This window comes from Micromys minutus, assembly GCF_963924665.1.
Source record: "Micromys minutus genome assembly, chromosome: 4".
Taxonomy (NCBI): Eukaryota; Metazoa; Chordata; class Mammalia; order Rodentia; family Muridae; genus Micromys; species Micromys minutus.
The window spans coordinates 31621237-31735330 of NC_137973.1; the positions used below are offsets into that span (position 1 = coordinate 31621237).

Here is a 114094-nt window from a genome sequence, read left to right on the forward strand (position 1 = left end):
ATGTGTGTCCAGATCAGAAGTCAATAGTTGGGTATCTTCCTTGATTGCTTCCTATCTATCTTTACATTTATGTGTATGTGTGCATATCTATGTGTGCCATGGTACCCAAATAAGAGGTCAGGAGGCAATTTGTTAGTTTTCTCTTTTACCATATGGGTTCTGGGGTTGGGTCAGCAGCCTTGGTGGCGAGCTCCCTTATCCACTGAGCCATCCATCACCTTGCTGGCCTTTTGCCTTATTTGCTGAGATAGGGTCTCACTGCACCAGCTCATCGAATTGTTTCAGAGATATGACCATCTCCCAGGGTTAGGGTCCCCGGCACCACACCCAGATTTTATGTGGGTACTGAGCATCTGAACTCAGGTTCTCATGCTTGAGCAGTAACTATCTTACCTAGTAACTCGTCTTGCTGAGCCCTAGCTGACTTCTTGATAAGAACACATACACACACATACACATGCACACTCGCATGCACATACAACACACATACAAAATTTATAATTGTTCTCAGTTATTTAAAGTTCACCATACTGTGAGGATTTGGTGAGAAGAGAATATACTCATTCAGGCGTATCATGAACAGCAGGGAAAGACAGGAACAGGGGTTCAGTATGAGAATCTGCAACATAGCTTGGCATGGTGTTGTACACCTTTAATCCTAATACTCAGGAGGATCCTCTGAGTTCGAGGCCAGCCTGGTCTACAAGTGAGTTCTAGGACAGCCAGGGCTACCCAGAGAAACCCCATCTTGAAAACCCACTGAAAGAAGTTTTTATATATATATATATATATATATATATATCACTGCAAAGAATGCATCCAAGCACCGTCTTCTTCTCTATCTCCTAGATCTTTCAAGAAGGATGCTGGTTTCTGGTTGGGGATGTGGCTCAGTGGTACATCAGTTGACTAGCATGTGAAAGGCCCTGAGTGTGATCCCAGCATTGCTTCTTTTGGGTCACGGTCTCTTCATGGTGCTCTCGATGTATGATTCCAGTAAGAAAATGGTTTCATCCACTTGGATCTCGCTGGCATCCAACCTGAAGAAAGAGTAAAAGCATTTGCCTGGGGTCAGTGCTCATTAGCATATTCAAGGCTGGAGGCTGGGCTGGGTGTGGCCACACACTGGCCTGTTTATTCCCGAGTAGATAGATGGAAGGTGAGTTACTCAGTAGATAATTTCATCACATCCCTCCTGTGCCAGGTGCCATGGGAACTCTTGAGGCTGCAAAGATAGTGTTACCTTTCATTTGCAACCATGAGAAAGAACAGCACTTACGTGCAAAAGCAGAGGGAAAAGGTAGAGTGCTTTACCAGCAGGGGCAGTGGAGCAGTGGGGCAGAGAGCTAGTGCTAACTGGGAAGAGGAAGGGAATGATAAAATTCAGTGAGGAAACAGAACGGCAGCTAACACTGCGTTCATGATAAAAAAACTCAGCTTTCGTCCTTAGATCAGGAGCAAAGCTGAGATGTCCTTCACAGCCTTCTACCAAAGGTGCTAGTCAAGGCAATTAGGCAAGAAAGAAAATCCAGACTGAGAAGTAGAACTATTCACAAGTGACACAGAAAATCTCTAGGAATCCATAAAAATAATCACTGGACCTAATAAATTTACATAATCCTTGTTGACAAGTAAAGGAAATGAAGGCGGAAGCCAACTGTTATGAAACTGTGAAAGGCCCCACAGCACAGCAATGAATTTGGATTTTGTACTGTAAAAAAAATAAACTAATAAATTCTTAGCCAGCTGTGGTGATACACATCTGTGACTCTAGCACTTTGCGGGTGAAAGTGGTTCGAGCTTTAGAATCATAGTGTGGACTATGAGACCTTTAGGTAAAAATGTAACTCCTTCCCAGACTGAAGGGTGAACAAGCAAACATACACACAAGCAAGGAAGCCTAAGTCACTTTAACTGGGACAGTGATGCATGCTACCCATCACTTAAAAGACAACAAATATCTCGGGGGGTTGGGGACCCGGGCCAGTGGGTAAAATGCCAGCCACCCAAGTGTGAGGACCTGAGGTTGGAGTCCCAGAACATCCTCCACATATATGCATACATAGTGCTTACATACATAGGCACCCCTACCATATGCACTGTGATACATGGTTTGTAGGATGAGGTAATTGCAAAGTTCTAGGTAAGAGGTAATGAAAGTGTGTGAAAGGACCAAGATGGAATGCCACACTAGAGACTGAAGTAAAAGTCTCAGTACTGGGTGAACGAGATTATCGACAAGCACGATGGCCTCAGAACTGCTGACCTAGAAAAACAGGCAGGTTCCATACTCTTGAGATATGGTCTTCTTGGCTGTCCTGAAACTCACTATGTAGACCAGGCTGGCCCCGAACTCAGAGATCTATCTAGGTTTCCTGAGTGCTGGGATTAAAGGCATGTACCATCACTCCTGGTAGGTTCAATTCTTTCTTAGACTAGGGAAGACGATGCTGTACTCAGGTTTGCTTGAGTTAAGGTGGAGGAGGTTAGGCTGTGAAGCTGTATTTGTTTGAAAGGTTGGACTTCCGCAGCTTACTTGTTAACATTTCGTTTCAGTGTCTCCAGCTGCTGCCGCTCCGGAGCTGTGATCATCTCCTCTATCTCCTGGAGCTGCACCTCCTCTGCGCCCGTGGCCTGCATTGACGCCATGATGGCTTCCACCCGCTGAGACTTCTCTAGTAGCCGCCTATCAGACAGAACCAGTACTGAGACACAGTGCCCCTAACTTTGGGTTCTCCTGCCCTGTCCATCTTTCATCTAAAGACATTTTCCACAAACTTAATCACAAATAGAACTTTGTTCCTGAAACATTTATTGCCTCTCAGCACTTACACTCTGGGGTCAAGCACAAACCTCATAAACCCGCAAGATAATTTGATGGGAGTGTAGTCAGCAAGGGTAAACGAAGGCATGGCTATGCCAACACAAACCTATGACTCAGTGCAAGTAGACTGGGTACTGGGCTACTGCCTCCGTTTCTATAACAAGTTTTCCCTCAGGCTTTGGACCTTGGAAATGTTAATGTGGGCATTGCGGCCCAAAGGTACTAGGTAAAGGAGAAGTGGACCACGTATTCTTTTAGTTATTGGATCAGTGTTGAAAACCAAAACCAAAAATGAAAATGATTCACGGGAGAGACTGCACTCACTTGTTCTCTTTGGTTTCGAACTGCCGCCTTTCTATCAGGTTGGCTATGCTCTGAGGAGAGAGAAGACAGACTAGAAATGCACACGGTTCTGGTCAAGTGACTTGGGTAGAGTGGGCAAGGGAGGTAGAGGGGCGAGGCGTAACGAGAGGCCCACGAGTTACCTTGTAGCATCTGTGCAACAGCATTCTGGCGGCTGACAGCACATTCACAGTGTACAGATAAAAGGTCCTGGACGGGGCGTGGTCTGGCGTTTTAGGAATTTCCTGTTTGTCCACAGAAATAAAAAGAGAAACTGTACTGGTATTTGCAATGGGCAAAATAAACCCCCATCCACCTGGTACTGTCAGCCCTGATGCTTTTCTTCCTAGCCAGTCAGAGGCTCTGTTTATGACATAATCAGCTGCATGAAGCAGGCTACTCAGTTTTCCATTTGCGTGTCAGCATCTTGGTGAAAGAAAGGAAAGGCAACTAATATTTACTGAGTAAATTCTACACATGCTAGGTGGACTGCATTTGATTTTCAAAAATAGACTTTATTAATAACTGAGACAGTGTGATACTGATTTTCAACCCTCCAGCCAGCCTTACTCTAAGTACCATGGTTGCCAGTCTGATTTTTGTTTTTTTGTTTTTTGTAAGCATGACCCCAGCTAGTTCTGAAGCTGAAGTGGGTTTATTTTTTTCAGTCTGTTTTTTTTTTTTTTTTTGTAGCATCCATGGTTGGTCCAAACCACACTTTTTATATATGAGCAGCCACCACCATTTTACAGATATGATGATGATAGTTGATTTGCTTGGCAAATTTACTCCAAAATCCATTCAACCCACTTCCTCAAAGGGTCCTCAGTATAGATCTACAGGATACAAGCTATGCTGAATAAGTTACTCTATTCAAGATTTAAGGCTGAGAAAGGTCAGGAATAATGGGCTGGGGACTAGAAAGGAAGTTAGGATGTGAGCTGATTTCTTGTGCTGTCTGTCTCTCTGAGAGGCCAGTTAAAGTCTACACGATCCTTCAAGGATTTGCTATGTCTGTCTGGGGCCCAGCCTGACTTCCCCAGGGTCTGTCCGGCTGAGGCATGGTCACCTGCAGGAGCATGAAGTTTTCAGAGAGCATCTTATACAGCATATCCTTTGCCTCCTTCGCAGGGATCATTGCAAAGTCCTCCACCTGCTTCTGCTCCAGGTGTTTCTTCTGCAACACCAGACGGAATATCCTGGCACAGCGAGACCCGAATCTGGGAGGACAGAGAAGCACTCAGAGTGGAGGTTCTAGTCCACACGTGCAATCGGGACAGAGAGGAAAGCAGCATCTGTTCCTCCACAGCTCCTGAGGTTGGTGAGTGCACTGTTCCTGTTACCAGAGGCCTACTCCTTAAAGTGCCAATGCTTGCGTTACAGAGTTCTAGGGTGGCTGGTTAATTGGCCTAACTAGGAATTAACTTTACCGGAAAGATGAGACCAAGTGTGGCAGGGTATGCCATAAAAACCAAATTACTTGTTTAGCAGGGTGTGGATAGGAAGTGTCTGAGCCTCTTACCTCTCCTGGATGACAGACTCCAGAGTTGCAGTGGCCAGGGATGCTAATGCTTTGTGGAGGTCTTTAGGTAGAGGATTAAGGACATTAGGTTTTAGCATGCTCACTATTACCTTAGTTTCATGACTAAATTCATACTATTTTGCTTTTCATAGTTCATATATAATATATGTATATTAACATTTGTAAGGTTTAGTTAAGTAAGCTTTTTTATTTTTTATCTTTTCTTTTCTGAGACAGGGTCTTGCTATGTAGCCCAGACTAACTTTTAACATTCAAATTTTCGGCCTCAGATACTAAACTGCTCAAATTATAATCATTCACCATCACACTGGCCTCTCCCCAGCTCCGACCCTTTCTTATCTCCCCTTCCTGCCCGCTTCCTCTTAGTTACAACGCAGCCAATCCCTGGAACATAAGTGTGGTGCTACTGAGTGACAGTGGGAGCTTTTTTAGTTTTTATTAATGTAGCTCACTAACAATTCACAGAAAACAATAGAAATTTCATTTTTAAAACCTGTTTAGTATATTAAGCATTGACAAAATCCTTTCTGGTGGTGGCACATGTCTCTAACCCAGCACTTGGGAGGTAAAGGCAGGAGGATCAGGGCTTTACTGCCAACTTCTAGGCTACACAGTGAGTTCAAGGCCAGGCTGGGCTATAGAGACTTTATCAACAACAAAAACAAAACAAAACAATCTTTCCTAGGCCTGCTCCTGCTTCCTGACTCAGGGGTCCTGACAGAACAGGTAACTGGGAAGGATACTGATGGCATACATTCCTCCGCCACTGTCGCCAGACTTTCCAATAAATTCTAGCTGTTAAGAGAGGAATGGTGTTAATTGCACAATTAATTCTCTTTCCCATGGAGCAAATCTGGTCAAGAGTTTGAAGCAGGTAGCTTTTCTGGTGGGTGATGGGACTTTGTCTGGGATGGCTATGTAGACAAGAAGGCTATAGGAGATAAACTGTGATCAACTAAGGGGGCATGAGACTTACTGGGTCATCTGCCAGCAGTGTGAGGTACTGATCGAGAACCTGCTTAGAGATGTTATATCCAACAGGCAGGGATCTGAAGATCTGTGGGACAGAAGAGATGCTGGAAATAGGGCTAGAGATGTAGAATTGCTAACTGTGACTAAAACAAGATGTCCTAAGTTTAGATTTCAAAAACATAAAAATATCTAAGAAATATTCATAACATCATTGCTTATAAAGGCTTACAAAGGCCAACAGGGCTGCACACCTTTTCTTCCAGAACTTGAGAGGCAGAGGCAGGTAGAGCTTTGTGTTTGGTGCCTAGTCTACATAGTAAGCTCTAAACAGCCAGTGCTACACAGACAGACCCTGACAGAAACAGAGAAGAATGAAAAATAACACAAATGTCCAGTGATGAGTAATAATTAAAGTGAACTACAACCAAGTATAGCAGCATATGCCTGTAATTCATACTAGCTATCCCAGAGGATGGGAAAGGAAGACTGTGGGTTACTGTGTAGCTATAGCCTCCCAAGGTAAACATTCCATTCTGGAGGGAGGTTCCTAAGACCCTTATAAGTTATAAAACTTATAAGGCTCAAGAAGCTCATGAAATTTACAGGGGCCAAGAACTCAGACAGTTAGGCCTTTGATCATAGCACTAGGGAGACAGCCTGGTCTACAGTGCAAGTTTGAGGCCAGCCTGGTCTACAGTGCAAGTTCTAGGCCAGCAGAGACCCTGTCTTTAAAACAAACAAATCAATCAATTACAAAAAGTTTAGAAACAATATGAAGCATAATAGCAATATTTAAAGTAAGTATAATTATAAAAGCAATAGAAATGTAATGTTTAAGTGCCAAAACTTTCATCAGAATCCAAATATGCATATATTGCAAGGTTGCCTTTATCAAAGCTAAGTTGCTATTGCCCAGCTTCACTTTCAACCACTGAGCTCAGGCAGGCAACCCCAGCTGCCTTCTGAATAGGTAGGATTCTGAGCATGTGCCACCACACCTGGCAATAAGATTCTTAAAACAATTAGAAATAGGCTGTACCGGACAGATAAATATTTGACTATAATAATGGCTTAATAAATTTCTTTTAGGTTTATTTACTTATTTGGTTTTTTGAGATAGGGTTTCTCTGTGTAGCCTTGGCTGTCCTAAAAAATGCTTTGTAGATGAGGCTGGTCTTGAACTCAGAGATCCACCTTCCTTTACCTCTTAAGTGCTGGGATTAAAGGTGTATGGTGCCATGCCTGGCTTTATTTTATTTTATTTGTATGTGTATTTATGTTTTGCCTGCATGGCTGTAAATGTATCATGGATGTGCAGTGCCCAAGGAAGCCAGAATAAGATTCCTTTGGACTGGAGTTAGAGAGTTGTGAGCTGCCTTGTATGTGTACTGAGAACTGATTCTGGGTCCTCTGGAAGAGCAGCCAGTGCTCTTAATTGCTGAGATGTCTCTCTAGTCCCCATAACTTAGTATTCTTAAAAGTTGAATTCTAAAGTGGTCAAACATTTCAGTGCTTAACATTTCCAAGAAATCCTTGCCCCACTTCAAGCAACAAAACCCCTTCCCCCCTCCCCCACAGCATCAACATAACCCCACAAGTTAGCACAAGAACATGAAGCTAAGCCAGGAGTAGTGGTGCATGCCTCTAAGCTCTAAGACAGCCAAGGGCTACACAGAAAGACCAGAACAAAACAACCTCCCCCCCAAAAGAAACTTGAGGCATACATACCTCATTGGAGGACAGTGGCTGAGTAAACGGGGCACTAGAGGGAGTGGTAATCTCACTCATCCGGAGCATCGTCCGTACAATCTCGCTGCTTGTCTGAAAAATACAGACAATTCAGAATACACCCGTGCTACCTCTGGCTCTAGCCCCGAGCCAGGGGCCACATCTGACAACCATCTGAATGACCGACCTAATTCCTTGCTGAACACTGGCTGACCCACTTGGATATTACCTGGTCCATTCGGTTTGCCACTGCGCTCACAATTGCTTGGTCTCGGAAGTGCTGGTGGAACCTGTCGAGGTTGACTTGCCAATAAATCCCATCATCTGGTGTGGGCTGGGGAGAGGAGGATAGAGAGGTGGTGAGATGTCAGCCATCCCCAGTGCATTTGCACAGTGAAGCTCCACTTGTTTGGTCATACTGTAGATGGGTCAGAGAAAAAGCATTCCAGAGTGTGGATTAGTGTGTCCCAACAAAGTCTAACTTCAGGTTCCATAAAGTCACCTTCTCCTTCTGCTAATTCATCTCCTTTACTCTCCAATCTCTCATTGGATACCTCCATTCCTCTAAAAGAGGCCAGAACTCATTCAACTTTGTGCAAGCATCATCGCCATCCCCCACTTTCCTTGTCTCTTTCCCAGGAGAATGTTTGTCCCTTTACCTAAGGAAAAGGGTTATGGAAAGCTTTTGGGGCCACTTGGCAGGAATTTGACTTTGGGCCAGAATAAGGAAGTAGGCCCACTTCAAGTAAGAATATGACTTTGGGCTAGAGCAGACAAGTAGGCTCAGATATCTGGGCCATTTTGATAAGCCCCTAGAAACAGTGATTTCAGGACTTTTTTTATGGCCTCGCTTGTTCCTCGACTATTTGTGTTTATTGTCTTACTTGTTCCTTAACCTAGAACTGACCTCATGTAATTAAGATGGTATAAAAGCAGACTGGGAAAAAAATAAACCTGCCTCAGCCTCAGAACTGGCTGGGGTCATGCTACAATGTTGTCCAATTGTCTTTTCTCTTTTTAATCCTCATTCCTGCGCTGGAGACCCTGGTGACTGACTGAGCTAGCTTAGTCAAAGGGCCATGCTGCTGCTTCAGATCATGTCCTCCCCCTGGGCCTCGGGATCCAGACCGTTTGCTTCCTGTCCTCTGAGCCTGCAACCGCTCCTGTACTGCCCTGCTCATCAGTTTTTACCTTCTCCTTCGACCCCATGCTTCCCTTCTTCCCTTTCCCTCCTTTGCAGCCCCGCCCCGGCGGCTGGCCATCCTGGATATCCTCTCTGGCTTTACTCACCCACCTCTGTCTGAAACGTCTGTTGTTACTGGTATTCCAGTCCCACCACTGTCCTCAAGGGCTTCCTTGTGGCTAAGTCAAAGGACACTTCCCAGTCCTGATCTATTATTGTTATTTTTAAAGACTTATTCATTTTATGTGTGTACACTGTCACCGTCTTCAGACACACTAGAAGAGGGCGTCAGATCTCATTACAGATGGTTGTGAGCTACCATGAGGTCCTCTGGAAGAGCAGTCAGTGCTCCTAACCACTGAGCCATCTCTCCAGCCGTTCCTGCCGACCCCTATCTCAGTTGACTGTTTTAAGTATGTGACATAATAGGCCATTTTCTCAAGTTACCTCCTAAATGCAGGGATTAGAGCTCTGTGACATGATGACCAGCTAAATGTGTACTTTTTTCTTTTTTTTGAGAGGAAGTCTCTCTACATAGCCCTGGCTGTCCTGGAAGATCAGGTAGCCTCAAATTTACAGAGATCACCTGTCTCTGCCTCCTGAGTTCTGGGGTTAAAGGTGCACACCACCACACCCAACCAAATGATTTAGTTTTGCTTTTCTGTGTCTGTGATTGGGTCCATGCATGCATCTGCACCAGGGACATGCTTGGTGCCTGTGGATCCAGAGAGGATAGAAGATCCCCTAGAGCTGGAGTTAGGTTTTAGAACTGAACTTGGGTCCTCTGCAAGAGCAAGTGCTCTTAACTTCGGAGTCATCTCTTCAGCCCTGCAAGATTTTTCTTTAATTCATATCATGTATGTGTGTCTGCCACTTGTGTGCAGAGGCCCTAAGATGGCTACAAGGTGTTGGATCTCTTGCAGCTGGAATTATAACACAGGTGCTAGGAACCAAGCTCTGGTTCTCTGGAAGAGGAGGTGCTCTTAACTGGTAAGCTATCTCTCAAGATCCTAGACATTTACTTGTATTTATTTTTCCAGTACCTCTCCTTGGGCTTGAACTTACCAAGTAGGCCAGGATGGCTGGTGAGCCCCAGGGACCTTCCTGTGAATTTGTGTTGGGCTTTAAGATTAGGCACAGCTGATAGATCATGTTTGTAGATTGTAATACAATCCTACCTTGGCTTTTTTTCTTCTTCTTCTTTTTTCAAAATTGGATCTCATGTAGCTCAGCAGGCACCAAACTTACTACATAATTGAGGGTGACCATGAACTCTGGATTTTCCTGCCTCTACTTTCCAAGTGTTGGGATCATGGGAATTTACCACTACATCTAGCTAAAAGTAGTTTTGGCCACTAAATGGGTAAGAATGTAGGGAGACGACTGAGGAGAGTTTTGGAGAAGTGCTGTCAAGAGACGACAGATAGTCCTGGAGGCTTGAGAGATGGCTCAGTAGTTAAAGACATTTATTTGTTGTGCAACCATAAGGATCCGAGTTTGACTCCTGGCATCCATGTAACAGGCCAGACATGATCTTATACCTGCCTGTAATTTAATACCGTAAGGGAAAAGGATTGTTAAGACTTAATAGTTTAGCTAAAAAATCCCATTTGTTTGTTGGTTTTTGGGGAACAGGGCTTCAGGTAGCCCAGGCTGGCCTTAGACTTACTTTGTAGTCAAGGATAACTTCTGATTCTCTTGTCTCTACTTTCTGAGTCCCATAATTATAGCTTGTAGTGTTATTTCTGGTGTTTTGTTTGAGACAGGGCCTCACTATGTAGCCCTGGTTATCCTGGGACTCATTCTGTAGACCAGACTAGCCTCCAACTTACAGAGATCTGCTAGTTTCTGGCTTCCAAGTGTTGCAGTTAAAGGCCTAAGTCATGCTGGGTACCACTTCTGCTTTTATTTGGTCCTGGGGAATCAAACCCAGGAATTCCTGCAAGCAATTTATTAACTGGGCCACATCCCCGACAAAGCCCCCTTCCCTCCCTCCCTGTCAATCTCTCTCTCTCTCTCTCTCTCTCTCTCTCTCTCTCTCTCTCTCTCTCTCAAGACAAGGTTTCATTATGTAGCCTTAGCTGGCTTAGAATTCACTATGTTAGTGGCTTTCAACCTTCCTAACACTGTGATCTTCTAATACAGTTCTTTGTGTTGTGGGGACCCTCAACCATAAATTAATTTTCATTGCAACTTTATAACTGTAATTTTGCTACTGTTATGAATCATAATGTATTAGTGTTTTCTGATGGTCTTTGGTGATCCCTGTGGGCTATTTGGTTGTGGCCCAAAGGTTGAGAACCACTGTACTATGTAGAACAGACTGGCTTTGAATTCAGAGATCCTTTTGCCTCTGCATCCCAAGTGCTGGAGTTAAAGGGATGCACCACAACACCCAACTCTGCTTTCTCCTTTGAATAAGTTAGTACAACTATTTAGTGAAATAAGTTAAGAAATAAGAAGGGAAGTCACCTGGACTCCCTGGAGTCCTCACTGTCCCTCAGTATAAAGGGGCAGGAGAGGTATGCAGAGACAGCAGGAACACTCTGCCCTCATTGGCCAGCTCCTGACCAATGTACTGGAGTTCATAATCCCACTACTTCTTAGCCAGGAACATTTAGGTCCTGTCGGAGCTTGTTATCTGAGGGCTACTTCTGGACTGCTCTAGGGTGAGGGCTGCTAATCGGGAAGCCCCATTACCTCCTTATTATCTGTGTATTTTGGTTTCTTGGCCTTGGGCTCTCCAGTAGCATCTTCGTCAGATGATCTCCTCCTCTTACCTTTTCCTGCCAAATCAAATAACCAAACAATTAGACTATGTATACCATATGATCGCAAGAAGCAAAGCTGGTGCCTCTTCATCTCAAAGATATCTGTAGCTCCTGTTTTTGGAGCTGTTTAAGAGGCTGAGAAGCTATAAGAAACTCAAGTCAACGGGGGCACCACCTAAGAAAATCCATAGTCTTTGCTCTCAAACTGCTTCTCTTACGCTGCCTCTCAGCGAATGGCAGCACCATGTTCCTACGCATGCAGCGGTAGCACCATGCTCCCATGTGTGCACACAGACGTCATTCTTGATGCCTGTATTCATACTGCTTCTGGGTCTACTTTTTGAATAGTCTGTCTCTATTTGCTTTTGCCCTGGCCTCTCAGTCTATTAGATGATTTACAATATAAATCAGACCATGTGGCTTTCCCACTTAAGATCTGAGTAGTTTTCCTTTGCTTTCAGGTTAGAGAACAGATGTTCTGCAATTCCTTGCTTACCTGGTCCTCCCCTCTCTAGCTTTCTCCCACGCTTCTCGGAATTTTGCTCCCTTTTGCTGTGACTCCGACCTTTCACTTTCTCTAGTGTTTTCTTTCCTTTTTTTTTTTTTTTTTTTAAACTACACACTACACCCATCTTATGTCACTTCACTGGGTAGGTCCTACTTCTGCTTCAAGACCCAGATCAAATTCCACCTTTTCAGAAAAGTACAAGCCTTCAACCCTGCACAAATCCAGTCCCTTGTTACACACTTCTGTAACAGCTAGCTCTTTCATAGTTCTTATCACAGTGTATAACACATCTTTTTTTTTTTCATTTTTATGTACACTGGTGTTTTGCCTGCACATGTGATGCTGTGAGCTGCCATGTGGTTGCTGGGAATTGAACCTGGGACCTCTGGAAGAGCCGCCAGTGCTCTTAACCACTGAACCATCTCTCCAGACCCCATATGACATATCTATGTGGCTGATTAATGTCTTCTAGGCAGGGATCATGGCTTTTAATACTACAGTGACTAGAACACAGCAAGGAACTGGTAAACAATCAAGATGTTCATTCATATAACAGTCAGTGAGGAAGACTCTCCAATCAAGGCAAACCACAGTTCCAGGATGTAAATTCCTTACCTATCAAGCTCAGTTTGGGAACTAGGTACATGTCCTTTTCATTAATGACAAGGGTTGGAGCAGGTGGTGGCGGCCCAGGGTCAGAACTGTCAGTGTCAGGAACCAGGGGACAGCGCTGCACAAAGTGAGTATCTGCCAGTCGCACAAATGCATTTGACACCTCGGCGTAGTCCATGGTCTTGCCATCTGTACAACAGGAGGACAGGGGAGGTGAGAGGGCCTCAGACAATAGAGCAGCTAACTGGCCTACGCCTTTGCTAAGAGCTTAGATCTGGTACTTACCCTCCATGGTCTCTGTGAGTCGGTCTGCTACTTTCTTCACAACAGCTGACATTGTCATTTTGCCATTCAGCAGGAGCTCCTCAACAATCAGCTCTCCGGTGTCACCATACAGCGTTTTGGTAGTATAGATGTACCGGGGATACCTAAGCATCCGCAGTACCCGGCTGCACTGGGCTTCATACTCCACCACACCGCGTTTATGAACATGATAGATGACCAGGTTATGGTGAATGAGGACACAAAGGGCTTTTTTCACCTAGATAGGACCCAAAAGAAAGGCAGGAAAGACCTAATGCTATATAGCTCACCACTGCTGGCAATATAGCATACCTCCCACAGTCTTGTAAGCATCAGATCACAGCAAAGAGTCTAGCGAATCTCTTACTATTTTTAAAGCAGCTGGGACTGAGTTGAAATAGCAAGACTTAACCTTTTGTCTGCCCTGAGAACCCCTATGTTTAGAGTACAATGTCTGCAGCCAAACTTATCCCCAGGTTCCAGGCTAGGGGACCCAGGGCCCATGAGCAGCAGAACTTGTTGTGGCAGCCATCTAGGCCAGTTCCCACCATGACAGGGCAGGGACTGATTCTGACTTGACTGCGTATAGAATCTTACTTTCTTTGTGGCTTAGTGTAGCTAATGGTAGCAGAGGAAATCAAGAGCATTCTTTGCTATGATGTTCATGTTATGCCTGATCCCTATCTTCTAGTTTTCTGTTTTGAATCAGAGTCTCATGGATCCCAGGGCAGCCTTATACTTGGTATGTAGCTGAGGGTGACTTTGAGCTTCTGGGTCCCTCCTCTCAAGTGCTGGGATCATAAATATACATCACCATACCCAGTTCTATGTGGTGTTAGAGATCAAACCAGGACATCCTACGTGCTATGCTGTGTAGCTGGCCTTTGCTACTTTGTGGGTTCTTCTTTTTCCCACTCTTGATTCTCCCTTCCCATCCACATCCCCACCCTGGTTTCACCCTCTAAAAGAGAGAAACGAGGAGGAATTAGGAAAATCCCTGAATTTAATTTCTTTCATTTCTTCTTTGACTGTACTACTAGTAAATCGCAACTTCCCTAAATGACCAGCAACCACTGATCCCACACATCAGGGCTTGTATTTATATATCCTCTAAAAAATTCTTACCCACAATCCCCAAACTGTCACTACAATACAGTCACTTTACCAACTGAGCTACATTGTTGGCCAGGATGGCTATAAGAATCTTTCACATCACAGTTTACCCTTTTCTATCATTTCTATTTTTTTTTCCTCCTAAATTTACTTATTTATAGGAGTACACTGTAGCTGTCTTCAGACACACCAGAAGAGGGCATCAAATCCCATTACAGATGGTTGTGAGCCACCATGTGGTTGCTGGGAATTGAACTCAGGACCTCTGGAAGAGCAGTCAGTGCTCTTAACCACTGAGCCAGCTCTCCATCCCCATTTCTATTGCTTAAAGTCAGTACTCGGTCAGTAGACTTACTGTAAATAAATGAGTGTGGCATGTAAACAGCAAAGATGAGCTAGGAACACCACGAGCAGCAGTACACTGGGTCCTAAATACAATACCACACCTCCACTCCACCCACAGTGGTTCTGACCATAGAGCAGGCTTTTCCTATTCACCCTTTCTAGAGGAAGGGGTACCACTGTTCAAATGTGCTCAAAGGAAACAAATTGAAGTTGAACAGAGCAAACTCTCTTATCTAAACATACCTGGTCCAGAGATGCTTTTGTGTCATGGACAATTACTCTAAGTGGCTGGCTCCCAGTTCTGATTAGGTGGACTCCAATTTTTTCTACAATCTCACCAAAATGCTCTTGTAGCAACAAAGAGCACAGTTTAATTTCGGCTTGAGTCATTGCACTTGGAGCCTCAGAACTAGGAAAGAACAACAATATAAATCCACATAATTTTTTTCCCTTGAGGGCAACTTGACAATATACATCAAAACCTTTATATTAAGGCATACATATATTTGTCTTAATACTTTTAAGTTGGGATTCTTTGTTCCAAGGATGTAGTAAAAAACATGCCATGAGTTTTCTTCATAACACTGGCACTGATATACTAAAACAATCTAGCATCTAGCAATAAATTATATTATAACCTTAAGTGAGTACAGTATACTATTTAAGATGACTTTGTACAATATAGCTACTATAAGATATACCTAATGTGTTGTCATTTAGTAATTGCAATGGTCAGATATGATGGTGTACACTGCCTATAATTCTAGCATGCATGCAGAAGGCCCAAGCCAAAAGTTCCAGGACAACCTGGGGCACAAAGTAAGTTCAGAGCTAGCCTATGTTACATAGCAAGACTCTGGTGGATGACACACCCACCCACCAAAACAAAGGACTGGAAAACTAGGTATCAAATTTATTTTTTAAAGTCAGGTATGGTGGTGCACACCTATAGTTCCAGCACTTAGGAGGTGGAAGTGAGTTCAGTGTTAGGCATTAGGTTCAAAACTGGCCTGCCTACAAAAAAAAAAAAAAAGCCATCCTTCCCTTTATATTATACGTGGTTCCAATAATCTTTAAGGACTGGATTCTTCTGTGTGGTGGCTAATATCTTCTAGCACTAAAGCTAGAAGACTGCTATAAACTCAAGGCCAGCCTGGGCTACATAATAAATACTAAGCAAACCTGGTTCAGAGCAAGACCTCTAAAAGCAAAGGGGTTGTGCAAATGACTTTGCAATGTGTCATAGATACAAAGAACTAAGGTTCATGACTTAATGGGGGTACAAAGTATCGTTCCCAAGCCATAAACCACGATATAGAAAGTAAAAAATGGGACACAAGCAGAAATGGATGTAGCTGATTTATAAATTACCTCCCTATCGCAAGCTGCTACCTGCCATTATTCATCTTTCTCCAACTCTTTAGAACCTACATTTTTGTCCCTCTTGCCACAGTGTCGTAGAGAAGACTATCTCACTCATAAGTCTTTGGAGAAACACCCTTAGACAGTAGCCATCCTTAAAAGCATTTCCAAGGAGCCTGGCTCCTCTCCTTTCATGCAACTTTCTGTTTCGGACTGTTTTTTGGCCTTGAGTCAGGGCCTCCTCATTCCGGCAGCGTTTTCACTAACCTCAGGGTCAGTGCTAATTTAGAAGCTCCAAATGTTATCCTCTCGAGGCCAGCAGCCTAAGCTCAGGAGCGGCTCACCGCCCCTTCTTGGAAGTAGAGCACCATCCAGGCGGACACGGAAGGGTCAGAGCATCGACCGCTCTAGCCGACAGTGTCGGTGGTTTCCGGGGACGCTCTTTCTTTCCTCTCGTTGGAAAGCTGGAGGACCGGCCAGGGGCTGTCTGAGGTGCCGGCGGGCGGGCTCTCCTCTGCCTTTGGTGCCGGGAGGCGGGCCTCGGGTCGCGCGGCCGCTGGCGGGCGGGTCTCTCGGGCCCGGGAGGACTCACGTGACCCTTGCGGGCCTTGGAGCGCCGGGCCGCCCAGAGGGGGCGGCGACGGCGGCGGCGACCGCAGCCCCGGAGGTGGTAGCGGCCTGGGGAGGGACCGCTGGCCGCCCTTTCGGACATTCTCGGTGGAGGCGAAACATGGCGGAGGCCTCGGCGGCGGGGGCGGACGCGGGCTCCGCTGTCGCCGCGCACCGTTTCTTCTGCCACTTTTGTAAGGGCGAGGTCAATCCCAAACTACCGGTAAGAGCCCCGTGTGTCTCGCGCTCGGGTCCCTGGCCCCTAGGGCTGGAAACTGGGTTTTAAGCAGCCCGCACACCCGTGATTCCCTTGACACCGGTGTCCTCGGTACCTGCTGCCCGCTGTCTCCGGGCACTGGCTACAGACCCTAGGCATCAGGGCTAGCGTCCTGCCTAGCCCTGGTTTCCGCGGCGTCTCCAATCTGCCCCTCATTTTGTTTCCGCTCTTTAATACTACCCTCATCTTTTTGTCTTCCTCGGTGAATTCTCAGCCAAATCTGCGCCCAATTTGCTCAGTCCTCTTCCTTGTCTTCTTTTCGCGATGACCCATCCCCCTGTACTCTTTCCGTTTTTGCGTCTCACCTACTCTTATTTTTCCTCCCACTTCTCAACCAGATCCTCCCCCTTATGCATCCACCGTGAGACAAAATAGCAAATTGCCGAGGACTCCTTAGTAGGTTTTGTTGAAGTGCCTTATGGAAAGAGGTTTGGGAGGTGTCAGGGAAGAGGGAGATTTTGCTCTTCAGAGGTTTTTGGGTTCTTGTGAAAGTGAAAATAGCAGCGTACCGATGACTTGCAGACTGCGCTCCCTGTTGCTATTGAAGGAAATGGTTTTGGGAGGAAGGTAGGACGTACTGTTTCAACTTAGTTTATTTTGGATATCACGTTGCCACTGTCTTTCGCTCCACTTTCCTAGCCCACCCCCTCTTTTTTTTTTTTTTTCTTCTCAGGAAAAAAAAAAAGACAGAATATTGGGACCGATTTCTATGATATAAAATTGGTTCTGCTAGGCTGTCAGCCAATAGAGAGGTAGGACTATGCTTTAAGAAGAAAAGGCTTCTGCAGCATGCTAGCCAGTGCCAGCGCCCCCAGTTATAAGTCTTTTTCTTGGTGGGTGGGAGATTTCTTCTTAAAACGAGTGGCTATGTCATAATTTATTTTATATTCATGATATCTTGAACACACGGTATCGTTTTATTTGCTTGCTTTTTGTGCCAGGGTGCCAACATGTATCCTGGCTGTCCTGGAACTTGCTATTCAGACCAGGCTGGCCTAGAACTCACAGAGATCTGCCTGCTTCTGCCTCCCAAGTGTTGGGATTAAAAGTGTGCATCGCTATTCCTGGCTTTGGATGCACCCTTAATCGAAGGAATACCAAGTTTCTGTTTCTATCTTCTTAGAAACACAATGGAGTCCAGTGAATAAGGACTTCACTTGGAAATCGTGCAATGAAGTAACCAATGCATTTCCTTTTTCTCTGTTTCCTCTCCAGCTTGATAATTAGCTACATCTACTGGTTTAACTTGCTGCCTTTGCTTTATGCTGATGTGCTGTCTGCCATATTTCAATTCGGGAAAGAATGTATACCTTATTTTTTCCAGCAGATACTAGAAATCTCACTATAGAGAGGGAGTCTTGAATTCAGCCACTGTGTGTGTAAGATCAGCGACATGTTATTGAATGTGATGGATGCCCTGTTAAAACGTTAGCCTTAGATCTGTAAGTGTGCACTCAAGAATTTGCCTTTCAGAATGAGGAAACATAATGTAAATGTCTTTTTTTTTTTTTTTTTTTTTAAATTACCTGAAGTCTTCACTTCAAAGGGTGATTTGATTAAGGCTTTTTAGGTATTTTTCTAGGATTTAGGAGAATGGATGATCTTTGCTGTTTTTTTTTTTTTTTTTTTTTTTTTTTACTGATTTATTGTTTGTGAGGCCTGACTTGTAAATTGAAGCTTATCAGTGTCTAAAATAACCCAATGCTGCCTACAGTAGACAGGGTTCTCTGCTGGGTGCCCTAGAGGTGAGTGAAAGCATATGTGCTTCTTAAGGACTGAAGTTTTAGTTGTTGTTTGAAAGACAAGGCAAACATGGAAAATTAGCAATCACCATGCATTGTTTAAGGATTCGGACAAGTTCTGAGAGATACAGTTAGGTGATTTTCATGCTTGTGCAACCTTTGCAGAATCTACTTAGATAAACTAAAATGGATAGAATGTCACTGCATTGTGGGTTTGAGGACTGAACCTAGGCCTTTGTACTTGTTAGGTAAGTAAGAGCTCTATCACTGTCTTAGATAGTTCACGTTAGTTTGAACTCAGGAACCTCCTGCCTAAGCCTCCTGTTACTGGAATTACAGGTAACACCCCTGCATTCATTCCTACCCCAGCAACATGATTGTCAGTGGAATTACCCTGTAGAGTCTGTATGCAGTCAGCGATTCACGAAGGTTATACAGCACATGGCAGCAAAATCAATGAGGACAGATAATACATGGTTTCAGTTTCAGAAAGGAAGGCACGATTGCACTGGTGTTATTGGAGGCCTATGACATATGAAGTGGAATTAGATTGAATTTTGAAGGACAGGTTTAATTCAGCTTGAGAATATGTAAGACTAGGAGGAAGTAAAGGAACATATGGTTTGAAGAAAAAAGGGAGACTTACTGAGTAAGGCTTTGTTGTCTTTGGCTGACAAATAAAACTGTAGTTATGGGGTACAACGTTTCATATGAATACATCGTGGAATGACTAAATCAAACTATTTAATTGAGTTTAACATACATTATCTCACACTTTTCATTTTTTATTTAAATTTTTTGTTTAGTGTGTGTGTGTGTCTGTGTGTGTGTCTGTGTGCATGCATGTGTATGAATGTGTCCCATAGTGCCATTGTGAAGGTCAGAGGACAGCTTTTGGATGTTAGTTCTCTCTACCACATGGATCCTGTGGGGGTCAAACTCAGAGGGGTAAGCTTGGCAGCAAGTGCCTTTCCCCTGCTAGTCAGCCCTTCCCACATGCTAAGTCTTTCCACTATGTTACTTCCAGTCACTGCTGCTCAGTTAAGTAGCTAATCAGTGTTGTTCTGTGTTTTTAGGAAAAGGTGTGATGAGCTCAAACTTACTGTTTGTTTTTTTCCCTGAGACAGGGTCTCTCTGTTTAGCCCAGGCTGTCCTGAAACTTGCTCTGTAGACTAGGCTGTCCTCCAACTCACAGAAAAATCTTGTCTCTGCCTCCCCAGTGCTGGGGTGTGTGTGACTGTGTCTAGCTATTGTTTTTTTTTTTTTTTTTTGAGACAGAATCTTACTGCATAATTCTGTTTGGCCTAGAAACTTAATATGCAGGCTAGGCTGGTCTTGAACTCAGAGATCCTCTTGCCTCTGCCTTACTCTAGTGCTGAGAGTAAAGGTGTGTGCCACTGTGCCTGGCCAGATTTGGTTTATTTATGTGGGAACTAGTGACTTTTATTTTGTTTCATGGGCATTTTAAATCTGTAATCTCAGGCAGTTATTTTGGAAATGTTTATCAGAAAAAAACAGGCCAGTTAAGTGTACTACTGTTCAATACAAATTTGTTTCTGTGATCGATAAACCAACTCAAACATTGGTAACATGATTTTCATATGATTATATTTATATAGGACAATGTGGAAGGTTTTTAAAACTATAAATCTTAACGTAAACTGGAGAATCTCTCATTGCAAGGATCTGGCATAAATACGCATGCTTTGTGGGGCGGAACTGTGAATTGAACTCAAGGTTTCAGATATGTTAAACAAGTGTTCTACAATTGAGAGGTTGTGAGGGTCAACAGCCCTTGTTTCTTTTCCCTTCCCAATCTAGGATGTATTTGTTAGCCCACCTCTTTCTGTCCCTCCGTCCTCCCTCCCTTCCCTCCTCCCTCCCTCCTCTCCTCCCTCCCTTACTTTCTATATGTTGGAAAGAGAGTGGGAGGGATGGAGGGAGGGAGAGAGAGAGAGATTCTGACATAGCTCAAGCTAACCTCAAACTCTGTGACCTTGGATTTCTGATCCTCCAGTCCCATCTCACAAGTGCTGGGGTACAGGTGCTAGATAAAGCATATGCTATTATTACACCTTGTTTATGTGGTGCCCAGCACCTTACTCATGCCAGGCAAGCATTCCACCAACTGAGCCTACTTCTGGATATATTTTTAAGTACCCAAAGGCAACTGTGGTAGCTTATCCAAATTTATCCCTGAAACTGCTTTTAGTTTTTTGTTTATTATTTTTCTTTGAAGGCTACATGAGTGTAACTGACTTTAGGATTCATAACTTTGGACTGAGAGAGAAGTATGCCTAATGCTATGTAGTCAGTCATGTGTCAGCTGAGGTCATTTCGTTTGGTGGGAACAGTTCTCATTATTCTTCCTCATCTTCTTAGCCAATTATCTTTAGTTTGTATGATCCCAAGAAGAGGACAGAAGGTTAATTTAGAAATAAGGTACCACAGAATGAGGAAAAAAGTATTGGTGGGAATTTAAAAAGAAAAATATATTCAGTGGCCCTATTACCTCCTTATGCCACAAAGAGGATTCTCCAAATGAATCATGTAGGAATTGTACTCACTAGATGAGTTTTTGTATTTATGATGAAAATAATTCTAGCAAAAAAGTAGCATACTTGGATTGGGGCAATTATTTTTGTTTTGAGACAGGGTCTCTCTATATAGATCTGGCTGCACTGGAGCTTAATGTGTTGATTAGGCTGGCCTTAAGCTCACAGAGATCTTTCTGTCTTAGCCTCCATCCATCTATCCTTCCTTCCTTCCTTCTTTTCTTTCTTTCTTTCTTTTTTTTTTTTGTGAGATAGGGTCTCAATATGTAGCTCTGGATGTCCTGGAACTTACTATGTAGACTAGACTGTCCTCAAATTTACAGAGATCTGCATGCTTCTGCTTCCTGAGTGCTGGGATTAAAGGTTTGTGCCACTCTGCCCAGCTCCAGAATTTTAAAGTAAGAGACTCTAATTACATTGAGGAATTCAGGTTTATTTATGATAGGGTAATAATCAGATGATAGAAGAAATATTTGAAAGAAATTCCCAGAAGCTTTTACTTCATCTCACTATTCTACGGAGAGACATATATGGGGCTAAAACTAACGGATTATACTACACTGGAAGTGGATTGCACATCCCACAAAGGACTGTTTCAAGGCATGTAAAGGTGTGTTTATTCCCACATACTGTCAGTACCCCCATTCTTCTTTAAATAATGTGTTTATCAGGTAGAATCTGATAGTGGTAATTATATAGTAGAGTATTCTTCTTTGCATTTTGACGAGACTAATGTAGTTCTTAAGTGTTTTGTGGAGATCAGGGCTTTTCCCAAATCCATATGACAGGAAAATCTAATTAATTAAAGACTGGTGAGATGCTGTTCACCTCTGGTTTAGCCAGAAGACTGGTGGGCTTCTCACTTTCTAGTTCTCTGTTATATCATCTTTTTAAGCTAATAAATGTCTTTTTTAGTAAGTAATGTTATCTCATTGACTCTTTCCCAGTTACTTACACAGGTATTAATCATTGTGTTGTAATTATAATGGCTCAAATGTAGGAAAACATTCCCATCATCTCTTAATAAGGGTACCTAAATTGAATACTTCTTCAAAAATTTATACTACTGAGCTAGAGGAAAATTATTGATTTGAGATAAATTTCAAAGATGCTAATCATTGGATTACCTTAAACTTTATTATCTGTGACTTAATATCTATAATGTCTACATGGTTAGTATCTATCAGGGAATGGGATAATGTTGGTGTTTTGAGAGCTTTATATATTTTGTTTAAAATGGTTTTACATTTATTTATTTATTTATTTATTTAGATAGCATATGTGTGTGTGCATGCGTGGGCAAGTGGACATGCACTTATGCCATGGTAAATGTGTGGAGGACGGAGGATAACTTGTGGGACTTGGCTCCTTCCTTCTATTATACAGGTCCTGGGGATCAATCTCAGGTTGTCAGACTTGGTGGCAACTGTCTATACTTTGAGCAATCTTGTTATCCCATAATTAATTAATTAATTTTGAGAGAGGGTCACATGTAGATTGGCTGATTTCAAACTTATAGTGCTGAGTGGTCTAGAACTCCCAATCTTCTTAACTCCTGGGATTACCACTACCTCTGCTACCACATTTGTGCTCTTTTGAGGTCTTTAAGAAGCTATAGAGATGGCTCAGCAGTTAAGAGCACTGACTGCTCTTCCAGAGGTCCTGAATTCAATTCCCAACAACCACATGGTGGCTCACAACCATCTGTAATGAGATCTGATGCCCTCCTCGGGTGTGTCTGAAGACAGCTATAGTGTACTCAGGTACATAAAATAATAAAATAAATAAATCTAAATAAAAGGACACTATAAGAGGCTGGGGATATGGCTTAATGGACAAAACTCCTGTCTACTATGTGCAAGGCCTTGGGTTCAATCCCTAGTAACTTTAGTTGGATATGGTGCCTGATGTCCTAGCACTTGGGAGGTAGAGGCAGCATAATCTGGAATTTAAGGTCAATCTGTGCTTTGTAATGAGTTCAAGGTCAGCCTGGGACACATGTGACCTTGTTCTCTCCACCTCCCCAAAAGGCTTTAGTAAAAATAAAATACAGTGCTGAGTTTGAAGATAACGTGCAGCAAGTGCATTCAACGTAAGATCAACAAATAACATTATTTTGTCTCATGTGTGTATGTGTGGGTATGAGAAGAGTGTGTGGGCATGCACGTTATGGCACATGTGTGATGGTCTGATGACAACTTTTGGGAGCTAGTTCATTCTCTTGTGAGTTTCAGAGATTGAATTCTGGTCACCAGGTTTGTGTGGCTTCAAACTTACTGTGTAACTCAGGATAACCTTGACCTTCAGGTCCTGTGCCTCTACTTCCAACACTCCCCTTTGCTGAGTGGTGGGATTACAGATGTGCTCCAATATTCTACTTGTTTATTTATTTAGACAGTGTTTCTCTCTGTAGTCCAGGTTGATCTGGAGCTCATTATCTCAATATGTAGCCTAGGTTGCCTCGAACTCTTATTAGTCTTCTCACCTCTGTGTTTGGACTGCCCATGCCTAGCAAATCTGTATTTTTAAGGGTGGAAGGTTAGTTATAGCCTCAACATTCTGATTAGCACATATGTGTATGCTGGAAAAAATTGGAGAACTTTCTTAGTATGAGGAAATAAAAAAACACCCTTAAGTTTATTGCAGATAACGTTGCTTTGGGAGCATAAATGCTGGCAGGATAGTTATATTTTGTATTTCTTTAAGTTTAGTTGGCTTTTTAATGACCTTTACTTTTGTTCAGGTTCAGGCAGCCAGCTAGTAAGGAGAGCTGGGTTACTTTTTTTGTTTATTGTCAGATTATTAGGGATTTAACAATAAGTTTGTATTTCATGGTTTTATAGCTTAGTTTTAAGAAATGAAGAACTATATCAGAGTGGAGTTTGAGTGGGGCCGTTTTGTTCCTTGGGGAACATTTAGTAATCTGTAGACATTTTTGATTTTACAGCTGGGGGAAGCGGGAGGCCTGCAGCTGACATTTTGTGAGTAGCAGACAGAGCTGCTGCTAAACTTGTTGTGGCCCAAATGTCCAGAATGCTGAGGTTGTGAGAAACCCTGACAGTGAACAAAAGGATGAATCAATCTATGGGTATTGTGTGTGCGCTGGTGGCGCTTAAGGTTTTGTTTCAGGGTAGTTTTTTATTTCTGACTTTGGGATCCTGATGAGAATTTTCACTAAAATAATTGAGACAGTATAATTTTTGCCAAAGCCCTCATGGGAAACCTGGAGGTGGGTGGTGGTGGCTGCCATTACACCAGAGCAGATCTGTTAGGCTTCCTTTTTCTCTGTGCTTAGTGAGACCAGAAATATTAAATTACTCACCTAGGATTGCACACTGTAACCTAAAAGTATCCAATTTTTTTTTGTTGGTTGGAAATTTAGTAACTGTAATTTAGTAAAACAGTTGGGAATTCAGTTTGAAAACAATAGGAAAAATAGAACATAAACTTTTTCTTGTCATTCAAGTTAGTATTGTGCTCTTCTCTCTCTCTCTCTCTCTCTCTCTCTCTCTCTCTCTTACACACACACACACACACACACACACACACACATACACACACACACACACATACACACACACACACACACACACATACACACACACACACACATACACACACACACACACACACACACACACACACACTGGGACCATGGTAGGGGGGTGAGGGGATGGAGGATCCATCAGTATTGTCTTGACATCAACCTACAGGAATGTTTTTCCTGCATATATGTATATGCATTGCCTGTGTGCCTAGTGTCCAGGGGGGACAAAAGAAGGCATTGAATCTCCTGGAACCAGAGTTACAAATAGTTGTTAGCTGCTTTGTTGCTGGAAATTTAACATGGCTCCTCTGGAAGAGCAGCCAGTTCTCTTAACTGCTGAGCCACCTCCCCAGTTCTCATGTATAATGTATTTTGATCTTATCCACAAACTGCTGCTTTTCTTCTACTTCCTTCAGGACCCTTTCACCTGACCTCCCCCAACTTTATGTCTTTTTTTATTATTTTTAGTGGTAGTGCAGTTAGTGCTGACAATATGGTCATCAGCCTGGGCCATTCACTGGGGCATGGGCAACCTACTAGCAACCACATCTTCAAAGAAAAGTGACTTTCTTCTTGATTGCTGTCAACTGCCAGTGGCTCCCCACCTCATAGTGGGACCTCAGGAGATCTTCCCCAGTCTATGCAGGAATTAAAAAAAAAAAGATGTATTTGTTTATATATTTTAACGTGTGTATTTTGTCTACATGCCTGTCATGCGGTCAAAAGAGAGTGTCAGATCCTCTAGAACTGGAATTATAGAGGGTGATAAGCTGGCAGGCAGATGCTGGGAACCAAACCCAGGTCCTCTGTAAGAACAGTATGTTCCAGCTCCCAAGATGGAATTTTGACTGGCTAGATCTTCTGGTTTTGTATATAATCACTGCTGCTATGAAGTAGGCATGTGTGTTATAGTTGATGTATTGTTGATGTTGTATGTAGAAGACAGTATTTCTCAGCTCCCTTTCCATGTTCTCTTTCTTTCTCCTCACACTTCTTCCTTGTTCTCTGAGCCTTGGATGGGAGAAGCTGACATTTGAGAGCAGCACAAATTATGGGTATAAGCAACACCTGTAAGTTCTTCCCAACAGCCATATTTCTAGTCCCGTATATTTTGAAAATTAGCTTACAAACTATTGGGTTTCCATAGCCCTCTTAGTCTTGGCTAACCCGTATGCTACTCCTGCTTTCTCACATCTCCTACTCTCACTTCCACATACATTTTTAACCTGGGGTATTCCCTGTTCTCCATATCACTGGCTCCACTGCCCCCTCGGATTGTACATTTCATTTGGGTTGCAGGAGTGTAGGTTTTCACATAGCTTTTACACACACCCTACATTTAGGTAAGCCTTCCCCCATTCCCCCATGTCCTCAGTCCCTACTCTTCTTCATCTTTGAGCTTTCCCACTCCATATTTTCCCTCTATACTTCCGTTTTACCCATTTCACTGTCTCCTTTCCCTTAATGATAGGATGTATTCTTTTTTTTCTTTTTGGTTTGGTTTTTTTCATTAGTATGTATGAATGTATGTATGCATGTATGCATGCATGTATGTATGTATTTAATGTAGGGGTGCTCTAGCTGCACATACACCTACATGTCAGAAGAGGGCATCAGACCCCATTACAGATGGATGTGAGCCACTATGTTGTTGCTGGGGATTGAACTCAGGACCTCTGGAAGAGCAGTCAGAGTTCTTAAACTCTGAACCATCTGTCCAGCCTGATAGGCTGTATTCTGTTTTTTTAAATTGGAAATTCTCTGTATTTACATTTCAAATGTTAACTCCTTTCCCCCCACTCCCATACTCCCCTCCTCTTGCCTCTATGAAGGTGCTCCCTCTCCCAACCACCCTCTCCTACCTCAGTGCCTTGGACCAAAGACCTCCCCTCCCAGTGATGATAGGCTGTATTAATAGATGATTTCAGTGACTTAATTCCATGTTATTTTTCTTTCCAAACAGTGCTTAGTAAACAGGGTTTGCAATATATTTTGCTGAGTGAATAAATGTTATTTGTTTTGAAAGAAGTTTCTTTTGATCTAAACTGGTTAAAATCTGTCTGAGCTAGTATGACACATATCAGTGCTAAACCCTCTTGTTTTAGCTGAGCGTTGTAGCACACTAGTGACCTCTACTTAGAAAGTAGAGCCACAGAAATATTTAGTCTTTTGTATTAGCTATCATTTTCTCTCTTACTGTTACTTTAACATTATAAGTAACTCTTGTGGGTAGTGAGGTGGTTTTATGGCACTTTCTGTCCCAACCCAACAACCTGAGTTTGTTTCTGGAAAACCCATGTGTGTATTAATGAGGGTTTTCTGGAGTCACAGAATTTATGGAATGTCTCTCTATATTAAGGGAATTTACTGTAATGGCTTAGAGTCTGTAGCCCAACTCACCCAACAATGGGCAGCTGTGAATGGGAAGCCCAAGAATCTAGTAGTTGTTCAGTCCCGTGAGGCTGGGTGTCTCAGCTGATCTTCTGTAGAAGCTGCCATCCTGAGGAGGCTCCAACAGAGGTGCTGGCAGTAGCAAAAAAGTGCAAGCAGACAGACAAAAGTGTGTCTTCCTTCTTCCAGTGTCCTTATGGAAGTTTCCAGTAGAAGGTGTGACCCAGATTAAAGGTGTGTACATGCCCGGATTTGGAACTTGTTTTGTCTCAGGCTGAACTTGAACTCAGAGATTTGCTTGCTTCAGCCTCTTGGGATTAAGTTTCAGCACCACTTGTCGTGCGCCCCACTTCCCGCCGGCAGGAAAAGGTGTGCAACAACAGGATTCTTCTGCGAACAACCTTTATTGTACAATACTCTGAGCAGGGGACCCACGTGGAAGAAAAATGCACTGCTTATATATGCCCAGGAGACTCGTGTCGCTACCTGATTGGTGCGCCCTCCAGTAACTCATTAGCATGCCAACCTTATTTTAAAGCATTGTAGAGAAGACTCTTAACTAATGCCTATGATTTATGGACTGGAAGAAAATACCCATCCTTTCAGATGTCATCTGTTGAGATACCTTATACAGAGAGTTTTTCAAAAGTTATTTTCTTTTTATTCACTTTACATCCTAGTCACAGCTCCCCACCCCCAGTCCTGCCCTTACAAATCCCTTCCCCTACTACTCCATCTTTTCTCTTCAAGGGGAGGCCTTCCCTTGGGTCCCGCTCACTCTGGGTCATCTAATCCTAGCATGGGTAGGCAGATCCTCTCTTGCTGAGGCCCAACCAATCAGTCCAAGTAGGAGAAAGGGATCCAGTGGCAGGCAACAGAGTCAGAGACAGCCCTTGCTCCACTTGTTAGGGGCCCCACATGAAGACTAAGCTGCACACGCTACAGATATGTAGGGCCTAGGTTTAGCCCCTACCTACTCTTTGGTTGGTGGTTTACTCTCTGTAAGCCCACCTAAGCCCAGGGTCTTCTTGTGGTGTCCTTGACCTTCTCTCCAGCTCCCTCAATTTTATCGCCCACTCTTCCACAAGACTCCCTGAGCTCCGTCTGATGTTTGGCTGTGGGTCTCTGCATTTATTTCTGTCTCCTGCTAGATAAAGCTTCTCAGAAGACAGTTATGCTAGGTTCCTATCTACAAGCAGAGTATTACTAACGATGTCAGGGGTTGGCTCTCAACATGGGATGGATCTCATTGGTTGGCTGTTCCCTCAGACTTTGCTCCATCTTTATCCTTGTGTCGCTTGTAGGCAGGACAAATTTTGGTTGAAGGTTTTGTGGGTTGATGTCCCCCTCCCTCCACTGGAAGTCTTGTCTGGTAACAGGAGGTGGTCACTTAAGTTTCCATATCTCCTGCTGTTAGGATCTCAGCTAGGGTCACCCCTAGATACTTCTTATAGCCTCCTCCCATCCCAGGTCTCCAGATTGTCATCAGAGACGTTCACTGCTGATTTCCATGCTCACCCCCAGCCCTTTCCCCACCATCTCCCCACACCTGATTCCCACCCTTGTTTCCCTTCACCCCTCTCTAACCCAGTTCCCTCTCTTCATCCACCTATGATGAGTATTTTGTCTCCCCTTCAGAGGGAGGTTCAGCATCCTCCTCCCTTGGACCCTCCTTATTACCCAGGTTTTTTCTTTCGGTTGGGGGGGGTGGTGGTGGTGTCTGTGGATTATAGCATGGTCATCTATACTGAGGTGTCATTTTTCTTTCCCTTTCTCACTTCCTGGATTGGCTATTCAGGATGGCTCTAATTCATTAGTCCCAAAGTATAGCTACCTAGTTCTATGAAAAATAGTTTACAGTTGGGTTGGAGAGATGGCTCACTGGTTAAGAGCACTGGCTGCTCTTCCAGAAGATCTAGGTTCAGTTTTCTTGGCAACTCACAACTGTCTCTAACTCTAGTTTGAGGGGATCTGACACCCTCACACAGACAGATATACATGCAGGCAAAACACCAATGCACAAAAAAATAAAATAAACAGATCCAAAAAAGAAAAGGACAAGAGCACAGTAAGTAAGGAGGATAGTAAAGTCAAGGTAAAAAGCAGATGATCAGCACTGTGTTCTCTCAAACTTGGCTGTGTGTTCTGTGAAAGGTATCAGTGACAGACACGCTTTAGCCTCTAGCAGTTCGAGAACTTTGTATTATTTTGAACTGTAGCTACAAACAGTGGGATATGAGAGATGGTAAAATGGCAGTTGGCCAAAGAATAGGGACAGCATGACACACAGGGCCCTTAGCTGCAGAATATATAGACCTGTGCTCTGATTGTCATCAGGTGTGCTGCTGAGGATGCTAGAACTCTTCTAACACAGAGCAACTAGACCTGGAAAAATCCACCTTAGAGCATCTAACCCTGGAACGGCCAGCCTTGCAACACTATTCCTGGACTGGTTACTTTATACCCAAGCCTGGAACAATCAGGCCTTGAAATCCCATCTCAGAATTGGAGAGTAAGTTTCTGCAGGCATTGGGCTGAATCTTTTTGAAAGTTGTTTCTAAAATTATATTCACATAAACTTTTTTTTTTTAAGTGGGAGAAAGGAGTAGAATCACTGTCCCTGGGAGGGTGTAGCTTAAAAGAGCAGGAGGGATTCAGGATCTGACTTCAATTTATTTTACCTTTACAGTAGTTCACAGTAAACCTGTTACCAAGGTGTCTCAGTGTGAATAATGGAGGAAAAAAGTTGAGAGCTCCCGATCCACAGGATAAATAACCCAAAAATTTCCAAAATCCAGCTCCCATTAGACCTGTCCCGAGTATCCACTTTCATCCTATTCCTCTCTGTCTTAGTTAGGGCTTCTACTGCTGTGAACAGACACCATAACCAAAGCAACTCTTATAAAGGCAAACATTTAATTGGGATGGCTTACAGTTTCAGAGGTTCAGTCCATTATCATCATGGCAGCCTGCAGGCAGACATGGTGCTAGAGAAGCCTTTAATCCAAAGGCAGCCAAAAGGAGACAGGCAGCCAGGAGGAGTTTGTCTCTCATCCTGAGTGGAACTTGAGCACTAGGAGCCCTCAAAGACCACCTGTACACTGACACACTTCCTCTAACAAGGCTGTACCTCCTCTAGTAATGCCACACCTCCCAGTAATAGCATATTCAAACCAATACATTCTCTAACCTACAAACCTGCTATTTTCTTTCATTTTTTTTTTGGGAGGGGGGCAGGATCTCACTATGTAGCTTTATCTGGAACTTGCTATGTAGACATATAGACTAGGCTGGGTTTAAAATCACAGAGATTCCTGCTGCTACTGCCTTCCTGGGGCTGGGATTAAAGGCATGGGTCATCATGCTTGACTTCCAAGTGCTTTTTTTAAATCAGTACAGTCTTATATACATAATTTTCTTCTTCATGAAATAGATTAATATCTTAGAACTCTGTTTTAGAAATATCTTTCCTGGATCCCCAAGACAAAGTCTAATATTTGTTCCTTTGTCCAGTGTTTGTTAAGGCATGGATTTTACACAATATTGCTGTTTCTTGATTTGATTAATTAATAAATTAATTTTGATGAGAAAAATTGCTTCATTACTTTTAAGAAAACGTTTGGATATTTGAGTTGCTTTTTTTTTTTTTAAAGATACTTACAGCTATATCTATAGCAGATCAACCAAGCTTAGTGTTCAGAAAGTAGATGGAACAAGGAACTAGTTGAAAATGCCTTTCTCAGGTATATTTGAATAGACATAACTTGGAAAAACTATGAGCAGTCTCAAAGGTGTATTCTTTCTTAGCCCCAAACTTTGATATTTTTTCAAAGAAAAGTTTATTACTGAAGGATATAGAAAGTAATTAGTGGTGATGTTTTGGTTATTTAAATTCCTTTAAGAAGCATTGTATTTATTATTATTGTATTGGGGGCACACATGTAGAAGTGGAGCTCCTTTGTGGACTAGGTTCCCCTTCACGTTCATGTGGGTTTCTGGAATGAAATTGAGGATTGCCTAACTTGTGTGCTATGGTGGTTTGAATGAGAATGCCCTCATAAAGTCATGTGTTTGAATACTTGGTCTCCAGTTGGTGCTGTTTGGGAGAATTAGGAGATGTGGCTTTGCTGGAGGAAGTAAGTCACTGCTGTCCAGCTTTGAAGTTTCAAAAGACTTGGCCTTTTTGAGTTAGTTTTTCTGCCTCCTGTTTGAGGATCACTGTGTGGGCGCTCAGCTTTACCTGCTGCCATGCCTCTGCTCTGCCATCCTGGACTCTAACCCTTTGAAACCACCAGCCCAATGAAATGCTTTCTTCCATAAGTTGCCGTGGTAATGGTGTTTGGTCACAGCAGTAGAAAACTAACACATATGGCAAGTGCCTTTACCTGCAGAGCCATCACACCTTCCTTAGTTATTTACATTCTCATTCTTTAAAGAGCTGAGAATATTATGTTTTTCATGGAACCACTGTTACCCAGAAAATATATTAAGAAATCTATTTTGTTGAGACTCATGTCTTTAATCTGAACATTTGAAAGACTGAAGACTGAGGAGCTCTCAGCAGATGTGAGCTCTCAGGACCAAAACTCAAGCAGGGCAGGAACCTAGAGGCAGGAGGCCATGGAGGGATGCTGCTTACTGGATTGTTCCCCATGGCTTGCTCAGCCTGCTTTCTTACAGAACCCAGGACCACCAGTTTAGGGGTGGCACCACCTATAATGGGCTGGGCCTTCCCCTATCAATCACTAATCAAGAAAATGCCCCATAGGCTTGCCCACAGCCCAATTCCATAGAGGCATTTTTTAGTTGATACTTCTCTCTAATGACTCTAGTTTGTGTCAAGTTGACATAAAACTAACCAGGACATCAAGTATCTAGATTTTGCCATCATTCCTCCAAAACAAATAAAAAACATTAAAAAAAGAGAAAGAAATGCAAACCATCCCAATTAAAAACAAAACAAACAACCAAAGAAACAAATCTGTAGCACTCCCTCTTACTCTCTCAATGAGAACCACTTAGGTAGTTATGAAACCATTCTGTAAATATCTTGTAAAATTCTTTATTTCCAGAGTATATTAAAAAAACCCTGGAAATTAGCAAGTATATACATTTTTCTTTTTTCATCTCATTTTGTTTTGTTTTTCAAGATAGTTTCTCTGTGTAGCTCTGGTTTTCATGGACTTTACTCCGGAAACCAGGCTGGCTTTTGCCCCCTGAATGCTAGGATTAAAGGTGTGCACCACCATTGCCTGGCAAGTACATACAGTTCAAAACCAGCTTTAATTCTTTTTCCAGTGGGGCTGGAGAGATGGCTCAATGGTTAATAGCACTTGTTGCTCTTGCAGGGGCCTGGGTTCAGTGTCCAGCACCTATGTGCTTTATAGCTACCAGCAACTCCAGTTCCAGGGGATTCACTGTCTTCTTTGGACCTCCATGGGCATTCAACACACACGTGGTACACAGACACATGTGCAAACAAAACACCCATAAACATAAATAAATGCACCTAAAACTGTTTAAAGTTTTTATTACATTTTTGTTTATTTAGTGTGTGTGTAGGTATGTGCACAGTGAAATGGCACAAGTATAGAGGTCAGAGGACAATTTGCAGGAAGTCTGTTCTCTTCTGCTGTGTGGGTCCTGGGGATCAAACTCAGATCATCAGGCTTGGCAGCAAAGTTCCTCTACCTTCTGAGTTATCTAGCTAGCTGATCTTCAGCTGCTGTGCTTCAAGATATTCTAAAGCCACATGCTTAGGTTCCTGATGAAATGAAAAACTTCTATTTACTTATTCTTTTCTTTTATAGGAATATATATGTCCCAGATGTGAATCAGGCTTTATTGAGGAAGTGACAGATGATTCCAGGTATTGTATAAGCTTATGGATAAACCAAACTTTCTAGTATTGAAACTGTTTTCTCTTAGTGTTGACTGAGTGGAATGGAAGGAATTTGTTTTGTAGCTTACCCTCTTCTGGGAGTAGAGTACACACACACACACACACACACACACACACACGGAGAAGAGGAGATGGAAAGGAAAGAAAATTTAGCATTTGATGCGATGATATTTTATCCACTGCTCCTGATTGCATCAACACCTAGAAAACCTCTGTAGCCATTCAAAGAAAACTTACGAAGTTTTCATTTGCTTCTTTGGATTATTAATTAATTCTTAGTACTACGTGTTGCCAGAAGTTAAACTGCTGATGGACATATTTGGTGGGCTGTGGAATGACTTCTGATAAGGACACGGACAAGGCAAACAGTATATTCTAGCCAGGGAAACTGAGTTGTTGCTCTCTCTAAGCCACAGGTCCTATGTTCAGATGAAGATCAATGTTGTCAGACTGCTATCTTGCTGTTGTAATATTAATATTTGGGTTTGTTTTTTGGGCTTTGGTAAAGGTATAATATTGATAAAAAGAGGAAATATTTTCTCTAAGTGATAACATGCTTCTTTTTTGTGTGAATAAAACTGTAATAACTTAATTTTAGCATTTGACAAAAATATAAACTGCTTAAGATGAATCTTGGGAGTGACTTTGGAGCTTTATGGTAGTTTATAATTCCCTTACATTGCTGTTGGCAGAATCTAAAGTTGAAGGTCTCTTCACCAGCAGGAAAAACTACACATTTTAAAGTATGTACTGTTAGTTTTACTGTACTAATTGTTGGTGATACTATGTGTAAATGAGTTGGAGCTTCTGGGGCAGTGTGTGGCATGGGATCTAGTTTGGTACAAACACTTGAGTGTTGGTGTAACAGTTTTGAATTTAAATAACAATGCCTGTAAGATGAGTGTGGCAGCTAAGTTAGAGTGTAGATGGCATGCTGACTTGGGGTTTTGTTGTGTTATTGTAATTGTCTAAATACTTAAGCACTTATGCTCTGCATGTCTTGAATAAAGATTATACTGGGTATAGGGGAGTGACTAATGAATGTTCTCCTAATTTTTAAATAGGAATTCTGACTTCTTTAGACATAGAGAACTCTTACACAAGTGCAGTTATGCCTGGCTATAATAACTAGCTAGAATCTGGATACTTTTTGGCAGGTTACTATGAACTCTGTGGATTCTGCCTATGTAAGTCAAAGATTGTCCTGTATAGATGCTATTGGTGGCAACTATTAAAAAATAAATATTGTGAATTTTGAATGAAGTCAGTGGGGTTTTTATTGTTGTTTTCATTTTTTGAGGCCTCTCCTACATATGTATGTGTATATATATATATATATAGACCTGAATGTCCTGAAACATACTCACTCTATGGACCAGTCTGGCCTTAAACCCAAAGAGATTTGCTTGCCTCTGCCTCTGGAGCATTGGAACTGAAGTTGTGGGCCACCACTGCCTGGTGAAGTCTGTGTTTTTAAAGAGGGAAGAAATCTTTTTCTTAGACTCAGAATCTTACAAGCAATTAGTTATTATTCCCTTTTATAAAATTTGTAAGTATTTGCTGACTTTAATACTTAGTAATTGTAGTGATTAATAGGGAAAAGTAAAAGGTTATTGAAGCTGATATTGCCAGCCAGACTAGTTACTCAGAAATGGAAGCAGGATGAATATAGGACTATGAGTCTTGCCTGGGCTGTAAAGTTCTCAGGTCAGCCTGAGCACATAGACCTGGTCTCTAAAGAAAAAGTAAAAATAGGAAATGTAGCTCAGTGGTAGGCACATTTGCCTATTCTGTGTGAGGCCCTAGGCTCAACCCCAGTTCCAGAAAAGTAAATCAATATAAAGAAGTCTTTGTCCTGTTTTACATGTACTCTTTGCTCATTGTAGCTAGTAAGACCTTAATGCAGAGTATCAAACCTTAAAAAAAAGAAAAAAAAAAAAAAGCTAAAGAAGTCTTTGCATGTAAATATAAGATAGTGGGCCTCATCTGCTTCCACACATGCTAGAGGACATCTTGTACATTTTCTCAATTTTTGTAAAATTTATTAGAATATTGTTGCTTTTATTATGTCTTCTCTATGCTTAGTTCTTTTACTCTTAAGGTGCAGAAGAACTAGTTTGGGCTATGTAGTAAGTTCAGGGCCAGTTTGAACTACCACCACCACCACTACTACCAACCAACCACACAACCTAGGAAAGAGGATCCTGAGAAACCTGTTAGGTTTGGGCAATAAAATGTCCATACAGCTATGCATTATGCAATCTAGTGTTTATTTATTTAGTATAGGTGTTACAGGTACCTTGTTGCATAGTTAAAATAGTTTTTTAAAAGTATTTTTAACTTCTTATGTAAACACAAGTTTCAAATGGTTTCTCATCAGAGTAAAGCTTGAGACAAGTGCAGAAAGAACAATATTTGCTTTGGTTTTAGACTAACTAGGGTGTGTTTGTTTCCCCAGTAAGCTCAGTGCAGTGATTGGAATACTATTATAATCCTGAAGATGAAAGTAGTTTTTAGTAATTCAAAGGTTTATGATTAGGATGTTTGTTGCTGCAAGAGCTTTCTAGCAGGTTTTTGTGACTCAGTTCTTTCTCTCTTTTAAAGTGTTAGCCAGTTTCTTCTCTGCAAATTTCATATGGGTAGTGGGATTTAATTTCTTCCTGTTCTTTTGGGTTCTTGAAAAGGTATTTTATTAACTAGACATGTGCTCTTACTTCAGCAACTTCTTTGGTGGAGGTACAGGTATAGGATATGTCATCACAAGGTTTGCAAAGGTGAGAAATGCATTTATTATATAACATCTAACAAAAATAAATGTATATATGTGAGGTATTAATTATAAAATATAGTTTTTGGCCTTGTAATTTATATTTATGAAATGAACAAAGGGCTGAAATGGTGGAGGCAAATCTTAGCTATTAATAATAAGTAGAACCTAGAACCAGAGTTGCTGCAGAGGGATGTGGAGGAGTCAAGTCCAGTTGTTGAGTTCAGAAGCAATTCATGGATGAGGTAGCTCTGAAGGCTAGGTAGAATAATCTAAGAATGGGATAACCTATTCAAAGGAGAAATGCTTACTGAATTCTTTCCAATCCAGGCCCTTTATATTATACACTTAGTAATTTCAGAAGATACTGACTTTGATTGTCTTGATCATCTATCTGGTTAAATGGTTTGATGCTGAAATATCTTTGTGTTCTTAGACTCTTTGAGGATACATATTTACTTTTCTTTCTTTGCTGGGCTAACTGAATTGTGTTACTGGCTGTGAGCTCTTTCTGTGCAATGACCCTTCTCCCTACATTTCCATTTGATATAGCTTTAACTCATTTGAAAACCACTTGATTTTGTTGTTTGGTATGCTAATTTTCTTTTTGCCAATCTTGCTGTTTTATTTAAGATACTCTTACAGAGTGGTGTCTTTGGCAGGTGTCCTGCTGGGGTGAGCTGATTTTCCCTATTGAGCTTTGTTCTCATTTGGCTCTATATTTAGCTTCTGGGAAGGGAGGGGAGCTCATTCCTGGGAATAGAGTCACCACCATTACTTTTCTCTTTAGTTTTTTAGGTGGTGGTGGAAGCCGGACAGACAATAGCACAGCGACACATTTTGCAGAGGTAAGTCTTTCTTTGATTTTTAGAGATTGCTTAGGGTGTGGCTGGGGGTAAAGTGACAGATAACCAACCATCTAGTGCAGCATCATTGGGGTGGATGTGTAAGAAGAATGCAGTCAAGGGTACCCTGGAAAGACCTGTCTTCTTCGTAGCTAAGGGTTTGGCATGTTTCTGCTAAGGGAAATGTCATAGTCTGTACACTATCCTGCTGCAAACCTGTTTGTGCTTTCTTTTTCTGCTGCAGCTTTCTGTATGTGAATTAAAGTGTGTGATGTTCGCACAGCATCAGTGCTGTAGCTTCTGCTGCAGTGGCAGCGCTGATGACTTATTACCCAAATTGCAATAAAGCAGTTTTAAAATAATATAATACTAGTTTCTAGAATTTACCTTTGTTAACATGGTAGTTTCCTGTGAAGTAAGTATATAGCCTCTCAGGTCCTAAGATGAGACCCTTAATTAACTTTGTATAATGTGGTATCCATATATTGAATATGGCCCTCCCTCACCCCTTTGTCCCTGAGACAGGTGTCACTGTATGGTCCTGGCAGGCTTCATAGTCACTATATAACATTGGTTGACCTTGAACCTATAATTCCTCCTGCCTCAGCATCCCAGAATTCATAGGCATATGGCACCAGCCCAGTTAGAAAATCAAAACTCTGAATTATTTTTTGGAAATAGAGCACTAGGGCATTAGTCTGTGTCCTTTAATACCATTTATTTTTCTATTCAAATTACTTTGGCTTTTCATTGCCCTCTATTTGGCTTGTGTAACTGTTTGAACCTCTTGTTTCTTTAGTGAAGGGGTTCCATAAAGATTCACTATATTGCCTTGGCTTATCTTAAACTCATGAACTCAGCTGATCTTCCTGCCTCAGGCTCTGGAGAAGTTGGGACTACAAACATGTACTGCCATACCTCCTTCTTAAACTGCTCTAAGTACACAACTTTGTGGCGTTTGTACTCCATGCTTGTCATTTAGAGACTGTCTTTCAGATGGAAAAACCCAGCTCACTAGACAGTAGACACTTCTATTTTCTTCTTTTACTTATGTGTTTCTCTGTTGCCACACAGCTTTTAGGTGCCAAAAACTGATACATGACCAAAACAGTTTTTAATATTAAATCCCATAATCAGAATTTCCTTTTATTTTAGAATCATAGTTAACAAGCCCATAAATCACTGAACTTTTATTTTTTTTTGAAAATGATCTTAAGATCTAAATGTGTCTCCCTTCCTTGTTGATGTTATAGTCAAGAACTGTTTATGGCTATGGTAATTGCTAACATCTATTTCTAAGATTTTTAGTCAGTTCTTAAATGCTTTAGGATGAATTGATGTAAGCATGATTCCAGACAGATCATGTTTTTAACGCTCAGTTGTGTTTTCTCGTTGATAGATTGAGAATCTTTTAAAGTCTGTATACTCTGTGTGAGGCCCGGCAGCCTTCTTGATGTATCATTTTCTAGGATGTGCTATTTCTGGGAGCACAGTCTGTTCTTGATTGTGCATGTGTGGAAGAAACTTCACTTGATGTTCTTTAAGCACTGGTTCTCTTTTAGATATGGAACTAGATGGATTGGTCAGTTTTGTATGTGTGATTCACGAGGAGGAAATGCATTGAGTAAGAAAAAAAACAAGTATTGTGGTCAGCATTCTAACTTTAGAAGGATTATATCTGACACTATGGTGTGGGCCACTCACTCTTCAGGTATTAATTTTGCAGAAGTCATGGTTATGAGTTCATGTTCCTTAGGCTTTGTAGTGACAGGCTTTGTAGTAAGGTGTAACCATGCCCAACTTTCCTTCAATAGAGTTTTCTTGTCACCATGCCTCAATACTTAATATTCTCTCTCTCTCTCTCTCCCTCTCTCCCTCTCTCTCCCTCTCCCTCCCTTTTCCTCTCCTTCTTCTTCTCCCTTCCCCTCTCCTTTCTTCCTCCTTTCTCAAGACAATGTTTCCTTACATAGCTCTGGCTGTCCTGAAACTTACTATGTAGTCCAGGCCGGACTTCATCTCCCAGAGGTCCACCTGCCTCTGTCTACTGAGTGCTAGGGTTAACTTTTTTCTTTTAAAATGATGCTTTGCATTTTTAAATTAAATTTTATTTTTTAATTTTTTATTGGTTATTTTGTTTATCTACATTTAAAATGTAATCTCCCTTCCTGTTTCCCCCTCGAACCGCCCCCCATTCTATCCCCCTACCCCCTGCCTCCATGAGGGTGCTCCCTCACCCACCCACTCTCACCCCACCACCCTAGCATTCCCCTATGCTGGGGCATCATGCCTTCACAGGACCAAGGATCTTCCCTCCCATTGATGCCAGACAAGGCCATCCTCTGCTACATATGCAGCTGGAGCCATGGGTCCCTCCATGTGTACTCTTTGGTTGGTGGTTTAGTCCCTGGGAGCTCTTGGTGGGTCTTGCATCTTATAATTGGAAAAAAATGTCTTTATAATAATATTATTGAAATTCCCAAGGATTTTGAAGAATTAGATGAGAACATTCTATATATATTGCTTCTAATACAAGTAAGGGCAGGAAGCAAATGTCTGGTAGTTGGGGAGAGTAAGTTTAAACACATACAGTGGGTAGGAAGACACAGATACAGGAGTGTACCAAATGTCCTGTGGGGGCACAGTGGAAGGAAGATCATTTAGTTCAGAATGATCATGTATAGTGACAGTACAGATTCTAGAACTAAGGTACTTGAGTCCATACCCTAGGTATACAACCTAACTATAACTCCAACAAAATTTCTTACAATATTCTCATGCTTTTTCCTTGAGAGAATGTGGGGAAAATGGAAACATATACTTCATAGGATGTTAACAATACACGCTTGGTATGTAGACCCCAATCTGACGTCTTAAGGAAGGGCTGATTGATTAGGAGTGCATTTCATGGAGAAGGGATTTAGATTAAAAAAAACAGCTGTCTCAAACTAGTATTCTTAAGCTATATGTTTTATATCCATGTCCCTGGAGACAAAAATGGCTTAGACTTGATCACCAACACTTACTTTCCATGTTCTAATTGGTTATTTTACCACAGGCTTATGTTTGATTTTTCTGTTTTTCTTTTTCTTTTTATTGGCTATTATTTTATTCATTTACATTTCAAATGTTGTCTCCCTTCCTGGTTTTTTTCTTGCGCAAACCCACTATCCCATCCCCCTTCCCCCATGCTGAGGGTGCTCCCCCACCTACCCACCCACTCCTGCCTCACCACCCTAGCATTCCCCTATGCTGGGGCATCAAGCCTACACAGGACCAAGGGCCTCTCCTTCCACTGATGCCAGATAAGGCCATTCTCTGCTACATATGCAGCTAGAGCCGTGGTTCCCTCCATGTGTACTCTTTGGTTGGTGGTTTAACTCATGGGAGCTCTGGGGGGTCTGATTGGTTGGCGTTTTTTTTCCCCCTATGGGGCTCCAAACCCCTTCAGCTCCTTAAGTCCTTCCCTAACTCCTCCATTGGGGTCCCAGGCTCAGTTCAATAGTTGGCTGCAGGCATCCTCATCAGTATTGGTTTGACTCTGGCAGAACCTCTCAGGGGACAGCTATACCAGGATTCTGTCAGCAAGTGCTTCTTAGCATCAGCAATAGTTTCTGGGTTTGGTGTCTGCAGATGAGATGGATCCCCAGGTGGGGCAGTCTCTGGATGGCCTTTCTTTCAGTTTTTGCTCCACTCGTTGTCTCTGCATTTCCTTTAGATAGGAACATTTCTGAATTAATATTTTTGAGATGGGTAGGTGTCCCCATTCCTCAACCAGGGACCATTCCTAACCACTGGATATGGTCTCCAGAAGTTCTCTCTCCTCTCTTTTGGATATTTCTGCTGATGTCATCCCTGTTGGGGCCTGGACACCTCTTTCGTCTGTGTTTTTCTTTAGTGAGTTGCTAAGATTGTAAAGAAACTATTTCTGTAATTAGCTGAATTTTAATTTTTCTTTATTTTTATTTCATGTGCATTAGTGTTTTGCCTGTTAATTTTGTCTGAGTGAGGATGTTGGATACACTGGAATAGGAATTACTGACAGGTGTGAGCAGCCATGTGGGTGCTGGGAGGTGAACCTGGGTGCTCTTGAAAAACAGTCTGTGCTCTTAACCACTGAGCAATTTCTAGCCCTCCCTAAATGGAGATATTAGAAAAAGCTTAGTCCAAGAAAATTTCCAAAATACTTAATATTTATTTATTCTTCAAGTGAGGATGGAGTGAGGCAGGTAGTTGAGAAAGAAGGCAGGAAGAGGCTTAGCAGTTACAGAGCAACAATACTTGAGTAACATGCAGGAGGTAGTGGAGGGTGAATCTAAAATGCCTACAAGCTGACTCTTGAGCAGATGTCACTGGGTATTGGTCAGGGGCTTTCAGATAATCAATGCATCCCTGGGTAACTGAGCTCATGGCTTCAGGTTCTGTTAGGAACCTCAGAATAGCAATGGCCACTCATTCTGCAAACTTCTGTCAACACTGGTTAAATGAAATTGGCTTTGGCCTATTACTGGAGGGATTAGAGGTACATGGGGTTGGAGTAACCTGATTGGAGGAGGGAGACCAGGGGAGGAGGAAGAAGAAGGAGGGGAGAGAAGAAGCCACCATGAGAGGAGATGGACGATGAGTACATGGTCAGGAGAAACAGCAAGTATTTGGGGTACATGGTTGGGGAGGTAGCCAGGCCTTTAGTTAGCAGAGTAGATTAGGGAGCCCCCCCCCAGTCCCCAGTAATTGTCAAAGCCAAATAAAATAACCATAGTCTTAGTCTCATTTATTTGTAAGCTAGTCAGGGATAAGCTTAAATTGGTTGTACTACATGCAAGAATGCCTTTTGAAGCTATGGGTGTAAGGCTCAGGGTATGTTTCCAATATACAAATGTATGTGCACAAGCATACACGTCCATGCATACAAGTAAGCACACATGTATGTACACAGAACCACAGAGAGAGGTAGAGGGGGAGAGGGGAAGAAAGGGAGAGAGTGAGAGGGAGGGAGTCAGAGTCAAAGGTACAGTTTAAATGAATTGATTATAGCTGCTGCCTCAGATTTTCTGGAAGTAAGATAAAAGAGCTTCCAGGTATGCACAAGAGCACAGGGTGCTCTGAACAGTTTATTTAAGTAAAATTTGTTCTGTTACATTAGATGCATTATAGTGTTATAATATAAAAATCATAGTGCATAAACAAAGGAGCTAAAATATTAAGAATATCTCCATTTGCTGGGTTGTGGCTGCCCACGCTCTTAAATCTCAGCATTAGGGAAGCAGAGGCAAGTGGATCTCAGAGAAACAAACAAGTAAACAAACAAACCCCAAAACACCACCAACAAATCCCCCAAAGGAATATTTATATTAATATTATTTTCAGATTCCTTCTTGATATACTGCGACATAAGTACTGAGAGATATGACATTAAGTAGGTTTTCTTTTTCTTTTCTTTTTATTTTTTTAAAAACCTGCCTTACTATGTAGCATTTGTTGGCCTGGAACTATGTAGATAGACCAGGTTAGCTCTGAACTCATCTGCCTGCTTCTACCTCTGCCTTCTGAGTGCTGCGGTTAAAGGCCAAAGGTTTTATAAAAATTAAAAATCTCTCATATTCTCATTATTTTATTTTTGCTTAAATTTTTTTGGGTGGGGGCGCATAGTACTTAACCATTTCTCTTATGCATGCTTCATAACTTTTAGTTACAATCATTGAGTTTATCTTTTATAACTTTGCTTTTTAAAAATTACTTAGGCTTTTGCTGTCTTTGTATTTCTAGTCATATATTTTTATGAATTGTTATATATTAATCTGTATTTTATGACTACTTAAAAAATTTTTAATGTATGAGTGCTCTGCTGCATATACATCCACAGGCCAGAAGAGGGCATCAGATCCCCTTAGAATGGTTGTGAGCTACCATGTAGTTGCTGGAATTGAACTCAGGACCTCTGGAAGAGCAACCACTGCTCTTAACTACTGAGTCATCTCTCTAGTCTGACTGCTTTTTTTTTTTTTTTTATGTTCACACTATTTTTATTAAACTGTTAATCTGTGTTAGATACGTCTAGTTGTGTAGTTATGGAATTATACATACTTATTTCTTGCCCTCCTGAGTCTAGAACACAACTAAGAAATAAAAGATAGCAGCCAGACAGATGGAAATAGTTTTTGAGGGCTAGAGAGATGGCTAAGTGGTTAGAAGCACTGACTGCTTTTCCAGGGGACCATGGTTCAATTCCCAGCACCTACAAGGAAGTGCCGTACAGGGGATGTTACCGTGGTCTGTAACTCCAGTTCCAGGGGGTTGGTGTCTTCTGAACTCCTTGAGTAGTGTACACATGTGGTGCACAGCTATAAATGCAGGCAAAACACTCATACACTTAAAAATAATTCCCAATTAAAAATATTTTCTTGAACTTAGTTGGACAACTCAGTTGGACTCTCTCTGATCAGACGGATGCCTAAGTTTATATGTGATGATCTATCTGAGAGTTAGACTGCAGAATAGGTGCACATGCTACCGGATACATCATTCCTGTAGTAGTGAGTAGGAGTGAGCAAAGAGGACCCAAGAGGAGATGAGAGGTCAGGTTCTTGTGTTCAACCTTTGGGGTTGATGGTTTCTGTGTGTAGTCAGCCAGCACTGGAGTGGTGTGAGGTAGATGGGAGAGGCCAGCATCTGTGAGGCAGTCCTGCTTTTACTTCCATCAGTACCTTCCACAGGACCAGGTCATATTCCATTTGGCATGCTGGGACCTGTAGTAGGCATCTTACCTTTTGCTTATAGAAAGTGCTGAGTTGTTTAGGAGGAATATATAGGTACATTAGATTGAACTAAATAAAATTGTTGATATCCACTTGTTTTGATCTAAGGTATTTTAAATGATTAAACACTTGCTGCTCTTCTGGAGTACCTGGGTTTGGTTTCCAGCATCCACACTGAGTGGCTCACAACCACTTTTAACTCTAGCTTTAGTGTGGTCTGACTCCCCTGGCCTCCATTTGCAGATACACTTAATGTTTACCTACCTATCTTTACACACACACACACACACACACACACACACACACACACACACACACACACACTTAAAAATAAATGTTTGATTAAAAAAGTAAAATTAGCTGGGCAGTGGTGGCACACACCTTTAATCCCAGCACTGGGGAGGCAGAGGCAGGCAAGTTTTTGAATTTACAGCCAGCCTGTTCTATAGAGTGAGATCTAGGACAGCCAGGGGTACACAGTGAAACCCTAACTGGAAAATCCAAAAAATAGCCCATTGAACACGGAGCCAGCTCTTGGACACTTGTGTTGTCAGCACAAGCAACCATGTCTAAGGAACCTGCGGTTGGCATTGATCTTGGCACAACCTACTCCGATGTGGGTGTCTTCCAGCATGCAAAGGTGAAAATTGCCAATTTTCATTGCCAATGACCATGGTAACCACATCATGCTGAGCTATGTTGCTTTCATTGACACAGAATGATTAATTGGGGATGCGGCCAATAATCATGTTGCAATGAACCCCACCAACACAGTTTTTGATGCCAAAAGTCTAATCGGACGTAGGTTTGATGATGCTGTTGTTGAGTCTGATATGAAGCACTGGCCCTTCATGGTGGTGAATGATGCAGGCAGGCCCAAGGTCCAAGTCGAATACAAGGGGGAGACAAAAAGTTTCTACCCAGAGGAAGTTTCCTCAATGGTTCTGACAAATAAATGAAGGAAACTGCAGAAGCTTACCTTGGAAAGACTGTTATTAATGCCATGGTCACAGTCCCAGCTTACTTCAATGACTTCAATGTACTTGGAATTATCAATGAACCAACTGCTGCTGCTACTGCTTATGGTTTAGATAAGAAGGTCTAAGCTGAAAGGAATGTGCTTATTTTTAACTTGGGAGGTGGCACTTTTGATGTGTCAATCCTTACTACTGAGGATGGAATTTTTGAAGTCAAATTAACATTACCTACTTGGGTGGAGAAGACTTTAACAACCTAATGGTCAATCATTTCATTGCTGAGTTTAATTGAAAGTACAAGAAGGACATCGGTGAGAACAAGAGAACTGCCTGTGAGCCAGCCAAGCTCACTTTTTATCTCCAGTACCCAGGCCAGTATTGAGATTGATTCTTTCTATGAGGGAATTGACTTCCACACCTCCATTACCCATGCTTGATTTGAGGAGTTTGATGCTGACCTGTTCTGTAACTGGACCCTGTGGAGAAGGCCCTTCGAGATGCTAAGCTAGACAAGTCACAGATCCATGATACTGTCTTGGTGGGTGGTTCTACCAGAATCTCCAAGATTCAGAAACTTCTGCAAGACTTCTTCGGTGGAAAAGAACTGAGTAAGAACATTAACCCTGATGAAGCCATTGCCTATGGTGCAGCTGTCCAGACAGACATTCTATCTGGAGACAAGTCTGAGAATGTTCAGGATATGCTGCTCTTAGATGTCACTCCTCTGTCCCTTGGTTTTGAAACTGCTGGTGGAGTCATGACTGTCCTCATCAAGTGCAATACCAGCATTCCCACCAAGCAGACACAGACTTTCACCACCTACTCTGACAACCAGCCGGGCGGACTCATTCAGGTGTATGGAGGTGAAAGGGCCATGACCAAGGACAACACCTGCTTGGAAAGTTTGAGCTCACAGGCATATCTTCAGCATCCTGTGGGGTGCCTCAGATTAAGGTTACTTTTGACATTGATGCCAATGACATCCTCAGTGTTTCTGCTGCAGATAAGAACACAGAAAAAAAAAAAAAAGGACAAAATCACCATCACTAATGACAAGGGCCACTTGAATAAGGAGGATATTGAGTGAATGATCCAAGATGCTAAGTACAAGGCTGAGAATGAGAAGCAGAGGGATAAGGTTTCCTCAAGAATTCACTGGAGTCTTACGCCTTCAACATGAAAGCAACTGTTGAAGATGAGAAACTTCAAGGCAAGATCAATGATGAGGACAAACAGAAGATTCTTGACAAGCGCAATGAAATCATCAGCTGGTGGATAAGAACCAGACTGCAGAGAAGGAAGAATTTGAGCATCAGCAGAAAGAACTGGAGAAAGTCTGCAGCCTTATCAATCCCAAGCTGTACCAGAGTGCTGGTGGCATGCCTGGAGGAATGCCTGGTGGAGGAGCTCCTCCATCTGGTGGTACTTCTTCAGTCCCCACCATTGAAAGGGTGGATTAAGTCAGTCCAAGTAGAGGGACTAGCATTGTTCCACAGGGACCCAAAACAAATAGCATGAGATATTAAAACTATTTAAATTGGCACCAAAAAAGAAAAGACAAGAAAAGCCAAAAAAAAAAAAAAAAAGTAAAATAATAAAAAGTCTGCCATGATGGTAGCCAGTCTTCAGCTATTTTTGGGGGGATGGGTTCTTTTCTTTTATTACCTTGATATTATAAAGTTTTATTTTATGTTCTTTTTGTCTTGGAGGGGCTGGTGGAGAGTCTCTTGTAGCTCAGACTGGTTTGGAACTCACCATGTACAGTGACTGGCCATGAAACAATGATCCTTCAGATGTGCTCAGATTACAGCACCTGCTTCCATTTACCTTTCCTGTTTGTTTGGATTTTTGTTCTTGAGACTTTGGAATTCTAGAGTTCATGATGTAATGCAGATTCTGTAACCAGTGATCCTCCTGCTTCAGAGTGTGGTACTGAGGGAGGAGAGGTACAGTATGGGCAGCTGTGCCTGGCTCCCTTTTCTGTTTCAGCCCCAGGAACCCCAGGGCTCTAGTTTTATTCTTTCAGTATTCTATTGCTTTCTCTTGCACATAATCTTAATGCTTATTCTAAAATACATTGTTTTTTAAAAATTTCTCTGTCTCTGTTTCCATCTGTCCATCCGTCTGTCTGTCTGTCTGTGTATTAGAGACAGGTCCTAGCTTTATATTTCTATTGGCCTGAAACTAACTATGTAGACCAAGCTGGCTTGAAACTCACAGAGATCTTTCCCCTTTTGCTTCTAAAGTGTTGGGTTTAAAGGTATGCCCCACAATGCCTGACTTTTCCTAAATTTCTTGAAGTTATTTTCTGGAGCTAGACCTTTTAAAGCACAAGTCTTTTAAATTATACTTTTAGCCTTTAACTGGTTTTACTCAACCTTCCTCCTACTATTGCTAAGTAGAAACTTTATTTCTGTGACAATTGAGATCTCCTTGCTTCTTCACATTTGGTAATAAAAACCCTATGAAAATGTAGTTTTTTTTCAAGTATCTAGAACCTGGCTCAAGAGTTATCTCTGAAATGCCTCTTTGGGCTCAAAGTATGATAAAAATAAACTTGCTGTGTTTCTTAGTTATTTTTCCTGTTGCTGTAATAAAACACCCTGACAAAACAACCTAGAGGAGAACGTGTTATTTTGACTTCATAGTCCACCATGTGGGGAAGTCTGGAACAGGCATTTGAGGCAACTGGTTATATGATACACATGCACATAGGTGGTGCTACTCAGCTTAGTTTCTCTTTTTTATTTAGTCTAGGACCCCAGCTTATGAAGTTGTGCCGCCCACCTCTATTAACCTAGTCTATAGGGATGCCCAGAGGCTCATGTCCTAGATAATTCTAGATTCTGTCATGTAAGCAGTCAACATTAACCATCACAGACCAGCTACTCTGATGCTATACCTTCCAATGTCATCTTCTATATGTCATACCTCCATAGCCATCATAAATACATAGTAATCAATTATTTTATTTCATAAGCTGGGATATGTGATGGTGTAAATAAGAATGCCCCCCATAGTCTCGTATATTTGAAAGCTTGGTCTGCTGTTGGTGGAGCTGTTTGGAAGGATTAGGAGGTGTGGCCTTTTTGGAGGAGGCATGTCACTGACTTTGCGATTTAAAAAGTTCACACCATTTCCAGTTAGCTCTCTCTGTGTCTTATGCTTGTGGATCAGATGTAAGCTGTCAGACTTCCTGCCTGCTGCCATGCTCCCTGGCATGATGGTCCAGTACTCTAATCCTTTGAAGCCGTGAACCCCCAAGTTAAATGCTTTCTCTCATAAGTTGCCTTGATCACTTGGTACTACAAAGTGTTATATTGCTGTAACAGGCCTGGTCATGCTGTTGTTTGGAGAAATGTGGAAGACTTTGTGACTTTGAACCAGAAAAATTGTTGAATACTATTAGCCTGTAAGTGGGCTTTAATGTACCATCCTAGGAGGAGTTTGGAAGACAGTAGTGCTGAGGCCAGTGTGGACTATGGAGGCCCTGCTCAAGAGGTTTCACAGAGGAACAACATTAGCTAGATACCATGGGCTAGAGACCATTTGTGTGATAATTTGGCAAAGGATGTTGCTACAATTTGCCTGAGATTAAAAGCATTTTGTTCTAATTTCATTGGCAGATTTCAGGATGGTCTAATACTGGTATGTGTGGCTATTAGTGGTCACTCTTAAGCAGATCTACAGTGAAAATGAACAAGCAGAGCAAAAAGAAGTATAAAATGTACCATTTGAGGAGAAAGAAAGACCTTGGTTTGTGCTGAAAGAGATAAGGAGGAATGGAGAAAAGGGAGTGATGGTCACAGAACAAGACTCCCACCTGGCTAAGCCTGCAATCTGAGAAAAGAAAAGGCCCAAGGAATGATCTGTTCCCAAAGAGTGACAACAAAGGAAAGCTTATATGAATGTAATTTCAGGAGGGGTCAGGCTGCATCCCAAGCAGGCATCAGAACTTGGCAACAAGTTCTACAGTTAGGGTCAGTTTTGCCTGTTCATTTTCTATTTATATCTGTTTACTTTCATTACTGCTCTTGCTAAGAATTAAGCACTACATTGAGTAAGAGCAGAGATTGTAATCCTGATTTAAATTTCTCCTTTAGCCAGTCTAATATCAGACTTAGGTTTGTCATATATATTCTTTAGTATGTTGAGGTTTCTTCTAATACCCTCAAAGCTTTTTATCATGCAGGGATACTGTAGTTTTATAAAGATTTTTTTTTTCTGTATCTATTGAGGTGACCATGTGATCTCTGGCCTTTAGGCTGTTTACTTGCTTCGCTACATTTACTGGTTTGTGTATGTTGAACTATCATAGTATCCCTGTAATGAAGTCAGCTTGGTCCCCCTCCTCTTCCTCCTCTTCCTTTTTCTTCTTCTTTCCTTCTTTTCCTTCTTCCCTTTCTTCCCCTTCCCCTCCTCTTCTTTCTCCTTCACTTCTCCTCTTCCTTATTTTCTTAGACAATGCTTCTCTGTGTAGTCCTGTCTGTCCTGGATCTCGCTCTGTATATTAGTCTGGCCTCGAACTCAAAGATCCTCCTGTTTCTGCCTCTGAGTGCTTGGATTAAAGGCATGTGCCACCCAGCCGGAGGAGTATGAATTTTTTAACGTGTACTTGAATTTTATTCATATAAATTTTAATCTGTGTTCACCAGGGAAATTGATCTCTAGATTTTTTTCTTGTAATGTATTTATCTTGTTTTGGTAACAAAGTAATACTAGCTTTATAGGATGAATTTAATAATGTTCCCTTTCTATTTTATAGATTTTTAAAAAATACATTGTTGTTTTTATGCATATGGATGTTTTTTGTCTGCATGTACCACCTGCACACCAGAAGAGGGCATTGGATTCATGTGACTACAGTTACAGACAGTTGTGAGCTGCCATGTGGGTGCTGGGAATTGAACTCAGGACCTTTAGAAGAGTAGCCAGTAGTATTCTTAACCACTGAGCCATCTCTCTCAGTCCTATTTTGTTGAATAGCATTGGTTCTTCAAAGGTCTAGTCTGATTGAGTGCGTTTGTTTGGTCCTGGCCTGTTCATTGGAGACAATTTATTACTGTTTCAGTAGCATGTGTTATAGGAAAGATTAAGTCTTTTCTGTTTCCCTTCTTTTAAATTTTCTACAGAGACTCCCTAATCCAGGCTGGATTGGAATTCACTTTGTAGTTCAGATTGGCCTTAAACTCCTAGAAACCCCCTTGCTTCTGCTTCCTAAAGACTGAAATTACAGGCATGAGCCTTGGCACACCTAGGTTTATGTAGCCTCTTGGTTTGATTTTCATCCATATGAATCCAGAAATCTTTTATATATTGCAGTTTATTAGAATGTAAGCTTTTCTTCAAGTATTTCAGTGTGAAGCTCAGGGTTTTATTGGTATTTGTTATCATACCCCATTTTGAATCTAACATTATTTATTTGTGTGTTCTCTCTGGATGAGCTCAGCTAAGGATCTGTCAGTTGTGCTTATCTCTCAGACATATTGGTTCATTGATTCTTTGTATTGCCTTAGTTTCTGCTTTATTACTTTCTTTTTTAAAAATTAATTAATTATAAGTACACTGTAGCTGTGTCTTCAGACGCACCAGAAGAGGGCATCAAATCCCATGTGGTTGCTGGGAATTGAACTGAGGACCTCTGCAAGAGCAGTCAGTGCTCTTAACCACTGAGCCATCTCTCCAGCCCACTTTATTACTTTCTGCCCTGATCTTTATTATGATTTTTTTGTCTACTGATTTTGAATTTGTCTTACTCTTTTTTCTAAGACCTTTAGGTACATCATCAAGTCATTTATTTGAGTTCTGTTTTTAATGTAACCACTCCCACCTATCTGCTTTTGTCTTAGAACTCCCTTCACAATTCACCAAAGATTTTGGTAAATTTCATTTTCATTTGCTTGTAGGACCTTTTATGTTCCATGATTTTTTCAGTGGGACGTTGATTAGTCAAGAGTGCTTGTTAATATCATTTCTATTGAATGGGTAGTCTCTTTTGCCATTTATTTCTACTTAGTCCATTATGATCTGATAAAATATAAAAACTCATTTGTATATACCATGTTAAGAATTTTTTTACAGTCTAAGGTGTGATCTGCTTTGAAGAAAGTTCATGGCCACTAAAGAGGATACTTACACTGCAGCTGTAGACAGACTGTTCTGTGGCTACTGAAAAGGATGTGTGCTCTGCAGCTATTGATAGCTGTTGGGTAGATGAGTTTGATGAGTGCATTTGATCTGTGCTACAGTTTAACCTTGAACTTGTTTAGATGATGTTTGTTGGTGAGTAGGTTATGAAGTTGCCAGGATCTTCATAAGTTTTATTCGGACCTATGTGTTTCTCTGTGTCTAGTGAAATTTTTAAATTGAGAGGAATTCACTCTTAAAGTATGTAATTTACCAGTTTTAGCATGTTCACACCATTGTATAGTCATTACCACTAATTCCAGAGCACTCACCACACTCATACTTAAACATGCATTTTCTATCTTTGTCTCTCTGTCTCTCTGTCTCTCTCTCTCTCTGTATCTTTTCTACATCTTATTTATGTGCTATTTTACATGTATTGAATATATTATGATAAACTATCCATGAAATTTTTTTAAAGATTTTATTTGTTTATTTATTTGTTCTATGTGAGTACACTATAGCTGTCTTCAGACACACCAGAAGAAGGCATCAGATTACATCACAGATGGTTGTGAGCTACCATGTGGTTGCTGGGAATTGAACTCAGGACCTCAGGAAGAACAGTCAGTGCTCTTACCCACTAAGCCATCTCTCCAGCCCCATGAAATATTTTAAAAACATTTATTTATTTATTTAATGTATATGAGTACACTGTAGCTATTTTCAGACACATCAGAAGAGGGCATCAGATCTCATTACAGATGGTTGTGAGCCACCATGTGGTTGCTGGGATTTGAACTTGGAACCTTTGGAAGAGCAGACAGTGCTTTTAACTGCTGAGCCATCTCTCCAGCCCCCTATCCATGACATATTGATACTGAAATGAATGTTTTGGTGGTATCCTGAGGCAATGCAAGTTGTGTGTGTGTGTGTGTGTGTGTGTGTGTGTGTGTGTGTGTGTGTGTGATTCTTCTGTCCATCATGTCTTTTGAGACATGGTCTCTTCTGGCCTGAAATTTACCAAATAGGCTAGACTGGCTAACCACGAAGCCCCAGGGATCTGCCGTCTCTGTTTCCCCAGTGCTAGCATACATAGTTCCACACTTAGATTTTTCTTTTAAATGTGGGTTCATGGAGATTGAACTTAGGTCCTTGTGCTTGCAAAGCACTTTACATCAGTAAACATCAAGAACTCTTCTCCCCAGAAGTCTTCCATTAGACCCCAATCTTTTAACCATTTATACTTCTTATTTCTCCACAGTTTCTCCACACTAATCAACCACCAATTCACTTTCTGTCTCTGTGTAGGACAATAGCTATAAATGGCATCAAATAAAACATGACCTTTTCTGACTGAATTTTTTTACTTAGCATAATGTTTCAAGTTTCCCTGTGTTGTAGCATGCATTACTACTTCCTTCATTGTGTGTCTGCACAATGTATTGTGCAGATATCCATTCTTTTCTCTTGGTGTTGGGAATTGATCCCTCAGCTTCAGTGTGCAGGCAGGCAGTCTACTAGCTAAGGCCTAGCTCCAAGTGACTGTTACTGTGTGTTTCTCTGTTAGCTGATAGACCCAGGACATTTACACTGGGCTCTTAGGAGTAGTTCTGCTATTAATATAATTGTACACATTTCTTGTGATATATTTACAGCTCTCTTACTTTTATAACTAACAGTGAGATTCTTGTATCATATAATTAACTGTTTAGCTCTGAGGAGCACATCTTAACATTTTAAGTATGTAGAGGATATGATTGTTGTTGGCTCAAGCAAGGTCTGTGAAGTGGAGAACACCGTCTATCCTGCTGTTTATTTTTATTTATATTTTAAGAGGTTTGTTGATTTATATTTGTGTATCTCTGTGTGAGTATATGTGCATGTGAGTGTGCTGGAGTGTGCATGTGTGGAAGTTGAAAGAGGCCCTTAGGGGTCACCCTCTATCACACCGCCTCTTCCATTGAGCCGGAGTTTTCTTGGCTAGCTTGGTGCCAGCAAGGCCTAGTGACCCTCCTGTCTACACCCTCCTGCTGGAAACATGTGCTTGCTGGAACGTTCCACTTGTTATATGGCTGCTGGCATCTAGGCACCAGTCCTCACTGTGGGAACATGTGCTTAGCTGCCCCACCTCTGTCTTGCTTATGACACTGGAAGCTTTGTCTTTTTACTTCTGTTCAAAGTGACTTATTTTGCTGTTGGTTTTCAAGACCAAATTTGTCAAACTGTATAATTCTTTGAAATGTTTACTAAAATTCTGCAGTCATTCAGTTAGTTTATACTTATGTAGGTTGTGTCCTGAAGACCCAGTTCTGTTAATGAGCTCTTTTCCCTTATGCTTTTGTAAGTCTGTCCGAGACGAATGACCTGAAGCTATTCTTACCCTTCTTGTTGTCTGGAACAGAGTTCTGAGGGGCACACTGTCATCTGGGGTGACAGCAGGCTAGAAAACACTGCTGCTATTAGTTAGTGCCGCTTTGCACTTCTAAACAAGCAGCAAAGTTTCTCAAGCTGATGCTGAAGGTGCTTTGGGTTTTCTGCTTTCTTAGCTGTGATAACAATTGACGGCGAGCTAAAGAGTACAGTTAACTGAGCTGGGAGATGGCTCTGTGGCCACAGCACTCACTGAGCAAGTGTGAGAACTAGAATACAGTCCTAAGAACTCCATGTAGAGGGAGTATTCTCCTCAGTAGTGTAGCCACTGTCAGTTTGTAAATAACACATGTATGTCCTGTGAACAACTATGCCAAAACTCAGTGGGTCAACAAAAAAATGTACAATACAAAAGGAAACAAAAAAGAAAAAAACAAATTGAAAGTGACATTAAAGTATAAGGGGGCTGGTTGGGAAGAGGAAGGGAGCAGCAGGAAGAGTGGAAGGGGATAAAACATACTAGGGAGTGTATATGATAAAAGTCATTATCTACATGTATAATTAATGTATGATAATAAACATTTTAAAATAAAAACAGAATTATAAACAATATTTGGATAGCATTTACTTCTGGAGAATGAGAGGAATATATAGAGAGTTTCAGTAGTTTTAGGGAGATATCAAAGAGATGGCTTATGGACTTTATCTCTTCTACTTCTTATTCATGTGCTATTTTACATGTATTGAATATATTATGATGGCAGTCTTAATACATAAACTATCCATGACATATTGATACTGAAAGGAATGTTATGGTGGTATCCCGAGGCAAAGGAAGCCTTCCTTGCTTATGACACTCACAGTTAGCCAACATATTATAGTTTGTGTATTAGTTACTTTTGTGACTACAGCACCTAACAGAGACAGCTGAAGGAGAGAATGGTTTTTACTGGTCCATGGTTTCATAGTGTTGGAGTTCATCATGACAGGGAAGGCGTAGTGGGACAGCTCAGTTCTTGGTAGTAGAAACACATGGCAGAGACTGTTCACTTCATCACAAAACACAGAGACAGAGGAAGCACAGAGACAGCTGGTTCCACAGCTTCCCTCAGTAGCCTCCAAAGGGGCTGTGTTTAGCTTTTGAGCTTCTAAGTTTTCTATGGTAGGGTATTGCTTGGATTTGGTGTCTGCATTTTTCTACTTGAAAGTAAAATTCTTTTGAAGCAGAAGAGTCTCTTTTTGAAAAAAACTTGTTTTGGACTGGAGAGATGGCTCAGCATTTGGAGCACTCAATGCTTTTGTAGAGGATGGGTGTGGGGTTCTCAGCACCCATGTTCTGTGAGTCATAACAGCCTGTAACCTTAGCTCCAGGGAATCCTGTGCTCTCTTCTGACCTCCTTGAACACTACATTCATACATGTAAACCTACTCATAGACACATAGTTAAAAAATAATCTTCTAAAAGTTTATTTACTTCTCCTTTTCCCATTTGCTCACTGATTCTCCAAACCGAGTCTCTCTCCCTCTCATATTAAAGATGAAACGTGTACAACAGAGGCTCTTAGCAGATATAGCTGTACTGCTTTGGCATAGTTTTGGCCCAGCCTGTCTTAGATGCCAGTGCCAAGTCAAGAGATGTATTTTAAAGACATCTATCTCTACTTCACAGTGGTGAGGTGTTCTTTACAATTGGAAAAATGTATTTCTTTTGTTGAATGTAGATGCCATATGTGACAAAACATAATGTATAACATTTGTTTGAACTGTTAGCTATACTTGGGATGGATATCCATGTTAGCCTTTAGCTCATAGTGTGTTTCTGGAGGGGTGACTGGTCAGAGGTATGTGGATATGGATATTAGGTAACTGTTAAGGAAAGGAGCTAGGCATTTGCTCTCTTATATATGTAGAAAATTAAGTTTGTTGAATTTGTTTGTTTATAACCAACCAGTACAGGGATTGAGCCTCCCACATTCTAGGCTAACGTGTGTGTGTGTGTGTGTGTTTTATACTAGCTCTGGGACCATCTGGATCACACAATGTTTTTACAAGATTTTAGACCATTTCTAAGTAGCAATCCACTGGACCAAGATAATAGAGCCAATGAGAGAGGTCACCAGACTTACGCTGACTTTTGGGGACCAAGTCGGCCTCCGAGGTTGCCAATGACAAGAAGATACAGGTCTCGAGGAAGTACTCGTCCTGACAGGTCGCCAGCTATCGAAGGGTGAGTTGTTGATTTGAGTTCTTAAGAGCTGTTTAGATCGTTACTGGAACATTCTACTCTTTATTAAGTCCTCAGACTTATATTTGTGGACAGGACGGAAATGTAAACAGGTTGAAAATGAAACTACATTGAATGTCATACTCAAGAATTATCATTTAAGGATTGGTGATAAAATAGAGAGTGGTATATCTAATATACTTCTGTAGCATTTTTTATTAATATCTCAGGGGATTTATCAAATTTTAGAAAAGGCTAGATTTGATACTTTGTGCTTATAAACGTTTGGCAGGCTATGAAGAGCAGGAGTTCAAGACCAACCTAGGCTAAATATTGAGACCATGCCTCAAAAAAGAATGTGGTAGCACACACCTTTATTTCTAGCCCTGGGGAGGCAGAGGTAGATGCATTTTTAGAAGGCCACTCTGGTCTACACAATGAGTTCCAGGACCATACAGAGAGACCATGTCTCCAAAATAAAAAAGTAAATAAATAGATAAAAAGAGAAAGAAATTAGGAAGATACCAAAAGTAAATCAAGTACATTCTGTAACATTGGGATTTGTCTTATTCACTTTTCTGTTGCTATGACAAAGCAGCATGACCAGGCAACTTATGAACAAAAGCACGGAACTGTGCTTGTGGTTTCAGAGGGCCAAAAATGCACCATGGCAGAGCAGCACGGCAGCAAGCAGCAGACAGCTCGGCTGGAGCTGAGAACTCACGTCTCCATCATAAGTGGGAGGCAGAGAGAGGACACAACGGGGCTTCCTTGGGAATTTGAAACCCCAAAACCTGCCTCTAGTGATACATCTCTACTAACAAGGGCACACCTCCTAATGCTTTGCAAATAGTTCCAACAATTGGGGGCCATTTTTATTCAAACCACTGCAGAATGCAAAGATCTGGATTTAAAGATTTAAATAGATGAGACCAGCAGGTGTAGTGGCTATTCCTGGTTGTCAACTTGACTATATCTGGAATGAACTACAATCTAGAATTGGAAGGCTCACCTGTGATCATAATCTTGAGGCTGGTGATACAAGTTTCTGACTTGGATCTTGGCTTGGAGATCTTGAGGCATAGAGGCTATGAATCCCAGGAGACTAAGGCAAGGAAGTCTCTGAGTTCAAGGTCATCTGGGACAAAGCAAGTCCCAGATCCAGGCATGGTGGTACACACCTTTAATCTGGGACATAACTTCCTCTGGAGGCCTTCATAAGGACATTGGAGGAAGGAAAGCGCTTGCTCTTCCTGCTTGCCTTGTGGGACTGAACAACTGCTAGATCTTTGGACTTCCATTCTCAGCTGCTGCTGACCATTGTTGGGGAGTTAGACTATAGTCATCAACAAATTCCATTACTATATAGAGACTATCCATAAGTTCTGTGACTCTAGAGAACCCTGACCAATACAACACAGGCTTAATATGAAATTGCTTTAGCACCCCCCCATCTTAAAACCATTTTTTATAGTAGGCTATCTAGATCTACCAGGTAGCTCAGGCTGGTTTTTGAATTCCAAATCCTGCTTTAGGCTCCCAGTTGTTAGGTGTGTGTCACCAAGCCTGCTTTATGCTAATTTTTTTTTTTTTTTTTTTTTTTTTTTGGTTAAAGGAAAGAGAATCTTTTTCTACTGCCTCTTACTCTGTGCTCAGAACATTTCCTTTACTGAGCACCATGTCATAATGTTTCCTGCCCACAGGCGTAAAGAAAGCTAGATGAGTATAGAGTTAACTTTGTATCCTTGACTGTGAGGTGGTGTTGAGATGGTTTATGATTAGCCAGCTACAATGTATGCTAGTTACTTAACAATAAAATGAATGGCATATTTGAACTGGGTTTGGTGGCACATGCTTTTAACCCCAGCATTGGGAAGAATCAGGATTTCAAGCTGGCTTCAGCTCTCTACTGAGTTTGAGGCCAGTCCAGGTTCCATGAGCCTTAGGTGAAACAACTAAACAACAATAAAAATATGTATTAGGTGAGTTGTACTGTATACAGTCAATATTTTTTCAATGTATAGCGATCTTCCAAGGATTTTTTATTTTATTTATTTTTATTATAGGTGTTTTAAGTTTAGATTTTGGCTCTCTGTTTTGTACATTTTTGTCATTTAAATTATTTCTTGATGAATTCTTTCCTTTGTATAATCACTATCATATATCCTTAAATAGACCCACCTCTTTTCAGTTTATTTAGATGTTGTATTGTGAAGTGAAACTGTGTGTTTTTATATGTCAAATGTGGACCGTATAGTCATCAGCAGTTTTTTTCCCCCTCTTACTTTTCTTATTAAGTGCAGACTATTTCTTGAAATATGACAGAAAATACCATATTACTTGCTAAGTGTTCTTGATGTAGGGAATTGGTGTAGAACTCACTTTTCACTGCTGTAAGGAATCTGGATGCATTTCCCAACCACACATGCTCTCTTATAACTATCCAAGGAAGATTCTAGTTTTTTACTTTGTAAAGATATTATGCTTCCAGATGCTGCAGCCACTCTCCAGTTGTGGATGGAGGGTATGGTTGATGCCGAGGACGGCAGAGTGGGAGGGTGAAGAGGGATGTGCTCTATTGACTTTCTTCCCAGCACATTTTCTATTGCTTATAATCTTCCCACATTGTTCTAGTTAGACTAAAACACAAGGTTATTAATGTCTTTCTTCCTATTAGACTTAGGTTCCAAGAAGAAAGGGACCATTATTCTTGCCATGATATTTGGCATATCATAATATGGTTACTATGTCTTTTCTGGACATAAATTTGTAGCTCAGACTGGCCTCAAAACCTTTAGGTGTCCTGTCTCAGCCTCCCTGGTACTAGAATATAGGGGTGAGCCACTATTTCCTGAAAACAAAACCTTTATTTTTATTTATTTATTTTATTTTTTACTTTTTTAAAAAAAGATTTATTTATGAGTACACTGTAGCTGTCTTCAGACACACCAGAAAAGGGGACTGAATCCCATTACAGATGGTTGTGAGCCACCATGTGGTTTCTGGGAATTGAACTCAGGACTTCTGGAAGAGCAGTCAGTTCTCTTAACTGCTGAGCCATCTCTCAGCCCAAAACTTCCTTTTAAAAATGATAATATATATATATATTATACTGTATTATAACTGTGTTAGTTATTTTACACATTTCTGGGGCAAAATATCTGGCAAAAGCAATTAAGGGAGAAATGGTTTACTTTAGCACCTAGTTCCAGGGACAGTCTCTCATTGTGGGAATCAGGGAGACTACTCTGAGCAGTCTCTCTTTGGTACTTCTGATAAAACTGAGCCAACTTCTAACTTCTAGAGGGTAAGAAACATAGTATGAAGAATGAGCCCCTGTTAAGGAGATGACCCTGGTTGACTCCGCATTTGTAACAGGCTGGCTGCAGAACTTCAGGGGATGAGGCTGTTTTGAGGCTGCTTTCTCATTGTCTACCTGCTTGTCAGTTCACCAGTGTGGTAATTGACTTTTCATGCTCCTGGTAAGCAGGAGGGGCTTGCATTAGTTACCCCAGCTGACATCTACTGTCTCATTCTTTCTGTAGCTCTGGCATTGAGGAACAGCTTAGCTAGGTGGTTCTGGTGATAGTTAGCATACTACTGTGGGGGTAGTCATTTGAATACTTGAACTAGACATGGAAGATCTGCTTCCAAGAGCCTGGCTCCTTCACTTGAGAATTGGCAGGAGGTCTTAGTTTGTTCACCATAGGGTCTCTCCAGAGAGCTTTTTTCTTGTCCCTATGACTTGGCAGCTCTTTTAAAGTAGACGGTCCAATAGAAATAGAGGTAGAAGGTAGGAAATCACAATAACTTGGTATTCTAATCCTGCAAGCCTCAGTCACTTCAGTCATAGCTTAATCTGGAAGAAGTGAATCACTAAGTCCAATCAAGTTTGAAGGGAAGAGAGTATTGAGTAATTTGTAGACATATTTGTCCAGTAGTTTGATATTGGCTGATAATCAATATAAAGTTATATTGATTAGCTTAATGCCCGTATTAAAAAGGAAATGGGTCCAGAATTCCACTGGGTCAACATCCTTTGGATCATTTCTCACCTTGGTGTCAAAGATCCAAGGAAGTATTTTGAGAACCACATCACATCAGGTCATTTTAAAATCTAATTAAAATTTGTTTTAGTCTGTAAATGGCAGAACTCACACAGAACAACAGTGAACACACGTACAACATGCAGTGAATTGATTTCTGTTGGTGTCTTGTATAACAGTCAGTGGAAGCTATTGTGGTTTAGAGTGTTGGTTGTTGACAAGTGCCATGATTGTCTGTAGAATACTTTTGTGCTGTTGTATATCAATTTTCCTCTCTTAACAGAATAATACAACAGATCTTTACAGGATTCTTTGCAAATTCTGCCATTTCTGGATCCCCACACCCCTTTTCTTGGTAAGTGACCATTCTTTATCTATATTACATTGCTCGAGTAGTGACATTTTAGGTGCTATCATTTCTGTACCATATGGAAAGTAAAACCTCATAGGTAAGTATGTGGATATGCCTGGGATATTGGATTACTTTTTTTCTTTTTTTAACCAACCCAAACTCAATCCGAACTCACTTCTCCTTGTTGATGTTCAGAGCACTTGGCCTGATCCCTTAAGATACTGCTGGACATGCCTGGTTGTTTTTTGTCTTGGTCTGAGTTATACTGGGTGGGGAATGAGATGGTCCCTGCCAGGCTTCCGGTCTGCTCTGTAAGTCTTTCTTATGGACCACACAGGAAGATTTTGTGCTTTACTTCCCTGAAGTTGAGAACATATCATTTTACTTTTCTTTTCTCAAAGTAAGACAGTTTCTCAAAATCAAAGACCCATGTAGTTCAGTATCAGAGTGACACTTAGGCATGGTAGGACTTGTAGACAGTGTCTTCCTAGTGTTGCCTTTCCTGCAGTTGTTTGTGATTTCTGACCTTGCTGCAGAAGGGCTCTCTGTTCAGTTCTTCCCCACATTTACTCTACTTTACAGCCTCTGCTTACTTTAAGTGTGGTCTAGCTAGAGCCTGTGCCTGTCATCCAAGGTACTGCACCAGCAGCACCAAGAAAGACGTCCCGCAAGTCCCTTTGTAAGTGCTCTAGCCACAGTTCACAGGAACTGCTGTGGCTTTTCTACCAAAAGTCCTTACTGTGCAGGGCACGTGCAGCGTCTTTGAACGAGGGAAGTCTACTGTAGACTTAGGACAGCCAAAGCACATTTTTTTTTTTTTTTTCAACCCACAGGCTCTTTTTGCTCTGGGGTATCCTGTAGCAGTTTAGAGGGTATCACATTTTGTCCCAGTTAGGTAAAAATTGTTGAGAATAAAAGGATATCTCTAGATAATCTGCCTGACTTTTCAAATACAGAGGCTTTGTTTGCCTCTGGGTGGTAGAGGACTAGTCCTTACAGCTCTGGGAGAGCGGTACCCCACTGCTAGATCCCGTCACCCCACCTAATCCTGTCTGTCTCATCTCATGTATAGGAGCGGGATGCTGCACTCCAACCCTGGGGACTATGCCTGGGGTCAGACAGGGCTTGATGCCATTGTAACCCAGGTGAGGAGCTGCCTTTTGAGAGGGTGTCTGATGTGTCTCATGGTTTCACAGACTCCTGCATTCCTTCTGCTACTTTCTGAAATGTCAATCACTCTGCTCTCACCACAGTGTGAGCTTTTGGGTTCCTGTTTTAACTAAGTGGATGGATGGGCTATGGGCATAGCCTAGTTTCTGTGTTCCTACTAGGCATCTCGAGATTTCTAGAGAATGACTTTACCTCTGGAAGAAGTAAATACTCACCTCGTACCAGCAGTTTATTGTAATTTGTCCTCTTGTTCAGTCCTGTGAGGAACAGATGCTTCATGGAAGAGTAGGGTCTCCAGTGTAAAGCTGGGGTTTCTCCAGACAGAGCAAAGTAGAAGAAGGAAGCAGAGACGAGGGCTTCCCATGCTGTATAATTGCCTCCACTGTTTACGCTCATTTCAACGTGACTGGTTTTCACTTCCCTGTGGACTACTGAGAATAAAAAGCATGTTGTTCATTTCTAAGTCTTCCCGTCGACAGTAATATATCCATCTCTTGGCCTTTTGCTGCTTTCCATACTGACATGTCTTCCTTCTGACTGAATACAAGTTTGAATCAGTTTACTATTGGGTTTTATTAAGTTGTGATTTTATCCAGGACATCACAACTCTTTTGATATCTTAAGTTTGCTTTATGGCCAAGGGTGGGCCTTTCAGTTCTGAGTCTGTCTTCTAACCCTGGTTACGCTGGGTCACTCGGACATTGTAAAGCAGCCACGAGTGCTCCAGCACCCGGAGGGAGTCCTGCAGAAGTTAAGAGCAGCGAACGCTCCCAGTGCCCGCACTGTCTGTCAGCTGGAATGGCTCTCTCCAGGTACTGAGATAATGAACATTGCTCCCTCTTTTGTAGCTTCTAGGACAGCTGGAAAACACAGGCCCCCCTCCAGCTGACAAGGAGAAGATTACGTCTCTCCCAACAGTGACAGTAACTCAGGAACAAGTCAGTAAGTTTGCTTTCATATCTGTTCTGTCTTCCTACAACATCTGATCAAACGCTCAATGCATTTCTCTTCTAAAGGTATGTCTCCCTATCATTTCTGTCTGGCCACAGCAATGGAGGGCCTAGTTAGCCTGCCTGCTTTCTGGCTAATAAACAAAACTCATTTAAAAGCTGTTGGGTCCATCATCCCATAGGGAGGAGAAGAGGGCAGATAGGAGGCTAGGGATTTGTTTCACATGGAAGGTCCAATCAGGTAAACAGAGACATGGTTTGAAAACTTTTTTTTTTTTTTAACCACCAAAACATCTTGAAACATGTCTTGCAGTTCGAAGGTTTTCTGAATAAGCCCCTCCCTTCCCTCTCTGGTCAGACTTTCTTCTCCTCATGTCATAGTCCATTCCAGATCTAATAAAAGAGCGGTTTCCATTGTGCTGACTCAAACAGCATAACCCTGCTGGTGTTCTTCAGTGACCTCACCCTTCTGAAGGGGGTCTTCAGACGGAGGAGTGAGGGTGTGAGAGATCTTTAGGAAGGTTCTTCTGGAAATAGTATGTTAGATGCAGTGAGAAGGAATGAGAGCAGAGGCAGGAATTGAGACTGTTGCTGGAGTTGAGCTGGGATTCTAGTGATGGTTGAAATGCTGACAGGAAGGAAAAGGTAGTTTTAGAGGTGTGGCTATGTGTTGTCATAGAGACACACAGGTTTAATTCCAGCACTGTCAAGGTAGAAGCAGGCAGATCTCTAAGTTCTAGACCAGCCTGGTCTACAAAGTGAGTTCTAGGCTAGCCATGGCTACATTGTGAGATGCTAAAAAAAGAAAAGAAAGGAAAAGATCAGTTTTGAAAAGAGTTAGTTTTATTATTAATTACATTATTAAGATGAAGGGGGTAAGGATTATTAAAGATGATTCCAGAGCTTTATGAAGGCAGCACTGCCACCTTCGGGTGATGGTGAATCATGAACTGTCCCTGGGCCTTCTAAGGAGATGCTGTGACAGTTTTAATTCTGAATTTATTGATTCTGAGGTGCTAGCTGAGAGTCCAGGTAGAGGTGAGTGGGATTGTCTTGAGGTTGGTATTAGGGGGAGTCAGCTGGTGGTGAAGTCTTGTATGAGTTGGGATGCTCGCTACCTGGAAGGCTGTTGTTGCAGCTGTGACAGAGTGACAGCTGGAGTTAGGATGGGGGGGGATGGGGATGGAAAGAGTTTTTTAAGGGGCAGTTCTCCAAATGCTTCCTCCTTCACCATCATCAGGCCTGGAGCATAGCTCAGCCATTTTGCAGATCAGAATTTGCCACTTAGAGCTCTCACTACAGAAGCCATATTCTCTGAGGTTGCCACTGTTTTCTAGGCAGGACCTGGATGACAGAGGCTGTCACATATTTGGGAAGATGCTTTCCCTGTTTTATTAAAATAGACAAATACATTTCTGATTCTAGGGTTTTATTTGTTTGGTTGGTTTTGTGGTTTGTTTGGTTTGGTTAGGCAATTTTTTTATATTTGTTTGCTTAATGTATCTGAGTACTTTTTCTGCATGTAAGCCTGCATGTCAGAAGAGAACATCAGATCCCGTTCTAGATGGTTGTGATGATCAAGCCAGCTTAGTCACTCAACAGGTTCTCCAGGGCAGGAGTGAGGATTAAAAAGAAAAAGATTAGACCACAGTGTAACATGACCCCAGTCAGTTTTGAGGCTGAAGGCAAGTTTAATTTTTTCCAGTCCACTCTTATATCATTCTGGGTACATACAAAGAATATGGCCAGTCCTTAAGGCATAGACAAAGTAGTCAGGGAACGAGCAGAGCAGAAATCAAGGCCATAAACTGTAGTCACCATATTTAGGGGTTTATCAGGATAATCCAGATATAAAGAATACAATACATTTCTCAGCTGTATTTGCCTTGAGCCTACTTTGTTGTCCCAGTCTAATAACAAATTCCTGCCAAATTTCTAGAAGCAGCCACAAAAGTTCTCTACATTGTGAGTCACCATATGGTTGCTGAGAATTCAACTCAGGACCTCTCAAAGAATAGTCAGTGCTTTTAACCACTGAGTTATCTCTCCAGCTCTGCATACCTATTTTTAACTTAAAAATTTCATTTATTTTGTATATGTGGTACATGTGCCACAGTGCCTGTGTGGAGGTCAGATGATAATCCTGGGAGCTGATTTTCTTCTATTGTGTGGGTTCCAGGGACTAAACTTAGGTCATCAGGCTTGGTGGCACCTTTTTATTCTGTAAGGCACCTCACTGGGCCAGCTCTGCTAATTCTTCTAACCCATTACACTAAAGATTGGGCCCATTATATGATTGCTACTAGGTCTATTGGAATTGGCCCTATTTGTCTCCATGTCTGTGTCCATTTTGAATAGAACTCATACTTCTCATCTGCCAGCCACTTAGATATAACTGCTCTCCCCCATCCCCTTAATGTGTATGGTGGGGGGACACCTGTGTTTCTTGGATTGTTAGAGACATTTGGTTTGGTTTTGTTCTTTTTTATTCATTTATGAGGTAGACTTTGTAGCCCAGGTGAGCCTTAACTATCTGTGCTTCCGCCTCCCCCATGCTGGGGTTATGGGCCTGCAGCACATGCCCGGCTCTTGGTTGCTTTGCTTTCTTCCTTTTGCTTGTTACTTTAAAAACACATATCTTCCTCCAATAGGTACAGGTTTAGAGTGTCCGGTGTGCAAAGAAGATTACAGAGTTGAGGAGAGGGTCCGGCAGTTACCCTGCAACCACTTCTTTCACAGCAGCTGCATCGTGCCGTGGCTGGAGCTGGTGAGTACAGCGGCCTGACCCGTGGCAGGGCAGCAGGCAGCTGGCAGCTTAGCTGTTGGCTGGGTGACGCTGCTTCAGAGTACAGATGTAGTTGCAGTTCAGAGAGCCAGTAGATGAGATTTCAGCCTCCCTGGCTGATTAGTGCTACCAACACTGTTTTGTTTAATTATTATCCTGCTGTAAGGACAGAGAACTGTAGCACACAGGCCACCATGGCACGCCAGCAGCTTGGGTACATGAAGTGATTCTGAAGCACAGTTAGCAAATTGTGGCTCTTCCTGTGCTAAGTGGGCACAGTTGGGAAGTTGTAACAGAATTGGTATGGAATCGCTGACAGAGCCTAGAACACCTTCTCTCTGTCCTTTAACGGCTTCATTTTTATTTTTAATCATGTGTCTGTGAGTGGTTGGAACGGGTATGTACACATGAGTACAGGTGCCCTTGGAGGCCAGAAGAGGGCACTGGATCCTTGAGACTTTGGTTCCATGCCTTGGTAACTTATGGGTGCTGGGAATGGAACTCAGTCTTCTGCAAGAGTGGAGCATGCTTTTAACTGCTGAGCATCTCTCCACTCCCTCTCTATTTAAAGAAGAAGTTTTCTTAGTCTCACTGAGACTACATGAAGAAAAGGTTGATAGTTACTTTCTGTCATAATTGAAGTCACTGTTAGCAGTTAGTTTGCTGTTATGAAGCTAACACATATTATATTTATATTAACTTCTTGGCTTAAGATTCTGTCCACTCTACTTAAAATTCTATCTGTGAAATATCCTGGTATAGTACCTTTCTAGTTGTCAGCTCATAGGCAGGTTCCTTAAATCATAATTGGGGGTGAGGTGGCATGTGGGTACACAGGCGTATGTGTGCATGGGGAGGCAGAGGTCAACCTTAGATGTTTTCCTTAAGAACTGTTTACTTTGACTTTGATTCTTGAGACAGTGTCTCTGGTTGGTTGACCTGGAACTAAACAGATCAGACTAGCCTGGCTGGCTACAAACCCCAGGATCTGGGTGTCTGCCTCCTTAGCCACAGGATTACAAACATCTATCACTGGCATTTTATATGGGTTCTGCATTTGTTTGTAAACATTTTACTGACTAAGCCATCTTGATTTTGGGGTTTAAGTGTTTGATATTCTGGCTTCTCAGGTCATGCTGTTTACATGGATTGATATCATTTTGTTTCAGCATGACACATGCCCAGTTTGTAGGAAGAGCTTAAATGGTGAGGACTCTACTCGGCAAACCCAGAGCTCTGAGGCCTCTGCAAGCAACAGATTTAGCAGTGACAGCCAGCTACATGACCGATGGACTTTCTGAAACTAAAGACCACACCTGAACCAGGGCTGCCTGTGTTAGTCCTGTTATTATAGCTGTAAATTGTATCAAAGCTAAACAAAATAGTAGATGGATTTAGGAATCATGTAAGAAACCCCAACCAATAATATTAATGCAATGAGTGTATTTCTTCTCTAAATTTAAAGTTAGGACTTACAGATGGAATTGTATCGACAACCAAATGCCTCTTGTTCCTGAACTGAGTGATAGTTTTATTAAGTGTGAAACTTACTCATGTCAGTTTGCTCCTACCTGAGTAGAATGGATTCCTTAAAGTCTAGGTGGGGTTCTGTTGTCATGTTGTCTTATAATGGCTGTCTCTACCTCCTCCTCCAATCCCTCCTACCATCAGTGGATTTCACAGCAAATACAGACAAGCCAGAGCCCTAAGGTCCTGTTATATAAAGCCCTTTTTCTTAATTGTACAAGAGTACAAGTGCCTACTCTTGGCCCCATTAGCAAGGTCAGACTGATTCAGGAGTCTGAGACTAGTGAGGTTTGTCTTGATCATCAGAGAGCAAGTGAAGAGAACGACAGTGGGAAGGACAAACGGCTGTCACTGTACACTCGGGTTTTCTTATGTTAGTTCAGGAAGGAGTTTCCCTAAAAACCACCATGGCAAGTTTTACTTAGTTTTGGGTTGGTAGGAATCTGATTCTGGTTCCTCTGTGACATTAAACTGAGCAGCGTATAGAGTGGAAAGATGGATGTGGGAGATTTTTACTACTGACATGATTTTTAGTGACCTTCAACTCACTGTTTATTGTCTTTCATACTAGTAACCTTATAATAATTTTCTTCATGAAATAATTTCCTTCAAAAATATAGTAAATCCCTTCATAAAAGATAGGATTATTTTATTACTGCTTCTATACCAGTTCACAGTTTTGGTAATTCATTGTTATTTAGGAATTAAAATTGTATTTTGTCTTGTTTGTAAAGCCCATTTTTTTCATGTCTAAAACTTTTCCTGTTCTGTTCTGGCTATACTTGGAATCAATCTGATCAATGTAATCATACCCAAAACAACTTAGCTTGGGAAAGGTGGACCTCGTCTGCAGTTCTGACATTGCTCACACACGCTCTGTATGTGTTTAAAATGGAATAAACGGAGGTCATGGAGCACGTCATTGAGCTTCATCGTCTCAAAGGACACGGTGGACATAGAGATCAGCTGCTGGTGCATCAGAAAGGGCCTGGAGGTGACATTAGCATTTCATTGTTCAGAATAATCAGAACAGGATGATTATAATTTGCTCTGTCTCTTTCTTGGTGAGGAGTCCTTCCCTAGTTTTTGATGTCTCACAGTCTGATTTGAGGGTGTGAGGGGTTAAAGATGTTTTTGTACTTTGTTAGAGGATGAAGAAGTAGGGGAAGGAAAAGAAAGAAAGGGGAGTGTCCTGCTGAACTAACATCCTGCCCCTAAAGGTTGTGGTCAGAGGTATGGTTCAGAAACCAGCCCTGGTGGCATGGCTCCTGTAATCCCCGCGTTTGGGAGGCTGATGCAGGATGATCACAATTTAAAGGTTTGCCAGGGCCTCATGGTGAGTTCAAGGCCAGCCTAGACCACTTGGTGAGACTCCTTTACAATAAAAAAGAGGCTGGGGACATTGCCTAATGAAGAGCACTTACTCAGTGTGTGCAAGGACCTAAGTTCAGTCCTCGTTACTCCCAGGATGTGCATGCACACACACATGCAATGTAAGTAGCTTAAAGACAATGGAAAATGTTTGCTTATGTCCTTTCATGCTCTGCCTTCATAGGGGGTGTTTATTCGGAGGGTGTGACCTGTTTATTGTGATTAGTCTATAAGATGTAGCCTGAAAATACACAATGTCTTTGGATTGGGAGGAGAATGCAGGTAAATAAGGATTTTGTTATGATTATTTGATCACTCACCTGGATTAAGCTGTATTAAAGTTGTAGTTTTTGAGTAAAATATTATCAGTTATCTCAGAAAAGATTTTAATAGCTCAGAAAAGTCCCACTGTGTCCAGAGATGCCAAGACAAACGATTGTGTTTTCAATTAAAATTGAAGAGTTAGAACTAGAAATCAATTTTATACAATCTGGAAACAAAGTAGTAGGCAGGGGTCCCTCTCTGATGTACAGTGTGACGCTAAGCAATCCCAGTGTCTCCAGTGAGCCAGTGTGAATCTAGGAGAGCACTGAGTGTAGGTCAAGTCCTAAGGGGAGCTGATGGCTTAGTTCCAACCCAACAGGCAGAAAAGACAGGTGTCCCAACTTAGACATTTAGGTAAAAGGAAGTAAAGCATCCCCTGACTTGAGGGAGAAGAGCCTTTTTGTTCTATTCATGCCCTCATTTGTTTGGGCGTCAGAGTAATATGCTGCTTTTCAGCCAACTGAAAATGTTAATTTCATTAAAAAACACCTTCACATAAACCCTGTGAATAATGTTTGAGTATCTGAGCCTCCTGCAACCTATTCATCACAAGCAAGGAACACAATGATCCCAGATGTGATTTTCATGCCATGTGAGAAAACTTAATTGCTGGTAAATAAGTGTCTAGGTTGGCTCAGAGACTACAGTGGAATGGCATACAGTATGTGCTTAACTTCTCTTTACCTTGGCACAGTTTAACCAGGGAGTAAGAGACAGTGTCCATTGTAGGAGAGAATGGATGCAACATTTTATATTCTTTGGTCTAACACTGGAATGTGAGCTGGGGTTAAAAGCTTATTTTCATAATGCTTTACCCTTCCATTTGGAACAGTTTAGATAAGGTGCCCATGTCAGAAGGCTAGTCGTATCTTAGTTTCATGGCTGTTGCTGTGATTGCAAAAAAACAACTTAGCAGAGGAAAGGTTTATTTGCCTTGTAAATTCCAGGTTGCAGTCATGGTTGTGGGGAAGTCAGGGCAGGAGCTTGAAGCACCCAGTCACATGCTTAGTTGAGCCGAGGATGCAAGCATGTATGCCTACCTGCCCAGTTCACTCCACCAGGCTTCCTTCCTGAGTTAGTGCCCAGTTCATGACCTGTGCCATTCCTGTTCAGGATGGCTCTTCCCACCCCAGTCAACCAATTAAAAGAACATTCCTTACCGGAATGTCCCCAGGCCAACTTAATCTAGGCAATCTCTCCTTGAGATTCTCTTCTCAGATGCTTCTTGGTTGTAAAACGCTTCAGAATGAAGCATCATGAGACCTTTATGTTAATATTAACGCCCTACCCATTGAATTCTAGGCAGAGCTCAGAAGATTTTCCTACTCCAGTTTTGCTTGCAGTGTGTGGAAGAAATAAATGCTTCTGTATTTGTGTGGTTATAGCCATTCTCATCTGCTGCTCTGACACGCACGGGAGACTTGAAAGCAGGGAAACTGGGCTGGAGCCTTGCTGCCTGCCTTCCCAGGGACTAATTGCCCTTCATATTTTTCAGACAGCATAGTCAAATCCATTATCATATTGATTAGTGTTTTAGTTCTTTTCTATTGTTTTGATAAACTACCATGACCAAGGCAACATATAAAAGAAAGCATTTAATTTGGAGCTCATGGTTCCAGAGAGTTAGAGTCCATCATGGTGGGGGGTCATGGCAGCAAGAAGCAGATACTGGAGCAGCAGCTGAGACCTTCTATCTTTGTTCACAATAAGAGGCAGAGAGCTTGCTGGGAATAGCTGGGCTTTTGAAACTTCTAAGCCCATTGTCAGTGACACACTCCTTCAACAAGGCCATACTTCCTAACCCTTACTGAAAGTTTCACCAACTGAGGACCAAGCATTCACATTTATGAGCCTATGGGGGTGTTCTCATTCAAAGCACTCATTCAAGAAAACATTTGGCAGATGGAATTGGGGAGAAATTGACACATAGCCTTATCCTCCACATCTTTAAAGTATGAGGGCTGAGTTGCTACAAGGAAGGAAAAGGAATGACATGGCATTTACAATTAATTTTTCGGACTTTCTATTTCCAATTCTTTAAAATGTTTGAGAAACCTGAAGACTCCAGGATGCCTCTATTGCTATGTGTAACTCTGACCCTTCGTAGTGGGTTGGCCTGATGATGTTTGTATTATGTTGATACTGATTTCTCAAGAAGGGTTGCCTCCTTCACATACTCAGGTGATGCTATGTGAGCCTCCCCCCATTTAACTGGTCAGTAAAAGGCCAGAGCCTGTGATTGAACAGTGGAGGGGAATCGGGACTGGAGGCGTGAGGCAGGAAGGCATGTAGACAGGGAAGAAGAAGAGAAGCCAAGACAGACCAACACTGCATGGCTGTCCAGAAGAAACCGCAAGTAGCAAGGGGTCTTATAGCTGGGGAATAAATTAGTATAGTACTAGATCTGCTCAATCTAGGTACATAGCTTATAATTAAAATATTTGGATTGTATGTCCTTTATATGGGCTTATTAGGGTTGGAAATTCCAACAACAACCCTTTCCTTTCAATATGGCTTAATCTATCAGAAAAAGTAATATCTGAGCTGGAAAGATGGCATAGGGATTAAGGCCTCATATGGTCTGGCACTTATGTAAGCATGACACACAAATTTGAGAAGCATTCTATATTTTTAAGGAAAAATGTACACACACACTCAAAGAACCACCAACACCACCAACAAAAAACCAGGAGTCAACAATCACTAGTTTTTGATATCTCTCAATATCAGTTGTCTCAGTTTCTCAATAAAAAGACAGAACAACAGAATGAATTTGAAAATTCCATCCTTCTGCTTCATCCAAGAAATACACCTCAACATCAAAAAAGGCATTACCTCAGGGTAAAAGGTTGGAAAAAAATTCCAAGAAAATGGACCTAAGAAGCAAGCTGGTATAGCCAGTTTAATATCTAACAAAATAGAATTCAAAATAGAACTAATCAAAAGAGAGAAGGATCCTACATACTCATCAGAGGAAAAAACAATCCACCCAGATGACATTTCAATTCTTACCATCTATGTTCCAAACACAAGGGACCCAAAGTTTGTAAAGGAAATGACACCACAGCTTAAATCACTTATTGGCACTCACACACTTGACAGTGGGAAACTTCAACACCTGACTCACCAACGGACAGTGTGGGGGTTTGAATGTGTTGGCCCATGGGAAGTACTATGATTATGAGGTATGGCCTTGTTGGAATAGGTATGGCTTTGTTGCAGGGAGTGTGTCATTGTGTAGGTGGGCTTTGGAGGGCGCCTGGGCTCAGACTCTGCCCAGTGTGGGAGAGAGACCCTACTCCTGGCTGCCTGCAGAAATGAGTCTTCTTCTGGCCGTCTTTATATCAAGCTTTAAAACTCTTGGCTCCTCTGGTTCCAAGTCTGCTTGCATGCTGCCACACTTCCCACCAAGATAATGGATTGAACCTCTGAAACCATAAGCCATCCCCAATTAAATCTTTGCCTTTATAAGAGTTACATTGATTATGTCGTCCCTCCAGAGCTGTAAAACCCCAACTAAGACAGGTTATCCAGACAAAAACTGAACAGAGAAATATTAGAGATAACAGACATTCTAAACCAAAAGAACCTAACAAATATCTACAGAACATTTCACCCAAAGGCAAAAGAATATACCTTCTACTCTGTACCTCATGGAACTTACTCCAAAATTCACCACATTCTCAGATGTGAAGTAAGTCTAAACAGATACAAACATCGATCAGACCACTATGGATTAAAGCTAGATTATCAACAAAAGAAAAAACAAAACAGAAAACTTAGAAACTCATGGAGACTGAACTTTCACCTCTCAACTGGATGGAAAATGTCAAGACAGAAATAAAGAAAATAAAGCCTTTCGAGAATTCAGTAAAAATGAATACACAACATACCCAAACTTATGGGCCACAATTGAAGTGGTGTTAAGAGGATACGTGAATGTTAAGGGGTTTCCCCTCTGTGGTAGAGAAACGGGGAGGTAAAAGTACTTGTGATGTGTGATGTTTATTCTTGGTTGCCCACTTGACGAAAGCTGGAATGAACTAAAACCCACACTGGGTACACCTGGGTTATGCCTTCCAGGTTAATCTGGGCTCTACCTTCTGGTGGCAGACTATATAAGACCTGGAAGGAGGCTGGCACTTGGTCTGCTTGCCCTTGCTCTCGCTGGAAAGTCTCTCATTTCACTGGCATTGGAGCCCCCTTCAGGATCTGCTGTGTACTGAAGACCAGCTGAGACATCAGCCTCACGACTGAACAACTACTGGATTCTTGGACTTTCTGTTGAATTAGCTGAACCATAGCATGTGAGCCACTGTAATAAATGATATGTGTAATTCATTAATATATGAATTATATATTATTTATATGACTAGATACTTATTAATATATATATGAATATGTATAGAGGGTCAGTTCTGTTTCTCTAGAAAATCCTGACTAATACATTGCAGTTTGTGAGATTAATGGAGATTTGAAATTCAGATGACATTACATTTGAATGTCCTAAGTCCTTACATAGGGAATTGGGGAAAGATTTAACGGGATAGGATCATTCTTGTGGGGGGAATTCTGGCTGGTACTAATGTCCCTATCTGGGCACCTTGTGGTTGCTCCACAGGTTTGTAACGAAAGTCAGAACAATGGGCATGACTAGGGGCATGTGTAGCTTTCACCTGAGAAAGGAAATGTTGGGGCGGGGGTCTCTTTCTTACCTGTCCGAGACGAAAGGAAAATAGACATTAAAATTTGAGATTTGTATTGTTTGGGGTTTTTTTTTTTTACACATAAAAATTTTGTTTTGCTGACAGATGGTCTACAGAAATGAAGTCTTTGTTGTAGCTTTTTCCCCCACTAAGATCCTCAGGTCTGTAAGTCTAGCAACTTTTGGTGAATGAGTAGCAAAAAGCTGCTATAATTTCTATATGTGTTTAAATCAGTTTGTCTTTATCAGTTACATCCATCTACACACACACATCTGCACATGACATACACATATGTAACTGGGTACGAATATATATATGTAACATATATAACATATGTAAGATATTTATTTGGACAGAAGGAAATGGGCTTGTAGGTTCTATGTAATAGCTCAGTGGCCTCACAAGTTGTGAATTAATTATTCAAACAGATTTGGGGCTTCAGACATGGAGGTTCATGGGCTTATTTTAAAACTGAAGTTGATTGTGTCAACACATTTTAAGCTCAAGACAGTATTTCCCATTTCTGCTTAGCTGAATCTTGAAATAGGCAGAAGAAACAGATTATTTTAGACCTTTGCTTTATGGCTGCTTAACTCAGTGCTTGTGAATGTCTTGGTAAATGAGCAGAGATCACGTGTTCTTGTGTAGATTTGTGTGTGCACTTCAGTTAATACAGTCTGCTATATGGAACCTTCTCTGTATTTGGATATGGTGTTAAGGTGACTGAGTAGCTCCAGAAGGTTCTCTGAAGAGTAAAAGGCAAATGACATCTCTGTTTATGTGAGCTTAACATTTAGTTAAAACCATAAACAGGCGGAAAAGATTATAAAGAATGTAGTATAGTGGAGAAAGTTTTGAAGACTTTGGAGTCAAAACTCAGATGTCTCTGGGTTCCAAATACAGGGTCTTACTTGATTCTCAGAAAAACACTGGGTGACGTCTCCTTTACACATTGGTAACTGCAGTTCCAGGGGATCTGACACCCTTTTCTGTGGGCACCAGGCATTCATGAGAGGCATACATGTGCAGGCAAAACACTCAACAGATAAAAGTACATTTCACTTGCCTAAAGACATGCAGCTATTACATTGCAGCTCCAGAATTTGGATCTAGGTTTTATACTTCAAGCCTACTCTTTTTATCTCTATAGGACACCAAGTCAAAAGCCTTCAGTTTGAGGTTCAAGACCACCCTACTGAAGATATTACTGCTACATGTCATCCTTAGGTCTCCATATATCTTAGTTCCCACCTTTGGTAGGTCTGTGCCAAAAAGATGACAGGTGAGGTGTCTATTTTGATGGCTTCCCACTGGGTTCCACTAACTGTTCTGTTCCTGTCTTTATTCAAGTTCTCCCCGCTGTTGGAAATAGTCTGTTCCTTGTTCTGTTTGTGGCAAGAGGTTATCTCTCCAAAATCAAAAAAGGTATGTGAGTTCAGGAATATGAAAAGCATGCGAATAAAGGCTTTGAGCATCTTTTAGAAAGACCAGTGACCAGCCCAGCAGTGGTGGTTCACATCGTCAGTCCTAGCACTCAGGAGGCAGAGGCAGGTGGATCACTCTGTTTGAGGACAGCCTGGTCAACAGAGGGAGTTCCAGGACAGCCAGGGCTATAGAGAGAAACCCTGCCTTAACATTCCCCCCCACCCCCCCGCCGGCAAAAAAAGCCCTCAGTGACTAAAGAGACTATCAGTCCTCTATTGATACTAGAGGGTTGTAGTTAGTGCTGTTCCTGGCCTGCCTGAGTTTCCTCTTCTAGCAGGGAATGGGCAGAGTGGACGAGGCATTGAACACCAAATATGTCTTCATTTTTTGTTTTCCGTGCAAGCCAGTTCCTGCACCTGATTCTCTTGCTCTCTCTTCCCCATGTTTGTTTGTTTTATATTTTTCTTTACAGTGTTAAATAAACAGTTCTTTTTAGGAATGGGCGTTTTCATTTTTAAAGATTTTGTGTGTGTGTGTGTGTGTGTGTGTGTGTGTGTGTGTGTGTGCACGCACACATGCATGCATACATGAAGGCCTGAAGAGGGCATTGTGTGTCCTCCACTGTTCTCTACCTACTCCTCTGGGGTAGGGTCTCACATTTTTCTCCACTACACTGGAAGCTAGTAAGCCCCAGCAATTCTGTCCCTGGCTTATGGGAACTCTTGGCTTGCTACTCCAGTATTATGATTGCATGGTCCCTCTAAACCATCTCTTCAGCTCCTATGTTTTTATTTTTTTAAAAGCCTTGCTTGGTGAGACAGCTTAGCATGTGCACAAGCCTGGCTGCCTAACTTTGATCTCCAGACCCCACGGTAGAGGAGAGAATGGACTCCCAAGAGCTGTCGTCTGACCTCCATGTGTGTGCACTGCCCTCACAAACGCCTCTCGCACACACATAAAATTAAAACTCACTTATTTTATTGTGCGGAGAGGAAGCATTATTCTGTGGTCTAAAACCTACCTGGTATTTAAGGACTATACGTCAGCGACATTTGCAAAATGTTTTCTTTATTGGCACTGAGATGGGAGAAGCCAACCGTGCTCTGGCAGCGGGGGAGGAGACCCAGGAGTCCAACTGTTCCACCAGATTCCTGGGATGTTTTTGTTGACTGGGGTGGAGGCGTGGCACTCCCAGTGGAGATCAGAGAATGGCTTTCGGGAGTCAGTTCTGTCCCTCCACTGTGTGGGTGCATGTGGGTACATGGGTTTGACGAAGTGTGTCAGGCAAGCACCTTTACTTGCTTGACCATCTCTCTGGTCCTCCAGGTGCCTGGAGCACTTGACATCGTCTTGTGGACCAGTCTTTTCCGTGCGCGTCATCAGATTTACCTTTCTGCACCTTCCTCTGAAGTTTTGTTCTTTTTGTCACAAGGTTTATAGAGCTGTGGAGAGAAAACAAAAGGTTGTACTATTGCCTCACAACTCAGACTAGCTGAAACAGAACACCTGATGAGAGAAGTCTCAGCTGCCCTGAGTTGTGGGTTTGGTAGGATTTCATGACTGGAAAGGGAATGGGGAAAATGGATGGACATAATATAAATGCTGTGTGGGAGGTGCAGAGGGAGGCACAGGGATCCAGGAAACCCCATCTTTTTCCTCACACGAAAGGAAGGATTATTAAAACTTGGTTTCCATGATATTGCTAAGATCCTTTTACTGCGGAACACTGCCTGCCCCGTCATTCTACTAAACCTGAGTTCCAGAGAGATGAAGAAAAGGACAACATGGTTGTTGACGTCTGCAATCCCAGTGCGTGGAGGCCAGTCTAGGTTGCATGGGGAGGCCATGGCTCAGTTTCTCTCACACGCAGCTTTATGGCATAGGTAGTGGGATTCAGCTTTGGGATTTTGTTTGTTTGTTTGTTCTTGGTTCTGTATGTTTAAAGCTTCTGAGTACAGGAGAAAACAAAGAATTGAATTTAAAGTTTTGTTCTTATTTTTTTAAGATTTATTTTATGTATATAAGCACACTGTCACTGTCTTCAGACACACCAGAAGAGAGCATCAGATCCCATTACAGATGGTTGTGAGCCATCATGTGGTGGCTGGGATTTGAACTCAGGACCTCTGGAAGAGCAGCCAGTGCTCTTAACCCACTGAGCCATCTCTCTGGCCCCTAAAGTTTTGTTCTTGGCTAGCAAAGGGAACCATAAGCAGATACTTTGTTGTTTTAGGATGGCTTTGGAATCAAAGGTAATGGTTATAGTGCCAGGCTGGACTAAGTTTCCCCTTTAAGTTGATGCTATGCTTAAAGAAATGACATTAACAAGAATATAGCTTAACCTGCTAGGGAAACTTGTATTCAGTGAACTGTGAATAAAGGGTCAGACCACTTGATCCCCAGAGTCCCTGTGTGGAAGCTGGCCCAGCTTTAGCATGTCCTTGCTGTGGGTGGCAGGTACAGGCTCTGTCCATCTGGGAGATGCACTTGCTTATGACGTCATCTCTGGTCCTGTTTCTGGTTATATGAGGAGGCAGTGTGAAAATGCAGAAGGTTGTAATGGGGACAGAAGTGCTTTCCATGTTACAGGGCACTGTGTAGAATCAGAAAGATCTGTACTAGGTCTTGGGAGGGCCACACTTAATTCTCCATTTACTCGGAGGTGTTGTCTGAGGTTAGATTCACCGACCCACCATACAGTTTACCAGAGAGATCTTTGCATTTATAGAGCTTACATTATGGTATCATTCAGACTAGTAGATATGCGTTTGAGAAAAGCTTGCATCAGTTTCTTGTTATTCAAAAGCCCAGTGACAAATTATTAAATGTCCCAGTCTTTTAATACTCAATAAGGGCATCAGCTTTGGGGAGGAGCTGTGTTCAAGCCCCATCTCCTGCTTTGTCTTCCTGTGATAGCTGCATGTCCATTACCGCACCTCGAGTGTTCAGTGAGTGGAGGTGGATGTGGTTACTGTCTCCCACAGCCTCTCCTGAAAGGTCTGACCTCCTCCCCAGTGGAAAGTTCGGTCCACCTGTCTCCACATAGCTACAGAATTATGAGTTCTTCAACACCCTAAAACCAGTGTCCCCCACATACTGGCTAGCATGCTTCGGGAACATTTTTCCCTCCCTAAGAGCTACCTTTCTGTACTTTTCCCTCCCAGGAAATAATTAAGTTGGCAAAGCTACGGACTCAGCTTGGAGAGCCACAATCTCTTCTGGACATACCTTGAAGGGCCACCAGGCTGGTGACCAGCATCCCCCAAGCCTTTACTTCCGAGACGCCTGAACTGAGAGAGCTGTTGATATGTCTGAAGTCGGGGTGTGACCTTTTTTTCTGTCTTATTTCTGTGTGGTTCCCTGTTCCAGGTTAAAAAGAGAATCATGGATCAAAAGAGGGAACCAGAAGTCAAATCTTCCTTTGCAGCATTTCCTATGTAATCTCAAAGAAGGCCTGGCAGCTTAGTTCACTTCCTGAATAAATATTTTTGATATCTATGAACTATGATATTTATATTTAAATGTAGTAAATTAACACAGAACCTAGCATTCACCAGAGACAAGAGATGCAAGTAGGTCTCCAGGAGCTCTAGAGTTTTGACAGAAAGGTAAAACAGATTACCCTGGATTTTGATTTTTGCTAGATTTCATTCATTATAAACAGTCTTCTGGAATAGATCAAGTCATTTAGCGTAAGTTAAAATCTCAGGTGCTGGAATAGAGCTGGGGCTTCTGTCGTTGCCTCTCTGTGTGAGTTTTGAGTATGAGTTGTCACAGGGCAACAATAATACTCCTGAAAGTCGGTAGGGATTAATACAAGCACAGTCCCTGGCACATGCTGAGTACCCAGTACATGGTGGTCCATGTTTTTAATGCCACCTGTTGCCTATCTGCTCCTACTTTCCAGAAGGAACTTCATTTCCACAGTTGATGGTCATACATGATGAATGTTTAAGTAGCCTGAGAGGATATAGACATTCCTTACTAAGGAAAAGTCTGCTCATGTAGGTATATTAGGAGCCTATAAACACTAGGTTTTAAGGAGCAAGGACTGTTGCACCTCATTCTGGCGTGCAGCACTAGGCACTGTGCTCAGGATGCATGAAGAGGGGGCAGGGGAATGGCTACTCTTGCAGTTTAACTAGAGCAGAATAGCTGCATAAATACAACACCATTGCCTAGAGCAGTGGTCCTCAACCTTCCTAACGCCAGGACACTTTAATATGTGGGGACCCCCAACATAAAATTATTTTGTTGCTACCATTATGAATTATAATTTTGCTACCATTATGGATTATAATATTAATATCTGATATGTGGTTCATGGATTAAGAACCACTGGCCTACTTTTGTACTAGGCTAACCTGATTAGGTATTGTAGACACTGAGGAGCCATTGATTCTTTGAATGCCAGCACAGCTTACACAAACTGACCTTCTAGATATGTCTGCTGGCAATCTAGAAAGGACTGGGACAGTACTTAGAGTTGGTGGCCCATTTATTGAACAGTAAGTCCTGTAGAAAGTTGAATGAGAAGTCTCAAGGATTTTACTTGTTAAAGTCTAGAGAAATATTTCAATTGTGATTCAAGAGACTTGGAGAACATATTTGGAAAGAAAAGAATAAATGTAGGAAAAAACATGTAGTAATTTACTTGGGTAAAGAAAATGAGGAGCCAGGGTTTTGATGGAGGCTTATGGACAGATATAAGTCTCAGGAAGACAAGTTTGAGGAGATGATGGAGCTTCCCAGAATTGGCTCAGCGTTAGTGGGATGCTTGGTTAAAACACTTGAAGTAGAACTAGAGAAGGTGATTTGTGGGTCACTTGCAAAGTGCAGGTTTAAACCAGGGTAGAAGCAAGATTGAGAGGATAGAAGGCAGAATTGGTGAGGACAGGTTTGATAGATGGAAGGAGGAAGTAAAGGCAAAACAGGAGAGCAATTAAACAAGTCAGAGAACACTCACAGAACCCACAAGAGGGGATTTCAGTGGAAGAGAGAATAGTTAAACTTCGGAGCGACTGGTCACATAGGCAGGTAGCAACAAGCAAGCAGGCACAGAAGGAAGAAAACATAGGTCAAACTGGAGGTAAATGGAGCATTTGAATGATTAGTAACCACAGAAGGAATGGAAATGTTTACTAAAAGGCTCTTCCTCTCCTATTTTTATTTACTGTAGGTAGAGAGCAGAAATACTATTTATTTGTTTACTGACATGATCTAGCTGTATAGCCCAGTCTTGGTTTCCTGAATGCTGAGATAATAGGTGTGTACCACCATGCTGGGTTGATGACCTCTTTAAAAGTTTCATATTAGGCTGGCATATGGTTTAGTGGTAAAGTACTGGCTTAGCGTGCTCTAGGTCCTGGGTTCAATCTGTGGCACTGAGAAAAGTTCATACAGACAGCAAACTTTTTTTTAAAGCTGTTGTATATCTGACAGTATCTGTCTTCTCACATATTGGTAGTTTGGCTGGGTATAGAATTCTAGGTAGAAATTATTTTTTTCCACAGATTTTTTTGAAGGTTTGCTCTCAGATGGGCCCTTTATAAAGCTTGTGTGGATTGATGTCTATACGCAGGTGAGAGCAGGCACAAGATAAGGCAAGGCCTGTGATCGGGCAGTGAGAAAGATGGGGGGGCAGAGTTTTTGAGAGGTGGGAGAGAAAGGAAAGGGAGGAAGAAGAGAAAATGGAGGAGGAGAAGGATGATCCACCCACATTTAGCTTTAAATAGCCACAGGTCTCTATGAATATCTTATAAGGGATGGATAATTACAGAACAGATTGTCCCATCTAGGTGGGCAGTTTATATCAATATCGATTGGCTCTGAGTTTATTGTGTAGATGTTTTGTGGGGTAAAATTTACTGATATAAATCTGATAGATAAATTACAAGCCTCTAGAGTTTTGGTTTAGGTTGCTGGGAATGTGAGCGGAGTCTACATCAAGAGAGCTGAGAGATAGGCAGTCTCTATATGGGACTAGTGTGGCAGTGACCCACCATGGGAACTAGACGGACGGCTGCTGATGAGGCTACTGCTGATGAGGTGAGCCAGAGACAGAGAGTAGCCGGGGGCAGCATGGCCTAGAACTGATTTACAGCATTTAATGTTTACCGCTACTGTCTAGGGTTGTCACATGTACTTTTGTGGTGATGAAGCACTCTGTACTGTTCTGTTGAGGTGGTAATTGAGCAGGGGAGGCATGCCCACTATGGAGGACACAGTCGGAACAAGAAGCCTGAATGACAGTCCAGGGTTCTATCAACTTTCTCACTTCTGATTCTAGAAAACTGAACTCATGGGGACAACCCACACTTTTGCTTTATTTATTTATTTGTTTGTTTGTTTGTTTTAATCCAGTAGTTTGAGTGGATTCCTGTTTCTTAGAGCTGAATGCTTCTTAGAGCAACCACCCATCTTATTTGAGGAAATACAGCTTCATCTCTGGGGAAACTCCAAAGTAGGCATCAAAAGGCCTAGGTTGTAGACCTGTATTTTTACTAGCCCAGTCAATGAATGTCATTAAGCAAATCTCTCCACCTCCTAATGAATCGATCTTTCAATGAGAATGAAAGGTGTTCTAGAAAGATTTGGAGTAGTAAAGATGTAATTACCTTTGCATATATACTTTTATGTGTTGTGTAAGATAAGCTCTGTTTGCCAATGGAGTGTCAGCAGAGGACTGGGTAACAGGGAGGATTCTTAAGGGAACTGCTATCTAGGAGCTCAAATAGCTACTTGAACTCCCACTGTCTGCCCTGCTCCCTGCTCCTCTGAGGGCATTAGGGACATGAGGGACTCACCTGTGACTAGAACAGAGATAAAATGGTCATGCATGTAGATTTCTGGCTTCTGGCTTCTGGCACAGCACTGGTAGGTCCCACTGTCGGATGGTGTGGCTTGTTCTATTGTAAACACCAACTGAGATGACTTTTCAGTGATGTCATCTGTCCCAGGATCCCTTTTAACCCTTAGCTGTTCTAAGCTGGTCTCAGGGGAACAGTTCCAAGATTTGTCTTTGCACCAGAAGAGTATTAGCCCCTCCGCTTCATCTTTCTTGTGCCACAGCGTACAGGTGAAGTCCAGTCGCCCTCCTTTCCGGGATGCTGAGCTGGTGACATGAATACATCCTGGAACAGAATGCAGACGTTACCTGTGGGAAGCCAGGGTTCCTCAAGACCTGCCTACCTGGCTCTTGTCACTAGAAATACAGTCTGACACTGGCAGATAGGAAACACAACTTCTAATTGCTTCTGTGACCTTCTCCTGGGAGGTGAGAGTTAAGAGATCAGGTATATATAGGTAAAACTTCTACAGCATGGCAGATAAAACATGAACTCCATCTTAGTTACTTTTCAATGGCTGTGGCAAAACACCATGACCAAGGCAACTTAGAAAGAAAAAAAAAAAGGTGTTTAATTTTTCTGGGAGGGTTGGAGTCCGTGATGGAGTCTGTGATGTCAGCAGAAGCATGGTGTCAGGAAGAGCCGAGAACTCACATCTCAAATGTGAGCAGGAGGCAGAACACAGTGAGAACGGAGAGAGGACCCTGATACCTCAAGTGTGTGCCCAGTGACACATTTCCAGCAGAGTCGTAGGCCTAATCCTCCCCAACAGCCATTACTGGGGAACAAATATTCAGATGCCCAAGACTTACTAGGACATTTCATTCAAACCATCACAGCTCTGCTCCCAGTGTACAGCCCAAAGTATAATTAACAAAAACACTGCACTTTGTTCTACGGTGAACACTGAGATTTCAGGCCTTCCTTCTCTTCTCTTCTCTTCTCTTCTCTTCTCTTCTCTTCTCTTCTCTTCTCTTCTCTTTACCCTTCCCTCCCCTCCCCTCCCTTCTTTTTCTTTCTTTTTTTAAGTTTACAGGCCCCGTGAGCTGAAGGCATAGGTAGGTATAAATCTCTGCTCTCACAGGCTGCGGCTTCCCTGGCATGGTAGAGGATCAGGCTAAGGCAGGCAGAGAAGTGCGGCTTCCCTGATACACTGAACTTATTTAAATCTGGAAGAACTCAGAGCTCCAGTGCTTAGGTCCTGCCCCAGACTTCTCTGATGGCTGCAATTGTCATTTCCAGCCCTTCAAGACAGGTGAATGGCCAGGCCCCGCCCTACACACAATCCCACCAATCCCTGAACTTGCCCCAAGATCAGGCCATAGAATCCCACCAATTCCAGGGCACCCCCAAGAAACCCGACAGAAAGCCTTCCTCCTGTTTAGTGTCTCTTCCAGTGACTCTGGTGTGAGGTTTGTTGTGTGGTGTGACTTTGTGGTATTTCTTGGCTCCTGACTGCCAGGTTATCTCCCCCCTCAGAACTGTGACACTTATAAGTCTTTCTATCTATAACCACAAGATTAAAGTGACTATCAAATTATGCAGTTACTATAATTTAGGGCGCTTAGGAGCTCCTTCACATGTTTGAAAGAATCAGGGTATCTTCACAGATACCTCCTTCCCCTGAGCCCGGGGTTCTCCCATTGGCTGTCTCTGCCCTGGCACCTATCCTCACCACCATGTTGGAAGTTCACAGCTGCCAGCAGGATAACCAGGACACAGCAGCTCTGGCCAGGCTCCATCAGGATTTGCATGTTGGATTTTACGTAAATGTTGACTCTGTTGGTCTGTGGCTGCCCACTCCTGAAAGGCATAGGGAGAGTCTCATGAGATGAAGGCTTCCAGGCCTCTAACACCAGCTCCCTATTTTAGGTACTTGCTGGGGTTGCTCAAAGTGTGATGGAGATGAAGAGGACTTCAGGGCACAGCTGGTTTGGGAGTGACAGAAAAAGATCAGGCAAAGCAGAAGTGGGGAGAAGAAGGGGGGCTGGGCTGAGACTTTGCCTACTTTTCACTTGCCAAACAGCCCCTGTTATACATATATGTGTGTATATGTGCTTGTGTTTATGTGTATATACATACATATATGAATTATGTATCTATACATTTGAATACATATATGTAAATACATGTAGCAAAGTATATGTAGAAAGCAGAACAAGAAAGGGTAAATATTAGGGGTGAGGAAGGACTGAATTCAGGTGAAGGGCACTTGTATCATGAAAGAGGATATGAAGCTAATTCTGTTCTAGTTTTAACTCTATCGTGGATATTTTGGTGATTCCTAAGAACTAAAAACCATATTGGATAGTGAAAGTTTAAAATCTGACATGAAGAAGTCCCACAGCTTCCGAATGGCTGTCCTTCTGAATAGAAGTTTACTGAGATGCATACACTTTGGGTTCAGCAAATTTTAATGTATGATTTTTTTCTTATTTGCAAATTCTTTACAATAAAGTTTTAATTAAAAAAAAAGTTGTTTGGCTTCCAATATTGTTTTATGAGGTTTCCCCCAAGTTGAGATTATTTTCTCCTAATATTTTAATCACTATTTATATTTATATTTTTTATATTCTAATCTTGGTTAAGCAAAATTACGTCTACATTTTAAAAAACACTCTAACAAAAGAAAAGCAACAGGAAACTGATTTGATAAATTTGATCCATATATTACTCAGGCGTGTGCCTGACATGACATTTCAGTCAGTGAGGGAATGCCTGCATAGCAGTGGCACCGAGAGATTTTAATGAAACGGGGACAGAAATGAGTGACTGGAGGGACAAGAGGAAAAAGAACAGAGGAAAGGAGAATGGGGGAAAAAGAAATAGAAAAATAGGGCAGAGGAAAAGAAAATAACAGTCTTCCAAGAAAACTCCCAGGTCCAAAGATTTTACAGATCTTAGCAAGCTGTGAAAAACAGGACAAGCTTACAGAATAGAATATATAAATTACCAGTGGTAGCACACACTTATTCCCTGGAGGCAGAGGCTGGCCTGGTCTACAGAGTGAGTTCTGAGACACACCCAGGGCTACACAGAGAAACTCTGACTCAGAAAACCCTTTTTTGCCTCAGCTTACCCAGCTGTGATTACGGGCATGGGTCCTCCAAACTGGCTTGTTTCTGTTTTAGGCTAAACTTAAAAATTAAGAAGGCTGTAATGTAAAAATGCTGTAGTTTGTGAAGGTTACTTTATGATTGAAGTAAGGTTTTTGTTTTTTTTTGAGGTGCTGAGGATCCAGCCAGGATTTGGGGCACAGTGTACATAGAGTGGCTGATGTGCAGGGTTCAGCAGAGCTTAACCATCCCCCATCTCTCTCTGTTTCCTATTCACTCAATCGTCCAGAGAAATTCCCAGTCCTGCGGCCTCCAGCCCCGGGAAGAGCTTTATCCAGGAGTTCCACTTCACGCTGTTGGACGGTAGTTTACTGTGCCTGGTCTATGTCTACATTCATAACTGTTCACTGTTGTGTTACTGTTGCCTGCGCTATTCTGCACAGTAACATGCTATGCCTAAGAACAAAAGGTTGTACCATGTGACCAACATATGCAGAGCCTATGCCATCTTAGTTTATATACATACACTCTATAATTTTGAGAATTTTCTATATGTTTCTATATGGATTATAGAAATTCTAAATTACACACACACACACACACACACTTCTACTCCATAATTCTTGAATAACTCACAAGCTTTGTGGTCACTTTTTCATCAGTGTGACACAGTAGCTTACTGGAGCAACTTCAGGGAGGGAAGTCTTCTCTGATTATGGCCTCAGAGGGAATCAGCCTATTATAGCAGGGAAGGCTTGGGAGGGTGGCTCTGTGGCAGAGGGTACTTGTGGCTCAGTACACATGACAGCAAGCATAGTACAGAGAAGTAGGCCAGGAGAGGCTGGTAGGCTCACCTCTAGTGAGCCCTGTGTCTATATCTCAAGGCTCCGGAACCTCCGACAGCAGTGCCATGGGCTGGGGAGTAAGTGTTTAACAGATGCCGTTGGTGTACATCAACATTTGAAGGAGAAAGAGAAACATTTACAAAATTGTGTTTGTGAAGTTTACAGATTATATATTTAAAGATTTATTTTTGTTAGTTTTATGTGTAGGCACGTGTGCATCTGAGTGCAGTTCGCTGTCCAAAACAACCAAGGTACATCTTAAATCCTAGGTTCTGGGACATCATCACATTTCTTAGGCTTCGGTGGCAGATCCCAGGTTAAGCCCTGGGAACGTGAAAACAGCTGACTAGCACGTGCCAGGTACATGGGGATAGACAGGTCATTAAGATAGGAGTCTGTGTGATTGAATGCGTCCTCTTTAGAGCAGCAGCCTCAACTCATGGGGCAAGACCCACAGGCGTCTCTAATCAGATGTCCTGCATATCAGAAATGCGCATTAAGCTTCACAAATTACAGTTATGAAATTAGGAAGGTTGGATTTGAAACCTGCCTTGACAATTACTAGTTGTCCAACGTTGGAACAGTTTCTTAATCTCTCTGGAAACAAGTTTATTGGTGAATAGATGATCATAATAGTGTTATCTCCCAAGGGGGTTAATGTGGCAGCTTAGATACCATGGCGCTTGGATAAATGCTAGCCGTCATCGTTCTTACGGCAGCGACTGGCTGCCGTTCACGTCCACACCCACGGTTGTACTTGGTTCTCATAAAACCCTGAGCATTATTAACCACGTGTTCCGTGCAGACGTCTCAGAGAAGCCGCGTGACTCCCTTAAAGTTACAGAGACTGCGTGGAGGAACCCTTTGGTTCCTTCTTACAGCCGCCTCTTTACTCTCAAGTGGTGAAGCGCGAAGGGCCTTGATGACAGGAACAGAATTGAAGATGCGGTTTACAGGGGTTAGAAAGGGAGAAATTTGGTCCCGGGGCCCTGGAAGGGTGCAAGATGACAGTGGAGGTAGGCCTTGGTAGTTTTGCTGGCTTTACTGGTACCCGAAGGATGTGGTGGGGAAAAAAAGGCAGAGAAGGTGGGGATTGGGCTTCTAACCCTACCGTGCTGTGAGAGATTAGAAGGTGTCCTCAGGGACTGGAGTAGTGGGATGGAAGGGAGAATCCTCCAGAATGGAGCAGGCAGGCTGGCCTACTGGGGGTGGGGTGGGGTGGGGTCAAAGTCACTCCTCATGAGTGGCTTTGAGGTGACAAGGATTAGCTGGATTAGAATATATAAGTCTGTTTGGGCTCCTCAGCTGGGCTGGGAAGGTGGGGACTACTGGAGTAAGGCAGAAATCACCTTGATACCAGGAGCAGGCACGGCCGTCCGGAGTTCTATCCGCTAGAGGGCGCTGTCTCTTCAGAAACTAGGGTTGAGTGCCAGCGCCTAAGCTTCATACCAGGGTCCTTGACTCTAGTTTGAGGGCACCCAACACTGTCCTATGGGCAGTGTGAGCACCGCGCTCACATGTGGTGCATGTGTGTGTACAGGCAAAACATTCATAACATACAAAATAAAAAAATGAGCCTAAAATTACTAAAACAAAATGCATAGGATAACCAAGGAAACAAATTCTATACAGAGTTACAGAACGTGTCACAGAAGAACGTGTGTCCTTCTTCAGATCTAGTGCCCATCTGATAACCATCATAATTTCTCCTTTTAAATGTCAAACACTTCATGTCATGGATGGCTGCTTTGCCTGCATGTATGTCTGTGAGCACTTGTGTGCCCGGTGCCTGTGGAGGCCAGGAGAGGCAGCTCACGACCCAGGCCAGGCCCCAGGGCTTTCGCGCAGGCTTGGCAACCTTTGGCAGCTTTCTTTTGGTGATTCTTTATCCCCTTTATATTTATAAAACGTGTGTCTTTCATCTACTGTCTTCTCATCAACACAGAGCCAGAGAGAGCAGCCTGTGGGATTCAACACAGCATTAGCTAAGCTGTCCATGCTTAACTCTAAAGTGCTCCCCAGGCGCAGAGACTTCCCACCTATGAATGTGGTGTGGCTTTCCCACTTAAGGCGTGTCAGAACTAGCCAAGGACTTAGTGCCCATGAGAAAGATGGACATGCCAACCATCTAGCATAAGTAATCTCTCTGTCTCTGCCTGCCTGCCTGTCTGTCTGCTTGTCTGTCTGTCTGTCTGTCTCTGTTTTTCTTGAGAGAGTTTCTCTGTGTAGCCCTGGCTGTCCTGGAACTCACCCTGTAGACCAGGCTGGCCTCCAACTCAGAGATCCACCTACCTCTGTCTCCTGAGTGCTGGGATTAAGGGTATGGGCCACCAACTTCGGGGGCCAGGGTGGGGGAGATGACAACGGAGAACACTCTTTTCCCCTTTGAGAAGCAAGCTTCTTCTGTCAAACGTCCCACTTCTCCCCGCAGAGCCCAGGTTCCCAGCAGGCCTCTTTACCTCAGGACAGTTCTTCTTTGCTCTCAAGCTGGGGACTCATGCTGATTGTGTTCTTGGTTCCCAAACTGGGTTTTGCTCTTGTTAAAAACCTATCTTCCCACTTCCGCAGACCTTTCACAGTTGATCTTTGAAAAACCACAGAACTGGTTTTTAGCAGCTGGGGGGTCTTCCTGTCTTTTCTTCCCCCACCCCTGCAGTTTTTACTCTCCTGCGGCTCCACCACACCCCGTGACCTCTCTCTCTCTTTTGAAATGCACTAAGGTTCAGAGAAGCTTGAGAAAAGAAAAGGAGAAAGGAGGTAACAGAATGACCGGAAGACACTCTCCTGTTGAAGACTGAAGACACCACATCTTTTTCTGTGAATACCTTTTGATTTGAAGTAGGGTTTTGTTAAGTTAGTTCACTCCACAAAAAAACAAAACAAAACAAAACAAAACAAAAACAAAAACAAAAACAAACAAACAAAAAAAAAAAACAAAGGGTTTTAGCTTTTAACAAGATGTCAGTCTGACACCTCGGTGGGCAGGGAATGGCTATTTGGAGGTGCCAAAGATGGACCAGACTGTAGTCAAGGCCCATCTATGTGATCTTTACCCAGAGCCCCAGAGGATGTGATGCTCAGATCACAGCTTGTCTGCAGCCTGTCCCCTGCTGCTACAGGGAGGAGCAGTCACCCTACTGAGGACCCTGCCTGTGAGTCTGTAAAACGCTTCCTCACATCATGCGGACACACCCACCCACCTTCTACCAGGTACACTTCAACTAGAGTAACCCTTCCTCACACTTCTTCCACATCCTGGGAGTTACACATTCCTTCTCTGCAGCATTTCCTTCTCCTGTAGCCTGACCACAGGCTCATGCTATGGAATCTTCCTCCACTGAGAACCAGAGAGAGAGATACTCTCTGCCTCACAAGCCTGAGCTTCCATTAGGGGCCTGCCATGTTCTCTATCAGTGATGCTAAGACAACTCTCCTCAAAACCCAACTGTGCTGGTCTTTGCCGGCCTGTTTGTCTGTCTAAGGCATTAAAAACTCATCTAGTAAACTTAACCAAAAGGACAATCTGCCCCATTGTACCCCTTGAAACACACACACACACACACACACACACACACACACACACACACACACACACACACACACACACACGAGGCCATTTTCAGCCAGTCTGGCTTCGAATCTTTAAATGACAAAGCACTGTTGGCAGCAGCGGCTGCTGTAATGGGCCTGTCAGAAATGAGACAGTCTCTTTATTTACTATCAGAATATTGGAAGAATGGAGTTGAAAGAAATAGAAATTTCCCCAAGAATTGTGCTGGGAGAAGGAATAGGCCCCAACCTGAGGTGGGGATTTTTTCCCCCAGAAAGATTGTGAGGTCACTTAATGGGGTGAGACCAAAGCTCAGACAAAGATGTGTCAGTGGGTAGAACCAACCCCGATAGGAACTGCTCAGCTGTGCATATCTTTGAAGAGTTATTTATTTTTGTGTATATGAGTTGTTGTGTTTCTCTGGTGCCCAGTGCAGACCAGAAGAAAGCTTGAGATTCCCGGGAACTGGAGTTACAGTCAGGTGTGTGCTCTCAGGGGCGGACTGGAAGCCAAACCTGGGCATTCTTGTAAGAAACAAATGCTTTTTAAACGTGAGCTCCAGTCTCTGAACCCTCTATTTAAACTTAACTCCCACTTCAGAGCCCCAAAAATAAACTTGAAGAGGTTAGTAGATTTCTTTGTCCCTCTTTCCAATGTGACCATATTGAATAAAACTTTATTTTTTTGATTTTTACTATTATTTTGGCTGTTTTAACTGGCTTTTTGAGGGTGCAACTGTGACCCTAGGTTTGGTAACACTATTGTTATGGTACATGCAAACAGTTTCTCCTTCTCCTCCTCCTCCTTCCTTCTTCCTCCTTCTCTTCTTTCTCCTCCTCCTCTTCCTTCGTCTTCTCTCTTTTTCTGTCTGTCTCTCTCTCTTCATTTTTCAGAGACAGGATCTCACTGTGTAGCTGGCTTTGAACTCGCAGAGCTCTGCCTGTCTCTCCCTCTGGGGTTAAAGGTGTGCGCCACCACCATGGCTCCTTATCCTTGCCTCAGTCCCTCTAGCAGTGCATTGCTCACTACCTCAAAAACTACTCATCTGTTATTCTTTTTGTAATTAAAAATTTTCTTCATACAATATATTTTGATGACATTGTTTCCCGTCACTCCCAGATCCTCCCCACATCGCTATCTGCTGGGTTTTTGTTGTCTCTCAAAAAAACAATCAAAACAAGAATGAATGAGAAAACAACATGAATAAGAAACAACCCCCCCACACACACAAAATGAACAAGCAAAAGCCCAATAAGACATTAAAAAAAAAAAAAAAAAAAAAAAAAAAAAAAAAAAAAAAAAAAAAAAAAGAAGAAGAAGAAGAAGACAACCAAAATACCACTGACTTTGATTTACATTGGCCAACTTCTCCTGGGCACGGGGCCAGCCCTGAAGATGGTTGATGTACCCAGTAAGACTCCATTAGAGAAACTGATTTTCCCTTTGCTGGCGGCTATCAAGACCCGTGTCCACTTCTCCCTCTCAGTGCTGGGACCTTCTTTTGCTTGAATCTATGCAGGTCTTGTCTGTTTCCTTGGTGCCATCTGTCACCTCTGATTCTTACAACCTTTCTGCCTCTTCTGCATAGTTCCCTGAGTCCTGCGGTGGGGGGAGGGGTGGTTGGATGAAGACATCTCTTTTGGGACTGATTGCTACAAAGTCCTCACTCTCTGCACATTGTCAAGCTGTGGATCTCTGTGTTAAGCCCCATCTATGGCAAGAAGCAGCTTTTCTGATGTGAGGTGTGGATCCGTGGGGACAGCAGCGTGCCTGTGGGAGTCATTGTCTTGCTAAGTTCCTCTAGTGTAGTAGTAGTTTCTCTGAGGCCCGTGAGTTATCCAATCTTAGGATCCGGGACACTTTAGCCCTGTGGGTTATGAGGTGGATTCAGGAGGATCTTGAGCCGGAGGCCAGCCTGGGCTCCAAAGTGAAACAAAGTAAGAACTGACTTATTCCCCCTAACATTTTTCCTTTGGAGGTTAAATATCTCCAGTTCTTTAGATTCTTTGTTTCCTTCTTAGTGCTGGGGACTGAACCTTTGTTCATGCATGCTAGGACAGTATTTTACCATTGAGCAACATGCCCACCCAGTGACAGTGATTTCAATGTCTCCTTTTCCCTGAGGACAGAGTCTAGCCAGCCATGCTCAGTCTGCCTTCTGTCTTCTTTGGTCACTGCTCCCAAGGGCCCCAGAGTTAATCTCTGCACTGGGCCACAGCAGACTTGCAGACAGTGACAGCTCATTTAGCTTGTGTGTCCAGAGTAAATGCTGCTGTTGGGCCTTGTTTGCCCCTGTAGCTCCCTTGCCTGACTCCATGAGAGGCTCAGGGTGTATTTGGGACGAGTTAGCCTGACCGGGGATCCCACCAATTTGTGCTGAGCCGTCCTGGTAATTGAGGAAGCACACGGGCCAGACGGGACAGATGGGCAGAAGTTCCATTTCCTGGCTCCAAGGGACCGGTTTTTTCCCCCAGAGAAGGGTGATCTGCTATCCCAGCACAGCCAACAGCTTTCTGGAAGGAACCCAGTCCTGGGGCCAGAGGGCATCTGCATTAAAAGCAGTGTGGGTATCTCGTCTCTCCCAACCCCGTCTCTGTTGGCCTTTAACCCAGAGTTCTTGGTAATCGAAGACAAGGAGGGAGCCAGGACTGTGCTAATGGTGGAGGGCAGCACCCGCAGGCTGACAGAGCAGGTCTTGAGTGTCTCAGCCTCGGTTCTGATTTCCAGTCTGTACTAAGTAGTTCACTAAGAATTTTGACGTCTACTTCTGTTCTTTCAATCCAGAAGGCAGAGCATCTGCCCAGGACTGTGGTGACCTGAACACTCTGTGTTTTCTTCCTGGACCACAGAGGGCATCAGCTCCTGTCCATTAGGCCTCCCACTGAAGAGAGACCAGGCACGGGGAGACTGCTGACTCAGCAGCCCAGCCACAGCTCCCTGTTCCACACATTCAAGGTCACTTGAGTTTCTCCACTCAACTTGGTGACAAAAGTGACCACAGCTACAGCCCCTCCTGACCAGTGGATTCTGCGGCCCTCACTGTTACAAAGGCAGGTTCTTCAATGAGGATAGAGATGTGACTTTCTCCCATGCAGGGCCACACTGTTTCCTCATACCAAGGTAAGACCATGTAAACTCATCCATCCTGTAAGGCCCTCTCTCAGGTTTCTTCCAAACTCTGTCTTCTTCCTACCAGTGGGAGGCGGGCGAATACATGCGTGTTGCTAGGGAAGAATCCTTCATCACATGTCCTTTCGTGTGCTTGTTTTAACAGAACATCCTTTCACCTGTGTCCAATTCAGGAAAACTCTCCTTTCTGTATCTGTCCCAACAAAACACCACCCAACACAACTGACTCTCCAAAGAACCCCTAAGTTTCCACTCCACAAGGGAGTATTGTGAGGGTGAGAGGCAAAACTCCCTACAGTTGCCGAAAAGGCTGCCACGCCGCCGCCCTCCTCAGCAAGAGCAGCCTCCTCTCAACTGATAAGCTCAGGATGAAGTGCCTCCTCTCGGGGCCTAATGAAAATAAAAGCTGGGTTTTCCCATAGTATATTAAAACTACGTTTTATCTACTATACTTTATTTTTTGATGTTGGAGATTCAGTGTAGAGCCTCATACATGCTATGTAACCGTTTGCTGCTCTGCTGAACTATACTCCCAGTACTTTGATTGACTGATTAGAAAGAAACAAGGTTTCCCTATGTTGGCTAGGGTCTGCCTTAAACTTGCTATGTAACCCAGGCTACCCCTGATCTGGAAATCCTGCCTCCAGCTCCTGAGTAGCAGAGGTTACAGGAGTGGGTCATCACATTCTTCTCTGGTGTGTTAGGATTCTAACGCAAGAAGAGAGCAGGCTCAGTTGGTTCTCTCCAATGCCAGGGGTGCCGGGATCCTTCTTGGAGGCCATACTTTGAGGGGAGGCATCTTTGAAGTCATGGCACAGGTGGGCCACTTGTTCCTGTCCTTTCTCAGGACCTTTTGCCTCTGTGTGGGCTGCTCCCAGTCTGCACTTTTCTTGCTGTCCTCTTGATCTCCAGCCTATCCTGAGGCTGTGTGCCATGACCCCTGTGAGTGTCAAATGACCCTTTCACAGGGGTCACCTGAGACCGTCAGAAAACACAGATAGTTACAACTCCCAACAGTAGCAAAATTTTGAAGCTGTGAAGCAGCAACTAAAAGAGTGTTATGGCTGGGGGTCACCACAGCGTGAGGAACTGTGTTAAAGGTCGCCGCAGCATTAGGAGGGCTGAGAAGATTTCCGGGTTCTTGGGAAGCTGTTTCTTTAAGATGGAGTTCAGGGCACTCATATCCCAGACTACTCTACAGCCCAGAGTTCCTTAAAACCAGCACTCCGAAGGATCTCATCACTACATCCAGGAGCCTGGAACATGGCCGTACTCTTGCTCTGCACTGTAATTTACCTGTGGTGGAAGCAGAAAGTCTGACCTTTCATTTGGAAAATGGAGAGCAAATGTTTAAGTTAGGGTTTTGTTGCTGTGAAGAGACACCAAGACCACACAGCAGCTCTTAGAGAAGGAAATCTTTAATTGGGTTGATTTATAGTTTTAGAAATCTAATCCATTATTGTCAGGCCGGGCAAACTTGGCAGCATGCAGGCAGACATGGTAGCAGAAAGAGACTGTCACCTGAGCTTATAAGACCTCAAAGCCCGCCCCCACAGTGACACTCTTCCTTCAACAAGGCCACACTTCCTAATAGTGCCACTCCCTATGGGCAATCATTCACACACATGAGTCTGTGGGGGCCGGTTGTATTTAAACCACCACAGGGAGTGAATGACCATACAAATATTCTTCACAGGACTGGAAAGATGGCTCAACAATTAAGGACACTGGATGCTTTCCTAGAAGACCAGTGTTTGGCTTTAAGCACCCACACGGTGGCTAACAACAATCTATACTCCAGTCCCCAGGCATCCAATGCCATCTTCTGGCCTCTGCAGCACTGCACACTTGTGCACAGACATGCACGCTGGCACAACACCCGCTGTATAAAATAAAAATAAAGAAGCAAACCTTTTATAGCCAACTCACAAACTGTACCAACTCAGAGCTCTCCAGGGGTTCTTAAGCCTCCACTGGCCTGAAAGCCATTTGCTGTAAAAACTAGAGAGTTCTGACCAACCACGCGGGGCCTCAGTGTATATTACTGCAAAGAGTGTGGCGTTGTCTCAGGAGCATCGTCCCACGAGCCACCCATCTGCTTGCACAGCTGTAGAACATTTATCTCAGTCCCGCATCTGGACCCTGGCCTAATAAATTCCTTCGAAGGCGTATAGCCCACATTCTCTAGATGTTGGCCGAGGCCAGAAACGCAAAGAGGCAGAGGGAAACAGTCGTAAAAGTTGAGTCAGGAGAGGGACAGAGGACAGCAGGGCCTGGAACGTCAGGGTTGGAGTAAGTTAATGAGCTACTAAAAACACAGTCACGTGGGACAATGAAATGTTGAAGCTGAAATAAAAAGTAGGGGCTCTCAGGTCTCCCGTGGCCAAGCTGACTTGTATCTTGCACGGCAAGAGCACTGGGTGCCGAAGCAAAAGCATCAGCCGTCAGCCACCAGGTCTCTGCCGTGAACTTGAGATGACCTTGGATAAGTCACTTCATCTCTCTGGGTCTTTGTTTCATGGTCAGAAATAAAAACAAAACTGAGGCATCAAGAATGTGAGAGGGACCCGGTAGATGTTTCTGTACAGGAGGAAAAGGCTAGTGAGCACGTGAAAACATACTGTTGATCAGCCTCCATCATTAGGAAAATGCAGAGGAGACGTTACATGGATGAGGATGACGGCTGTTAAAACAACAAGCAAAACAAGCCAAGCGAAGTGAGCATGTGGATAAGCTGGGACCTTCGCCGGCCACGGGTGAGAAAGCAGACCAGGGTGGCCATTTTGAAACAGCATGGAGTTGGTAGGGTGGCTCAGTGGGCGACCATGCATGAGTCCTACGGCAGGACCCACAGAGGAGGGGAAGAAAACTGACTCCCACAAATTGTCCTCTGACCTCCGCACATGCACTAAGGTATATTTGCATGTGCGCACACACACATAACTATGTGCAATAAATAATTAAAAGAAAACAGTATAATGTTTCTTTTTAAAAATTAAATATATAATCCAGTTGTCCCACTTCTGGGCATATACCCAAGAAAACCGAATAGGGGCCAGCGATGGCTCAGCAGGTAAAGCACGTGTCGCCACGGCTGAGGAGCTGAGCTGGCTGCATTGGACCCCCTGGAAGGAGAGAGCTGACCCTGGAGAGCTGTCCTCCAGGTACACGAGCCGGTGCACGTGTGCACACAACGACATAAAGCTGAGTCAATGCAAATCAAGTTTTCTGAGGGTGGGATTGATATCCGGAAGCAAGAGGCTCACCGCTGAGGAAAATTTGGTCTATGCATTCGGTGAGGTATGGCTCCAGAATCATACAGTGAGGAATCTTCACACTTCTATAAGGGTGACATTAAATTACAAAAGGTCAGGGATACCCTATTCTGCTTACAGGAGGAGCCTATAGCGACCACAGGTAAGAGACAAAGGCAGATGTTGAGGGCCAGGGTGAGAGCAATGGAAGCCGGCGTTCAGAGCAGTGTGGAAGCACAGAATGTTCCTGAACTGTGCACTCAGACAGCGTTACATTTTGTATTATTTTACTTAAAAAAAAAATAGGGCTGGAGAGATGGCTCAGCGGTCAAGAGCGCTGACTGCTCTCCCAGAGGTCCTGAGTTCAAGTCCCAGCAACCACATGGTGGCTCACAACCATCTGTAATGGGATCTGATGCCCTCTTCTGGTGTGTCTGAAGACAACTATAGTGAACTCATATAACTAAAATAAATAACTCTTTTAAATTTTTTTAAAAGTGAGCTCAAGAAGTCAAAGGACCTTATTACAGCACTCCTGTATGCAATGCACTCCCTACTGGGCTGCCTGTGTAGTTTCTTTCCACATTAAACAAAGTAACTCAGTGTCCCAGCATGGCCATGGGAAGCCTGGGGAGTGTCTCCTGTTACTCCAGTGCACTCTAATATTTAAAGCTTATTGGCTGCGGCTAGAGAGACATCTCTGAGGTTAAGAACTTGCACTATTCACCAGGTGTGGTGGAATACACCTATAATTCTAGCACTCAGAAGTAGAGACAGGTAGCTTTCTGAGTTCCAGGCTAGCCTGATCTACAGGGGAGGAGGGAGATAGGGAGAGAGAAAAGGTGAGGAAGAGGGAGGAGGGAAAAGGGAGGGAGAGGGAGGAAAGAGGAGGGAGAGAGAGAACAACCAAGGCTACACAGAGAAACCCTGTCTTGGAAAACCAAATATTAAAACAACAACAGCAGCAGCAAACCCCTCCAAGAACAGGTGCTGCTCTTGCAGAGAACCTGAGTTCAGTTCCCGGGACCTGCATCAGGTGAGGTGGCTCATGATCCTGAAATTTCCAGCTCCAGGGGGTCTAACACTTTCTTCTGGACTCTAAAGCACCTTTACTCATAAACACAAACACACACATACACACACACACACACACACATACACACACACACACACACACATACACACACACACACACACACACATACACACACACATACACACACACACACACACACACACACACACACACACACACACACACACAGTTAAAAGTAACAAAACAAGTCTTTAAAAAATTCCTTGCTAGGCATGATGACACAAACCTTTAATCCCTGCACTCAGAAGGGAGAGGCAGATAGACCTCTGAGTTCAAGGCCAGCCTGTTCTGCATAGTGAGTTCCAGGACAGCTAAGACACATAGAAAGACCCTGTCTCAAAAACACATGAACAACCCTCCCCAAACTTCTCTCCTAACCTCACGGTCACCTAAATATTCAGGGAAGATAACTAGATCGTCGTCAGCCCCAGGAAATGACCACACAGCGAGGATCCTAAATGGCAGCCACATCCCAGCAATCACTGTAACCACTGGCCAGGCAGCCTGTAATGCTCTGCCCTATATTCAGACACTACCTAAATAGACTTTTATAATAGTGTTTAATATTAATATTAAAATGAACACAAGGTGCACATATTGAAATGGCTAAATCTCACAAATATTTGAAAGAAATAAAACACACATTTTTTTTTTTGTATGAATAAAGCTTAGCATTTTTTTTACTCTTTTTTTGGGTGATGAATTAACTATCTGTATTATGTCTAGAGTGGTTTGGGAGCTAATTAATTACATTGGCTTGTTTGCCTATCTACTACAAAGTCATATTGTAGTAAACGCCACCAGTGTGTGTTTTGATAGGCAGACATAGAAACTCCTTCTTTAGAAAACTTTAAAGACAATTTTACATGTGTGTGCATACGTGCACACACACACATGTATGGCAGGTGCGTGTCTCTGTGGCATGCTCTTGGAGGTCAGAGGGCACAGCTGGTCCTCTCCTCCCACCTTTTTCTGGGTTTCAGGGATTGAACTCAGGTCGTCAATCTTTAATGGAGACTGCTTTTTCTCGCCGAGCCTTCTCATTGGCTCCGTCCTAATGCTTTGTTTTTAAGACTGTACAAATGAAGGAAATCTTACTGGATATACCTATCTGTCCATCTGTGTGTCTGTCTGTCTGTCATCTATTGGCACGAACTGACATCTTTACATTACCCATGGACTTCCAGCTTAATGATATTATATAATATCTATAAATAAAATAAATAACCAGACAGTCAACAGTCCCAGGAAATGACCACACAGCAAGGAGCCTAAATGGCAGCCACATCCTAGAAATCGTTGTAACCACTGGACAGGCAGCCTGAAATGCTCTGCCCTATATTCAGACACTGAATTAATTGAGCAGAGTCAGGGGATCTGGCCCAGCAAGCTGCTGCAGATTTCAGAGGCTTCACTTGCCTGCCACAGTGACCTGCATATATAAACTGTTACCAGCCTCTGCGTGGGACACACTAGGAAATGGTGGAACTTGGCTTTCTGTTTCTGACAGTTGTATAGGATGCTGCGTTAGCAGCAGGCAGAGTGCCACCCAGTGCTCCAAACCCCCCAAAGTCCCGACTGACCACCTTGTACTTCTAGAGAACTTATTTTTATAAATGTTGGTACACTGTGTACTTAGAAGTTAGGAGCAGCTGAAGTGATCCTAGGGAAATGAGGCCTGAAACCTGAGAACTGGGGCCTCATGGTTACAGTCAGCGTGAGGGTAATACCACCAGCTTTACTGGCAGGATTAATTTAGTGTTTCACAGTTCCTTGAAACATTAGTGCATGGTAGTTTTATATTCTAGGCATTTGAGACAAAGCAACAAAAATATAAATCTTAGGAGCTGGAGAGACAGCTGAGCACATCAGCTAAGAACATCAGCTGCTCTTCCAGAGGACCCAGGTTCGATTCCCAGCGCCCACGTGACAGCTCATACAACTGTCTGTGACTCCAGTTCTAGGGGATTTGGTGTCCTCTCCAGGACTCCCTGGGCACCATGTATGCATGTGGTACACAGACATACACTCAGGCAAAACACATGCACATAAAATAACAAAATCTAAAAGAAAATACAAACCCCTGCCCTCGAGGGTTTAGTATTCTGGCAGGAGAGTCAAAGGAATCGGATACCACGTGAATGTGTCAGAACGTGACGTTTACGGACAAAATGGAGCGAGGATAAAGGAGTGGAGAAGGCAACAAGAAAATGGCCATTTTGGCCTGAATTCTGGGAAGAAAAAAGAAGTTTCTATGGCAACCCCCTAGTCGCAGACTAGCTTTGGACAATGGGTAGGGAGTGGAGGTGCTGGGGCTGGAGCATAGCTGCCATGGATTCTCTCCTTTATGGAAACACCAAGTCAGGTGGTTAACATAGACTGTACATCGTTAAGCATTTCTTTACCTTTCCAGGGTGTAGACAGGTGTTACCTGACCAAATAAAGCCTCAAACTTGAACAAACAAACTAACCAATGAAAAGAAACCATTAATGACATATTTAGGATTCAGTGTCAAATCTTTTTTTATGCCAAAGCCAGGGCTGGGCTGTGGCAGGCATAAGGCGTTCAGTTTCATGGACAGCACTTTTAGAAACAGAACCACCCAATATCCTATGCTACATCCAGTACTCACAGCTCTTTATCTGCAGGACTTTGCAGACAAACCAGAGCAGACATTGCTCACCCTCAAGGGTGGGCTTCAGCGCGTGCATGTATGAGTGCTTTCCCTGAAACCCAGCAAATTTAGGATCATTCTCCGGAGTTGGAAGTGACCCAGAAAATCCCAACTTTGTCTCCCTAACACTGGAAAACAGCTCTTCATTGGCCCCTGTTCACACATTCCTGGCAAAGGAGAACAAAAACCCAGGAAGCTATTCCAGACAGCAGGCTGTCTTATCGCTGCCGTAAATGACTGATCTAAGAAGACTGGGGGTGGGGTGGGGGGGTGGGGGGGTGGGGGGGTGGGGGTGGAGTCATTGGCTGGCTCTCCTGTCCTCCTGGTCAAGAGATCCTGGGGAGGATGAGGCAAGCTATCTTATTTGGAAGATGAATATCATGTCACATGAAAAGGGCTAAAGAGTAGTAATCCTACTAGATCTATATAATCAGTAGAGACGACTCTGCTCCACATTAATCAGATCAGACTTAATTATAGGCATGATATTAAATTTTTATATCGGTATCATATAAAATGTTATATTGTGTGTGTGTGTGAAGGGGGCACCCTGTGTCCCATCTACAATGCTGTAAGAAAATCAACCCAGACCAAACATCTGGAAACTGGAAGAATTTCAACTCAGGTGTTCTGATCCTAAACCTAAAGCGCCCCAATCTGTCCTAATTGCTGTGAAAGTTGTATTAGGGGTCAAAGGAATACAGCCCAAAGGCTGAGGCAGCTCCGGACGATGGAGCGGAGCTGATGTCAGTTTAAACTTCTTACCCAGTGGCTTAGGTCACACCTGGGTTGAGAGCAAAGCCAAGACCCAGGGAAGACACATGGCCAGCTCTTCATGAGTGGAGGAAAGATGAGGCCACCACCCAGCCCACAGCCTGGGGCTTGTCTGGTCTCACTGCTCTGAGATGTCCCCTGCCCTGAATTAGGAATGTGGGCTGAGAATCCAGGTGACAAAGGCTTGTGTGGGTGTGGCTGATAGAGATCAGCTGCGGCCGCTGAGGCTAGTGGCCTGTTCAGCAAGGCCAGGCCACAGGGGAACTACTCCTGCGCAGCTGCCTTCTTGAGAGACCCAGAGTGTGTGAAGAGGAAGGCCATCGGGAGAGGAGAGGACGCCAGGACAGTGGTGGAGGTAGGACTGGTGACCAGGGGCTTTGCTTTCACCGGGGACTTTGGTCTCTTGGTGGCTTTCTGGGTAGGAGTCACAGTGTATTACTCTCAGGACAGCCTGAGTGTGGAAGATGGCTGGTAATTAGCCCCTACCCTGACCCTAAGCTAGGGACAGTGAGGTTCCTACTGGAATTGGGGATTGGTTGGGTGTGACCCAGTCCTCTGTTTATCGGGTAGAACTGGAAAGGCTGAGGCACCTCCTCCCCACCTTTCTCTACCCCCACCCCCCATTGTTAGGCTGGGATGGGGGCAGGGCTTGATTTTGCTGAGGGCTCTTGAGCGTTTCTAGCTTAGGACCCTGCCAGCTGGCAGGGAGCAGGACAGAGGTCACTTGAACTCAGACCACATGTCCCTGTTAAATACATCAGCTTTTAAATCAATCTTTGTCCAAAGTCCAGTGAGTTCTAAGACTAGTGGTGTTCCCAGCAGGGAGAATTTCTAGCGGCAGAGCGGATCCTTCTCCATAGGTAAGAAGTGGCTTCTGAGACCTGCTGCCTTGGCTGGAGCCACTTTTCCATTTTCTATGTTGTAGCAAGTGGCTGTGGGAAGGGGTTAGGGCCCCTGTAGTGGCAAGAGCACAGGTTAACTAGGGGGCGAGGACTGTTTTCCAGGGGTGCCACAGTTCTTTTCACTGGAGATCTGAAGGCATTGGTGGGCTGCTCGCCTCCGGGGGGATTATATGAGATGAAGTGGGGGTGCCGTATGGAGAATTGAAGCAGAGCCATGAGACAGAGACCACAGACATCACAGGCCATGGGGGAATTTCTTCTGGGGCTTTACTATCCAAGCACTTAGGGAAGACTAAATGTAAGGGGGAGACTCTTTCAAAGGCCCTTAAAACATACAGCCTAATCTAACTTCCACGGTTCCTCTTCTATCTCCCAAGACAGTGGTTAGCCGTAAGGAAAGCCATGAAGTCCTGGGTTGGCTGAGGGGAGCTTTAGGTCCTTCAGTCTCCCTTTGGGAGAATCTCTCAATCTCTTTATCTTGTGTGAACCTGAAATGCCTTGTTACTGTGACGTTCTCCCAGATGCTTGTGTGCAGGCAAGTTTGGGAGGAGCTCATTTCCCAGCACTGGGCCTTTACCTAAGGGGCCATTGTTTCTGGAGACTCCTGGGCTGGGTGTGAAGACTCTCAGGTGGCTTTGCTGTAGAAAGCCCCATCTTACATCCATGAGTCCCAGGGCCCTTGCTGCCTCAGGTCACCAGTGTCTAGTCATATAGAGCCACATGTTCTTTCATGTACTATCAACTCAGGGACGTGGAATTTGTGGGTTATGGCCAGGCAAATTGTTCTCATCTTTGATTCTGGCAAGGTCTCTGCCATATGAACTTGTTGATGTTGTGTATGTTCCTAGAGAGCTGCTGCTCACCCAAGGGAGAGAGCACGGGTCGGGGAACCAATGCCTGAGGTCTTGGCTCACTTATGACAGGCCGTTAGATCTATTCCTCGCCTCAATTTTGTTACCCGTTGAAGGAAAGCCAGACACCATTTCCCAAAGGTTGTTCTGGAAATAAAGTTATAAATGGGAGTGCGTTTTGAGGGGACTGAAGGTACAAAGCTGCTTGATCTTCAAATGGATAAATCCAAATGTGCCCTGGAGTAGCGGGAAGCGACACCCACACAGGACAGCCTGTGTCTTCGGTGTCACTGAACCTTTATTTTCTCACCAACAACTAAAGGGAGTTGAGACTTGATGTTCACTAAGGGCCTTCCATGTATAAGGTAGGTTTGTGCTTTGAAGGGGTGCTCTCTGTGATTTGAGGACGAATTTAAATGTTTCCATCCCAGGTGGACCTTCCTAGAGTGAGCTTCCCTCCATCTCGTCCCTGTGTCATATAGCACTCCATAGTACCTGTGGTCAGAAACACCTTTACCAGGTGTCAAGTTTCAAGAGGGGAGGGCTCTTGCCTTTGTTATTCGCTGTGTTCCCAGGTTTTAGGACAGATCCTGGCTCAGAATAGATGCCTAGACGTTTGGGTGCATGGAAGCTGGTGTGGAGGGAAAGGAGCTGGAACTCCTTGGGAGAGGGGGTTGAGAAACTTGGGATGTCAGGTTGTCCGAATGTGGAAACGGACCTCTCTGCTCGAATCTTGGTTAAATACTCTCATGTCTGCATAGAACGTGAGTGGGAACAGTAAGATAGAGATAGACAGCTTCCCCTCAAGCCTCAGCAACCTCTTCTTCAGGAGAGACCACCCAGCTCAATGTGATCTCCTTGCCTGGAAGGCACTTGGGACAATATGTTAAGAAAGTAGTGCCTCAGGTGCAGGGAGGGGCTCTCAAACCCCTGCTTTTGTTCCTCACCTGAGTATGGTGGGACCTAGTTCTTGCTGTTGGCAAAGTTAAATGCTCACGTCTTACAGGCTGTATCACAATGGTCTCTAGTTCCCTTTGTGATGTATGGGATTCTGGTGAACCCTGGAAGTCCAGGCGGAGGCAAGAGCTTTGTGGTAGGAACGATGACACCTTGCCTACCCGATAGCTGCTGGAAGATTTGCTCCAGGCAGAAACATCTGCTGTCTGAACCTGGATAGAAGCAGATACTATATTTGTGAAGCTGGGTGGAACCACGGGAACACAAAAGTAAAACAAGAAAACAACAAAACCCCCGAAAAACAAAAGACTCCCAAACCTAACCAGGAGTAGCTCATGGGATTGCCATCAGCCGCACAGACTGTTTACTTAGTGTGAGATACCACAAGGAACTTTAGTACTTACTCCGAACGCAGCTTATCTTGATGGGGACACTGAGACTGATGGGGACACTGAGACAAACAACAAGTGTCGTCTGTAATCTTCAGGCCTGAGTCCAAGGAGCCTTGTTGTCTAACCTGACCTGTTTCCTTCCTTTCATCCTATATATGCATTGAGGTGGTTCTGTCACATGAAGATATGTGTGCTCTTCTGCCGGGAGACGTCTTCCTCTTCCCACGACACCTACATGATCCCCTTGAGGCTGGGGAGTAGAAGGAACCCAGACCTCATATTGGAATCTAGGCTCTGCATGTCTGGCTAGGTGAAACCAATTTAGCCTTCTAGAGTCCCTCCCCCACCACAGGAAATGCCTCATTAGTTTTAATTCAGTATTCATAAATAGTATGAAGCCTAAGAAGAACTCAATAAATGTGTAATTTAACAATAGCAAGTTTAAACTATCCCAGCAGTGATGATCAGTCCTGTGTTTTGTAACTCTCTCCACTGGATTCTGGGCTCCCTCTGAAGGCAAGGCAAGGTTTTGCCTAATTTGGGTTGAGCCCGACACCTGCTTCCTTGTAGGTGCTAAATATGACGTGGTGGACATAAGGATTCTTAAAGATGGAGTGATAGGGTCCCTCAGTGTGCTAGTCATGCAAGGATTTGAGCATTGGCTGGGTCCTGGGGAGGTTTTGAATTCATTCATATGGAAACATTGTTTACTTAGCACCTCCTGTGAACACACAGTCAGCACCTGGGGAGGTAGCCCAGGCAGAGCCTGTGGCATGTGCAAAGGGCAGGTTGGGTGTGGGTGGTCATGCGGAGCACAGCTTTGTATTTCTTGAGGAGCAGCAGAGGGTACTGAGGTAGACAGAGCTCCAGTCTTCTGCAAGAGCAGTAAGTGCTCTATGCCTGGGCAGGAATTCCCGCTTTTGTTTTTTGATGGGTGTTTTAGAGGCTGACCAGTGAGAATGCTGGTTGGAAAGTTTATCCAGGCAGGAGGATACCGATAAGAGGCCAAATACAAGAAAAATGGAAGTGGGCAGAAATGCAAGTTCAGGGAGTCGGTAGAATGCTACTGACCCAGTGTGCATCAGCCCCTCGGCCTGATCCCCTGGGCTTCATCGCTAGCACCACATAAACCAGGTGTATACTGTAAGTTCTACTAGGAGGTAGAAGCCGAGAATCTCAAGTCCAAGGTAAGTTTTAAGCCTGGCCTACGTGATTTTCATGTTGTTGTTTTAATGCATATAGGTGCTCTATCTGCACTAATATGCATCTGCATATACACCTGCATGCCAGGAGAGGGCGTCAGACCCCATTACAGATGGTTGTGAGCCATAGTCTGGGTGCTGGGAATTGAACTCAGATCCTCTGGAAGAGCAGCCAGTGTGCTCAGCTGCTGCCTCAAGCCTGGACTACACAAGATCCTACATAAAAAAAGGAAAACCTTAACTGCAATATAAAACAAGGTGCTGATTTGGGGAAACCCTCATTACAGCTGACTTTCATAGAGGCTTAGCTGTTTCAGGTACCAGTTATGTCAACAGTGGGAAGAAGTCCACTCTCAACACGTGACTCTGCTTTCACACAGTTTTTGACTCCATCTCTCCCACAGCTCCTGAAACTCTTAGGTAAGCAAAGTGTGGAGGGCTTTGAACTCCCAGAGCAGAGTCCTATCATATAGTGTAAACCATCGTTTATGGAGCTGGAATAGTGAGGGAACTAGGAACTAACAAATCAAATGACCTTTGATAGAAGAAATTCTATTCCTTATCATAAAAGAGAAATAAAAGTTACTCATCGGGCCTTGCCACCACTGCTCTCTAGATAATTCTCAGTGGAGGGGGCACGGTTAGCAAATCTGTATTTTAGGACCTTGTTTTTCCTTCTGATTTGGAATTAGTCGCTTAAATATACTTGAATGATTGAATTTCCACAGATGTTACTCTTCAAAGGACAAGCCCTAGTGGCCTAAGGTCTGACACCTGCACCAAAACTGTAAGGTGTGCTCTAGGTTAATTATTTTTGAAGCATGAAGTCAAAGTGTTTTTGTGTCTTGTTTGCCAGAGATTCTATTGTCAGTATAAGCTGAGGCATAGAAGGCTTCCTTCCTTCCTTCCTTCCCTCCTTCCTTCTTTCCTTCCTTCCTTTCTTCCTTCCTTCATTTCTTTCTTTCTTTTCCTCCTTCCCTTCCTCCTTCCCTTCCTCCCTCCCTTGCTTTCTTTTACAGTTTATTTGTGTTGTGTATATATGTATATATACTGCATATATGCCTGGTGCCCATAGGATTCAGAAGATACTAGTTCAATTTCAGGTGGCTGTGAACCATCATGTGGGTGGTGAGACTGAAGAGCAACAAGTGCTCTAAACTGCTGAGCCGTCTCTCCAGCCATACAACATGATTTCTTTAATGCCCTTAGCAGAAAAACCCCTGGTGCTAGGCTCTGACAGAGATGGAGGAGTCTGTCTAGGTAAAAAGCCCTTTGTCAGGGTTGACCGAATAGGGAATTGACAACCTGTCTATGATTTTGGACCTAACTCCCACATCCTCCACCAACTATATTCTTTTCCTAACAGAAGTCTGCCAACTTCTGCTCCTTTGGGTCACATAGGTGGACACAGATGCAAGAGGAGGGATCTTTCTAGGTGCATGTGAGCAGATACACCTGGTTAAACTTCCTGGGAGTGTTGCTCTCTTCTGGTTGAAGTGGGTGGGTTTTATAACCAGCACGGAGGTCAGTGAAGGTGAACCAGGTCCAGGCTGAAGGTGGCCAGACAGACCCTGCCCCCACTTCTGTCTTCATGAGACAGTTTGCTTACTCTACGGTTCTGTCCTGTGTTACATAATTGAGGACCCTCCCGTGGGCTCAGTAACGAGGTTAAACATTATTCATTAGCTGCTTCGTGAGCCTTTACCTTTCAGTAAAAGTGTCTCCTGGTGCCCGTGGGGAGAGGCTGCCGTCCCAGTCATTCTGATCACACAATTTCTAATTACTATTAGATAAGATTGGGGCTGAGTCTATGTACTCATGACTAATGGCAGTAGATTTCCATGCTTATGCAAAAGTCTTATTACATCCAGACCATCACACAGGCAAAGATGGCAGTGCCTGGGCTGTCATTCTGGAGGCCACTGCTGACCATAGACTACATTTCCCACTATAGGAAGAGCCCTTGTTTCCCCTACTTCCTTTATTAAATCCTTTGGAAATTTGGTATCGCTTTCTAGTTTGAGTGGGGCCATCCCCTAAGTATTCTGTGGTGACCATGGTCCTCACATAGGTGAGCCAAAAGCCTATAAAGAAGTGCTTGGCTTACTCCAGCTTCTCTGTCCCCAGTGCTTTCCCAGTTCCTCGGTCCCTTGGCCCCTCACTGCCGGCTTCCCCTTGGAGCTCATGTGCTATGAGCTGATGAATGCTAAGATCTTCAGCTCAGCTTTTGGGCTCAAGCTAACCCTAACCCTAACCCTAACCCTTGTTCACAGCATGTGGCTCTCCAGCTTTCAGACTGATGGGATACTCCCGGGTCAGGGCAAGTCTCGGAGGTATCTGAGCAGCAAAGGCATCCATTCTCCCCATTGCTAAGGTTACTTTTACAGAGACTATCAGGACTGAATGCAGAGGACCCCTGGCCCAGCGATTGTCTTCTTCCAGATGCCGTCACTGACTTATTGGACCCCACTGTCTATTTCGGTGCGACACTTTGTGTCCACATTGCCAGAGTTCCTAATTTTCTACATCTCCAGCTGCTTTTCCAGGAGGGAATGAAATGGGCCTTGTTTTCCTCTGTACCCATTTCCCCATTTCTCCCTGCTTGATCTGTGGAGGATTCGGTCTCATCAATTCCCTTCCATTGTTCTCCGTCTCACTGACCACACGCTGATGGTTTCCTTCAGGTTAAAATTGGGAGCATCTGGCCAAGCGTGCTGTGCTATTGCACACCTTCAGTCCCAGGACATGGGAGGCAGGGGCAAGCAGATCTTTGAATGTTCTACATAGTGAGTTCCAGACTCCTAGCCAAGGGTCCATGAGATCTTCTCTTGAAAACAAAACAAACAAAACCAAAAACCCCTTCGGTCCCAGCCACTCCTGGATGTGTCTTCATTTGCTGCCTTTGTTCAGTATCCTGGTTCCTTTCTCTTGGCTTGGTGGCCTTTCCTGGTTTTGTTCCTCTCTTGACATCATTTAGCGTCGTTACAGTGTGGTTTCTTGGGATTCCTCTCTGGATGGTGTAAAATGTGGCCTTTTCTGCTGCTGATTTTTTTTTTCTAGGAGTTCCTTAAGGCTGCCTCTTTATCTCTCTTCTTGTCACTTGCCCCCACCCACACCGATTGCCCTGGGAAGAGACTCCCCTCCAATGTCATCAGAGCTACAAGAAAACTGCTGTGTCCCCTAGTTTAAGTCTGTCACAGACTGACTTTGTCACCTCCTTCCTCAGTTGTACTGTCATATTTCTTTGAAACAAGGTCTTACTATGTAGCTCAGGCTGGCCTCAAACTCACGCTCCTCCTCATAAGCCTCCCACATGTGGGGGATCACAAGTGTCTGTCACCTTGCCTATTGGAAGCGAGGCCATACTGGTGTCCTTTGAGTCTACCTCAGGCAGAAGGTGATAGGGCTGCTGCAATAGAATCCTGCAGGCTGGTAGAGCCCCAGTGGCATTTCTTGTAGGTCTAGAAGCCAGAAGCACAAGATAGAGATGTCATTAAGACTAGGACCCCCTCAGGCCTCTGTCCTTGGCTTTCATGATAGCTACCTTCTCCTTGTATCCTCCCATGGAGATTTTTTTCTATGTGGGGGCATCTGAGGCATCCCCCTTCTTTTAAAAATGGACATTGGCCCCTACTGGGTTTGGTCTCATCCTCAGGACTTAATTTTAGTTGTCACTTTTTTTTTTTTTAAGATTTATTTATTATATATAAGTACACTGTGGCTGTCTTTAGACACACCAGAAGAGGGCATCAGATCTCATTATAGATGGTTGTGAGCCACCATGTGGCCGCTGAGATTTGAACTCAGGACCTCTGGAAGAGCAGTCAGTGCTCTTAACCTCTGAGCCATCTCTCCAGCCCTAGTTGTCATTTTAAGTTCCTATCTCTGAATGTGGCCACATTGGAGATTACGGTCAGCGTTGGTGTTCAGAGGGCAGGGCCATCATCAGCTTGTACTAGAAAGGAGTCCCCGGCTGGGAGGGGAGAACAAATGTTTGAGTTGATTAGTAGAATAAACTGGGTAGGGTGGGAAATTCCAGGTGACATATAAACACCAGACTTTGTGGCAAAGCAGACAGGGAAGGAAGAAGTGTGTGCCCCGTTCATGCAGCTCCCCACAGTGGCTGGTCTGGACTATGTACATATTGTGACACTTTCGATGTTGCTCTTGCTGTCTGATGCCGTCTTGGTTTGGAGAAATCTGAAGGGACAGGGTTGGATGCAAGGATGGCTCAGCACTCCGAGTGGATCCTCTGCCTGCCCTGCTTCATTCTGGTGTCACAGTTTCTAGGCCAAGTAGCCCCTCATCACCTGTCAGATCACTGCAGTTGCCTCTTCCCTGGCCTGTGTCCAGCGTGTCTGTTCTAGTCCAGCCCACCCATCAGTCCCGAGCCCAACTCTGAACTTACTGTTCCTCTGTTTGAACACGCCGAGTGGTCCCTGTGCACCTGTCCAACCACAGCCAGATACTTTGGTTTGGAAATGACATTCTTTCATGTCTGCAACCCACACTCTTCCTTTGATTTGATTTTTATCTCTGCCTTAGGCATGCAGAAAGGACCTTCCCATTCTGTGCCCTGATAGCCACCCCCTGTCTAAAACAGTCACTCCCTACTTCGGATGCAGATGAAATCCTGCACATCTGTTACCAAAGCCAAACCCTCATAAGTATTCCTTAATCTGTTCCCTGGCACAGATCTTACACATTCATATTCTGTTCACAGTGATGATCATCTCCCTCCCCGCTTTTGAAGTTTTATTTTGTGTGTATGGGTGTTTTGCCTACATGTGTAACTCTATCACATGCATGCTTGGTGAACATGGATACCAGGAGTGGGTATCAAATTCCTTGGAATTGGCATCATGCAAGTTCTGGGACCTGAACCCCAGCCCTCTGGCAGCACGGCTGGTGAGAGCTTTTAACTGCTGAGCCACGTCTCCAGCTCATGGGAAAGATCTATCAATCTTTTTCCTCACCGAATTGCCTTGGGGGTCCCTTGAGAACTGTGCACTTTGTCTATTAGGATGGGGTGAACATAGTTGGTGCAAACAGATGAATTGAGTGTGGGGTAAGAGTCCTCTCCATGTTTAGTGGAAAATTGAAGAAGTTGTGCTTGTGTTTCTAAACGGACTGGTCCTGCCGTGTGAAGAGACTGGCCTGGAGCAAGACACGGAAGTAGGGCCAGGGGGCTCAGTTCTCAGGGCTGACTGGCTGGGTTTCTCAGATCTGAGCGCAGCTGGGTGAGGGAAAGGGCGTGACATTAGCTTTTTGTTTGTTGTTTGAACACAGGGTCTTAATATGTAGCCCAGGCTGACCTCCAACTCAGAGTTCTGCCTGCCTCTGCCCCCTGAGGCTAGGATTAAAGGCATCTACCACCAAGTAGGGCTAACTTCGAAGGCAGTAAGTTTTGGGGCTCCGGCATCAGAGTTCCCTTAAAATCCACAGGTTAAAAGTTGTTCTCATCTGCTTGACTCTATTTCTGCCCGGCTCATAACTGCTCAGAACTAGAGCATGGGGTGTGTGTGTGGGGGGCAGGCAACTGGCATAGGCTGTGTTTAGGTTGCTGTGTGTTTCTGTACCCGGCCCTGTGGTCGGGCACTTGCTATAGGCACAGCTGGATCATGAGGACTACACAGGGTGACCAAAGGGCTCTCTCTCCTAGACAGACTGTCACCATGGCTAATTGAGGGAGTAAAGGTGACGCTCTGGGTGATAGTTAATAGTTCATCCAACCATGATGTACATTCTTCTGTTACTCATGAGAGTTGTTCCTCGGGGGGGGGGGGGGGGATCATCAAGTGATGTGGGCAGATCTCAAAGATGAGTTTCTTTATGCCTGCAGAATCTGTGCCCAAAGACGTGAGGTGGGGACTAAGTGTGGCTTTGTTTTTATTTTTGTTTTTAATGGCTCTGAGGGACAGCTGGCACTGAGATCCAATTTGTGGTGACCATGAGCTTTGGAATGATATATATCCCTTACCTGACACTGAGTTTATCTATTTATGTTTTAATTTTATATATGCACAAGTATGTTGGTCTGCCTGCCTGTGCACGTGCATGTGTGTGCACACACCACATGTACCACATGCATGCTTGGGTTTCTTAAGACACCAGAAAAGGACAACAGATTTCTTGGAACTGGAGTTACAGATGGTTAGGAGCTGCCATGTGGGTGCTGGAAACTAGACCCAAGTCTTTTGGGAGAGCAGCCAGTGCTCTTTACCACCGAGGCCTCTCTCCAGCCCCTACGGTGAGTTCTCATGTGCATGACTGATTGTTGCTAGTGGTGCCTAAGGGTCAGTGAACTTATGTTGTTCACACAGAGGAGAGCAGCTGGTGTAGTTGGGCAGGGCTGCACAGCACCCAGGGAGGAGGAGAGGATGCTGACTTCTGCATGTCTTACTTCTCTAGGGATTGCTATTTATTTTCCTTCCTTGGAGGAAGAATTTGTCTGGAGCAAATGCCAGTGGTAGAACACAGGCCTTGGGTTTTAACCAGAACACCACAAAAACCAAACAAATGCCAAACAACCAAAACAATTAATGTTGCTGATGCAACATTAATCCCAGCACTTGAGAGGCAGGGCAGATGGGCCTCTGAGTTTGAAGCCAGCCTGGTCTTCAGTATAAGTTTCCAGGACAGGGAGGACTATGTAGTCTCTCTCTCTCTCTCTCTCTCTCTCTCTCTCTCTCTCTCTCTCTCTCTCTCTCGTGTGTGTGTGTGTGTGTGTGTGTGTGTACTCACAGGAGTTAGACAAAAACTAGGTTTTTGTTATTGCTGTGACATGTGAGTGTCTATGCGTATGTATGGAGGTGTGTCTGTAGTGATGGGGTCAAACCTCAGTGATGTTCTTTCTTTTATGAGACAGGGCCTCTCACTACCCTGGAGCAGGCTGGCTGGCCGATGAACCCCAGGAATCTTCTTGTCTCCACCCTCGAAGCACTGGGGTTACAATGGTATACTACTATACCAACTGATCCTGGGGATCAAACTCAGAGGCTAGGGCCAGCTCCCATATCTGATTCCTTATGTGGCCTGGAAGTCACTCTGTAGACCAGGCTGGCCTCAAACGTAGAGATTCTCTTGCCTCTGCCTTCCAAGTACCGGGATTAAAGGTATGCCCCACTACACCTAGCTCCTGCGTTTTGAGCGTGAAATGTTTCAGACCCATGTTCATGTTTAGGTCTGGAGCACAGTTTATATTCTTGTCAGGTTCAGATTTTCGAATCCTATCAGGAGGTCATGATGCTGATGTTTAAATGGCTTTGACCTCCTCCTCATCTTGCTTCTGTCTGGGTTGGCTTATGAGCATTCATGTCTATGACATTTCTCACTAGGACATTTCTGCCTACATGAAACATTATCTTGGAACAGAGGCTTGGGATAGAGGTTTGCGTGGAGCAGGCTGACAGGACAGGCAGGCCTTTCCACAAAGCCTCCTCATAGTGGGAACAATGCAGGTTCCTCCAAACAGTTGTGTGAGGAAAGCCCTGCAGCTTCCAGCCCCTGACACACAAACTGAGGCCAAAGTAAGACTTCCTTTTAGCCTTTGCCAACTAAGCTGGCCCTGCTGGCTGTTTGGGCCCCAGTGGCCTTGACTGTAGTAGACACAGATAGCTTCCAGCTCTGGCTTCCAGCTTGCATGTACAGGAGCTAGTGAAGAGGAATATTTACCTAAGGATCCGTGGTCATGTGTGGGGAGTGAGTGGAGAAGCCCTGGCCTGCTTTGGGCTTAGGAGCCATCTTCTGGCCCCATCAGCTACTTCTTTACTGAAGGGAAAGCCTTGTAGTTTGAGTCCTTCCTACTCTGACCCCTGTCAGAAGGGTCTCCTAATGCTTCTGTGTTCTGTACCTCACCTTCCAAACTTGCAAAATGTGCTAAGATTTTCTTTTGGGCCTGGGCATATCATTCTTTCGTGGTAGCAAGAATCCGGTTGCGTTGGAAGAAAATGCAGTCTAAAGGTGAGAGTGATGTTATCAAGAAGAATGATGGAGAGATTTCTGGGAGTCTTCCCTGTGGGCTTGGCCAATGCCTCTGAGCCTTCCCTGTCTTCCTTGCCAGGGCCTTTGTCCCTTTTCCCACATACAAGTAAGTTTGTTGCCAAGAACTGACTTTTTGATGTCTGCTCAGACAGGGGTCATGAGTTCTTTTTCACCTCCAGTATTTTGATGATTGGGAATCGAGCCACGTTGGGATGTTCTAGAAATCTCCAAGTTTTCTTTGATGACCTGCACACCCACCATCCAGGGATGGTTGTCAGATTTCCTCATCAAGAACTACATGGGCTAGGGTCTGGAGAAAGAGGACACAGATCGTTAAGTACAACGTCCACCCATTAGGCCAAAGCTCAGAGTTTAGACATCTCCTCACGCAGCAGGGACACAGATGTGTCACCAGACGGGCCATGTCTAATAGAGGAGCCATATAAAACCAGGATGTGCCATAGACAGAGTCAGAAATGGAGGCAGACTGGAGCAGGGCCCCGTAGATGCCAAAGTGAACTGGCTTCCTATAATCCTTCGGCAGGTGGCCCACGTGGCCCATGGCAGATCAGGCATCTGCAGTTCTGAGTGTCTTGGTTGGGCAAGAGTATTTACCATCTAGTGCATATGTCAGGCATGACGCCTGGACCAGTGTTTGTCTGAGTGGGAGAAGTGGCAGGAGACGGACAGGGCCACGGAGCTTGATGACGGCTCGGTTTTCCTGTTGCTGTGAGCTGGCTCGAATCCTGACTCCAACCAAGGCGGTGGGAAGAAACGGCGACCTGTGTGCTTCTTCAACGCCTCAGGTGCAGGTCCCGCTGTTCCCAGTCTGGCCGTTTAGAAACTTTGAACCAAGCCACCCAAACAAGACACTGCCTGACAGTGTGCCAAGAAAAGTAAACTCATGTTGCCTTGACACGTTGTGCTTTTGGATATGCAGTGAGGTAGAGGATCTTCCAGTGTAGTCTTCTCTAGGGAAGACTCTTCATCTTTGGCCTGCACAGGAAGAGAAGAGGGATCCTGTGGCTCAGAGACAGCTGAGTTTTAAGGTGGGCGCCGGGAAGATGAACATTCATCTGTTGACCTAAAGCAGCCTCCTCTTTTGATGAGCACCCAGCATGCAGCGGTCTCTGCTCTGGTTGTAAAGGCACATTTGAATTGGAACTGTTTGCATGAGGAGGCTGCCCTTAGCAGAAGGAACCAGGAGTCTCTGATGACCCCTGCAAGACTTCTCAGCCCCCTGGAGTTGAGAACTGGTGGGGCCCGGGGTGGGGGTGAGGGGTAGTGTCTCCAGAAGAGCTTGCATGTGGTGGGAAGTGGAGACTGGGCAGAAGGAGCAGTTAAAGCCGGAAGCGGGTGCCTGCAAGTGAGGAGTCCTGGCTGGAGACAGCAGCACGCAGCCCCTTCCGCCCTGGAGGCCTTCTTCAGGGTTGTGCCTTTTGATGTGGGGGATCTGCTGTGCTCTCCCAGGTGAAGTGATGGTCGCGGGTGTATGCCGCTTTGCTCTCCTCTCCTCCAGAAGCCCAATGGGGTCTGTTTCTTGCTTTTTTGACCACATGAAGCCTTAACACCAAGCTTTGCAGAGAGCACTCAGGGTGGCTGAACCGCAGGTTGTCGGAGGCCTTCCTGCTGGCCTGTGCTGCCTGCCTCTCCAGGCACCGAAGCCAAATGGCATCTTGAATGGCCACAGCAAGCCTCTAGGGAGCCTGCTGCATCATGCTACCTGTTCTCCACTCTGTCCCTTCCATGTTTTATATAGTCACCTCTTCCTGTCCTCCAAGTAGGAGCCGTGATGAGGGGAACACACACAGCTAGCCCTGAAGATGACTGAAGGCGTGAGCTTCGGCCATCTTGGCCCTTTGCTTTCTATGTCAGTCTCTTGCTGGGCTGGACCTCACTCCCACCGTCTTGTGAAAGGACAGTGCTGAGCAAGGAGGTCTCAAAGTCCCTGGTGGTCCCCCACTTTCCTGAGCAGTAAGGATCCGTGTGTTCCTGTTCTCCCTTGGTTTCCAGCCCCCTTCCACAGTGGGGGAACAGGAGGGGCAGCATGGGGGGAGACGGAAGTGGCCTTGGGCCCGGAAGCCCTTACCTGCCTCTGGAGTCTTTTCTTGGGCATCCTTCGTCTGGCTAAAAACTCCTGGGTCACCTATGGCCATTTTCTTCCCTTCCCACCTCATTCATTATTTCAGTTTCCTATGTATCTGTCATGAATTTGATCATTTTTCCTGGTTACCCTCCTATCCTCCACTGCTGAACCCCTTCCTAGACTGCCACCCCCACCCACTTTCACAAGTTTTGTGTGCTCCACTGCATTTGCTTAGGATTGCTTGCAGGAGCTGGGGTACACACATCTTTCCTATTACATTACTAGCTCATCAGCCTGCCCTGACCCTGGCTTTGCTTCCTTTATTTTTCCTCTTCCTTTCCTCTCCTCCCCTCCCCCCTTCACTTCCCTTCTCCTTCTCCTCCTCCCCTGCTTTATTTTCAGCTGTTTGAAGCCTGCCTTGCCCTGTTCTGCCTCACCTGCCTCCCAGCAGCCCCATACTTCATAGAACGTTGTTTCTCCAGGGAGCCCGTCCCATTTCTCCCCAGCCCACTCCTTCTTTCCAAAGACCCCACATTGTGTCCTCCCACACTTCTCTTGTTCTTCTACAGCATGGCACACATCACATTTTGTTTTAAAAATACATGTATGAAACAAATATTCTGCCAAGTGTGAAAGGTGGCATGAGACCCCTCTTACTCACAGGTCTTTCCTTAACATCTAGAGCCTGTGGTCATCAGATCTGAGTGCTAATGTGCCTCTTGGAGGTGGATGTGGGCAGAGCACTTGTGTGAGGACATCCTAATGAGACTTCTGAGGGCTGGGAAGCTGAATGTGTGTCAAAGTGCTTACTGTGCAAGCTTGAGTCCAGGAGTTTGGAGCCCTATAAAGTCTGTAAAAAGCTGGGCATGGTGTGTGTATTTGCTGTCCTCACACTAAAGGTAGAGAGGGAGGCCTGCTGGCCAGCTACTATGGTCACATCAGTGAGTTCTGGGTCCATTGAGAGAACCTGTCTCAATAAGGTGGAAAGGGGATTGAGAAAGACACCTGACATCACCTCTGATTTCTACACACGCACACAGGCACATGCATACAAACATAGGCACATGCATGGGCACATATACACACAGTCACATACACACATGCATACACATGAGTACACACATGCACACACACACACACACACA

At 43.5% G+C, this 114094-nt stretch overlaps 3 protein-coding genes and 1 pseudogene across 6 annotated transcripts; 2 read left to right on the top strand and 2 right to left on the bottom strand.

Moving 5' to 3' along the window:
- Positions 1–719: 719 nt before the first annotated feature.
- POLR3C (RNA polymerase III subunit C) lies at positions 720–15987 on the bottom strand. The gene is made up of 15 exons (XM_080915376.1): positions 15874–15987; positions 14488–14653; positions 12769–13024; positions 12487–12672; positions 11293–11378; positions 7639–7743; positions 7410–7502; positions 5686–5766; positions 5453–5504; positions 4689–4749; positions 4236–4386; positions 3310–3411; positions 3149–3198; positions 2537–2686; positions 720–1040 (listed from the first exon to the last, which is right to left on the bottom strand). Exons 2-15 carry the CDS (start codon positions 14632–14634, stop codon positions 959–961), a joined length of 1602 nt encoding a protein of 533 aa, XP_080771502.1. The 5' UTR covers positions 14635–14653; positions 15874–15987; the 3' UTR covers positions 720–958.
- Positions 15988–16218: 231 nt separating this feature from the next.
- RNF115 (ring finger protein 115) lies at positions 16219–71974 on the top strand. Of its 3 annotated transcripts, none has more exons than XM_080915721.1 (9): positions 16219–16438; positions 32538–32596; positions 36187–36244; positions 54485–54696; positions 59023–59094; positions 60164–60236; positions 61110–61203; positions 63863–63978; positions 65166–71974. In XM_080915721.1, the coding sequence occupies exons 1-9, from the start codon at positions 16337–16339 to the stop codon at positions 65295–65297; spliced, it is 918 nt and encodes a 305-aa protein (XP_080771847.1). In that variant the 5' UTR covers positions 16219–16336; the 3' UTR covers positions 65298–71974. The 3 variants fall into 3 exon arrangements, with proteins under 3 accessions (XP_080771847.1, XP_080771848.1, XP_080771849.1); XM_080915722.1 differs by lacking the exons at positions 16219–16438; positions 32538–32596 and adding exons at positions 35366–35403; positions 36030–36071; XM_080915723.1 differs by lacking the exons at positions 16219–16438; positions 32538–32596 and adding an exon at positions 35366–35403.
- On the top strand, positions 43559–46015 carry LOC308419866 (heat shock cognate 71 kDa protein-like; annotated as a pseudogene). The gene has a single exon. The product of its transcript is annotated as a heat shock cognate 71 kDa protein-like (transcript).
- A 630-nt stretch (positions 71975–72604) lies between the features above and the next one.
- CD160 (CD160 molecule) lies at positions 72605–83296 on the bottom strand (the record flags this gene model as incomplete). Its single annotated transcript, XM_080915996.1, has 5 exons — positions 72605–72669; positions 76578–76709; positions 80156–80482; positions 81873–82000; positions 83277–83296. The coding sequence occupies 5 exons, from the start codon at positions 83294–83296 to the stop codon at positions 72605–72607; spliced, it is 672 nt and encodes a 223-aa protein (XP_080772122.1).
- Positions 83297–114094: the final 30798 nt, after the last annotated feature.

What these genes read in the sequence shown, in the direction of transcription:
- POLR3C (XM_080915376.1), bottom strand. Translation starts at nt 14,634, where the DNA reads ATGACTCAAGCCGAAATTAAACTGTGCTCTTTGTTGCTACAAGAGCAT. An exon ending in AATACACAGATAATAAGGAG is followed by an intron (nt 7,744 to 11,292) that starts GTAATGGGGCTT and finishes TCCTCTCCCCAG; the next exon opens with CCCACACCAGATGATGGGAT. An exon ending in TTCGAAACCAAAGAGAACAA is followed by an intron (nt 2,687 to 3,148) that starts GTGAGTGCAGTC and finishes TCTGTCTGATAG; the next exon opens with GCGGCTACTAGAGAAGTCTC.
- RNF115 (XM_080915721.1), top strand. Translation starts at nt 16,337, where the DNA reads ATGGCGGAGGCCTCGGCGGCGGGGGCGGACGCGGGCTCCGCTGTCGCC. An exon ending in TCCCCACACCCCTTTTCTTG is followed by an intron (nt 59,095 to 60,163) that starts GTAAGTGACCAT and finishes TCTCATGTATAG; the next exon opens with GAGCGGGATGCTGCACTCCA. An exon ending in TCGTGCCGTGGCTGGAGCTG is followed by an intron (nt 63,979 to 65,165) that starts GTGAGTACAGCG and finishes ATTTTGTTTCAG; the next exon opens with CATGACACATGCCCAGTTTG.